Consider the following 102,966-nt stretch of genomic DNA (forward strand, 5'->3'; position numbering starts at 1 on the left):
ATTCTCAGTGATATTATTCGATATCGGACTGACGCCCGACGGAGCTCGACTTAATCAACTCGAGGTCGCAAATCTCCATTCGATCAGATTTGACGAGCTGAGCGGGTTATCTCCCTTCAACTGGGCTCTACGCTATCTACTGGAAGCGGTGTTCCGTCTCAACAAGAAGGTAATCACCGATCAATCACAGAGGAAGCCGCTGCCAACACTTCCAAATCGATTTCTCGACGCCTCCATCTCGGAAGTTTCTTAGCCTCTCAGGACGCGACCAGAAACCGTCTACGGGGTTAGCCGACCAAAGGAGAAATTCGACGAGCCCAAGTCGATTCCGGAGGCCGAAGGTAAAGACTGAGCTAATACAAATACGAATGGTATTCGCCATTTCAGCCACTCATTCACACTCTGCAGGAGCAGAGTCGCACTTATCTTCTGAAAGCGATGGATTCTACCACGGGAGCCGCCGATGCCATTAATGAGATTGAGAAGGAAATGATCGATGCAAACAGAGCTGAAGACTACCCAGTCAACGACCTCTCATGAAGATGGCACGAACAAAACGAATCAAGCCACTTTTCGATCGATTCATTTCCGAATTTCACACATTCACCCAGTGTGTCGTCTCCTTCAATTGTCGCCATCTCGGAAGCCATCACCTGGAGAACAATCAGATCGGCTCCGGGTCGATCGGGCTCGGCGCTCCAACTCGTCCCTCGGTGATTCGATTTCGTGATTGGACGATTCTCTCGATTGAAACGGTCGGAAGCGAGAAACTGAGCCTCGGGCTCCATCTTTCACTCTCGTCTTCGAATTTAGAACAATGAGAAATCATTACAACCTATCAAGAGTGCGACTCTATCGGTCAAAGGGTTCGAATCCTAAACTTTCTGAGCGGATGTTCCTCAGAGGGTATCCTGGATTCTGAACTACTCCCGCTGTCCTGATCGGATCGATGGGATCCGCTAGGACCAGAGGAAATAGAGAATCAAGGAAGCCAAGTTAAGCTATCCAGTCGTGAGCATTGAAGCGCACTCACTAACGATCTGCGGAAACTACTTATACGCAGCAGTCACAGCAGCCATATGGCGAACTCATATTGATCCAAAGATAAATCATTTTCTAATTGAACACGATGGAAAACTATCCGTACAAACATACCGCGCTGGGACGGAACCCCCTCATGGATCACGGAGCCCGAGATCGCCTGCGCCAAGGTTTACGGCTCCAGTGAAGAACAGGAAGTTCCTGTGTCGCGCAAACTGCTCCCAAAGACCGTCGCCTTGATGCGCTCCAAGTACTGCGTATGACCACGATGTACTCATGTCGGCATGGCGTGTAATTTGTTTTTTGTCTCCAATGACGCGATTCTAGATCTTGGTATCGGCTCGGGATTCCGAAAGGCGTCCGGTTGCCTTTGACGCGTGAGAGCGAATTTTCGAATAAAAAAACTGCCAACACGTCTCATGTCTGACGATGAAAAGTTCCCCGAACAGGAGCGATATTTAGAGCTTTCTTCACGACAAGTACAAGCATGCCTGTCGAAAACCAACAATCACTCTGCGGGATCTCGTGGACGTAACATGAATGCTTGTCTTGTTAACGTCGCTCTCGAGAAAGAACTCGCTCTCCTTCTTGTCGCTGACGGGAGACATGCGAACACTACCACGTACCGCTACCCACTACTTGAACTACGACCACGGTCTTCCCGGCGCGATTAGAGGCAAGCTGTGCGTTCCGAGATAGTTTCAAAATTCTACTTCGAAGTTTCGCCTCCACTCGGGACTGCAAAGGAGAAACATTAAATCTCTCAGAACATTGTGGGGGCTTTCTATCTTTTAGTGCGATAATTAATTCGAGCAAAAAAAAACTGAAGTCCCATGTGAGAAAGAACGTTTTCCGAAATCAGCCATGGGTTCGAGCGCCGGACCCTCGAGCTTTGTCCGCTTGCGCTGTACAGATTTTTCGAAATATCGCTCCGTCTGAAGATTGCGTACCTATTACCTATGTATGTACAACGGAATGTCATTCATCGGAAACGGTAGCCGTCGTAGTAAAACCGAATGACTACTTGAGTTCCATTCAGTCGAGCGACTTCAATCGACGATGTCCCAACCCATCGTTGCGGCAGAAGCGGCCGACAATAGAACGGGCCGGGCGAGCATTCGTGTGAACATCTCCGGTTTCAATCAAATTTTATTTACTCTTGCTCGCGTTTCATTTTGTCTCGACTAAATCGCTTTCTAATAAAACATTCTCCGGGATAGCATTGACTCATTCTGTTCTAGCACGTTCTATGTTTAGCATCAGTCAAGCTGTCACGGCAACCCCACAGTTTCGGCACTGTTTTCCCAAATGCTGCATCCTTCACGTGGGGCTATTATTGGTTTCGGGAGCTTGATGGAAAACGATTTACGAGAGCCTGCAATTTGTTCGCATATTCGTTCCGAACTTGAAGGTGGACAGGTAGACAACTTCTCTTCACTGTCCACGTGGGGCGTAGCCCCCGTGAATCGTTTAGATTCCTACGCGTGCATCGCAAATTAAACGAGCGGGCCATTTGCCGAGCAATCTATCAGATTGCTCCTTCTGGAGTAATCTTCCAAAGATGTTCTTCCACCTCGGCCGCTCATTCACGATGATGCGTTTCATACATCACCGACGCCTTGCGGAAAGATATACGAAATGGCCGTTGCTCTTTTCCTCTCTCCTCCTCCCGTTCTGCTCTCTCGCGAGCGCGCTTCCATTTACTTGGCTGTTCCGTTCCTTGTAGCAAAATTCTGAATTTACGAGGTGGGGTGTCGTCTGGTCGGACGCTAAAGAAATTCGGCCGGAAGAGACGTGCCTCGATTTTGGAAGTGCCAGCCAAGCAGGCACAAAAGCCTTCGAACAAATCATTTCACTTTCGTCTTCTGTCGGCGCGAATAGTCGGACGCACAAACGAAAGAATGAGGAGTAGGGATGGAGAGCTGCACCTTGCGGGTTATGGGATACACCGACGTCTAAACTTCGCTAATGATCGGAAGAACAAATTGATCACAGACTCATCTCGGAGCTCGATGGGACGACATTCCTTCTTGACATCCGCAGGGAGGCCATGAGAGAGGGCGACGATTGTGTCACGAATTACGATCTCATTTGTTTCCGTAAGTTTGGAAAGTGCCCAGAGGAGTCGCACAACTGCAGCATCGCGGCTTCGGCGCGATATTCTTATGGCGAGCGTCCCACTCGGGGCAAGCGCTGTCCGTATTCGACTCTCGCGGTGTCGCTCACGGGTATGCGCCCTGACTCCACTAACTCCTGTTCTGGAATCGCGCTCGCAAACTTGGGCGAGCAATTCGATCTTTGGAATTATAACTTTGAGCTGAGCTGGATGCGGCTCTCCCCGGCGATAGTCTTCCAGGCAGATCTCCCCCGGTCCGTCCGGAGCCGCCAGATTGCTGCTTCGTGAATTCATCCGTCACGGCAATTCCAGAAGAGAGGCCTAGAAACAATTCTTGGTATGATTTGTTGACGGTTCCGTGGGGAAATATTTTTCTCCGCCAGCGCACTCGATCGATGAGGAAATGTATAATCAAACATTTCTCGGGAGCCCGTCCGCATCGGCGCCACCTCAGTCCAAATACATCGAGCTGTGCATAGCTCCGCTCTGTCGACTGCCAATCTCAATCTTCCGTGGAAAAGCAATACCTTCCGAACAGATACGGAACGGTTTGTATGAAGTCTGGCGTGGTGTGAGTGGAGCCGACGTTTTCTCATTTATTCCTTGAGTAATGAGATCGCCGCATTGCGATCCTCATAAACGTTTTATCGCAGTGAACAAGGTAGCGAAAGCCTGATATACCGCATCGGTCGTGACCGAGCTTTCCCCAGCGGTGAGGATATCCGACGTCTCAATAGCCTGGCATGCCCCGAGTTCTTCCCTGACTCGTTTCCGCAAAAAAGATTTCACCTCAAATCTTCGACTGTGTGTCAAACGTACAACAATACAGTTAGATGGCTTGCCGATCTTAATTCGTGGGGATTTGTAGGAGCTCTCAGAAAAAGTCTTCGTCGGCTGTCTTCCTTTCCGTTTTTTTTCTCAGTCACAAATCATGGAATTGAGCTCCTGCAGTCAGACTTCGGTCACTTCAACGTTCCGGATGCCATATCTGGAACAAGGAAAGATCAAGGATCGGAGTTCCATTCCATGTGCATCAGGGAAGTCGAAGCGGTGTAGCTTCGATCATAAGCCTCTGAGACCGAGGAACTAGCCGTCTTCCTCGGTCAGGTGTCTTCCCTCGTGAATATCATGTCCAACATCGAGGAGAGCCTCTCCACATTCCAATATCCTGGGATACCGGCGAGAGCAGAGGTCTCGATCGACCCGCCGAAAGAACTACTCGGATGTGGACCTCCGCAAGCTCAGTATTGTCACCAAGCTCAGGAGCATGGATATCGTCAGGGAGGAGAAATGCAAAATAGATATTGCGTTCAGAGATTATCTGTGGGTGCATCTTCATTTGTCTGTAGCACATCTCCTTGCGCTTTGGCCGCTCTTTTGCAATGGCGACCGAGTGCTAGCCGCGTGCGTGAGAAAATTTCTCGTTTGCCCCCGACAGCCGCGGATGAATCGAAGGAAGGTACGCTCTTCGGAAGCCAATGTTTAGTAGGTAGCCTTTTCAGCGGCAAATATCAACATTTGGAATCGATCGGCGCTGTTGTCGTCGTCGTCGCCGCAGCCAACGCCGCGCCGTCGCGTCGGTCGTTCGCTCGGAATCGAGAATCGGCTCAAAGACTGACTGACTGACTGGCCGGCCGACCGGCCAAGTGAGAGTAGATACGAGCCAACGCACTTCTCGGAACACACGTGCATTCATCACTCCAAGACAATCGCTTCCTCTTTGCTCTGCTTATCCAGCTGTCCGAAAGTTGCCCCTCAATATTTCATCCGGGCTCGTAGGTGTACCGACCATCGGTCGGGCAAAGGCAAGCCCCGTTGGACCGCACCCCGTAGAATGATTTACCCTTCGAGAATGAAACGATCCCAAAAAAACCGACGCGGTGAAACCTCAGTATTACTTCGCCCGCGTCGATTTTCATAGCTTTTGCTTTTCCCGCGCCTTAAGTATGCTGCTTTAATCAGAGGAATTCCGCTACTTTCTCATGACCTTGCTGAACGGACATGACATGGGCGAACCTTCACGGAAATGGATGATGCGATACCCTCCTTATCGTCGCAAAAAATTATGACCCGGATGAGCTGGGTGGAACCGGTGGGAAGGTATTAAGAGAGAGACTGCCCTCACGCTCGCTTCAATCCTTTTTCCCCGGGAGCTTCATTAAATTTCTGTCGACTCCAATCTCTGGCCGTATGACGAGCTCTGTAGGAGACTATTCACTGCGCCTGGTATTCTCCCAACGTTCTTATCGATCCAGTTACTCCATTCGGACCCACTGGAGGATGAGGAGCCTCTCTTGCTTGAGAGCGAATGTTTTTCCCGCTCATGGGTCCCCGATATCTTCGACGAATATCTTCCCCATTCATTGATTCAGAACCTCTGCTATGTGGGGTCCGCTATGGTCGAACGACACCTCGCTTCGATATCCAATGATTTGAGTCAGCGCGACAATTCCGCGCAATATACGAAAAAAGGCGAAAACCGCGATAAGTGCCGCAATAAAAGACAATTTCGCACCGCATGGGATTACCTACTCCTAGAACTTGACCGGAGTCGTCGAAGGCTAAATTATAAATGTATTCCGTCTAGTGTTCCGTCGCCGGATAGCCGCTCGATGGCTTTTCCGTCGAGTAAAAGTGCGAACATAGACCAACGTTCCGTTCCATCGGCCGCTCGGAGCGATTAAGTTCGACTCCGTAAGATTTGTCCGGAAAAATCTTCATGAACCGGGGACACTTCCCCCTTCGCCACTGACCACACCACCAGGACGCGGTGACGAAGCGCGATTTCGCAATCGACGAAAGATCTTCGGAATCTCTCTTTCTCGTGTGCTGTCTTCTCCTCCCTCTTATCGCAACGAGGGGACCCATTGGGGCGGAATCTGAAGACCTGCGAACCGCCTCAAGTATGCTGACAATTGTCAATTGACCATCAGGCCATCGTCGGTGTGCACTGAAATCCGATGCGACTCCGCTTTCCCGCCCTTAAATCAGCCGATCGTTAATGGACTTGTCAGGATACTAAGGGGAAGATTAAGCGCAGGTGAAGATTAAAGGAAATCACTTGAGTCGCCGGTCCAGCGCTTCTTCGGAGGGATCACCATGAAGAGTCGGCTTCCGAAGCTCCTTTTCGGCTCGTCGCCGTATCTTCCAGCAATGATCCATGGCGGTGATATCGGTCTTCGGTTCGGCGTAGTAGCAACGAGAAACCCAACGACAATCTACGTACTACACATCCACCTAACATGTCGAACGAAAAACCATTTACCTCTACGAATCCGATAAACTGACCAAGCTTCGCGTAACAAAATGGTGCGCGCGTCGATTAATCGGCTCCGAGTCAAAACAAGATTTCACGGTGGTTTCGCAGCAGAGCGTCTCAGGGTGGCGTCCCGGTACGGGGTTTTCTCTCCTTTATTTTTGATAGAGAACTCTGCCAATTACGAAATACTCACGTCAACTTTGATAAATTGATTGCCGAACATTGATAGGGGCGTGTAAACTTTTGTTTGACTTTCTCACTGTTGCTCTTTTGGAGCAGCCAAACTCGTGGCAACACCCGATTTTTCGCACACCATAATTATTTTCCCCAAAATTTCACTTTTTTCGGCAGTGATCCGAAAGTCGCCCAACACGCTGACCATTACCAGTGCGAGCTGACAAACGACAAGACGGGAGGTAACCGTCCGTTCGAGGTGGTCTTTCTTGCAACGGACAGCCGCGCGTTAATGAAGAAAGCGCGGAAGCCACGTCCAGTCTGGTTTCCTCTATTACCTCAAAGTTCACAGCTCTTCGTCGGGGCAATCCCTCACGGTACCGCCTCAGAGCCGGTGGAAACCATCGTTCTTGTTGTGATAGCATCCCTCGATTCGAAACAGCTGATAAGAATATTCGCGCGGGTGGGAGCCGCATAGCGCTTTTGCACTAGTTCACAGACTGATCACTGACACTTACTTCAATTACTCAACATTCTCCCATCACAGCCATCGTGATTCATCTCTGCCACTGGCTGCAGCGAGTGCCGAAAGACCGAAACTCGTGGTGATGTGGCCTTGCGACGGTGTGCCTGGACTTCAATTGCGCTATTAAAAGCCCTTGTTGCTAATTCGAGGGCTCCCAGAGCGGGAGTATTTTTCGCTGAAATGTCGGTCTTCTGTCACTATTTATTTCGGGAATACCTGACGTTATGGTTTTCCCATTGCGTACGAATCTGCTGCGGGACTGATCTTAAGTAACCGGTTTCGTCGCCACCTCCGCCCGAACATGGGGAACCGAGAGCTCCCTTGGGCTCCTCGGGACCCAGGACAGCATGACGAAAGGAAAGGTTCCCGATCAAGAAGGTCCTGTCGAATCGACATCATTACGCAGATATGCCCCTCAAGCCGGACTCGAGCACTTGACGCTGAGTCATCTTGGTGCGGGATTCTCGTCAGTTCTGTGACTGTAAACTCGCTCAGTTAGAATATTCCACCAACGATTGCGAAGGCATTCGGACCCGTCCACATGAGTTTCCTCGGGAGGAGCGGGAGCTGTTTTTCCAGTGCGGGTTCCTGTCCTAAACGAAGGAGACTCCCCGCGAATCGACTAGTCGTCTCTCATTCCGCGCGACTAGGCTATCCGAGTAGGGTGTCCAGGACTTCAGCGTGCATTGTCGTGCTCCTCGACGGGTCTTCCCCTGGAGTTCTGCAGTATTCTTCTGACACTGCTCGTCACTCGAGCTAGCAGAAATAATGATTCGCTTCTACTTGAGTTTCTCGGATTGAAGTTTCCATGCAGACAAGATGCAATCTACCGCCGATTGCTTCGGAAATCTGTCCAACTTCGAGTGTCCCGACCTTTCCGCGCCGCAGAGCTGGTATCGGATAGATTCGCGCGGTACTCCGCACACCGCCGAAGTCTTCAACTTCCCCAGCCGGGAGGTAGGGCCCGGTCTGTCCAATTGAATAATGCTCCCGTGGCTCTTCCCCAGAGCAGGCGACAAGTGCGGGCGCGAAGAGTATAGACAACAGGTCACGAAGCTGACTGAGATCCTCCGTGAAATGTGCAACGTTTTCTAATCTTCCGCCAAACATTGACATTTAGCGCGGCCGTATTAAATGCCTTGCGAAACCCACTTGACTTTCTTTGCCTTTTGTAACTCTTCAGTCATGAACGTCACTATCTTTCTATCACACTGTTGTTTGGATTGTTGCGATAATTGAACGACCGCTCGGATGACCAATGCGTCCACACAGTGGCCGCTGGGTCAACGGTGTGGATTACCTATCTGATTCCATGTATTGCGGGGATGTCTCTCTCGGACTGAGTTCTTCGGTGAATAGATGAATCGACTTTCTGTCCCCCTCGGGACGGCGCCAACCACAAAAGAATCCCGGGAAGTAATTTCTGCTGGGTCTTGGCGTCGCCTGACAGCGTTGAGAATTCGTTCTGCTATTCAGCCTGCTCATTAGCTCATAGATTCCGTGAAATCGATGTCGATGGGCTTACGCTTCCGACGACATTCCAGTTCGCACGTATTCGGATTGACAGAATCGCCCTGGGGATCGTCTTCGAATTCACAGTTCGAAGAATCGCGTGAGCACTGTCTCAGTCGGTTCACTCTCGTTGGAACCGTGGGAAGGATTGCTATATTCATGGAAATGTCCGAGGCGCTCGATCGCTTTATCCAATGGAATCCATTTTCCCTCCCGGCCAGAAAACTTTCACCGTGGACTGATTCCTCGCCCCAGCGAATCTTGAACAACCGGTTCGGGTCGTTCCGATGAGCAAGAGGAGGGTCTCATGCTTGCAACTCGTTCAAAATCCCTGAAAACTGCCTGAGCAAAAATTTGCCTTGCCCGTGGCAACATATTCAAGCAATGTCTCCCAGATCCGTCGCCCACGACCAGGGAAGGATCGATCGATCCCGAAATCTGGACACGGCTTCGGGTGATCACTCTGGACCCGGAATTCCCGAAAAACACCATCTCTGAGAATCCTATATTCTCTCGGCTTCGGGAATCCAGAATTCCTGAGGCTGGGAATTGCAAATGCGAAACTTGGTCGTGGAAGAAAATATTGGGGTTGGTCATCGCGGGGTCTCGTCTTCGGACTTTTCTGGCTCGATGTCATAGCAAACAATCACCATTTCTCGGTGCTCCCTTCGCCTGCGGAACGTTCTCGAATGGATTTTCTTGGCTCGCGATCACATCGTGAATCGTGAGCCCGTTCCGCCGGGTCCCGGCCCGCTGGAGCCTCTCGAACGCGGTTAAGGATGAAACAGCTCCGAGGAGTCAACAAGTGCGACCCGTCGAAACTCATCGCAAACCGCGGAATTGATCTAAGCTTTGTTTGTGCGAACTGTTATCCCATCAGAAAACTCTCTCGCATTGCTTTCTTTCTTCACGTTTTTCGTTGTCATATGAGAGTCCACCGATGATATTCGGCGCTCGCGGCTCTGTCTCCCTAGAGATCTTCAAGCGTGTGGATTTAACCTCAATCGAAGATTGTGCTCGTCACGATCACAACGCCACAGCGGCTCAACGCAGTTTTCTCTCCTCTTTACGTAGAAACGTGCCTCTGAAAATCGCGTTATTGTCGGCAGCAAATCCCACAGCTGACATCGCCGCCGTCGCCGCGGTCTTTGATGACGATGATGATGATTATCACGTTCTCAGCAACAATTCACCGGCAGTGATCTATTTCTTGAACGACAAAGAATTCAATTAAAGTGTGCTTAAGCGTGCGCTCAGCAATAATCACCCAGCCGTGTAGCTGTCATCCACGAGACAGTGGTTTCCGCAGTCGAAGACGACCAATTTTGATCGATAAAACGAACGGCTCCTTCGTGGCTCATTATTCCCCTCCAGCTTCGTTTGTGCCGTAATTGAATGCGATGGCTACGACGGAGCCGGCATACGGGAAAAAATACGGCGTGGGTCGCTTGCCCCGACTTCGATTTTTGGTCACAAACATCGACGCGACCACGGGCGTGTGGAAGTGAGTGAACCGTTGGTGACTATCCATCGGCTTTACCTTCTTACCAGAGAAAGCTCGACCCTTACCACAACGAAGAGGGCCCGCTTACCGCGCGCACAGACGCCGTCGCCGGCAGTCACAGCGTTACCGTTATTCGCGACTGGGTTGCTTCGCGATGTGCGCGTCGGCGTTCGTCTGGCACTTGTGCTGACAGTATCATTCGAATCCGTGCTTCGGGATATCGAGGTGTTAGTGTGGCAGTCACTGTACGTTCCTCGAAATTGGATAAAGTGAAACATTCTCTTCGGATAGAGCTTCGTCTCCTCTGGTGAAAATGTCTCGAATGAGGCGTGCGGTCTCAACCTCGAGCTTCGCATCCGCACAGTGGATGAAAGGCACTCAGGAGTACATCGAGTGGGGAACTGTCAAGCGCATCGTGAAAAAGTAAGTTGACCGTCTTTTCGAATGCCCGCTGGATTCTCGAGCGCTCGCACAAGCCACTGGGGTGAAATCCGCACCGTTTTGAGATTAGATCTTTCAAAAATGGAATATTAACATACATATACATCGGCTCAAAACAACAAGCGAGAGCAGCTGCCTTGAATCTCCGAATGAGTCAGGGGGGACCCGGCGTGTAATGACTGTAGACGGAATTCCAGTGACTGAAGAAAGCGTGTAATCCGAACAGCCGTCAATCTTGGACACGATTCGCTTCCATTGTCCAGTTGATTCCGCTGCTGTCAGACATTGTTGCTTCTAAAGAAACAATGTTAATGACGATGTACATAGATCGGGGCATCAGCACACCTGTAGCAGCTCCCCTCTGAAGACTTAGATCAAAACACTGGAATCTTCGGGGCACCTCGGCGTCCAAACGCTCAGCAGACGTTTCACGCAGGGAGAAATCCGTCGCTGCGGCCCTAAATCGAATGATCCGACACAGCTCGGCTGAGTCCCAACCTGGAATAATCCTTCGGCTCGGCATCGGAAGTCTTTCAGAAGCGTCTGGATCCCGTGCAGATTTTTTCGGGTACGTCGAGCCGAGCGAGAGAATAGACTTCTGTCTATTCATTGGGCGCTGCATCGAATCTCAAATCCGATCGCGCGAACAAGTGGGAATAATATACAGATTCTTCGGCACCGCCGGGCGGATGAATGCTTGTCTTCAGTCCCTTCCACAGAAACCATCCCACAGCCGAACAGGCAACGAGGCAAACCAATACCTCGCGCTCACAGCGACTGTGCGAATGGTCGGCTGTGCCGGAGCAGAAAGTAGCCGGAAGGAGCGAAAGCAAATTTAAAGAAGCGCGATGCGAATATAACGGACATGGATGGCTCCGCGAGACGTTCTTTCTGGAACTGTGCGCTGTACTTTCGACTCCGGACACTGTAGGAAAAACGCTGTAAAATTCACACGATTGCTACGGGACGACAAGCTTTTTCCCCTGGTGTCACGTTCACTTTCGCGCGTGCGCTTATTGTTTCGAAAAAAATCCCGCTATCCCCGGAATCCCGGAACGCTGGGTCTTCGGGCTATGGGGAAGACAGCTAAGCGAATCGAAATCACTCGGTCAGATATATGCATTGGATGACCGAAGGATCCGTGCTTCCATCCCCCGTGAATTAGGATCTCGTCGGATATGCGCCGAGTTCCAACAGCGATCGAGTTCAAGCGAGAAAGACTCTATCCGATTCGAATTTATTATGAATTTATGTTACCTGATTCACGAGGGAATTGATAGAAATTTGAGGAATGCAGGCTGAGTAAGGCAGTTCTCCAAGATCAGCCATCGTCGGAAAATTTCTCCCTCGGGGAATTCTCTCGGCGAAAGTCATCTTCGAAGGAATCGTACGTCATGCAACCCGCTCACTCGATAGATTTCCAAAGCGTCGGTGTCGAACTCGTTCACATTTGTCACGGGTGACGCGTTAAGTGGCTCCAGGAGATCGGCGTGAGGCGAGCGCTTTCCAGACCGGATGCGAGACCATGGCAGAAAACTACGGATTTTCGAAGGAGGGAGTCTCGTTACCATATTTCAATCTGTATCTCTCGTTTCAATGCATTTCGATAAGACCGAGCCGGTTATATCGTGTCATCCGGGAACTCTTCCGTTCCTGATCGAGTTGTAGACCAGAAGAAAAGCCCGCAGGTGTTATCTTTGCCGACAAGTCGCCTCTGAGGTACCGCATCCATCGTCCGTTCCCTGTACGATACAAAGCCACAAACACTCATCGCGTAGATTAGAAGAGATGTGGTAGCATTAATTCCATCAATGGGAATTCGAAGAGCATCGACGACATTCGCCTCGATACAGCTACCAGATAAACCGGAATCGCCTCCGAACGATTTTTCCACGAGCATGGCTCGATTTTACCGAAAAGGAGCGTTGTCCCCGCATCCGTCGACAATTATTGCAATCCAATAATCGGATGCTCATTCCGCTCCATTGGATTGAATCTTTTGAGCGTTCATAGGTCGAATGCTGTGGGCTCTGCTGTTTTGAGTTGTGGCATGTTAGTCGTCGAGCCGGGTTCCGTTTCTCGGGCTATTTTCGTCGCGACCAGTCTCGTAGCCTGGAGTAGGTGCCCTACTCTTTACTACACAAGTCGGTGTCGGAACCGAAACAAACCAAACAGATAGTGTTGCTGCCAATGAGAGCGCCCTGAGAGTATCCAGCAGCTGAACAGAGCTCGGGCCTACATCGGAAGCGTGTGAAACTCTCAAGTGTTCGGCGGCGCCAGCGTCCGCTCAGGAGCCCAAAATCATATTCGAGCCGGCTAGGATTAGGAGATATCGTAAGCGGTCGATATCGCGCGAAGTCCTGTGAAGGAATTTCATCCAGAGCCCGAACGAAGCGTCGAATGAGTGGAAATTATTGATCCGCATTATATGGTCACCGAGTTGGTTCAGCGGAATCGCTTTGTCGGCAATCCCGTTATTGCCTGACCTCAATTACGATATACGGTCTATGACGCGCTAAAGCTCGTGTCTCCGTGTCGATTGCTCATCAACTCATCATTTCGAGAATATAGGAGGCTGCTCCGTATGCGTCGGATACTGCCGCGCATTGCTTGCCTCCGAATCGACAGTGCCAAATGCTTCGACATAGAGGATTCAACTCGGGCCCGGAGCCTGAGAGTAAGTAAACCGCGAAAACTATCCTAAGTCGCCGTCGGATCGGGATCATCACCTGGACCATCATCTTATGAGGTGGTCGGCTGTGGGCTCCGAGTGCGAGTCCTCTCTGTCTCTCGATTCTTTTTCGTCGGAGCTATACCGATCCTTTTCGAAATATCGGTCGCCTGGCCTTACCGGCTGTCTCGATGCGTCCAAGCTCATCTGATAGCCCATGACTCTCGATGAGAGTCGGTGGCATCGAGGTCTCGCTTTCGGCCTCATACGGACACTGTATCCAATGGCAATGAGCAAAAAGTCGGAACCAACGCCCGCCTGCTGACTGACCACTTTGTCCAATCCAGTCAGTTACTCGTCACGACTGGGGACGACGTCGTCGACGACGGCAGCAGCAGCTGCAATTGCGCGAGCCCAAACATCCGCATAGGATCGGAGCATGAGGCAAATCTCACGTCTGAAGTCAAGAATACTCGACAGGCCACCGAGGTCACGCATTGTCCTATGGAAGCTCGCCTTCGGTGCGGGGACTCATTTTACCGTTGTTTGCGCGGCGCGCACCGTTACCGCGACAAGCTAAGTGATTGTTGAATCGAACAAAAATGTGGAGCGGAGAGATCAGCGGCACAAATGAGACGGACCGCTCCATTCCTCGCGGTACATCAAAGTTTGAGTTGGGCAACTCCACTGGGCATCTTCGGGATCCGCTATCGGCGTGGATTACGACTCTTATCTAGAAGTGCGCGGTCGGGATGAATCGGGGAATCGAAAATTTCCTCACCATTCCGTCGATGGACTATTTCACGGCGACCGAAACAAGCCGTACGGTAACCCTACTGACGCGCAATGAATGGGTGATGGGGTGAATGAATAGAAGAATGAATGGACAGAAAGAGCAGCGGCAAAGGTTGGAGCCGCTCAATGCGTGGAGAAGTTTCAATCAGTTGAAGGTCTTTTGTCACACGGAGGAGGAGAGCGCTTGCGAAGGAAATACTGCGTTCCATGGTGAGGAGAGCCCGGATCGAAAACAGACTTGACGTCCAGTAGAGAAATTCCACCGGGTCACCTGCTGAGCGAGTGTCAACTCGACGCGTTCGATCGCCAAACTGCAGTTAGGCTTCTACGCTGATTTCTGGATGACAGACGATCAAGAAGCCGTGGTAACCGATTGTTTTGCGGGATCGCTTTGTATCCAAAGCTGATACGCAGATCCTGGAAAGCTTGGGCGTCGCTTTTCATTTTCGGGGAGCGAACCGTGTCCAACTTTGTTCTCTCGAGCAGCAGAGGCGACTCAGGAACATTCGGTGGACATGAATGTCAATCTTTCCAGAAAACCCAGATTATCTAGGCTTTTCTTCACTCCTTTTTTCGCGAGCAGCCTACACATGAGCAGACCGCGCAATCGCAGCCGAAGCAGCCTGAGAAATTCACTGTCGGAAAAGTTTCATATCGGAATTCTGTTTCTTTGTGTCCGCCGGTGGTATGATCTATTGTTAACATTCCTTTGGATTCGAAGGGCCCAAAAAATCCGCCGATGGTATACGACATGAAGCTAGTTTTCAAACTTGTTCCACACAGCCAAAAAGGGGAAGGAGCAAGTTGCGTTCCCGCATTGATTACTACAAGACAAGCCGTCTGTCTACCCCGAGAATTTTTCTCTGCCAAACTTAGCAGTCGGCTAGAACGCGCGAAAGTCTTTCGCATATCAGCGTTTTCTCTGGTTCTGCCGGTCGGGGGGGAAAGGAATGGGAATCAACCACGCCCATGCTTGAAAATATGAGCTCACACTAAGGCAACGTTGTCTACGGACGGCTTTCATATGCCCGCTATGGCTCGCATGGCTTTTCGCCCCGCTCACCGTACGACCGCCTGAGGTATCTACCAAGCGAGCGACCAACAAAGTGACGACTTCAGCTGTCCAGTCGGTCGACGTCATCAACTCATTGTTATCAGTGACCTGACAGAAACCAAAGCTATCTGCCGATCTGCTTTCTTGCCCGCCCGCCTGCCCGTCCCTTCTCCTGTTGTTTGCCCGTCTGTCTGCATGCATTGAGGGTCGTTGTCAAAAACAGAAGTGGTCGAGCCGCCGAACTGAAGCAACGACCTGCTTGCCGTCGCTACGGTGAGCGGAGCCGCCACAGTCAGTCGGTCGCTCGGAAGGCAAACCTTGAGCTTGGCGATTCATGGGCGCTCGGATGACACCCCGGTTTTTCGTGGAAGACAGTCGCCTCTAGCTGTCGCGGATACACATACCCCGTGATCTCGTCCGGAGCCATGATTCATAGTGGTGAAAGTACAATAATTCGAACAACCTCTCAACGATGCTTCTCCTATGGCGAGCACGTTGCGCGATTCGACTCTGCATGGAACAGACGTGGAGCGGAGAAACTCATCGGAGAAATCCCGTGGTTTCCGGAGCTTGCCACGCTGGCCGGAGAGTGAGTAATGGGGACGAATGCTTCGGAGGACGAGAGCAATAGCGCGTTGAAGAGACGATAAATGATGGTGACCCTCGATCAATCAAATCCGAATGGTTTTCAGACGACACATGACAGTCGAAGTCGAACCATCAGAGCCACTGACTTCTCAGAATATCATTCCGACTCCAGACCCCCGACGATCATTACCTCGCTGGTCTATCAATGAATACAAATGCATGGGAATACGATTCGATTTTTTGCTCTCAAGGAATCCTCGCGTCAAGGAAGATTCGATAGTCTTCGGCAAGGTGAATTTCATTCCTTCTACCTCGTTCACACGGATAGATTTCTGGGAAGCCCAGACTTTGACCTTTCGAATCAGCACCCAGTCGTTTCTAACGAGAAGAGCAGAGTGAAAAGGTGTCAACGTAGAAACCTTTCCCGGAGTTTCTACCCAACAATACTCCTGTCACTCGCTGGGTGTCGTTGTCGATTTTGTCGGGCTGGGCGAAGCGGTTCGCTCCGTTGTGACTGCTCTTACGACTTTCCCACGGCACCTCAAACCTTCCATTCCGAGTAGTTCTGATGTCCGTATCGCGTGCTGCTTCGACCACGCAGTTTACGTCCTACAATACGGCTGCGGCAACTTCATTGGACCGATATTAATTTCTCGTTTGAAGACCGTTTTCTTTGCGGAAAACACTCGGACGTCGAGAGCTCCAAAGAGGCATTTTCCCTAATCTCGTGATTGTTCTATTTGTTCGAGCGCCGAGTGCTTCCATATTGTAGTAGGGTGTCGACATGGTGTTTCCTTGAAGGTGTGGCACTCGTCTCTGGTGTCTGAGAAAGAATCTTCTAATTGCGACTTCCCTCCTGGTGTGATCGCAGCAGAGCCGGGCCTTCTCCAGTGATTGCGTTCCATCAGCTCAATATATCCTGTAACTCGCTGAACGAGCTGGAGAAAACACCCTCCCGCGTTGTTGCTGAGCTTTTAGGGCTGACACGGTGGATAGATTTACACAAGTCCTCCGACCTATGTAGAAGCATCTCCCACAGTCGTTTACCCGGAAACTACCGCATCGACTCCTATGACCGGATGCGTCACTTACGTTAGCGACAGTCCAACGGGGGAATTGCAGTGCGTTTGCAGCCGATGAGCAACGGTAGCATCAACAGTGGGAACGGTGCATGGCTCGCCAGACGATTCAGGTAGATGAAATGCGAGACACGGCTTCATCTCGTTGTCGGAAAGGCATCGTTTGGGACTGTTTAATGGCGTTTAATTGCGACGCCGACGTGCCGCGAGTCTCACTCCTTCAAGCAGCCGAGAACAACATTTGATGACAAACCCATCTTCCGCTGGTTTGCTCTTTCATGTGTCCGAATTGCGTGTGATTTGAGATTTTCGTTTTTTCCCGACAGTAGACCGAATGACGTCCGAGTTCTCGGACGTCGCTACCTGGTTGATGATGGCTCGATCATCATGCCGACCGTTCCACTGTCTGTTCGTTGACAAAGGATTCTGATAATCTCCGGTCGCTGTCGCAACGCAAGAGAGCCTCGCATATTGTTGCGGAGCCGTACACTTGCAGTGAAGGAGCCCGTAGGCTCGTCTTGAATGCCTCGGCCGGGCCGTTCTCTCGACTTTCGCAAGGGACACCGGCGAGGAGAAATATTCTAGAAGAGTCTTTGGTGAAAGCCTCAATGATTTCTGGTGCAGACATTCGAAGCCATTCTTCGGCTGACAAATCGTCGATCAGCCCGTGGAGAACGAAAATGGGGAAATATTCGCTAGGGGTCTCTCCCCTCCCATGAGATCCCTGTCGGACGTCGTGCGTCAGCGTCGTGGCTACCCTGTCAGGAAGCCCGCTCCCGGGAGCTATCGAGGGAGAAGCTCCGCTGGAAATTCTCGGAAAAAGTTCAGCGTGGCCCTAAGCTCTGCCAGCTTCTAGAATTATCGCTGACAGCATCAGAGATTAATCTTGAACGATACTTTAGGCTGTCACTTCGCCACCACATCCGATGCAGCTGATGGGAACGAGGCCTGTGTCGTCGAGGAAAACGTGACTCGCACTGAAGCAAAAGATTGGAATCCGATTTGGAATCACTGTTCAGACCTTGTAACCAATGCTTGTAAAGTTCCTCCTAATGAATTTCGTAAATGTCGAAAGTAGCTGCGGTCGAGAAATCGGCGTGGTTCTGGTAGAAGTCAGACCACGTCGAAGCCGCCGTCTTCTCATCTAGAGCTAGATAGTGAGGCGTGGACCTCTTCGCTGAAGTCCATTGGCGGTCGAGAGCTCCTGCCTGTATTGCAAAAGGAGCATAAACCCGGTCAACTGATCGGATACTGTCTCAATTTCTACACCAGATTCGATTGGCTGATTTGAACTAGGGACGTGCGCTGAACGTGTTCGCACGGACGTCCTTGGCCTGTGAATGGCCCAGGTCGGATCAGGGTATCGGTTAAGCGCATCTGGGCCTCAGATTTTCACGGCAGGGCTGATTACGTCGGTTTTCCTCGCCCGGACTTTGACGTTAATCACAACGCGGTAAATGGTTATCTGGCTGCGTTACATTAGATGCACTCCGTACCGCACACGGGTTCAGACGCAATTTGTTCATATGCAATTTGACCTATGCACACAAGATTTCTCCTCGTTGAAAACTTTCTCTGTATGGTTATTTTCAATGAAGTACCGGGAGCCGGGCTCAACGGCGGCGCTATGGTCTTGTCAGGATCCGCCGGAGGGCCGAGCCAGAAGAATCGATGATGAAGCCTGAGCCAGGTGGCTGTAGAATCGTAGACTCGTACATCCCGAAAACGACCGCAAGAAGTGGAAATTATAACTAGAAGAAGATGAAATCCTCGAATAGTGTGATTATAATTGTTATTATTCGAGTGTGATTCGGCTGAAAGGGAGCCGTTGACCTCCAGTCCCACGTGGATCGCCCCATCCCTCCGCCGTCCGATGCTTTGGCGAAACTCGGAAGTCAAGAGAGCGGTCACGCACGGGGACAGATCCTCGTTGCGACTGAAACAGTCACAAGCTAATGAAGATTGGGGTTTCCGCGATTAAACATGTTATTTTCCTAAAGCTGGTGACCTCGGCCCTGGGCGGTTCGCCTAACTTTGTCAGCCAGGGCATGAGCCAGTCTCAATCTCGCATCTTCCCTTTTCGCTCAGAGTTCTTTTGAGGCTCTATGGTGGGAATTTTTTGCAGAGTGGCCGGAGTTTCTCTGAACCAGAAATGCGGGATAGGTACTTCGGCGTTGTACGGTCCCCCGATAGAAGAGAAGGCACGGCCTTGGAGTTCTGCATCGACATGACATCGCTGTTTCGACGTGAATTTTCTCTTGGACAGGCCCATGCTCTTGCCTCGGGAATAGCCATCGCGTCATTCGCCGATCCGGTGGCGAGGGGCGTCAAGTTATTCCTTTGAGCCATAGGAAGTTGACACGCGTACATTTACACGATATCACCAGCGAAAATTGCTCCGGGTGAATCTTTTCAGTTACGAAGAGCTATGAGCGTGATTTATCTAATCGATTCTCATATTTTGTGCGAGTAGTGTTGATCGGCCGTCAACAAGCAGGACTAATAGCAGATCGAAGCTTATTAGTTCGACTATGTTTTCGGAAGCTCAATCACACATCTACATCTCGAGGCGCTCCATCATTTTCTGTAGATGACAGAGTGAATTTAGCGTGTATATATTCGAGCTCAAATTCGGTGTTCCTCTTTCAGGTGAGTCATCCTGCCGGTGAATGGACGCGTCTCGGATTTCTCCCCTGCGAATAGCCCCCTGCACAAGGGAGCTGTTCGCCCATATCGATAACAGAGATAATGCAGTGGAGTAGTGATCGTCCAGTCGGGCACCTTCCAGTCTTGTCGGAAATTCCGAAAGATATGCTGCTGAATTGCGAGACCGATTGCATGAGCGGTAGCTTCGGGTGAATACTTCAGTTTCAGTTTCGATGTCTGATTTCTCGAGGAGCTTAGGTGAACCGTTTTTCCTCAACACGATTTAAGTGTTCGTTGGACTGAACGGTATCGGAATCGGTGCATTGCTCACCGACCCAAGAAATGGCGAATACTGCGTGGACGCATCTCGGAACGGCGCAGCGCATTCGGTCAGTCGCGGCGGAACGACTCGAGGCGGCGGCTGCGTATTCACGAACACGGATCATTCTGCTCGGTAAAGGCTGTGGCTGCGGCGTCTGCTCAGCAGTGATGTTGCTGACGATGGGAGCAGTGGCGGCTGTGCCCTGCTGAGGCCTGGGACGAAACTCTCGATGCCGCCCACATATCGCAGGGTTCAAGACCTCATCACCCGAGACAAAACATCCGCGATCCGCTATCTTTCTGTTGTGGGTATGGGTTACCATCATCGACTCGAGCTTAATGGGTCGGCTTCGGTTCCGCCGCTCGCTCCGTCTATCCTTCCATACGTCCGCCCCCAGTTTGACCTCAAGGTTCGGACACTGGACGTTTCCGTTGCCGCCGTTCCGAACGGATCTTTAATTGCTGCGGATCTGAGGAAATGAGTAGACGCTGTTTTCTCTTCTGTGACTGCGTTTTCTTCTGTTCCATCCACCCGACGCACCTTCTCCCCTCTCTCTCGGTTTTCTCTTCCTCATGCAACTCTCGATTTTCATGAGTCATCAGCCTGATCGTCCTAGCTTTCTGAAGACGAGAAATCAGATGGCCATGAATGAATCCGATCTTCAGCTTATTCGGGGATCCGGCTCAAAAAGGTCGTTCCGCTGCGAGTTCCGCATGTTTTCTGACGGGGGCGAGCATGTCCAGTTCGCGGTGCTTTGGCTTCGGCCGCTGCGCCACAACAGATGTCTTTGTGGAGACGTTCTACTTTTCGCTGAATGAATCGCCGGTCAGCACTGGATCAGCAGCCCTCTCAGACGAAGCGAGCGGCCAGCTCTGATATTCTCCTTCTTTTTCGGAAGCTTCGGCTCGATACGAGAAATCGTGTGGAACAATCTTGTTTTTGTCTGCTTCTTATCAAGAACATTCGTGATGTCCGCCTGGTCGATCGACAAACGCGACCATTAGACCGAACGTCGCGGCAAGGGACCAATGAAAGTTATGAATATCGATTCATTCATTCACTCAATCAGCACGAGGACGATGCTCATGAAGTGCCCTCGAATAATTCTCGACAGACAAAGCGAACTGCCGTCAGGACTTGGCCCCACACGAAGGGAACCTGTTCCCGATTCGAGGATCAAGGATCCCTAAGGGTTGACGGAAAATCATGACTAGGCTCCGTCCAAAAGTCAAAAGTTATCCGTTCACGGGGCTATCTACTACGGCTGAGCATACGGTGAAACAATGCTCTGAATCCAAGCGATGCCGACGCTGCCGGCCGTCATGGACCCGACGTTGTCACAACAAAGCCAGCAGACTTTGATAACTACAGCGTTCAAAGCACCGGGATCTCGGACGCTCCCAGATACGGCACTCGGACCTCTCGGGGTTCATCGTCTCTAATTACGAGAACTTCGAGTTTTTGTGGATGGAGTCTAGCCCGAGGCTAATGAGTATTTCCATGAATCATCCGAATCGCCAGCCCTAGGAAAACAAATCCGGCATGCGTGCTAGCCACTAAACAAGCGAGGGAACGCCGAGATTAAGCAATTATTCCTGCTGGGAATAATTCGCTTCCAGAGTCGACTCACTCGCTATTTGGATGGAAGATCGTTCGACTGAGCCGAGTAGCCGCATATGGACGAAGCTCAGTATGGAATGCTGCTCGCCCTGTTCTCTAGTAATCGAGGATTGCTTGGAGAAGCATCCGGAGGCGAAGCGGTCTCCGGAGAGAGTCGATTCGTAGTTTCGCTGTCACGTCCGACGACTTCTACCTTATCTCCCGGACAGCTCTCCGAAGGAGCTTCAATTATTTAATCGCGCTTCATCGAGCCCTTTCCGCAGCGTGCTTCAACTGTGTTTATCGTGCCGTAGAATGGTCCACTTTAAATTTTAATGGTTACAAAAAAGACATATAACTTGATGTGTATAGTTTGAAGGAAATTTCTATCGTCGGAGCGTCCGGCAGCCGCGATTAAAAAAGCCTTTCCCCGAAAAGACGCGAGCAGCTAAATGCCATAGTTGCGCAGCTCGTCACTCTTTTAGGAAGATATGGCTACCGCGGACAGACGCTCGAGGGCATTGTCAAAATTTGAAGTCGGACCGTTTCCGTCGAGTCGTCCTCATATTTCTCACTCATCTCTCAGTCAGGTGAATTCAAGTTCATCATTGCATCACGAGCCAAGTGTCACGGTGGCGAATTTAGAACGAGCATCCAATTTTGACATGACGTCTCTGATCTTCTCTTGTTCGCCCTTGATGAGTCTTTTATACAGTCAAACTAAGTGAAATTCATTCCTCATTGCACGAAACACTGTCCGAGAGGCGGCAAACGTTTCCACGGGACCCGACAAACGAGCAAGCTCTCAAACCTGTCCGATTCCGTGTAGAAAACGTCTTTGTCACGAAAACGGTCGAGCAAAGGTGACAAGCTGTCGTCGACAACTTCATGCGAATAGACCAAGCTTTCAACTCAAAGAAATCCTTATCCAGATCTTGTTGTAAACGAGGCGCTCTAGGATAGGTCACGTGACTCGTGATTTCCTCCCTCCGCTTCATGGCCTGAACTCGTGCTTCGAACCCGCCACTAATCGATTTTGCCACCTATTCCATCGACGAAGTTCACGAACCACGGTGAGACGAAGTTCCATGACCCGGTGACATAAGCTCGTCATTCGGCTACTTCTGTTCCGATCCTCTTCGGCAGAAAATAAGGGCTGTGAGGACTGCTAATAATCGACTCAGTAGTCGTTCCGCCCCGACGAAGAAGTCCTTGCACCTCAGGATAGCGGCTGGGAACTCATTCGGCAGTGGGTCATGGCCCAGCTGATGCGTCCAATCAAGCTATCAGTTGATCTGATGCATCCGATGACACAAATGCAATTTCAGTGCAAGGCTACCCATCGATAGGCTGAAGATTAGATTGAGGCTCGGCGCTGATGGACCTGGGAACAGCCAGCTCAATTCCGCGGGGCGATCCTGTGGGTGTCGATAGGGTTCCGGCATTCCAGCCGGATGTCTGCGAACTGCAGACTCACCGCGCGAGTCACGTGCATCAGCCGTTCATTCCCTGACTTATTGTTGACAAAAAACGACAGTATCTACCGCAGACCAAGAGGTCACATCGGAGAGTTGTAAACAAGTCACGAGAAGACAGCGCAGGTCGAGGCGCGTAGCGGCGGCGTCCCGCGGTGTTCAAGCGCGAGACGAAAATCGAAGAAAAGTTCCCATCTGGGGGTGGGGGACCAAAACGGTAAATTACAGGCTAGAAGAAGAGATGATCGGTCTGTGGACGTTTCGGCGGCAGCCCGCATCCTTCCTTACATAAGAGACATCCTCGTATGGCGTGGCCTGCGGAAGATGACACCGTCATAATCTTTAATGACTGGGCATAGCTGAAGATTGTGTGAGGCGGTAAATTGGACGATATACACAGCTCGGGATGAGCTCTGACTGGGAGGCAGGCGGACTGGCGGGCGGGCGGACGAACGGACGGTCAGTCGGGCCCGTCGCCTGGCCGACCAGCCCGCCAGATAGATAGCTGGTCGGTCGCTTCGTCCGTCAGGCGGTGGACTTGCCTTGTTGAATGCCTCTTACGCCATTTCGCACCAGCTTCCTTTTGCCGCACAAATTTAGCGTAGATCTTGCGCACGAATATCATGATGAGCCTCAGCGCCAATGACCGACGCTTTCGAGCGCCGCTGCTTTTCCATGTAGCCCCGAAATCGTCGCGTCAGCCACGTGGGTTCCGAGCTTCCAATCCAAACTTCGAATACTTTGCCGCGAGTTGCATGTTTGCACACTCCCCCACTCGATATCTTCGGTCAAACTGAAAGCTCTTGTCCCATACAACTCATTCGGGAGCTTTGCCGACGGAAAGAACGAATGTGATCGGCTTGCGGCAGCCTCACTTGATTGAAATCAGATTGATCCGTCTAATCCAATCAGGAATTCGCTCCCAGCAGAGTGGCCGAGTTATACCCAGCCCCCCCATGATCTGTCCGCGGAAGCGGATTTGGGCACATGGGTCAATGCTGACTCCGGCTCCCCTGCGGGGAAACCGGTCTGCTTCTACCCTGGATTGGCTCCTTGAGCAAATCTTCCAATTAGGAGAAGCCGGAGAATCGTCAAATGAAGCACTAATGCATGAGCTCCAATCCATCATAGTTATCTGGCTTCATGGACATCTCAGGAGACAGCCAGACGTGGAGCTGGCGCTCGCGGATGAGATTTCGATAAGTATGAGAAATTTCTCAAATATATTAAGCTGACTATGGTCGATTCTAAATTTGTTCCAGTCTTAATAGGGTGAGAAGAAATAAATGCCAGACGTTCGCTCTGACGGAATGGGCCCTGTCCGAGCGAAGGCATTGGGCTTGGGGGAAAGGAAAGACGAAGGGAATTTAATGATATTCAATCATCAGACTCGGCTCAAAAGTGTCTCGTTATCGCGGATTTTTTGCTGACTACCATTGTCCGAGGGACAAGAACTTCATTGAACCTTGCTCGGAGCTGATAATAATGGAACCGTGTGAAAGAGCTCTTGTGGCTCTGACCCCCCTGGCAGGGTTCCCGACGATCGAAGCTCACACTTTCGAAATGTCCTGTTCTCGAGAGTAGCGTTTCACTCACTGTACGTGCCTATTTTGGAATTCAATCTCGAGCGCTTTCGGGTCCCCGAATAGTCTTGCTATCTTTACGAGCAAGAAATCAAAAACAGTGGTCCTTTGGACCCGGAGCCCGTTGACGGCAGAACCCATATTTGTTCTAAGCCAACGTCGAGGCGGGATATGCATAATGCATCAGACAGCTTAGCATGTTTGTGTGACATGAAATTTTCATTCAAGGCGACCGACACAGCGTCTTGGCAGGGCTGAAGGTCCCATAGTACCCCTTCGAGAATTCGACTCCGTCCGCGGGTACTGTCTGCGAAGCGGAATCTTTCGTTCGCGACATTCATCAGCCTTGTCTACACTAGTCTGGGGAGTTTTTTTTCCTCGCCGCTCCTAACGTAGATCGTTGCCGGTTCGAGTAGATCTAGAAGAGAAACGGGACAGCCCCTTCGGAAGATATGTGTAGTAGATAATCACCATGATTGCTGCTGTCTTCGCGTGTCCCGTGTCGCTGCGGTCGTTTCCGTTCTCGTCACCTGCAACTCTGTCAGAGCGGGGACAGGCAGCGCTGTAGTATTGTCTGGAATGAACAGGGAGATGAGGACGAATGAAAGACCGACCGATCGAACGAGCCGATAGGAGACACCATCGATACATTGATTGATGGGTTCACGTCGAGATATTCTGAATTCTGACTGACTGAGTCAAGAGTTCCTAGAAGCGCAACGAAATGTTTTTCGAAGTTGGTTCGGTCGTGGTCGCGACTTCTACTGGAACGGAAGCTCTGAGAAGAAAGGCTTCATGGGAACAAACGAACCATGCGTGCTCGTTGCTCCTTTGAATCGTTCGGCAGAGATGTCTCGACATCTTTCCGATGCGTTTCCGTCCATCCGGAAGATCGATACAGAACAGTGGAGGAAGCGGTGCAGGAATAATCTCTCCAAGTCGAAGTTCACGCCGATATTCTTCCGTTCCCCGAGGGAGAATGGGCTTCTGTTCCCAACTTCGGAGCTGGCCTCCCGGTCAGAGTGAAAATATTTTTCCATGGAATGCCCTCTTCGTGCTACCGGTGTAAGGATAAGCTCAGGCTCCAGTCGAATTCGAGGGCTCACAAAGGCACGATGAGAGTTGTAGACCTGCATATCCTCTCATAAGGAGATGCAAGTCCGCATCTGCGTAGCGGCACATGTGAAGCTTCACAGCGGGATCCGGTCGGATCTGGAACGAGTACCAGCTGACAGAATAGGTCGAAATCAGATAGTTGTCCAGATAGTTTCGGCTCGGGGAAGACATCTCCTCGTTTGGGATTCGAGACAAACCATACGGAACGGACGACGTTAAGGGAATGGATGCGAGAGACGAAACGCCCGGCGTCTCGGTCGCCTTCTCGATGGAAACGCAAAAACATAAAGTATTTTACAACAACCACCGCTACCGCGAGCCACGGCTTCGCAGGAGCTTGAGAGTCAGTCAGCAGCGGCTCTGATGGACGCGGGGTCCAGGCGAAATGACGGAAGCACTTCTAGCCAGTCATATTCCTAACGCCGGTCGGCTTTATTTTACGTCGAAAACTCCGTGCGGACGGTGGCAGTTCCCCGAAATTCGGCTCCTCTTCTTCTTCGACTTTTGTGAGTCGTCGATGCACCCACTAGCGATGTCAGATAGATTTGTCATGTCATCTGCTTATTGCCTATCATATTCTCAACGGTAGCGATCCGGGTTACCTCATAGCCGAGTGCGCGAGAATCGAGCGAGGATACGCTGTTCGACGGTCATTCGTTCCTTTATTCGCTATTTGTTCATTGAGAGTCACCGCACGAATCAACCACGGAAGAGCTTTTCGACTTAGGACAGAATTACTGGTTGAACAACGTCCAATTGAAGTCTCGAAAAAAAAGCAGTCAGACTGATGTAAGGGTCGCGCACTGACTGACGTGAGACGACGTGTGTCTCTTCGGATCGTATTGAAAAGTCCCAAAAAGAAGATGCTCGTTGCCGGATGATTGGAGAGATTTCGAAATTTCTCTTTTCATCTTTCCTCGCTGCAATCACGCGGGACTATCGGCGTTTCTGAAGATGTCGATAGTGATTCCAGTGAACTCAATTTATGTTGAGCCAGTAGTGTCGTCACGGTCTTGTCAAATCCATACAGTATGACGGTGGCGACATGATATCTGTAGAACGGATAGGCTAGATTTAGCCGTAGGGAACAGTCGATCACGGACAAGGGATTCCCCGAATAGGAAGGGAATCCCCGAACAGGAACGGAATCCTCGACCGTTAGTCGGGTCTTAATTCTGGCTTGATAGAAATCAGAACTTCCGAAGTGTGAAGACCGGACGCTCCGTGTTCTAGACGATCATGAGTCAGTAACAGACTCACAACGGCAGCTGATGAGCGAGTTTAGCGAACCCGTTACAACTGCTGCGTTCCGATGGAGCTTCTCGGTGGCGGCTACTATTTTGGTCGAATACGTGAGTTCGTCTGCCGGAAGGTTTTCGTGTATTTAGTTTGTATGGCCGGACTTCGCGCACGACTTGTTCGAGACGGAATCTTCTGCTCAACTTCTGCGCTTGTGGAGGAGTGGATCGTTGCAGCGGGAAATCAACAGCGAAAACTAAGGAACTATTATTTTAAACGCGACGCCGAACGTGAGGTGTAAGTGGTCACGCCAGAGCCGTCTCAGGCGGTCGATTTCTGACTCGACTGGCTACTTCTGTCTAAGAGTTTCGTTTCCGACGTCGCAGTCGTTGTTGCAAATCCCGTAATCTCCCCAAACGGAATCGTCCCGCGGAGTGAGGGCAGCCGGCCAGGATGCTCGATACGAATCGAAATCTGGAAAAAAATCGATGGCGGAATGAAAAAGACCGCACTTCTCGCCCTCGATAAAATATGTTCTACAGGTTCTTCGAATTGGAGTGATTTTTGCTTTTCAATTCGTGGTCATGTGTTCTTCCGCTACCGGGATACTAATTCGTTCGCATGGAAATGCCGCTTCTTGTCGAGATAGCACCGGCAGACGAAAATCCGCACCATAATTCTCTACGAATTCGGTCCAGTCTTGTTTGAACAACACATCTGAAGAAGCCGAATATTCGTCGGCGGGCAGCATCGCTGCCACTGCTCCGCCGCCGAATCGGTGGCTTCCGAACGGGCGTGCGCAGCGGTCAGATAGAAGTCCGTTGTAGTCGTCGTCCATAGGCGGTGGTTCGACTGTTGATCCATTTTGGTGCGTTCGAAAGTCCCTCCCGTTCACCGCAGCTCCTTCGACCGTTATCCTCTGTTGTCCGGTTGGTCAAACAACGTGACGGCTGACCGGTCGTTTGTCTCGCCGGTCGAACGTAGACCTACTCGCAAGCTTCCACTTCTATGCTAACACGCAGAGTCTTTTTCAGCTCGTATGTATGACCATAAACATTATCGCTATGTTAGCGTCGTCGCTTCAAGAGACTATAACCCAGTTGGAGAAGCAGCGGTGGTGGTAGCGGTAAGCGTTGCCGTCGTAGTCGAGGAAGAAGACGCTCTTGCCACCGACGCATTCATGACGCTGCAGAAAATTTTCGGCTACGAAAGGGAAAAGTGTTTCAGTAAGACTAACGAGCGTGCTTGCTTGTCTGCCTGGCATGCTTGCCGGCTGCCTTTTCCGGGTGATTTGCATACGGGGGCTGGAAAATTTCTCAACTGCTTTTCTCGACTGGACCACAGAATGGGAACGATGCTTTCTGTTATCGTCCGACGCATCCGAGCATCGACTCGGACTCCCACTAATTTCCCTCGTGAAATCGGGGATATTGATGCGGGGGACGATGACCGTCTGAGATTTTCCAGATCTGGAATCGCTTGATGCATGTGCAGATGAGATTTCTTCAGTTTTTGAAGGCAGGGCGACACGGCAGGACGCATTGAATGAAGGGCTCAGGCGTCTGGTTCGTCAATGTTTTCCATATACAGAGGAGCAGGGACTTTGTAGCTGTGGCTCGGGAACGAATCTTATCGGGCGAGGCGGGGCCTACTGATATGAGACCCGACGCCTCGCTCCCAAAAATCAGGGGCCGCATCGAGAGCAGATAAATCTCAGGGCAGAAAATGTGGATGAGGCGAGAAATTCCTCCCGGCAAACAATGATCAATCAAGAAATTATATCAGGAGCTTCCAACCAGAAAAACGGGGTCTTTCAAAGTTCAGATTTACCCAGTCGGACTCTCTTCTTTCTATCTGGGATGTTTATAGAGCAGAAACTCCTCAACCCATTTCTTTGACAGGAGCACGCCACTCATGCGTAGCTAAGATCGACGTCGATTTGACGACCAAAATCTGAATGGTCGACTGACTGGCTGACTGACCGCCCCACGGTCCGTCGGTCCCTCAGAGCGGATATCAACATATTTATCTTGTCTCAGAACTTAGTGTCAGTCGTTGCTTTTTCCTCAACTCCTCAAAAGTCGATTCCTCGTGGTCGCTTTTGTCCAGCTATGGTTCTTTTCTCCTGACAGCTGATACAGAAATGCGTTGACCTACAGAATGCTTGGAGCCTCACCTGCTGCTCGGGGGAAAATGTTTTTTCCACGGGGGTGAATTTCTCCTCGTAGAGAAGAGGTCTAAGGCATCGGCCGATTGAAGTCGCTCAGACGGTCATACAGATGGAAAGTTCCCGCTCCTCCTCGCGGACTCCGTTCACCGATTGCGGACGAGAATTTCTATGTCCGAGCGAACATACACAAATCATAAGATCCGTAAGCTGTGTATTCGAATGAGAGGCTATTACAGAATCGTTTTTCAAGCGTGTTTGGGAAGCGTAATTATTGCTATCATCGGAGAGAAAAATCGATCGCTGCGGAGTGGCCCAACTGAGAAGTACCGGGTTGCGCAACTGCGAAGTACTTGAGTGGGTATCAGCTACCGAGAGCATTCGATTTTGCTTCCATATATTGTCGAAGATTTCGGAAGCGACAACCATGGATGATCCGCATGCAAATGATGGCACCCAGGAAGGGGCTATCACACTTCAGAGTTCCTTGTGTCACTCCTGGTATGCTGTCCCCGCGGCCGAGTTTTGGTTTAAATCCGCGCGATTTCTCCATCGCTTTCCGAAGAACCTGCGGGTCAGGTTCCAAACCAAGTACGCAATGTACCGGTGAGAGAGGGAATCTGAATGAAAACGCATCTAACGTTCAACGATGCTTGCTTCTGTATCACATTCGACTTCTCGAAGCCGTCAACATGTCACTATGGTGCATGACTCATGCGACTGGTAGTCGCCCGGAGCAGGAGCGAAAACACAGAAAAGCAAACTCAACGTTAAAGTTCCTTTCCTTGCGGCGCTCGACCACTTCTGGATTCTGATGAATGAAAGTCCGTGGGTGGACTAGCGCTTTCAGAACCGACATTTCCGAACGGAACGAGTGGGAATGGTCGACAAAACCCATTCAGGCGAGAAAATTCTCCATGAAACTAATAACAAAGGAGAAAAAGTTCTCGGTCTCCCCTGACCGTTCTGGCAAGACGCGAATTGTCGCCGGAGGAATATTAGCGAGGATCTCTAGATGATCGCTCAGCCGGAAAAGGATGAGCGCGCTTCATGATTTTTTTGCAGTGGATTTCTGTTTGCTCGGCGCTTTGCCGAGGCGAACACTCATTTTGTGGTCGTTCTCGACTCGAATGGCTCAAATGCATCGGAAATGACTGGAAGATCTTTGAAGCCGGCTGTCAGGTCGCGCATTGACTGACTCGAGAGCGACGCGGCCGAGTTTCCCAGACCCTAGATTCGAAGCGAATGGAGCGCGCTGCTGTAACAGCCAAGGGAAAATAATCCCGCTACCATTCACGATTTCGAAGCCCGCGCTACTTCCGCGAACCTGAGCAGCTGGGAAAACTGTCTCCCTTGAACCATGGGCAAATAACGTGACAGATTAGACACTGCGTCTCGTCACGTTCACTCTTGTCAACGCGGCCGGAATAGGATAGAACCAGGTGAACGCTCTCAATCTCTTTGCGCTGGGAGAGCTGCTACCGCGAGTGTAATCCCCGGAAGCGAAGGAACCCGCCGCCGTGCCGGAGGCACGCAGGAATCGAAGCTTCTTTTTCAACATTTCTCGAGCTCAGTCAGCTGCAAGGGAGCACAATGCTCCTTTCCGAGGATTTCCAAAAATGTGATTCATGTGGATAAATTCGCCATCGGTCGGGATGGCGGGGAAGGGTTTCAAGATCCGACAGGATGGCCGCATAAGTTATCATATTCACAACATGTCCGTGGGAAGCTCCCGGAATGCAGATCGTGCGTCAGTGCGCCAGACTAGGTATTTCGGTTGTTGGAATCCGAAATAGTTTTGTGTTCATACTATCTGATATGAGATTGCACAAATGCCGAGACAATAATCCGGCGGGGAGGAATTCAGTAGCAAATGAGCAAAATATTGGCTATCGCATGACGGTTCCTCTCTCTTCCCGTGATTTTAGCTGAATGAAGAGAAGGGGAAGCCGAGCCTCACTTTCGTTTCTCCCGATCAACAAATGGTCAGATGATCGATTCGTGATGCACGGGAAGGGAACGAGAAATTCACAATAATCCAGGATCATATGATCGAAACGGGATACCAGATTCCAATGACGCTTTTCATTACACGACACCGAAATTTGATGCTCTTTGACTCCACGAATTCTTACCTCTTATCTGTGATGACAGGTTATTGCACTGCGCACTTTTTCCCCTCGACGTGCCCATCTCGATCTTCCTTACGTTTCAATCTTCGCGTCTCAAGTGATGCCAAAAACTTAGAATGAAATCGGCGTAAAATATCCTAGCGGTTCACAGAATTCCCCGTAGAATGATGCGGAGCATCAAATGATGTGAGTTCTTTGAACCTCAACACAAAAGTCATTCTTCGTTCAGCATATCCCGAAAACGATCATGACAACAGTGAATAGACTCGTCCGTGAATACTTTCGGCCTTAGCTGATGACGCGTAGCCTCAGCTTGGGCCGCTGAGGATGGTGGTTGTTCCTTGGTCCAAAAGTTCCGCGGATCTTCTCCTCATCCCTAGTGAGCGCGATGTGCTCCGATACTCTCTCCATCCCGGCCATCCCAAGGATGGAGCCACTCGGATACGGTAAGATGTTTCCGGTCAGAGTTCTAGAGTCGTCATGAGCTGGAAGATCGGATTTTCGACGAAAGGAACATCTGACTGAGTCGAATTTGGTTCCTTTCGAATCGGTATACGCAATTTCGGCTGCTGAGGGAGTCGCTTGATGGAAAAAGAAAGCTGTCGGCGAATACAAGCTTCGCGGGCCGCGTTTGGGTGGTCTTTTCGTATGCGAAAATAATGACTGGTGACTCGGGGCCAAGCCGCGGTCATGAATCAAGTCGAATGCGATTGTGTGATCTATGAGAATTACAATTAGCCCTGTTGACGCTCGCTCTCTCTCTTGACGAGCCACACCTCCCGCGATGATTCGGTGATTCATTGAACATATATGCGATGTCAGCTAGCTTGACATGAGGTGCTGATTTCCAAGTGTTGCAATACTCAACGTGATCAATGACGATTTATTCTGATCCCGATGTCGTCTTTTATTTATCAGATGCATTCGTTCCACGAGACAGCGATCGATCGGGGGGCCTCTTCCGTGAAATTCCACGCGAAGGATCCTCGCCGTCGATGGAGATCGCTCCGCGAGACGGCATTGTCTCTATGTGATCGGATGTTGAGCTTTGATTGTCGCTAACGTCGTTCCGGTATTTTTTTATCCAGTCAAGTTTTTCCAAAACTCTCTGTTGAACAATCAAGGAATCCCAGCTGCGACGTCTGAAAATTTTGACGGAAACCTTAGCGAGCTGTAGCGAGTCGTGATCGGCTGATGATCATCAGGGAGCCGCGCGAAGAATAACTTCAAACTGTGAGAATATACAACAAGTGGCTTACAGGCTACGGGACTCGCGCTCGCTGTCTTAAATGCTCTTCCGTTTTCCGATGCCTCGCACTTTGATAAATAGAAGAGGACAATATGGTGAAACCTCTCGGACTTTCCACCGCGGGGAAGGGCACTCGGGAGAATTTAATTTAATGAAAGAGTGATCCGCGGATCTATCCCGGAAGAAAGGAATCTGGGATGAAAGTTCTCTCGTTCCCGTGAAACTGTGACTGCTGCGATCGGGCTCGTGGGAAAGTTGACGTGAATTTTTTGAAGCGACCGACTCTCAACGTCAATGAGTGTTGCGGCTGCCAAAGTGAATGAACCCCGGGAACGACGCCAACGTAGAAATCGAATCGTTCGGGTCGATTTCGAGGTACTTCCTGAAACCGCATCCCTTTTTAATCTATGATTTTCGACACGAGCTGGTCGTCCAAATTGATTCAATCATCGTGTCGGGTGACCGGAACGCGAAAATATATTGTGGAGAAATGAGGAGTAAGCTAAGCCTTGACTATCAATCTTCGTCCCGAACGAAGTTCAAAGTGAAATCATCGTGGAAATTGAGCGAGAATCAGTGTCAGGAACATTAAAGTTGTCTCGAGGGATCAAGAACAGAATCAGACCAGAATGAAAATAAGAAGATCTAAATCTCAAGAGCAGTTAGAATTAGAAAAGCTGCTCCGCCTTGGGCGATGTGTTGACCGCTGCTCACGTTGACTAGACCATTCGGCCGGGAATCAAAAACACCGTAACACTGCACTGCTCCATTGGTCGACTTTCCGAGAGGTTATCGAATCGTAACCTGAATTCGAAAGCCTGCATTGGAGGAACGGGAGACTGATAATAATCGCCCTTATTCGGCCAGGGATGCGTTTTGTTCATATTCTTCTCCCTCTTTCGTGAGAAAGCGAGTTCTTGTACTTAATCGTGGTCGCCAACCTGGGCGGAAATCATCGCCTGTGAGTAGTGGGAGCATATTCATCGATGTCCCCTCACTCCAGGATTGGTCAAAGGTCCACGCCTTGTCTAACCACTGTATTTTTTTCTCCTCCTAGGTGAGTTTGAATCCGAGGCAGAACATAACGACAATTCACCGTCACTGGGCAGATGAGTCCGCAACGACTCCCATATCTTCCATCATGCGCGTCAACAACGTCGGGAAGTACGATGCTAGTCACCCTACATCATTGCGAAGGGGGCCTATTCATCGATCACATTTCCAGACCTTCGATTGATGGGATCATTATCAGTTCAGATTGATCTCTCGATATCGACATTCGCTAAATCATCTGCGCTGCAGTTTCCCCTTGGTGTTTTGATGACCGCTGTCCAAAACATCTCCATGCAGCATCGCGGAACCGTTAGGGTTCCGCTGTGAAACAAAAGGGCTCCGTTCGAAGACTCTCGAGAGAGCAACAACGTTAGGAGCTTTGATCGGAGCTTTCCCTCAGAAACGAAAACACTACTAGAATATTTTCACAAATGCGTCGTCATGAGCCATGATGCGTCCCCGAGCGGGGAGTCGTCCGAATTCCGGTTGGAGCCTTTATTGAAACAAAGAGTACCAGGTCAGAACAAGAGCTTGAGGGAGTCTGTTGAGAACCCTTTTAGCCTACTCATAGGTCTCAATGAACCCCCACAAACACTAATTCAGCGTCCGGCTGTGGTATTCGTCGTATTGGAGAGCGAAGGCCTTCAGATGAGCGAGTGAGCGAATACGCTGGCGAGCCAGTTAGTGGGAGAGCGACTGGGTCGATTTTGAGGCGAGGTGAATGAAGGAGAGGAAGTCTGAAACCCGAGCTACCCGAGCGCAAAAGGATTCGATGGTATCTCGGATCCGTTGGTGCTCATTTCTTGATTGAAGACTTCAAGGAGTGATACGATCGCAGCGATCCGCAGATGAGTGAAAGAGTGAGGTGTTTACGGCATGGGTGGACGTGGTGCACTTATGTCGATCTCTCTCGATCGCGCTTTCAGAACTCCCCTTCGAAGGTCGAATTCTGTCTTATATGGCTCTTCAAAAGTTCTGCCCGATAGTCATAAACATTTGTGGCCCCAAGGAGAGCTTCCTTCCCGTTATATTTCGCTCCGAGCGACGGTCGCGCGTGTGGGACTCGCTGAATTCGTCGTTGTCGGTATCGCGGATTCAGACATCTTTCGTGCCGTTAGGGGACAGACTGCTGTGAACGGACAGTCAGTCACCGACGTCATCGTCCGCCTAGAACAATGCTTGCCATCAGCGAAGCCACACCTGAGTCGGAAGTCTAAGAACATTTTCCGTACGGAGCACTTGTCATGAGCATAGTGGTGCCGCTCGCGGTGAGCTACCGGGTACGACAAGCACCAGGACAACCACTGATGATGATGACAAAAGCCAATCTCTGCCCGGCTGGCTCTTGCGGTAGTCGCCGTGTTTTTGTTCGTGGCGGTCACCCCGAACTTCGTCTATGTGTGTATACGTGAGCCTTTGCCCTTCGGGTCTCACCTTTGCGGCCAACACGCTCCTGGTAGAAGCGAGTATTGTTTCTCTTGACCTACCTGGACGTCGTTATCTACCGTTCCCAGATCAACTACGCAAAACGCAAGGAAAAAACGCGGTCCCGACCGATAGTAAAAGCCTTTATGGAGGGATGTTCAGAGAAAAAAAGTTTTGAGGAGAGCTAAATTTTAGCTCATCAGAAACTTCTGCCGCAGCAGCAGCAGCGGTCATAGCGAGCCATTCGGTGAGCGAGACCCGAAGCCGGAACGGTCGGCTGTGACCGCTAAGCGGTTTCCGGCGGATCGATCGAACAAAAAAAAAGTCGAAGAAGCGAAACTATCGAATAGCCTCAATCGTCTTCGGCACGTCGCGGCATCGACTACCTACTTTTCTTTGGAACTCGGAATCCTTCATCGGCGAAAAAGTTTCGCAATGCCGCCGCTCTCAATAAGCGCTCGTTAGTCATGTGTGGAGGCGTCCTCCACTCGGTGTTTTCGATTTCTCAAAATATGTGGTTTCCACGTTCGGCAGTGTCTTCAACGAGCTTTTCATGCTCGGGGCTGAGATTTTCGGTTCCTTGAAGAATGGTAGCTTCGAGCGGCTAGTTTTCGCTAGCTATGAACCTCACTCGGATGGTCACAATAAGCCACTCGACGTTCAGAGATAATTCGTCTATTTGAATCCGGTCGGATGGGAACTGGAAATTGCCCAACGGCAGGGAAGCTACCCGGCTTTTGTCGCGAACAAGTTTCCAGCGGATGTTGCATGAAGACTGTATTGTGCCTATCAACAAGCCAGTACAGTAAAAGCTCGTTATGACGACCCCCATTACAACGAAATTCTCGGTACAACGAACAAGGAATTTCTCCTCCTTTGGCCAGCTCGCCATAGGGATAGTGTTGAGCGGCATTCGTCACAGCGGAAACTCGGTACAACGAACCAGTTTCGTCGGTCCCTTCGTGTTCGTAGTAAGGAGCTTTTACTGTACTCTATTGAGGAACATGCTTTCAGCCGACCAGCTCCCTGTGGCCAGACTTCTGTGGAGGATTCGCGACGCGGCGCTGGCACCCTCTTGGATTGAATGCACCTACCTATTGCCGTTTCTCTATTTGGCTGTCGCGATATCCGGAGAAGCGGGAGCTCGATCAAGAAGGCCGGCGTACGACAAATTGTCTTGGAGGAAGAAGTTTCCCAGGACATCAATGTCAACAACCTTAGCGGTAAGCGGTACCGGGCCGGCCCTTGAATTCGGAAGCGGCTCTGTCTGCGTATACCGAGAATTTTCTGCCTTGAATGGGAAACCCATGGATCGATCAGAGACTACCGATCAGACACCCCTTACAAGGATGGACGTTGGTAGAATGGGTCGACCCACGCAGGACACGCGATCTCCGATCCACCGAAAAGGGTTGTCGTCGAACTTCATCTTGGATGGCGTCATCTCGACGAGTCGAGCCGCCCGCTCACGGAGAAGCGAGCATTGGTCCGAAATTGGATTTGAAGTCCCCGGAAAAATATGTTAAGTAACAATTATCATCCTGGGAACGGAGTCAGCGCGCTTCCGGGACTTCAAAATTCACTTCTGTCGCGAACTGAAGTCTGTTGACGACCAAGCTGTCAGGGCGTCCTTGAAGAGGGAAGCGACCGCCGGACAGCGCCGCTCTTGAGATGTATGAAGGTTGAGGAAGTCTTCACTGGTGAAGTCATGTCCAGAATCAACATGACTGTCTGTTTGCCTAGCTGTCTTGTTCCCGGTCAATTTGCAGCTTCCCCGATGAATGAGGAGAATCAGCTTCCCTTGTGTCGGATCGACTATTAGCTTCTCTTGAAACTCTCTCACGGCCGATCGTCATCACTCTCGGATCCACGAGGGTTATCTGACTTGCTGATCATTATGAATATCACAGATTTCCCTCGACGCGGATGTGCGCTATGGGATGAAGTATGAAAACTCCCATCCCGGAGAATAAGCGGACGTCCAGAGACGAACGAGCTCGGAGGACCAGGAACTGATACGTAAGGTATTCCTGTTCCTCACGCCGAGCTAACTCTCCCTAGTCACGATGAGGGGAGAATCGAAGTCACATAAAATGAGTCGCACCGAATCGTTAATCTTCAACGGTACAGTCGCGATGTACAGTCTTCGTATACCTCGGGATTTTCCATGTTGCTCACCGTAATGTCACCGCGGTCTGGTGTATAATTTTAAGCGTCGTCTTGCCGGCCTGACGCGGCGCGGAGAGAAAACCGTGGTGTACGTTTTCGAAAGTGCGACTCACAGTCAGCTATTTTCTGTGTATGCGTCTGATCTTGTCATTTGCGTTTTTGAAAAGAAGGAAGATAACCTTCACAACACAAAAGGTGGGGCTGCTGACGAAAGAATGCCTTGTTGATGACTTGTTGATTTCGGGAAGCCTACTCGATTTTCCCCTTCCTTGGCGTTGCGTCTCGATATGATAGCCACAACTCTCCTATCAAACGGATGGATCTAGGATGCCAAAACTTTCTATCGAACAGCCGGACCTGGTTTGACTGATTCATCGTCATTCGCGAACAGAATCGGGAAAGGATGCCCTTGGATGAATCAAAGTCTCTCTGAATGTTTGAGAAAATCGAGTCAAGAGATTCTCGATCCCGAGTGCCGCTCCCTACCTCCCTTCCAATTATTTAAACTTCGTATTCCATTGAAACATACAATAGAAATGGTGCAGACCTGAGAGAGTCAGAAATCAAACATTAATCCTCGCTCGCACATGGAGGGTGTTGCATTAGGCGCCCGAAAGCTCTTCGGGAGTTCACCACTGCCCTGTCCGGACTGATCGCTACTTCATGGACGCTCGAGGCACGCACCATGTCGATCCGTCTGCTTCTTGAAGTTTGTTCATTTTTGCTTTCCTCCGCCACCAGAAGGATATGCGTAATTTCGACTTTTCATCGGTAGAGGCACAAATGCCTGCCGCTGGAAGCGTGGGTAGCGCCGACCGGCAGGCAAGGCACTCCAGATGACAAGGCACTCCGAATTCGTATACTCGGAGTTCGGGCCCATGTCGTTGCAGAATCCTGTAGTAGTCATCCAAGATGACGAATGGAAATTATCAATCACCCAACGTACGTCTCCGATAGACTGGACCCAATGTCGACTGAAGACCGATGTAGAAGCCCTCGAGAGGGAGCTCTGAAATCTCCTGGTGTCGGACTCACACAACACTGGGAGCCTAGGTCGGTGTACATATCTCGGCGACACTCGGTGCAGTGATGAGCTCCGTCAGAGCCCCGCAGCGATTTCGCTTCTTTCGGGGACGATACGCGCCGTAATTCGGCTGGTGTAGCGAGAAGGCAGCTAGTAGTTGATTCGTGTTTGAATGAGTGATCTCCATCAAATGCAGACTCGTTTCGTTTCCTCTGTTTTGTCGCGGGAGCATAGAAAAGAGAGCAGGGGCAGCAAACTGATGAACCAATCGCAGTCTGCTGGTGGAAACAGTCTGGCCGTTGGCCGGAGACACAGAGCTATTCAAAGGCAGAACGAAAACCACGAGCGCCTCGGTATGAATCAAAAGCGGAAAGGCGGAAAGAATTAGGAAGACCTGCTGAGATTCGCACCCTTCTTCCCCTCAACAGCCATATATGATGTAGATCCTTATTTCGATGGTCTGATATAAGATTTCGTCCTGATATCGAGCATTTCTGCTGGTGCCTTCCGATATGATGCACGCGCGAAAAGTGTTGGAAAAGAACAAGATCAGTAATAGACCAGTCCCAGCAGACGTTCGAATCCAGCGGGGATCCGACCGGGCCGTCTGACCAGAGCTCCGCTTGACGTTCTAAGCGTATTACTTATCCGGCGACGGCAATCTTACCAATGCTGGATTTGAGCACTTCCCAGGGAATTCCTCTCGGCCTAAATCGATAATACGGCGGTGGTCAGAGCTGTCCGTAACAATCGCAACCATTTCCTGGCTCTGATTTTGTGTCGTGGAATAGCAGGCAAACGGGCAGACATCATGTGAGAAAATCACTCGGTCAGGGGATTGGACAAAATCCACCTATGGGGGAACGAAGCATCTTACTGGAGCGGAAGTCCACTCTGGGTGCTAGGCACAGCTCACGTGTGATCAGATTGAGCAAGGAGGTCCGAGTACCTGTGCATAGAACAGAGACTGCGCGGATGACGATTTGTATTTGTATATATATCGAGCCCACGTCGCGAACCGAAGTCCTGAGGATTCAGAGAAGGGATGAGACCTTGGGAATATTCGCAAATGTGCGAATCGATCTTCATTGCCGTTCGCGCCCCCTGAAGAGCGGCATCGAGAAAGGTTCCCCCTGCCCTTGACTTCATCCAGGGGTTACATGCCGGTTTCAGTATTTGGTGAATTTTTGTTCCAAATCCATGAAGGATATGGGGAGTGGTCAGGCTCAGACCTCCGCTGACGCTCAGATCAGACAGCTCTACTGAACACGCGTAGGAGGGCAGGAACAGAAACCCATCGAGTCGACGGTACGCATGAGAACGGAGGGACTGACGAAAATCATGGATCAATCTCTGACACGAGGTCGGCGTCGAATCCAGACATCGGGGCGACAGAAATGGTGATGAATCTTCAGCGATAATGGCCGAATGATGATTTGCAAAGTGGATGGATCTCCTCTATTGGCGAGGCTTATGTCCCATCGAGTGAAGTAAGTGCTGACCTGTTCGACGATGATGATGATTGCGACCGAATTAGCTTGGGATCGCACAATATCATCGAGCAATGATTAATGGCGTCGATTCCGGTATTCCACCCATTTTGTCCCGGTGACCCTATTGAGAGAATCTTCTAGTCGACGACAACTGTGAGACAATGGCCGTTCCGGGTGCGGTCAGTTTGACGAGTCGAATGATGCGCTCGCGATGTACTTGCAAATCACCAAAGCCTTGACCGGCCAGCCTCCAAATACAAGATATCTGAATTCTCAAGAAGTCGAGGGATTGGCTTGATATCGACGATACCGGACCGTTCGGCACGCTTACGTCGGGAAGCATTCGCGCCGAAGAGACCTTCTCCTCGTGATCATCTCGTGATCTTCACACTTAACCGGAATACGTTCGCGAGGACCGCCATATACGACAAGAGTCGACGCGTACGGAAAGAGCACGCATTTCTGTCCGCACGGTGACACTAGCAGGTGACAGCGGATTTATCTACAACGAGGTTATCGAAGTAAAGGCTGCCGAGCGTTTCACCGACGCTGTCTGAAACTCCCCCATTTTCACCTGCTCGAGCGAAAAACAAAAACACCGCCACGAACGACAGCGAAGCTGGCTCTGAAAAACAACAGCGACAACAGCGTCGTTTGATTTCTTTCCGTTTTCGTTGTATGACGGATCATTCAGAAGCGCCTCTGCTCAACCCACGAGTTGGGGGGCGCTCCGAAAAAGCTTCTCACGCTGTTTCGAGTTTCACTCCTGCTAATTTTGTGCATGACTCGCTTTCGTTTTCGGTGCCTATATCTTAAGCCACGTCTTCCTGTTCAATGCCCGATCGGAGATGAGACGATCGGCGGCGAATCACAACAGATGTGATCTAGGTGTTTGAGTCTCATTTCCAAAACATTGGGAAGCCTCGACGCTCGCGTGGACCTACCGTAATTTCAACGCGATTCGCCAAGGCTTCTCATGGTCCGTACGCCGCCGGACGAGATACCGGCCGGCGGGGAACCGCGGCATCCACCGTTCGAGAATGGTGCTTTTTGTCGGAAGTTTATTTTTTTCGCTTTTTGTGCTTCGTTATATCACGGTGCCTGGTCGTGATTTTTCAAACAAGCCTCTCCCTCGACAGTGAAATGAAGATGATCGAAGAATGCGAATCGGGGAAGCAGCCGGCTGACCGACAAGCTAACCAGCAAAGTAAGCGGTGCCTGACCCCGAACTGATGAGTTCCGACGGGTTGTCGATGGTTTTGAAGGATGACGTCCAAAGGTTACGCGAGAAGCCGTGAAGGTGTCACAGTCAACGCCGCACCGCCGGCGCCGTTCACGTGGAAGCCGTTACTGTTGCTCGGGCTGTGAACGTTGTCGTTCTTTTTTATAGAGAGAGGCCATCGATTATTGTTCACAAAACACTTCTCCAACTCATCAAAGCATTCACTGTCACTTCTGTAAACAGACGGAACGGTCAATTCACGCCGCGGAACCAAGGCTTCCGTGCTAACGAATGATCAATGGAGAAAAATCAAGCGGAGTCAGCGCACCTGATCGACGGGAAAAAACGCACGGTGGGGTCTATCATCGAAAAAAAAGTTTCCGAGCGGTAATCGATATAAACCGAGGCATACCGCATGGTTCGGATCCATCGAAGCCAGCGACGCCGACGCCTTCGATGAAACTCATCCATATACGTTTTTTTATAGTACGATAAGTTATCGACAAACTCAAGAGGAGTCGATGGGTCCGGAAAACTGCTTCATGATCACGGGGGAACAATTCAATCATATTCGCTACCGTCATGGATTCGCGAAACAATGGGACCAACAATGAAACTTGTTCCGTCAAAAAACTGCCTCGAGAACCGCACGAAAAGCTCGACGACGGAAGCCCGAGCGAGCGGAAGGTCCATTAATCTCCGCATCGGAAAGCGGCAGTTCAATCTTGACGAAGACTGGATGGCGAATTTCGATAATTCCGTTCTTTTCAATTAATTCATGATGGTCGGAGAGGCTCGCTCAAATGTCCAGACGTCCGAATGTGAATATCATCGAGTTCCGATTCCGATAAATCGAGATAAGTAATTTTCACGCAGACAAGGGGCGCTCGTGTCTCTTGTCATCCCATTCTCCACCGTACCGCAGCCGATGTCAGGCCAAGGCGCTCCACCGTGCGGACGGTCGAAGAATTCTCACGGAGCCAACGAAGCTTGGTTGCCGATACGGCTCCGGACGGCGGAAACAAATTACCTACTGCGGAAGAATCGGAACGTAACTCGAACAAAGCACTGCCGATCGCCAGACACGCGGATCAGCCGGTCGCAGTGCTGAGTAGCCCGCAATCAGAACTAGGTAACGGTATCTCGCGGCCGCTCACGAAGGAATCAATTGTGACACCTGCGTCTCGACTCGAGGGAAACTCATTCGACCCAAAAGATGGGCTGAACCGCTGTCTCCCATCTTCGAGAGACAGGAGGAGCTCCTCCAGCTAGCCAGAGCCGGCGTATAACAGGACTACCATGCGAACTATTCGGAGAGATACATGAACGTTAGGAGACGAGTTCTCTATAGCTCTGAGTACGCCCCAAACGGATGCTCGTGGGAACTTTACACCTCGGTGTCGAAGTGATAGGAGTGCGGTTTCAGACCAGACGTCACAATCAATCCAATCTTGGATCCGGTACGGTTGAGACGGCGCCGGCGTTTCGACGCTCGAAGAACGCAGTTCTCACGTCGTCAAGACTCGGCAGCAAGAATTGTTTCGTTCCTCGATCTACCTCTGTCAGAAAAAAATGCTGGGCCGCCTTAAATGAGGTAGAGAATAAATGGAAGATATCCGGATCCGAACTTCCGATGATTCGACGTAGAGCTCATGTGCCTCCTCTTTCTGATTGTTCGCTCGAGCTTCGGTGCGCAACGGGGTTCCCAATGGAAGATTCGATGGCGAATGAAGTATCCAGCCGTTGACATATCGGCCGAGAGCATTCTCGCGAAGAGATGTGAGTCACGATTCCGGGGAATTTCACTCCTCATGGAACTCTCTCCAGGTAGAGTCGCGGGCCCCGCAAGCCCAGATATTTCCCACTTCATTTTGAGTTATTCTAGGCTCACCGGATACACATTTCCAGAGATCCCCTCGGACGTCGAGCCTATTTTCCTCTGGATCAGGTGGACGAAAAGGGTTCGCTGAACCAGTCGCCGAAAACACAATCGGAGAGTCGCCTTCCATGGTTGTAGAAGTCCAAGCAGATATCTTCTGGTCTTCTTTCGGCCTTCGCCATTACGTGGGCCGCGGTGGAAGAAGTCCAACTTCTTCTCTTGCCGTGCTTTCTCGTATTTGGTGCGCGGTTGTGCTGAGCTGCGCCTCGGACGGTGGCGGTGAAAACGACGGCGTCTGAGCCGCTAAGGCTGCATCACACAAAAGGTCCCGCAGCATGTGGTTTTCGTGGTTATCAGGAGTTTTCGTCTGTTGTGTGTGAGGATGTCCTGTGAACATCGGTGAATCTCCACGAGTCGCTCGTTCGGATGTAGCACGAGGGAAAATGCAAGCCTTCACCGCCCTCAAATTGGCTACCAGAGACACCAAGGAAGGGTTCAGAGTTGGAAAATCAACTTTCTACGCGTTCACGCCTGAGTCGCAGACTCGGAGCACAGATTCGGTACCACGAGAAAGCGATCCATCTGCAGGCGATTCCATGCGAAAGAATCGATTCCGGCAAGTTTCTATCAGCTCTCAATCTTGTTGCGCTCTGCGATCGGTGTGATGAGGATTTTCGAAAGAAGTGGGGTAGTGTGGCCACTTTCGAAGGGTCTCGTCCGAGGAGCGGCGACGTTTTCGAAACGACTGAGATCTACACCCTGATACCGTCGAGTGAATCCCGAGTCTCGAATTCCGCCGCGAGACTCGAATGCCTCAGAAGCATGGAAATGAACGTTCGATGGCTCCATGGGGCATCGGCGTCCCGGAGAAGAAATTTCCGAATTTTTGGACATTTCAATGCCGAGGTCTGGGAAGGGAATATGATCATGTTCGAGAGGCAAACTCGACGAATGCCGGCCGCCATTGTTCACCATGACTCATAACTACTAGACGATCCGGATACCGGGAGAGTTGAGCGTTTGTTCTCGGCGTTCATTGACCGTCAGGAAGTTTCTCAGTGATTTCTTAGGGGAAAGAACCTTACGATTAATCGAGCAGACGTTCGATTTAACCTGTGCAGGGACCTCGAGGCCGTAATCGGCGTTATGACAGTGTGATTATTGGATTTGCTGCCGGCGAGCGGCGCGGCGGTGCATGGGTATGGCGCGTTGGCTCGTAGCGAGCCCATGACCCGGTGACTGCCTTGCTTATTTGCCCGATGTTGAAACATCTCTCGCATCTCTGTCTTTCTCGTTATGAATTATTTCGCTGTCTGAGAGAACTGCATCTGACGATGTCGATGACAAGAGGGAGCAGATCGAAAACGAGGAGAAAATGCCTTTCGGATCTTGTTGCGAACTTTTTGATAGCGTAATCTGAATTTTTGCCCCTGCATTGTAGTAAGGTTCCGTTCCCCTTGCAGGCAACTAGCGAAAGCTGTGAGCGAATGTAAAACTCAAGCAGCCAACGCCAAACAGTGAGTATTGCAGCATCGATGGAGAATTACACTCACGCGACAGAAATATGCCGATAGTGTTCTCTTGCCGTGGATTTCTTACTCTTCTCGATCACTATCATGTGGACTCATAAGGCTCGTTCAGTGTTCTGCCATCCCGTAAAACGTGTCTGACATCGCGGGTATTCACATCAGGGTGTTCGATTTCAGATTGGTCGGTGACTTAAAGTCGAGAAGATTGTCCAGCGGCCACGACCTCCGTAAGTGTCAATTCCTTTCGACTATAATCCTGCCTTCTCCATCATGTTTCTTCCTCCTATAAGCACTAGTGCGGCTATCGTCATCGTTAATTCGTCGCCCTAGAAGCCACTGTCGCTGCTCTGTCAATGCTACCCTGACGCTTCAGGGGAAGCCACCTGGGAACGAGGCAAGGCACAATCCGGTTGAAATGCAGCGTATTCGCTGCGGTCGGTCAACTGACATTAGAAGCACTTGCGGTGACGGCGTCGCGTCGTTTTTTCCGCGACACTAGGCGCCTTTTGCTACCTCGTCCTTGAACCACTCTCGCCCATTCAGCCTTGCGAACTGATCACAGCCCTCATCGCATAGTCTTTGGCCATTGAAATCCTACATCGATGACAGAATCCGAACACGAGATATAATCGGCGTATTCAATGGTACTCGAGAGTGAGAGCTGAGCCAAGAGCAAATAAAATCCCAAAGGGACATTTCTTTGAGACTCGTCTGTCGCGACGATTACATTACACAGAAATGGAAATTCCTCAGGCTATGCCTCCGAACAGGTTACCTCCTTCCTGACGATCGCGAATAATCACTCTCTTGACTGAATCCCGCTGGTCGTTTCCAGGGAATCATGCCGGTACGGGTTACGACTTCGAAGACGACTTCTCGGACATCGACGATGACACCGACTTCGAGTCAGAAGATGATGAAGAAGATATCTCGGTTCCTGTCGGAGTGATGCCCTCAGGTATGACGCACCGTGGATCGCGTGCTGCCTCTCTGACCATAGAATGAACGGACGTACGGCCGCTTGGACGAACGGAAAGACAAGCGGGCAATCGGCCAACGTTTGCCTCCAGAGTAATTTAAAAGTCCGCCCAAATTACGAGGAGAGTGGAACGGGTTCGGAGATCTATCATCCGAAGGATTGACCTGCAAGGGAAAAATCGGAGTGAATTCCGGAAGAAAACAGTGCTCCCGTTCCAATTCAAGCACGGAAGTTCTTCAATCTCAATCCCATTCCCGTCTGTCTTAGGATCGTATCGACCATAGCTAGTTGACCGAAAAAATCCAGTTGAAGTTTGGCGGCAGGAGAGACTCGTTTATGCAACTAGGTCGTTACGGATTTTTTTTGTTCTTGCGAGCGGTCAGCGTGCGCCGTGTGCGGAGTGGCTCAGTTGTTCGTTACGTGGGCGGCCTCAATACAGCGGGACCTCATCCAAAAACCGTACGGCGGCGACGCGCCGTCTTGGGCATGACTTGGTCGCATGCGTTTTTCTCGATTTTCTCGTGAATTCAATTCTGAAACACGTTATAGTCCACATGTGGGAGGCAACAAGGTCAGCTGGACTGCAATCTATTCAAAAAAGTATTCGAACTGGGCCCGTCGTTAAGACCCTGTGGCCATCGAACATAGGCGCCAGAATTCTCAACTTGGCGACAATTCATTTTTGAACTTGTCCCCTCGAACTCAAGAAGGGGAATCGACGAAAGCGAAAGTTTGCGATGAAGAACAAAGCCGAGACGGGCCTTTGTGACTTCAATGACGCCGCACAATGCTTTCGGGGCGACCCGAAAACTGTTTCGTTGGTATCGCGCCACCGTTCCTGGGGCAGTCCTGAGTCTCATCTCGTCTAGTGCTACAAATAGAAGTTCAAAGGAGCAAAGAGAAAAAATCCAGTGCCGTCGGTTTCTGTCTGATCTTCGTTCGTCTTCCGTCACATACGCAGCTACGTAATTTTCTTCGTTGGTCAACTTTTGGCGCCAAATCATTGTTCCTTGACGATGGTCGCCTCTAGACATTTAACGACTCGTTCACTAAGAATTGTTTAACGGATGGCAATAACTCAGGGGAAACTGGCGACGAAAACTTCGTAAATCATTCCCTGAGCTGAATAAACTGCCGATCTAGTCACTATCTCGGTGGTCTTGATGAGTGACTTTCATTCTCTTGGTCTCATTCGGGTAACTGTATCAGTTCCCTTCAGGGATGCTTTCGATATACGTATCGGAACTTTCCGAACACAGTCAGTCCTCGATTTAGTATGAGCCACTTTCGGTAAGAATTTCGATTCAGTAAATAAGTCCCTGGGTCCCATTGTCGATGAGAGCGTAGTGTTGAAGACTCTCGATTCAATGAAAACCTTCCGAGTTCCCTGGCCCATCGACGATCGTGGGACTCTAGGACTCGATCACGTATTTTTTACCGCCTAATGGAGCGTCTATCCCTCTCGATTCCTTGATCGCATTCGCGAAAGGGAAACCAGACGATATGCTCTTGTGTGACCATGGCGATGGGAGTAGTGGAACGAACCTCTTGGTACTCACGAGGAGTGACATCTAGAGGCTGCTGTTCATCGACTCTCACAAACCTTCGGAAGTGACTCGTACAGTTTTCCGGCGCTTCAAGAAATGAGAATATTCCGAACTTGAACTTACGGTTTCAGACAAAGGCTCGGCTTCGCCAGACTATGACTGCCGACATTCACCGAGTGATCCAAAAGATGACGTCAGCTCCCTCGGCTCCGACGCGTCGTCTTACGCCTCCGGTGAGTCTCGAATCGGACGAAAGAATGAATTTCAGTTGTCCCTCGGATGTGCTCTTGTGAATTATTTACTGCAGTGAAAATACCAGAGACATCATGAGAGGCGTCAGAGAAATATCGCACGGTCTTGAGCGAGTCGCGAGATATACAGCAGAAAATTATGACAGGCATGAAAATTTCGATGCTATGCTCATCAACAAGCGGAGACCTCGCGACTCAATTCCACTAAGTGCTACTAGAGAATGCAATCGGGACAACCAAGGGAGGGGCAAGTTGTGAACGATTAGGAGATATCCACGCAATGAATATTGCAACAACATTCAGGGTCTTACGCGACACGCGCTTCCCCTCAGCGACTTAGTATGATGCATCGAATCGAATGTTAGCAGATGCGTGAGTGAGGGCAAGCTCCCTAAAGCCTAAAGTACTAAAGCCACGAGCGCCCACGATGAAAGCGACGTTTGAGGCTTGGGAGACAATATATATTCAAGTTTCTCCAGCACGGGGCTGTCGAACACTTATCATCGATCTCTCGGTATTGTGAAGGAGCTTGGGTCTCATGATGATCTGCCAACTTGCAGCTTCTTCGAACGGTCTCTTAGCCAGTGGAGGGGTCGTGAAAAGGTTCCCGTTACCACGACCAGCGATTCCTACGAAACCCGCTGCTTTGTGAGTTATTTGGTTATTCTAAGGAGGCGGATAGTCCCGAGCTCGATCCGTTCAGTGGTCCTGAGAGATTCTATTGTTCACAGGCGATCTCGTAGGCAGTCTACCGCCAGACCTACAGCTCAGCCTCCACCTCCTCCGATTCCGACACAAGTGAGTCCCGCGGATCGGATGATTATCATATCATGATACTGTTTGTGCATTGGAACTCTTTGAGGGATCGGCCTGCATGTTCGAATGGGGATTCTCATCCGCCCCTTGATATTTCAGCCGCCCCCGGCCGCAGCGCCGTCGGAAAGTTCGGAAGATTACGAGGTTCCTATTTGTCATGAAACCTACAGCGAAACGTCATCAAATCTCTACGATGAACAATGTGAGTTGAGAAATTCTCATCAGCGACGAGCTTACCGAACAAGACCGAATTGTTCCATCCTTGGCCTCTGGATCTCTTTAGTCGTCTCCTAGGCTAGACTTACTCGGAGAGACATCGCCAGGAATGATTCTTGCCATCATTATTGGTGTCATCCCGCGTCTTCGATCATGTTTAATCGTCGAGCAACTGCGAGCACTTCACAGAATTAGCCTAGGGACTGAGTTGGAACTCCGTTAGCTGAAACCCGACACTTTCGTTCATGAAACGAACATGTTCCCACTTCGAGCATCTCTGAATCCACGACACGCCCACAAATTACTTCCACCCCTTGAATTCGCCAACATTCGGTACGCCGCACCTCAACCACCCTAGAACCGGCTCGTTGGTTGCTTGGTTGGTTTCCTCAGTGCTTGGCTTGTCCTCCGGCTGTCGCTCTGAAGAGTCCAGGAAGAAGCATTCGGCATGAACTCCTCTGCGGAAGGGTTACTCGACGATCACCCTCAACTAAATTTCACGCCTCTAAGACTCATAGCGTATAATAACGAACGGCGGGACGAAGGACTTCGGAATCCTGGTTTACCCTGTTCTCCTTCAGGATAGAGAATATGGAGTCCTTAGGCTTAATTTTCCCGTGGTTCAGGGCTGCTGATGGCATGCACTTCCGTAGGTCGGGCGATGCTTAGGCGTGACTTGCTAATATGCCAACGAGCGTATTCGGGGTGCGCCACCCCTTTATTTTTTCTCTCGAGTTCGCTTCCAGGCCATTGACTTCACAATGCATGTGCCACATTCAAGTACGAGAGCTATGAAAAGGATACGATGTATAGTGATGATGAATGAGAGACTCGGCGGGGGTGGAGTGCAGCCGCCACTCAAGAAGAACACAGATGGATACATCGCGAAGCATATGCTCACTTCATTGAAGCCTTTGACAGCGATGAGCCCCACGGGATATCGAGAGATGTGCTTAATGACCTCAATGGCCTTCATTTCTCCACTTTGAGACTGTTGTCACGGCGGGAAATTCGGTTGTTGCTCCGTATCGGGTTGATCGATAGAGCTCCTCTCTGTACTTCCCCAAAGTCCGCTCCCGACGGAAACGATATCTGCGTATCGCGTACCTGCCTAATAGGGATTCGATAATTATCGAGCATTACCATATTGGTCCTCGCAGAACATGTGGGTTTGCTGTACCGAGTGACGGCGCGAGTGATTATGTCACGACGGGGTCGTTGTCAACGGTGAAGAAGCACGCTGACGTTTCGCTCCTCTCTCCTTTCAGCTACTTATGAGCAGATCGAACATTTGGAGCAAACTTACGAAGAAGTTCGCGAAGGTAAAATTACGACTTCTCCCAGCATCTCTAACAAGCCTCTAACCACTGCAACCGGCCAAAAAATCAAAGGTACTGCCTTAACCCATTTACCGGTCTAATTAGCATAAAAGATATGCATTCATGGGACCGAGAATAATATTCAATGTCCGATGCTGTGCTTGTGGCAATCCCGAAACGCTTGTCGAAGCTTACCCATAGGCATGAGCTCACTCAGCTAGCACCGCTTGATGTCGCGAGAGTTGACATTTCTCGAAGCTGCTTCGCTAATCTACTTCGACGCTTGTGTGACTCAAGCCGTGCTTTAAATATTGTCCCGGATTCGTTGACCGTCCAAGACTTCACAAGCATGGATCTAGTCGATTACGAGTCCAGCTCGTCAACGGGCGACGAGGTGTATCGAAATCGGAGAGCTCGAACCAGAGGCGCACGAATACTCTCAAGAGCGGCAAGGTCGGACTACAGTGCTGACGAGGAAGACAACAGTGCCTCAGATTCCGTGGAAAGTGACTGTGCAACGCCCATGGATTTGAACGACTACAATGCAGCTGTCCTTTACGATGTCCCGACGGACGGTGGTAAACGTGCAACGCGACTTCATGTGATTCCCGCGGGGGCCTCGAGGGCTCGCAGTATGTCGGAGCGGAACTGTGGAAGGAACATAAGGGCAACGCGAAGACTTTTGTCGGAGGTCCCAGCCCCGGATACTAACCCCGGAACGAGTTCCGAAGAGGATAGAACCGAAGTTCCGCCCAGGAGTTGGTCGACTCTGAGGAAGAAGCTCCGAGCCTTCTTGCGAATGGTCCCAACTAACACCAAGGACGAAACGATGGCATCTCCATGTCGATTCTTTACAGATGCATTGCCGAAACCCCCGCTGTTGCCTCGACAAAACTCCAACCCTTTAGGATTACTGCCCGCACCCCCGCGACCAAAGGCGCTCAAGCCATCGAAAACATCTCCTTCTCCTTTGCTACATCGTGCGACTCCATTCTCGGAAAAGAGCTACGACAGCGTGAGCTGTGAGTGTCCCCTGTAGCAGTCGAATAACTGGCCCTCTCAGGTTCCGCATCCTTACCTTGTGCTCGACATGTCGCGTCGCTTCCAATGCCTGGGATTTCCCTCTTCTCCATGCTCGCTGCATGCGGGCTCCCCTCAGACCTCCGGACGAGCAAGTTAGAGAAAGAGCCCAATCCCGCAGGAATCAAATTCCACGATCTTCCTCTTTCAGTGAGCTCTCTCGTGAACCGTCCGCTACCGCCGGTGCCAACAGTTGAGGATGTTTATGCTGATGTCAATTGTCAAGACGAAGCCGTGAGTTTAGGATAGCAGTGATTCTGGAATTGTTCTGGGAAAATTCCGGATTCCTCATTCGAATGCCTGATTCGATTTTTTTGCGAATTTTAGCCACGCCACGAGTTATCGGTCTACCCCTGGTTCCACGACGTGGAACGCGAGGACGTAGAGAAGATGCTGCGTGAGATCGGGGAGCAGGGCTGCTTCTTAGTCCGAGTCTCGCGCAGAGGTGGGCCTAGCAGACCGTACACGTTGAGTTTGCTGCACGAAGGTCGGATTTTCCACCTCCTCATACGCAAACGACCCGATGATACGTTCGCCCTAGGATCAGAAAAGCCCAAAGAAAAGGTAAGCTAGAGTTTCTCGATGATCATTCCGCCGAGCGGAGACTTCCGACAGCGATGACGAACAGCCGCGGACTCTCCGTCATGTCACTTCACGATTGAGTTCTCATCCCTGGATCCTCTGATTGAAGGTGTTCAAGATGGTCAGCGACCTGATCGAGTACCATCGCCAAGAAGAGATTCTGCTAACTTCACGAAATCAGTCTGCCGGGAGCACGCGTCTCACAGAAACTCATCATGTCTAGCTCAGTGGCCGATGAAGCCCACGATTCGAGGGATCTGTCATATGAGAGCTCGAAGGGAGGTGGACGAAAACCGAGCAGGACGCCTTCTGTAAATAGACATCAGGAGAGTTTCCTCAGACGAGACGAGCACCGAGTAGTGTGCGAGGGAAGGCGGCAAAAAGGGATCTTGCTCGTTCCTGTGCCATATCTGGCCGTATTTATCGCTCGACTCGTTTGGGATCCTCACTCGGAGTTCTTGTGAACCTGTGCTCTTCCTAGTCAAGAATGTTGGAGATATAGCGCGACTTTCATTTGGACGATCATCTGATCCATCGGTTTGTTTTTCAACATTAGCCAAGGCTCCATCCTCAAAACAGAAGGTCATGGATATTTCTATTCAATAAATGTAATATATGTTGCGATAATGCGATACGTCTAATGTATTTGAGCGTTCCGTCCCGAGTTTGGCATCAGGAAGATATGGCTCCAGAAAGACATATTTTTGAAACTGAAGCGAGCTCGAGACGGTTGGTTCTCGATTCGAATATCACTAGTCCTACAGACTAGACTTCGGCGCTGCTGCGTCCGGTGGCGACGCGCGGCCTCCTCTCGCCGAAAATCCCTCGCCCTCGATGTGTCCTCCTCGCCTCACAGAAATGTTTCGCGTCTAGCGACATAGGAGCCAGTTTCGGCGCTGAATGCATCGGAGTAAACCGCGTTATTCGTTGATCCGTGATCGTGCCGGTTCCGTCGTACTCCGTTCCTTGTTTGAGTTCTTCAAGTCCGTACCTTAGCAGAGACAGGTTCCCAAACGCCAAAGCATGTCTGTGAAGAGACTGCGACACTTGGTCGAGCTCCCCAGCTCAGATAAAACTGAAATCCTCACTCTGTTCAAATACCAGAACCATCAAACCTATTTGGACTATGTGCGAATGCATCTGAGTTTTGTTCTGGATCTTCCAACCGATGAGTTCGCTCCTCTGCTGGATACTGACTACTTCAAAGAAACCAGATTCACCTGTCCCCCGCTAAAAAGGCAAAGATACTAAAGGTATGATCACGAATGTGGAGGGGGAGGAGGCGAAATCTCTAAGCTCCGAGGGTCACTCGCCGGACTCGCTGTCGGACTGTCATCGATCATCGCGGAGTGTTTACACCGGCGGCTCGGACTGACGCTCGGAGCCAGAGAGAAATCGAGCTGAGTCCGCCGCTGGATAGAAGCTTCCTTGACCACTGATTCTGTTAGTGGTTAAGTCTTCTATTTTTTTTGCGTGCAACGGTCTGTTATGGGAGTAGTCCCCAGTCAGTGAGAGAGGCAGACAAACCATTCATCAAGAGCTTTGACAACCAATACATCTTTCATTCGATAACACATTTTTGCTAACTCCGGTGTCTTCCTGTCGCTCGAAGAGCCTTGAAGAGAGTTCTATACCCACAAAGAACTCGCGGACTCTCTCGAATCTAGCGAGAGGTCCATTTTCGGATACTTTCCTATTCACTCACTAGTCGAAAAGCTCGGATTGGGGAAGTCGAGTATCCTCATAGGCACCAGAATCCGAATATGACGAAGGATACGTCGCGCGCTGCCTGGGAAGATGCCCGTGCCAACCGTTTCCGCACAGGCGAAAATAATAGTGAGAACTGACTCGTTCTTAGTCCGCTATCACTGTGTAGGCCGGTGAGAACGAACCCTCGATCAAAGGTCGTGAGGCGGTTCAGCTTCTGCATCGGACGGCTACGGGGAGACCAACGAAACTCACAGGCGAAGCTTGTAATTAAACGTGCGGCACGAGAAGCGCTGCTCAGTAAGGAGATTAAAGTTGCTCTTCAAGTTTCGCTAGTTTGTCTTGGAGATGTATTTTGGCGCTGTTTTTGGAAGCCAAAGCTAATTCATCAGCTCTGTGAGGGGAGAAAGCACAGAAGATTAGCTCCGACGGAACATCGGCACAACAAGTATTCCTCCATTGAGAGTGACACTGGTGTTTACATGGGAACAACTCTTTGCTCCAAGCCTCCAACGTAATTCTCCGAGCGTCGTCTCCGAAATATATTTCGGACAAACGCTTCTATCGGAAACCGAACCCACTAGATAGGCCTTAGAAAGGACGCACCGAGTTCAGAAGAGCTCGTATTGTCTTGGTGGATGTGCATGCATTGTCCGGTGGGCTCTCCGGACAGAGTGGATAGTTACGCTCGTCGGCTGTCTCATTGGCTGGCTGCCGGTAATCCATGAGCAGCTGTTTTTGCTACACGGAGAGTAGCCTATGTCAGAAGCCAGTCTTCAATGACGAGGCTCATGTTCGTGTAAAATGCAAGAAGAGAGATGAGCAGCGACGAGGGTACAAACAACCGAAAGTAGGAGGACAGCAGCGTGTAAATTTCCATGGCCATGCCGACGACTTACGAATAACGCAGGATCAACAAACTCATTTTATGATATGGCCCGTGCTCGATATATCGAGCCCACCAGTGAAGGCTCATCTTACTCGTCGAGTATTAAGCGGATACACAACACGACCCGTTGGGATCGGTCAAGCGGACTGTTTCGGGTAGCAATCGATGGAATCAGCGACGATGTCGAGAATACTGATCTCAGTCACCGAGAGCATCGACCGGCAAAAGTTGCCTGACTAAAAATCAAATCCGGGTGTTTTGGCTCCGCACATGGAGTCCTACTCTACAACCCCACCTCATTAATTTTAATCCAGATTTTGTACGATTTTCAAAGAAATCCGAGAGAGAAAGGCCGACCAACTCACCGGGCGGGTTCATTCGGTCTGGTCTCTGGTCCCTTCAGCTCATTCGGAGCTGGCGGCGGATAAAATTGAAAATCATACTGCATCAGGCTCGACCTTCACCGCTTACTTAGTGGTTGCCATTTGAAAACCCATGAAAGCCCAGTCGGAGCAGTCGTCGAGAGACTTCATTCAGGTTCGATATGTTCGGAAGCGCCATTCCTGAAGTGAGCAGCCCTAGTCGAAGCCAGTGATCCAGCGAGACGAAATCGTGCTCAACTTTCTCGAAGATTGAGCCATCCTGTACACCCTAGGGGAGAGAGAGCGATTTCGATCCGTGCTTTTGAATTTTCTTTCGGGAGACAAGGAGACATACACCCACACTGTTGTACAATTTGGAGCAACCCTCTCGATAGCGGAGGAGGACCTTAACTCTACATCGACTCCCGAGGCGTGGTCGAGAATTAATTTGCTGTCACCCGAACTTCGCGTCGACTCCAGTTATCCGATGCAGCTGCCTCGTGAAATATTGGACTATTTCCCATGGCTTGACGGTGAGGTTTAGGCGATGAAGGTGAAAATAACGAAAATTGAAGCTACCAGTCGCATCTCCGTTAATTGAAAGTCATTTTCATTATTTAGGGAGAGCGATCAATCAGCGAGGTAAACAGACGCTTGCTTAGACACTGACCAGGCATCTGCGATGTGCCATTTGAGATTGAACTCTCACTTGCGGCTTGAAAAAAACTGAGCAAAGAGGATTTATGACCGCGACAAAAGCGTGCAGAGGAGAAAAACTCTGGTTGGGGAGCTCGGAGGAAGTTCGATGCTCGGACCGTGTCGTCCTCATGGAGTCCATGGCTGCCGTTGTTCGATCGAGGTGAATGTTGAAGCGCCTGGCCGATCGGGAGTTGCCTTGTGGCCGACCGGTTCTTGTGTTTTCTCCATCCGATTGATCGGATGTAGTGATTAATCGAAAACATTCGCATCGAATTTCGAGCCCACCAAGCAGAGCAGGCGGATGACGATTTGTAGTCGAGCTACCAGAGTCCACTGAGCTCTGGTTGTACATTAGTTATGCCTCGAGAACTGAATCTCGGAGTGCGTCCGAATCGCATGTTCTGCCTCGACTCTCGGAGCGGACTCCGATCGGCGTGGGTTGAGATACCCGGATTGACTCGGCCCCCTGGTTAGGGATACCTTTCTCTTTCTCGTGAGCATCAAGTTTTTTTCCCGCATAGTCAGCTCGCAAGGATCGAAATTATGTCAGTTCCGCAACTGAAGGCTGCACCAGCCCTTTTTTCCGACCCCAGGCTCAGGCAGCTCAGGTCTTCCATCGCAGAGTATCTATCTGAATTTCGCATCGGTTTCGATTTCTGGCAGGTCAGGGGATGCGTGTGGGGGTCGCACGGAGCGTGATGATTTCATCGGCTTCAATCTATCAGGATTATCTGATCGCAATCGCGCTCACTACTATATCGCGATGGAGTACAGCCCGAGCATTTCCTGGAGTTCTCTCGCCGGTAATTCAGACCATCGACGGATCTCTTTTCGTTACCTACCTCTCACAGACTTACTGACAGCTCGAAATCATCAGAAAGACTGACTGGCTGAACCGGTGACAGACTAACCTGGTCCATAATTTGGGACTTCCGACAACTTCGGATAATGTGAGAGGTGTTCGTTTGGTGCTCGGCGCGCGACCGGGTCACAATTTGAATCCTTGCCTGTCGTCTAGTCTAGTGGACCTTGATCCGTTCTTATTAGTAGGGCACGTGATCGATCACGCTGTGGCTCATTACGGTCGTTCATCGGCATAGGGGTTTGAACTTGGACCTACGGCTGTTTGTAGTTCCAGTCCACTGCCGAGAGCTTCGCGATGCGGGCGTGATGCAGGCCAAATATCGGCTTTGACAGAGTACACGGAATTTTTAAACTCCGATCTGGGTAGGCAGCTGGTAGGAGGGCTGCGTTCGAATCACTCGATACATGGTTATCCGTTCGCTCGTTTATCCCTGGGTCTATGAGCTCGGGACTCTCGTCTCTTTATCACGAGAGCGAGGGATTCGGTCGCGTGCCGCGAACTCTAGAGGGAAGTTCTCGCCTTCCAACGGGTGTCTCTTCCAATCTGAATCAACTTCAGGCGGTTCTATCGAACGTGTCCATTCGATCGCTTTTCATCGTCGACGGGGCTCTTTGAAAAATTATGAAATCTGTCTCTTTGAGTGAAGCGCGTGAAGCAGACGAACGGAGTGAGCAGCAATGAAACTCACTCGTCATCGTCGCCGATGAAATGTCGTCCCCCGACAGATGAACAGCTGATCAAAAAGGAACGAGGGGTCCGTTGCTTCACCAGAACTACTGGTTGGTTACGATTGCAAAAACGCAACGGGTGAACGCAGCCGTCCCCAGTCAAGCAGCCAGCCAGCCAAGTCGCGAAGCAGCCAGCCAGCCAGCTCGCTGGCCAGTTTATCATTCAGGGAGAGATTGAAGTGCGGCCGCCGACACCATGGTGATGGTGGAGGTGATCTCTGCGTGAACCAGATGGACCAATTCGAATACTAATGACCGCACTGGGAGTAATGTATTTACGATTTGGGGGCGGCTTACAAGCCGATACAGGCACCCGCTGTGAGGAGATCAAGTTTCGATGGCTCCGATAGCGTCTTGTCAGGCAACTCGAATAACGCGGATCGTGCAGGCTGTTGGTTAATTCTTGTATACCGGACCCGTGTAATAGTCCCGAGAGCATCCAATCCAATCGCTGTATTCGAGTGAGTGGAATTACGAAAGCCTATCGCGTCCGTTGGACTCGGGATTTGTTTACAATGAGCACCAGCACTCTTCGATCAAAGGAGCGCTTCACCGAACCGGTAGTTTATTGAAAACGCCGTTAAACTCTCTCCAGACTACTTGTCAACACTCGAGAGGAGTCTGAGATGCAATGCCGCTGCTGAATGAATCCGAATGCCGAACAGAGCCTTAGAAAAATTCGGGACTCAACCCGAGAAATGATTAGGCTCATCAAAAATCCGGTTTTTCGGCTGATTAAGAAAATATTCTCGTTTGGGCTCTGTTTAAGATTACGAATATTCGTCAGAATCGGTGCGATATTCCCACAGTTCTGCGACCGCGACACTTTAGGCAGTGGTTTGAGCGTTCTCGGTTCTGCCTTCTGTGTTTACTGGCAACTCTATCACGCTTCGCTGGAATCTGAGTTGCTGAGTGAGGCCTACTCAGTCAGTCACTTACGATCTGTCTGGCGAGCAGGCGAGCGAGTCTGCTCACTCGGATCCATCGACCACACCACTGTGTCGAGAGACGATCTTTCATCTATCGATAGATTGTCTACGATTGCAATGGACTTCGTCAACTGGGGGAAAAACTCGTTCAAGCAGGGAAGCGCACCCATCCGAGCCCCAGTGGACCGCTGTCCTCGGCGATCCTGTCGAGGCACGGATCGAAATCCGCCCGGATTGGATACCGACACCCGATTCGAGCATTGGCTCCTACAAACAAGCGTGGGTAAAACCGGTCCTCCGCGAGCTCGGAGCGGCGGAAGTTACCGTAGAGGCGAGGGAGCATATATTCATTTGCCATCACCATCATTATATTGTGTCAATATGTTTCGAACATTGCGGCAATGTCTCCGGGAAAACTGATATTGATGCTTCCTGATGATTCGCTATGTGATGACGGCTCAAGAATCGCGAGCCGGTGATCTTGGAAACTAGGGGATGACCGACGGTTTGGTACTTAAGCCAGACATGAACTTGTCGCGCAAGCAATTTGAGCGCATTTGTCGGAGAAAAAATTCTGCCACACACCTCGTTGAAACCGGAATTCGTGTAGGGTCCTCGTCGCTGACTGACTGAGGCATATGTTGAAGCAATTCGTGATCGAGTCAAAAGTTTTGTCGAGAAAAAATCATCCTTTGTGAATAGCGAGAAACCGGAAATCGCTGGTGAGAGGACACTTCCGCGAGACGGTTACGCCGGAGTCTGACTTAAGCTCTTCAACCTGTTTTGGTTTCTAAAGCCTGCTGATGCACGAGGTATTGTTTTTACTCGATTGTTCCATTCCACCGCGTCTGGCCCGCTCTAATCGGGGGCTCAGGCGACTTTGTGTTGATGTGACCGATGTGTGGCTGGTGCTGAAGCGCTTCTGGTGGGTATTCGGAATCCGGGTACCCGTGACAGGTATTCTCTCGGAATATGAGTGCCTTCGTAGAGACTCTGATTTCGTGGACGAATATTCGTGGCGATGTTTAGGGAGCAATTTTTGATCTGGACAACCGCTTTGGGTGTTCGAGATCTCGATCACCGTGATTCGTCGCGGTGTTCCTTTTGACGGTGTCGCCCGTGTTATTCGCATCGATACGGCAGCGGAGGGTCCAGAACGGAGCGCTTTAACCATTTTGAAAGTCGTCCAAAACCCTCTTGTCTGTCCGATCCATCTCCTCGTCACCACCTGCGTGGTATCAAAACGAGTTGGTTTTCCCCGAGCCTCGGAAAAAAATCGCGCAGAATTTCGCTGCTCACATCAAGTGCGGCCTTTTCTCTCAGCGAAGGTTGTAAACTCGAGCAGAATTCAGCCTGATTTAGTATGCGACAGTGTTCGTTCAGCGAAAACAGCCGGAATTAAGACGCCAAGTCCGAACTACAAATTTACGATACACGAATTTTCGTGCTTTTTTGCGTGTCCCGCGCTGCCGACTTCTGTACCTGCCACGATGCACTATTATGACTTTCTCGCTTTCTACTCGAAAACAATCCTCCGGCTCCCCTGCGGTCCCACAGCTGATTTTACTAGCAGGGACTGGTTTACGTCAGTCGAGCCCGATCAGGCGGGATATTTATGGCGGACGAAAGCTAGATCGCTACCTGGGACGAACAGTCGACCCGCTTCTATGGGATCCAAATATGCGAGAGTCCCGCATATGAAGCCTTTTTCCTACGGTTTCGCGATGGTTTCGGCTGTACTAGGAGACTCTGATAGACAGCTGCTTGGAGTGGCTCGCGACTGGCAGGTGCCCGTTGACGTCTCCATTTACGCCGGTGATATACGGCTCCTAGGGTTTCATTTCGATCGATAAACGTCAACGAAATCTTTGCGGCTGTAACCGGCGCCGCGCCGTACTAGTCGGCCATGTCCAAAGACCGCTTTTTGCTCCACAATTGATATACATATCTCAAGTTCAAGCTTCGGGACTGAGCTCGGAACACTAGAAAAGAATATGGTGGGTAATCCACTTCTTTTCATCTCGTTCTCTCGGGGAAGACGTCTCCGATTGTCCTTCCATTCCATTGATGACACTCGCCGAGTGAAGATCTCCGAGAAGATATGACTCTTCCGCCGAATTGTAGGTGGTCTCTGTGACGGGATCTTTTGTGCAGGAGAACGATGAGAATCCGTTTCTTCTTTCACGCCCGCGAGTGGAGCTCTGTAGCTGAGCTTCATTAGAATACTCCGACCGTTTATGTGTCGCACCGTTCAGGCTGTCTTGAGGAGAACCGGATCGCATCACTTCCGACCGGACGCGACCGTCTCCGGAGCCGAAGTCCACCTTCGCAGAATGTAGATCAAGAAATTCGAGTCAACGATAATGATCGACTTCCTATCGTACCGAGTCTGAGTCTCTCTCTGTCGAAGATTGTTTTATCCTCATTTAAAGGTCCGCAGCGCGTATCGAAGATGACCGCTTCCTTGCTCGCTCGAAATTGCTATATGCTTCCGGACGGCCGCCTACGACAGGTGTCTCATGAGGGCGCCGGAAACTCTCGCCGGCTCGCGCGCCTTCACCGGCGCACCTGACTTCCCGCCGCCACCTTCGTTTATCCAACGATCCGGAAACTCGAAATAGCCTAGCATTCAAGAGTCGGGGAATCGATTTCTCGGAGGAGTGAGCCCGGGCTCGTTGGGGGTATGCACATTCTGCGCGTTCGGAGAGCTCTGGTCGAAGAAGCTGGCGCTTCCGATCGCTCGCAACGGCCATTCATGGCTCTTCGCCTACGACGACACCACCGAAGAAAGAAGGCCAGGTGTCGTTATCACGGCGATCCTTCAAAGAACGGCTTAAAGTGTCGTCGATTCTGACTGAGATGTTTATTGCATTCCAATGAAGATCTTTCAATCTTTCTTCTGCCCGAACCGTATCGGCTCCGGTGGTTGGCCGTCTCCGTCGTGGTCATGCCGTCGTTCTTCCCACGACTCAGTACAACGGTCCCACCGAATGAAGAATAAGAACCGATGTCCGTTAAATGGCTCCGATGATCTGCGGCTACAGAAGCCGCCGATGGCGTTACTGCCGGGAGCCATCCCCGTAATTGTCCATATGCTTCGAATGGACGAGCGGCACTCGAACGGTGGAGAATTATTGACGGATCAATTTTGCTCGGCTATTATTTTTTTCAGAAATGATTCATCGGCCCATTTAGTAGTCACCGGTTGTCTGACACGCCGTCTGTATCACATCGCAAATTCAGAGTTAGCTGTCGCCGTGTGACTAAAGTACTTTCTGCTTATTTATTTTCAGTTGCATGGGGATCGCCTCTCACCACCGAGGGAATAGCACAAGTCTCGCAGCTGATAGATTACCTCATGATCGACCAGAGTAAGTTCAATCGTTTCATTAAAATTGCTCTCTGGTGATGCCGTACAACATTCCGTAGTCGGGCCAGATAAAGGCTTCGTTCGGCCGAGAAGATGAGAACCGAAAATATACATACTACATGAGATCAGCGACGCTTGGGACGCGGCGTTGGTTGTAAACTTGCCGCGGGCTCATCTCGTCCGAAAGACAAGGTAGTCTCGTTGGCAAGTTCTGGGAGGTGAAGCCTCTCACACCTGTGAACTACGAAGCCTGAGCGCTTGGATAACTTCACCTGAGAACGGAGCTCGTGTTGGCCTTACGACACCGCTCTTCAGAACAAAATTCTCAGGATCTAGATCTACACGCTGGCAGAAACAGAACCGATGCTGTTGGCCGCTCTTCAACGGATGTCTGAAAGCATCCCTTGGATAGCTTGCTAGAAGCTGGCTCGCCGGCTTGCTTAACTTCCTCCTTGGAGCAATTTGCAATGTAAAGTCGCCCGGCTAGAGTGCGGTGGTGGTTTGGCGAACCGCAAGCACCTCCTCGTTCTCTGAGAACGAGGAACTCCTCCTCTCGGCAGAAGCGAAAGGGGTAGAGAGCGAGGAACTCATTTATTCTAATCAACTTATGTAAAGGGTTCGTTGAAGGATTTTTGTGTGAGACTTCAGAGCACCGCCTTCGAGGTTCTCTCGCTGAAGCGAGAGACGCTCTAGGGCTCGAGCCACGGAAGACTGAGCAGATTTGATACGAGCAAGATTTCTCCACGGATTCCCCGAGGGCGTGTCCCCGAAATCTTCAGTACCTTCGGGGACACGCTATCCGAATGAAATGACCAGCAGCGCTCATCGTACGCTTTATTTTTTACTTGACATCGATGGATTCCTAAAGTCCAGGGCTTAGGGCATTTCATGGTCCGTTGCTAATATGGGAGTCGACGTAAAAAACAAGAGCCTCGAGCCCAACCAGAGAGCCAATGTTCGAATGCCTATATCTCTCATGATGATCATCGTCGTTGTCGTTGTCATGATCATGAGCGGAGGGATTACAAGTTCTGATACATTGAATATACTCTCCGCTGTTGCTGGTTCTGCTCGTCTCTCTAATCCACTGGTTGCAATTTTTGAAATTCTCCCAGGCATTCAAGCGATGATCTTTTGCCACCTGAAGGATTACGCATCGTCCCATGCCGACTACAATGTTGGCTTCGGGCTGTGCATGAGACACAGACCACGAGTCGTAGCTACAGACGGAGATGAGCTGCGTATCGTTTATGACGAAAGGTTTCTGCATCGGAATTTTCAAATTCGTTCCGAGCGTTCTCTGGCTCGAGCCTCGAGTTGAAATAAGAAAACGTTGAAAACGTGGATCATCCAGGTCACGAGGAACGGCATCATGAACATGAACGGCGGCGGACTCGAGCATTCGAATCGGCGACGACTTTATTTTCGTTGATGATCGTTTGTTTGGGGCGAAGTGACTCGTCGGTCTCTTGAAGAATTTTCCACTCGCTACTCACCGATGAAGTCTTTAGCGAGCGAATTTCTCTGAATCAATTTGTGAGAGCTGACTTCTTTGACAGCTTCGATTGACATCGAGCATAAAAGTTGCAATGTTGTGACGCGCTTCCAAGAAGCCAGCAAACAGCCCGTGAACACTCTGAAGATTTTTTCCTCTCGCTGGACTCAAGCAAGAGCTGTTATGGCTCGAAAATTGTTTTTGTCTCATGATCAAGTTTCAGCGACGAACCCCTTGAGCGGCGATTCTACTTTGGATTGACATCCATCGAAATCACAGCTGTTGGTCGGCGCAAAACGCTCTCTCGGTTACAATTCATGCTTGATCCGATAATTTCTTAGCCGCCGAAAGGGGAAACCCCACATCGGTGAACGCTTCTACAATCGAAAGCCTATTTCTTAGCGCCTCGTTTACGCTATCGATTCCTTTGCAGATTGTCAAGAAGAAGGTCTCTTCAGAAAAACCGGCAGCGTAACCCGCCAGTCGGAACTCCGAGCTCTGTTATGCGCCGGAGAGATCGTGGATCTCCACCAAGGAGACTTCAGTGTGCACGATTGTGCCTCGGTATTGAAAAGCTATCTCAACGAAATGGAGGAGCCGCTCTTGACTCAAGCACTTTTTCAACCATTTATGAAAGTTGTCGGTAAGTTATTAAAGACGAAGTCATGCGTTGAAGATGAAACCGTTCAGATAGCGCTACCGGGACACGCATCGAACGATTTGTCGAGAAGAGATTTCAATTCTGAATGGAACTCACAACCAGACAGTAGAGAATGACGCGTCGTCCCGACATCTATGTAGAATTGAAAAGTTCGACTTGACGTTCAACTCAAGTGAAGTGGAACAACCGGACTTCCACCGACAAATTATCGCCGAAGCACTGACCGACAGGATGTTGCGTTGAGGGGAAGAGGTACTGCCCGAACACATATTTGTTCGAAAATTGAGATTCTATCGCTTGGTCTGTATGATGATTCGATGGTACGCGTCGAATGCAAGTGCGAAGTCAGCCTAACGATGCTTCACACGCAAGTCATAGCCGATTCGGCAGACTCACCTCACCGCTTCGAGCGAGCGATTCAGCCTCGCTTCACTAGGGCGGACTGAGATTCGCGGCTCTTTTCACCAACACTGCACTGGGTGTACGATGGTTACTCTCTCGCAGCTGAAGCGAGGACTCAGACCTCGATCGTCAGCGACGCTGTCCCGAGGTCCACATCACGAACGATTGAGCGGGTCAATTCGATCCCGGTGCGAATTGAAGGGACGAGACACGTCTGACCGAAAACATCTACGAGTCTACGCTCAACGACAGACATGAATCGATCTCGCTCGGGGGTCCGATCAGATCATCATTACTCGTTATTCCATTGAGAAAATTGGTTTTATCCGACTTTTCCTCGCCACCCCTCCTCACACACAATAGAGTAAATTAATCGAATCACCATTCCGTCGCTGTTTCGGCCACGCGGCAGTTCGCATATGTTATGCCTATTGTGGTAGGCGCTGGTGTTGGCGGGGGAATGTGATGGACACGCGAACCGAGTGGCCTCCCTACGGCCACATGCCACACCGGTAACGGCAACCAAAAGGATTCGGAACCGAACACATGTTTAAATGACTCCGCCAGTGGAACATCACCAACAGCCTAACTGCCCTGAGAGAAGCTCAATCGCCGATGTCGGCAGCGTCTTTGGGACCCGGATCCTGAACCGCCACAGTCAGTCTTGGCACCGACATCGAACACATATGAACAGTCGAGACCGTCCCGGTGGATTTTTTAGAACTCTCGTGGCTCGATCGAGCGTCGCTGAGTTCCGTCGTATAAATGAGTTCTGAGTTCGATCCACGATCTTCTTCCAGAGCTGCAGAGGGATAAGACGCTACCATCAATAAGAGAAGAAATTTTGAGGAAGCGCGTCAAATGCGTCCAACTACTGTTTCAACTGTTACCGCTCTACAATTATCATCTGTTGAAACCTTTGCTAGCTCTCCTACACAAAGTCGCTATCAACAAAGACACAAACCGGATGGATGCCACCTGTCTCGCCAAGCTCTTCGCCCCTGTTATCATGTGTCCGAAAACGGTGAGTACCCGAAATGAACTCGATAGTTGTTTTTCGGATTGAACCTGGTTTTTGGTGGGGGTGGTTCCATACAGATCTCCATGAGCGGTGCGCAACTCCATCTCCATCATTTGTACATCATACATTCGTCTCCAAGATCAGTGTGTTCGATCCAGAAGGGAAACAGCATCAAAACGACTCGACAAACCATGATGACGCCGCGCCCGGCGGCGCTTCTTGTGTTTGTTGTGCCTAGAGAGGAGCCCGTGTAGAAAACCGTTGAAAAAATTTCTTCCGTCATTCTTCTCGAGAGCGTAAGGAGATGCCACGGCGCCGACGGTGGATGTTGCCGCTTGAATGTTGCTGCCTCCAGTGGTGCAGTCAGTGGTTGCTGTGGCGGTGGCGAAAGTGCCGCCGCGCGCCGTCAGCGATTCAGAGCGCTCCTGGTTTAGACTCTCCGTTCGCCAATCATCGAATCCGTAGATTGGGTTCCTAATTTCAATAGCTGGCCTTCAAGAGTGATTTCCGAGGCAGTTGAACTTCGCCGAGTGATGCCTACGCCGAATCCTAGCATGCTTCTGACCATAGAAAGAAAGACAGAGGGCTCTACGGCCATCCGAATCCCCCGGATATAGGTATTCGGCGGGGAAAAGACGACAACACATTTCGAACAGATGCGCCGCCGCGCCGTTCGGATCGTTGGCCTGTGACAGGCAGCCTGTTCCGGAAACCGAAGTGCACGTTTAAACTCTCGCATGCGAGTATTCGCATCGGTCCCGATAGCTCCTAAGGAGTCGCTTATCCGTGCGACGAACCGTGATTACGTTTTGAGCATATGGAACCCGTTAGCTGGCTGCGGTTAGGCCTGCCGATCACTTCAATGGGAAGCTCTCGGGGTTTCTCCTCATTGAGTCGCGAGCGACTTGTTGAGTAACTCGAAATTTTTCGAGTGATTCCGCCGCGTCTCGCCGGGAACAATCGATCGAAATCAAAAGAGCCCCATCTAGAGATGGGAGACCTCTCGCATCGCAAGGAGTATTTCAAAAGTCCTCTTTGAAGTCTATGTCCGTAAGGTGCCATTGATGATGATGGTTGATTCGCTCTAGAAAAATTCATCGTGTCGAAGACCTGGCGAACGTCGTGACAATCTCATGAACTCCGCGCGAGTTTGGTAGGCTGTTCGATTTCGGCCAGAGCAGTTTAAGGTTTATCGCTTTCATATGAGTCTTCATTTTCTGCTCGAAACGCGGGAAGGAAACTCTTATTGTTAGACAATTAAAGCTCAGTGATCTTCTCGAGCTCTCGACTGTGCTTCGACGAAAACGCTGGCAGACCCCTGCTCCGGTCTATATCTTCTGACAGAGCATTTCCACCGGAAATCCAGGAAAAAAGGTGTGGCCCCCGCACCGGTGCTGGGCTGGTGCTTGCTAATATCTGAAATTGAGCTCCTCCGTCTCTCCAGGCCATGTGTTTCATTTCGAGTACGAAACAGACGCCACGGATCTGGAGTGAAATGGGTCTGCCGTGTTTCTCAGAGTGGTATGGAGCCTTAGCGGCTCGATTAATTCTCAATCGTCATTCGATTTTGTAAATTGAGAGAATCGTTTGAGCTCATGTGCTCTCTCGAAAATGCAGAAATCTGAAGCATCGCGATCGGGCTGGCCGGATTGGAAAATGCCTCTGAAAAATCCAAGCATGAAATGGGCCATGGTTCTGGGAAGAACTCGATATCGGCAACCAAAAAACCTCTGTTCGAATTTTGCTCCCATGAGCTTTGGATTCGGAATTCTTCGGGTACGCAGCCGGCGTGAAACTTCGGCTCGTCGAACGAAGCTGGGGCACCAGTGCGACTCGGTCAGAAGTTGGGGTGGTGGAGGAGAGCTTTAAACGCCTCAGCCTCGTCGACGACGACGAAACTCTCCTCCTCCATCTTCGAGCGGGTTCACAGCGGTTCTTCGCGAGCTGGCGGCAATATATTATTGTATACATTGGCAAAAACAGCCTCGGAGGCCGCTCGAGGAGGCTTTCTCTCCTAAGCGCTAGAATCCGTTAAGGGGCAGCCAGTCAGCGCAAAGTCGGAGCGAGCATATGGCTCCGATTCAACGACAGCGCGAAGCCAACGACTACCAGCGTCTTCGCTGGCGGAGCTTCGATCGTTGGAACTTCGGTGCTATCGTTCACGAGATCTATGCTTCCCACCCCCATCGCAGTCAGAGACATCGCTCGGAATGAAAATAAAATCTTTGTATTGGAATTACGCTTGGAAAAAGAGAAGAAGGATGGGGATTGTTCGAGCGATTCGAAGGGCTTCGAACCAATCGGAGCGAAATTCAAATGATTAGGAAGTCCCGTCGTTGGTGACGAACAGGTTTTCAGATTCCTCCAACGTTCGGTGCTCGATCGTCGATGGGGTATGATCTTTTTCTTTAATGACGGTTCGGCTCGCGCGAGCAATAGTCGCTGGCGCCAAAAGAAACCGTGGCGTGCGCCTCGAGAGTCGCTTGTCGAAAATCATTGGGTTGTGGTTGTGCGAGTCTGGGGCATGTCTCTTCTCGCTGGTCCCGGGTTCCGCTGGTGCGCATCTGTCGTTCTCGGAGTGGCTGATCTTCAAGTTCGCCGAAGAAACTCTGGCTTTTAAAGCTCCATGTTGGAATTATTCGGCAAGCGAAACATGGCCACCGGAGCTCGGTCAGTTCAATTGGCCAGCATCCCCACCGACCGTAGTTCTAGATACTGCCGTGAATTTTTGGATCCGTCCCCGAGGGATCTGACAATATTTATTATCATTATTATTACTATCATCATCATCGTTGAACCGTTATCTCTGCAGCCCTGTGCGCTGATACTGGAGCGTGAGGACAGCCCGTTTATCACGAGCTTCTCTCTCGAAATCGCTGCGACTACTCAAAGTCGATGACTACTTGGAGTTTCTCTCCGATGACCAGCGAGCTATATTTCAAAGTGACCCCAAGGCCTTCGAGAAGCAGCAGATCGTCGACTTGCTCGGGTTTCAGCAAGCCAGCTGCGATTTCTGTCGTCAGGGTCAGTGGAGGATGAGTTTGCGGAGCTGAGGATTTCGGTTTCATTTTTGCCGCGTCCAAACCACATGCAATCGATTGGAAGGGAGTTCGGGGCCGACGAGGAAGAGAGTAGTTTGTGCGCTCTCATTAATTCCAATAACCTTTCGCGCGCCAGCGAGCTCCATGCTAATCCGAACCGGATCTGTCGTAGTGATAAAGAGATGAAAAAACTCCAGCGCTGCCAAACGGCGATTTTAGACGGCGTCAGCAGCATATGAACACGACAGTTTCCTCTACTACACTCAAATCCAGTCCCCGGACGGATCCGCTCCCTGCACGTGCACGGTGACATTCGGCCCGACGGGTGATGCACATCCTTTGCGGAGACAGACATCACGGCCATCGTCTACGTCGTCTGTCTCGTCTTGTTTCTGGCGGACACAGAATAGCCGATAATTCTGAGCTTCCTCTTCGGGATCCTCCGGGTCGTCCACTGAGTTCTTCAAACTTCGCTCTATCTTATTGTAGTCGAGTCGACGCTTTGACAGCAATCGTCGCAAAAATAATAGTAATGATAAATAACGATTAGGAAGTCTTTGTGACGTTCCTCCAGAACGCCCAAATAATCTTGCTCGAATCAAGCTTGAGTCACGTATCGTCGCCCGGTCCGGAATTCTATCTCCTCGATGTGTACGTTGGAACCGGAAGAGGTTGTCAATACAATTACGGAGACCGAATGGGAATTCTGGCAGCAAGCGCACCATGACCGCGATAAAACCATTCGGACAATTCACTTTCCTCGAAAAATCACCGTTATGTAAATCCGCACGTGTTCGTTCGTATGCACAATTATTTGAGCATAAAGTCCTCTATCGGGAGCGGCCAGAGGGCGAACCTCAAGTACAAACTTGGTACTTCTCCTGGCTTTAGTCGAAAACGCTCGATCCGGTATTCGGGACAGTCAGTCATGGAAGCAAGGATGTACAGAAAATACGTATCGTACGTTGGGGGAAAGTCCATCACGCTCTCCGCACATCAGCTGACCCCTCAACTGCCCCTGGCCCAATCCAACCTCCCGTATGGAATCGTAGTCCGACGGAAAGGCGCAGTGTATTTGGTACGCCGCGCGCCGGTACAAATCTCACGCGATGGGGCACCGGCCGCGTCTAATGAGCAGCCCGGTCAGTTTGTACAGAAGTTCTCGGCTTGGATGAGATCTTCCCAAGCTGTGTACACATGATTTGTTTCGATACTGAATACCTTTGCGGTAGAGTAGGTAGGTATGAATTAAAGATGAGGGCCTTTTCGTGCTCCATAAGCTCACTTTGTAGCAAAAAATGCTCTGTTCCGTAGCTGAAAGTATAAAGCCAGACTTTATGTTCCCTAGATGCTTCGTTGGCGGCTGTGTACTACGCGGCTGACTCGGAGCATGATTGACGTGATTGTCAGCCACTCGTCAAAGTTGAATCATGGCAAAAGAGAAACACATTGGATTCTCTTATGTTGAGGGCGTGCGTGCACCCATGTCACTCAGCTGTCCGTCTGGCTGCTCATTCGAAATATTCTGCTGGTGTCTTCTCGGCTCACGAGGGAGGAGTAGAGAATTAAAGTTAAACATTCAATGTTTCCTCTGCTTTTACAGATGTCGCCCGAGGAGTTCTTCACTAGAGTCCAACACCCAGCGGTGGAGTTGCTGACTTTCATTATTGAGCAGGAGCCAGTATTATTCAAACTGCCCGAGGAGCTCATACAGGACGTGATCGCCTTCATTCGGACAGAAGAGAACGACTCCGACGACCAAGCGGTGAGATTCCCATCCAGAACTCGAAGCTAGACCTTTCACGTGTTTCCACCGGAGTCAGAGCCCTCCCCAGCTCGGGGCGGGAACCGATCGGAGCTTCTTCCGCGTGTTTTTCTTGTAACTTGAGTTCCGTGATGGCTTCCCAGCCTACCGCAATGCCACGGATCCAGATTCAAACGCATCGGGAGAATGCTGAAGGGCGGCTGTACGGAGGGCCCTCTTCTCGCTGCGCACAACGAACGTCGCGACCGAGCGACCGACGTACCCAGTCTGCAAAGTGCGGCATTGAAGCGCGACATCCATTGAACTTGCTGATGATCACGGCTTGCTAGCTCGCTGACCGACTCGGTGCGCGATTCAACCTAGTCCGGCATGGGTGTCCAACGGGCGTTTCAGCGTCTGCTCTCCGACGGATGCAGCCTGCCCCCATTCGTCGCCGTTTTGTTATCCACCTCGCTTGGTGACTTTGCTTACGGGAACCGAAAGTCCATCCCACGACCGCCTTCACCACCGCCACCGCGTCACCAGACATCTGCTCTTATTGTTACACCTGGCTCCGTTTTCCACCCTGCCCTGCTGAACATTTGAGCTTCTCAGTTTCTGTCTCCAACTCGTGGGCTCCTTCAAAGGGTTGCAGCTGTGGGTCGCGTGTGAGTCTCGACGTAATTGTCTTCGTCCGGCGTTATGATCTTATAATGGGCACTAAAGCGGCTTTGTCATCGGCACGCTTCTCGAGACGGAAACGACTGTCCGAAATGGACGGGCAAGTCAACTTTTTATCGTAGCGACACTTCTCTGGGGCTTCCGATCGAACTCGGACCGAACCTCTGGAACAAGATATGGATTCGCCCGGGTAGCGGAGATGAAACCCCGCCGGTCCGAAAGTGGAGCGGTGAGGCAAGAAGAGACTCACATAAGTGAGCCGAGCGATTGTCCGTCCTTTAAACTGATTACACAATGATCAGAGCCGGAGTGGACAGGACAGCTGAAACTCCGTTCACTCGGTCGGTTCATCTGCTCGCTCAGCCCTGAATCGGTTGCTTGCTTCCCGACGACACTCAGCGGCCACCACCGTCCTCCGCCTCCGGTGCCCCGACGGTGATTTCCGAATCCTGCATTCTCACTCATTGTCAGTCAGTTTCGGATTCAGACAACTTCACTAAGGCACTAGCCTATGAGCTGCCGACGGGTTGATCTTCCGCATCGATACGACCGAAAATGAACGAAAGAGCATCTTATCAATCAGACGTAAACAAGGTGGACTTGGGACGCGTGGGTCAATCAGATTATTGTCAAAGACGCAGATGAGGTGGTCTCAAGATCGAGAATGTCGTCTCTCGCGGGCTATCTACGCCTACGGATGCCCACCTGGCTGATCAGGCACGCGAATTCGCCGCTGAGAGTCCATCCGTCGCATGACGATCCCATCAGAAGACATCTGCAGCTTGTTGAATTCGGTCCGATCAGTGGGGCAGGTATTGACGGAATCGAAGGCGGAATCACCTGGACTTACGTCGGCGAGGCTCGGAATGAGGCCTTCTCAGAAGACGATACCCCCATGAGATAATTCTTGGCCCGGACTAGACGATCTTACGACACCTCTCTGACCAGTCTCAAGGGTTTCGAAACTTCTTGAAAAAGCAGCCGTCTTCGTCGACACATGATAATCGAACCGCTCTACTGAGGACACCAGAATTAGCGGCTCTCCGCCGTGGATCCGAATATATAATCCATTTGGGCATTGGGACTCTCTATTTGTCCCGAATCAATCGAGAGAGACATTGATATATCAATCCGGGATCCGCCCGGCTACTGCCGAACGATCACATCGTTGGATCGAGCTGGTCGTTGATCACGTTCCCTCGTGACGACAGAATTCGTGCTCCGTGTCCGAAAGATCTTGTCTCGATACTTCACGATGATGGGAATGTTATGTGTGTGATTTTCTGAAATTCGTGCAGCATGAATGAACCATATCAGGAGAACTTCGGTCTGCATAGGTTTAATCGAGTCTGGGATGCGGAAAATGTGTAATCATTAGATTATTTGTCGAAAGCAAAGTCTGGGATTCGCGATACGCTCAACGGCTTCGGAAATGAACGCTGCAGCGTTTATCTCATTCATGTCCGAGCCGTGAAATATTGCCTGACACCGGGGAAAATTATACCAATGCCACATCGCTGGAAAGAAAACTGAAAATTGCACGGTGATTGGCAAGCCTTGAATTTGCTGAAGAGCCGATTCCGAGCCCGAATCATCGATACGGAGTCACAATCTTCGAGAATAGATAATCAGCAGAGAGAAGGAAAGCCTGGAAGGGCTGGGATTCTCAACGGTTCGGCGCATCCTTGTGTGAGACGCCGAAATTCGGGGCATTTTCTCAACGCGATAAAGCTTCTTCAAGGACAGCGGAGACTTTCTCGCGTCGAAACCTGACAGATGGTGGGCAAAAAATTTTTGACGCGGAAACCCCATTATGAGAAGTGATAGCGCTCTGGGCAACACCGAAGCTTCCCATCATCGGATCGAAACTTGCTTCATATCTCGACGCCGCGTATTTTCGAATGACTAGTGTTCGTAGAAAATCATGAAGTCATCACTTCACATCCTTTGTTAAACGGTGACAAACCTCTTCACAGGTGATGAAAACACACATAACTTTCGCGATCCGCCGAGAACAGAGCAAAGAAGAAATTGATGATTATACGACTCGAGAGTTGGCTCGACTCTACGCTCACGTCAGCCAACAGCCCGATACACCCACGAAGAAACTATTTCTACAGAGAGTGAGTATCCATCTAAAGCAATGTCATCAAATATTCTCTGCGATCGACCCCGACACAGCGAGCTGTCCGGAGGCAACGGCCAAAATCAATGATGAAAATTCGCTCAACTCACTAACTAAAACGAAAATGGCTCGACGGAGATCATGACGAGGTTTTAAATATGACATCCGCGCAAATCCTCGACCCTCCGAAGTTACCTAACGATTTTTCAAGCGACCGCATCGAGAGTCGTGAGGAAACACTTTGTTTACGCAGCCTCAGCCACAAAGAGGGAGGTGGGTTAGCAGTAGTCGGTGTAGGTGTCTCTTGGAAGACGAGCAGAGTTTCGGCCAGTTGTCAGCTGGGGGAGAAGTTGAGGAGCGTGAACAGGAGGAGCCACACGGAGGGGGATGTGTCATCCTTAGTGTCATTGATTTTGGACGCCCACAGCTCCCACATTATCATATCACAAAATCAGAGGCTGTTTGGCCCGGGGTGCGCTTCGAATTATGCTGCTGACTTCAACTCGTTAGAATATTTGTGCTCACTAGATTGACAAAGCGAAATCCATTTCCCCTAGGAGTTCTCCTTTTCGTTCTATTCGAGCCTCGTCGCGCTCCATCGGTTACTCTGACAAAAGATTCAGATGGTGTTTCCCGAGTCGCAGACCAACAACGGCTGTACCTATGAACACCACTCGTTTCGGAGCTAATTAGCAAATCATGTCAGTCATTCATCAAGCGCGGACCCACTGCCAATCGAGAGGACATGTTAATGTGCTGTTTGACTCATGAATGTCATCTAGCAGGGTCGGCTCAGGACCGGAATGACAAATTCTGAATTTATTCATCACATGGATCGACGAACTTCATCCTCGAAGCCTCTCGCAACAGAAGGTTGCAAGGCGCCTCTTCTGAGTCTACAGAGTGCAAATGAATGAGGACAGTCGCTCGCTCACTCGCTCAGTTTGTCAGTCAGTCAGTAACCCCCCTTTTCTCCTCTCCGGCCCGTCCCCTGTGAAGAATCATCATAACCTCAGCAAGCCTCTTTGCCTCAAAGCTAGTCGTCCCTTTGACGACAACTTAGGCGAGGAAAAAAATATCCGATAGTAGAAGACTTCCGCGTTTTTTTTGACTCTCCGACAAATACTGTTTGGTCTCACTTCGGGCCCGCTCCGGGAACGTTGGCGCTGGACCGATAATGTGATCAGACAAGAAACCGTGATGTTTGAGGCCCCATGACCGATCTCCGACATCGTTTTTGTTGGTTGCTTCTACGATGTCATTTTCGCTGTTTCTGTCACTCTACTCAAAATGACGCGGGCGATACCGATCGTCCTCCCGGCTCTGTGGTCTCAAACAACCCTTTGACGCGACGAGTTCAAAAACTATGGGAAACTTCGTTGTATCGTCACGCCCCGATGGAGTCGGATAATTTACTTCCGCATCAAAAGGGAAGGTTACGGACAAATGACAACTACCTAATCGTCGAATAGTGATGTTTCGGAGTTCCCCTCATTAGCGATGCATATCTCGGTGTATCTTTCTCCTTCCCGAATTCCACAGTTATGAACAACACCCCGCTGAGACCTCTCCCTGCCCAGTGAAACTAACGACAGCTATCCTTTCATTTCAGGTACAAAAGGCTCCGTCGATACAGCAACCTGCAACACCGAAAACTCCGATCGCAGCCAAAGCGGAAAAGCTCCTCGGTCTTGCGGACACACCGGATACGATCAAGAAGGGCCTTTTCCGAGCCTCGGTCCGGTATCCCGCCGTGCCCGTGAAGTCGCTCATCAAGGGCGGATCTGTAGATTCCTTGGTCAGCGAAATGGAGAAAGAGAACGCCTCCCCGATGCCGAAATTCTCAATTAAACGAAAAGCTGACGACGATTCCACGCCGAACAAAATCCCGCGAACTCCCTTCCTCATTCGGGCTTCGATGAGAATGAAGGCGGCTGTTCTCACTCCGACCAAGAAAACTACGACGGCAAACAACAATAATCCTCCGAAACAAGCGAGACTGGTTTAGGGAATCTCGTAGATGCTGCGTGATGTTGAGCTTGCGGCATTTCTTGTTGTATATACGATGTGTATATTTGCCTCCTCCTCCTTCTCGGCGCGAGTGAAAGCGACTTATTCATAGGAGCTCAATGTAGAAGAAGATTTACGTGTTCGGGTCGAGCAATGGTGCTGTTCTATGCCTTTGTATATAGCTTCTGTCTACGATCATGTTCTACGTATGGGTGGGTGTCACATGCAATTACGTCTCCGCATGACGGAGCGAGGGTTGTATTATCACGAGGCTATCGGAATGTCGAGTAGACCAAGCGAGAGTAATTTATCAGGCTTATCGGAAAACATTCTCACGATGCTGTTCTACTTTTCTATCCAGCTGGTTCAGTAGAAGGCTCATTATTTCCAATAAACGAACTATTCTTATTCACGCAGAATGCTAACTTATACAACAGGACCTTCGGTCCAGTCGTGAACAGCTGCCGGGGAGAGCGATATGGATGAATGAAATTATTGCTTATAGACTCGGAAACACCGCATATTTGAGACCGTCCAGATGGCCGTAGGGGGAATTTTCTCCCTTGAGCGTTGTACGGTGAGCATCTGATTAAGTTCACCGGAGAACATGTTATTCGTCACACAGCTTTTCCTGTATCCAAGAGTTCCGGCGAGCTAGAATTATGGTTTGAGTGAGTGTATGAATGTATCGTCTGCTCGACTTCTCCTTAATTCAACTAGGGCTCTTTTCTGGCTCTCCGTGCTTGGTATCGAAGCTACCATGATATTTCGGTGGAGGTAGAATCGCCAATTCGGATAACGCGGAACTTCCCGAATTTTCCTCTTCCTTGGTTCGCGTCGCATGAGGCTCCGGAGTTCGAAGGTACCAGAATCACGGAGCTATACTGGTGGGTGGCGGATATCGCCAACGTGTATTTTTCTCGAAGGAGTCCGTCCTTGCTTCGAATCGGTTGATGAGATATCGGAATATCCTTCCGAGCGCCGATGCGGAGCATGACTCCACGATGTGCATTCTCTTCGAGGGTATGACCCGACCATATTCCTGCAGTAATGCGGAGAAATCAAGCATAGAAGATCCTCTCGTCCCGTGGCGAGCTCACGTTCGCGAAGGAAAAACATGTTATTCAAGGTTCTCCCAGGGCATCGGCCCCGTCGCGATTTTCCAGCGACGCGTGCTCAATTCGGAACGAGCGGACATACGCTCCGAAACTTTAGAGGCTCAAGAATCCTGATAGGCGGGAACCGAAGTAAGCGAAGTTCGAAGTATGGTTCCGTCAACGAGTGCTGTTCCAAAGAACACTTCTGCGGCTTCTCTCGTTTGCTTTCGTGGATTCGCTCGTGTCTCGCTCACGACCGCCCGCGTGCGTCGGAATGATCCTGTTTGCTTCTCTCATTGTCAGATGCACCCGCGATGTGTCGCGGAGTCTTGTTGGAAATCCAGAGGCCCGACTTTCTTCGACTTCGGGGGTAAGGCAGCACCCGATCCAACATCAGATGTTCTGACGAATTCAGCGACAAAACTGCACGTTTGCCCCGCCGCCGTAGCGGTCGCTCGAAAAAATTCAGGTCGTAGCAGTATGCAGAACCTTGTCTCTTTATTCGAGAAATCGAACCACGGCACCCTCTGTCTCTGCTGCTGTATGAGACCCTTGACCTCATTCTCAGAGTGAATACACCATTTCTCCCGCGATCCAAGTAGACTGTATCTGGATGTCGTCGTTGACTATCACGAAATCCGCATCGGAACCTACATCCAGGGACCCCTTGTTTGCCAAACCCAGAGCCTGAAAATTCGGAAAGAAGCGTATCCTGAAGATTCAAGATCCGCTCTCTCGTTGGATGACCGAAGCAGGTTCTCGGACTGCTCTTCGGAATACTTTGTCTGCTTCTGCTGATAATATACCTGTGCAGGATGGAGCGACGCCGCTTCAAGAGCTTCCTCGATCGAGCAGCCACTCGCAGCGTGGAACTGCCTAACGCAGAAATCAAGGCTACTGACGCACCCGCACAATGTGCTAGTTCCGTCAATAGTCGCTCGCTTTCCCTCGATGACGACCTGCATATCGCCTGACATGGGAACGGATTAGGATTGAGATTCGCTGCTACCGAAGAATCTGATATTTTTAATCTCGTCGAGCAGCTTTCGATAATTTTCCGAGTCCTGGCGGATGAGATCCCACCTATGAAATGTTTGCCGTTTTCAAGTCCCATCGCGCTAATTGCGTCGGTCACGAGGACGAGGTTCTGTGGATTTATCCGGTGGGCGATACGTAATGTTTCAAAATGCGTGTGAACACCGTCAGCTATTATTCCGTAGAAGAGAGGCCTAGGCGAAACCTCCGATGTGAGCAGACCGACTACACCCGGGTCCCGATGATGGAACTGCAATGATTGAAAAAGCATCCTTCATCCTCTGCTCCGCTACTTTCCCTCTAATCGATGCCCGTCGTCGTTCATGCTTACGAGAGGCATCGCGTTGAACAAGTGTGTGATCAGGGACGCTCCGTTTGAAGCGCCAATCTCCGCATCTCTCAAGCTGGCCGTCGAGTGACCCAACGCCACGCGAACGCCTATAGCGAAGACAGGAAGGTACTAGCGAGGAGCAATATCGCTCCGAATATCGGAAAGATGAGCGACATATTATAAGCAATGTTCGGTGGAGGGTCATATACCTCGACTCGACAGATATTTGATCACTTCCCTACGAATATCCAACTCGGGAGCCAGGGTCACGATCGCCACCGATGACAGATCGTTACCGTAAACGTCCGTCAAGTCACAAACTCCATTTTCCAAGGTTCGGACGTATGATGGATTATGAGCGCCCCTCTTGTCCATGGCTATGAATGGTCCTTCAAGGTGCAGACCTTCGACGGCAGAGAGCGACCTTGTAAAACTCCAATGGAAGGCGATCGTTCCAGGAAGGAAGGATCCGATGAATTAGCAACTTGCGTTTACAACTGTTCTCGAAATTCGAAAAGGCAACCTAAAATAGCCGCTCCATGTTTCCCTCCGGTCTCCTTCCTGATCTTCTTCAAAACTTCGGGATAAACTGCGGGGTCGGAGGTGACCAGCGTGGGGCAAAAACCGATCACCCCAGAAGATAGAAGTCTCTGTGCAACTTCACGAACAGCCGACTCGATTTTTTCGCAGTCATGCGAGAAATCATAGCCGAAGCCTCCTGGTTAGAGAGGTAATGAGTACATGTAGCTTTTAACTTCCCTCTACACACCGCAACGCTCCGCGGCGAGAGCGGTCAGAATGATCCTGAGGTGAATTTCTGAGGCTAATCGCCTGGATCGCGAAGTTGAGATGCATCCTACGCGAGAGGATGTTCGACACATACCGTTTATTTGTAAGTCAATGAAACCAGGAGCGATTATTCTCCCTTTACAATCGAGCGCTATATCACACTTCCGTCTTTCCTCGTAGAATATCTGAAATGTTCTATGCGTGGGTATGGGTTCCGATGTCAGTGCGGCCCAGCGAGAGCGGTTCGATCAAGGCCGGCCGACGAGTGCGTATTTTGGTGCGCATTGCCTCATTCGACAGCTCCGCTCGACAGCGGGGCTCTCCAGAATTTTTAGGGGAAACAGATAAACATTTTTCCTGCGTCTTACCTGCATGTAATCGATGATTTTACCGTCCCGTACGTAAAGGTCGTCCCGGATGAGCTTACCATTCCGGAGCACTCGACAGTTGGTGAAGCGTGTTATCAAGGTCATATCAGGCAATGAGACGATCTGCGAGGAGCACTGTAGTCGCTACGAGGGAAACCGCGGACGAATCTTCGTCCCACGATGGGTAAGGTACCGCAAGCAGGACTTCGGAGCTTATCGAAGGATTGGCGACACCCAGCGTGTAAACGCTTGCATCTGTCAACTCGCAGATCGCTCCTCAGCTCGGAGAGGACCCCGTCGATGATCGCGAATCACGAGAGGAGGTCCGGCAAAAGGATTTAGTTTTTTCGAAACCTCTCAAAGAGTCTACCTCTTTTTCCATCCAGCTCGCTTGACAAAGGCAAATGGAAGCTCTCCAACTCTCCCTCGAGTGACGCACTCGACACGTTCGAGTCATTCAGGATGAGCGCGGCGAACCCATTATGAGCCCTACGTTTGACCTGATGTTATCCCGAGTTTCCGAGCGTAAGCACGTGATGATGTCTTGGGATCGATGATCCTGACGAAATTATTTCGAGCAATCAAGTTCTGAATGGAGGCCGGATTACCTCACGACTCTCCCTTCCTCTGAGAGCTACTTGAGTGTTGTTCAATGAAAAAAAGAAGCATAGGGGCTCTCTCCCTCGATTGCCTCACCCGAATCGCCGTGGGATGATAACTTTCGGGGCTCCATCCATCACTGCTGTGTTTTCTATGAATCATTCATATATGAGACGCTTTTTGCTGGATTATTCATCTTCGCCCGAGACAGAACTCGAGACATCTAGTACTATATTGTGGGATTCCTTAGGGCAAAATGGCAAGCTTAGCTACAGGAACTCCTCTGCGAATAACTGTACCGATTTCCGCTTTCCGGAGAGAAAAGCCCCTGGTCGGCAGTTCGGCGGCAATTCCGCTACGACTGCCACCAATGCCGCCGCCGAACGTTCGACAGGAACGAAGCGCTGTTTCCTCTAACTGAGAGAGGAAAGTTCTAGAGAAAGCATAACGATATAGCGATAAAGACTCGATGATCCCTTCCTGAGAGTTTCCTTGATACATTCGAGCGTAAGACGGTCATTGTCGACGTAGTCGACCGGTTGGGTAGCCGGCCGTGCGCCTGTTCCGCTGAAAGAACGGACCAATCGCCGAATGCCAACTGTGTTTACGGAGAATAGCAGACGACCACTCAGCTGCTGACTGCTGCTGCTGTTGATGCAGCATTCGTTTGTTGGTCTTGATTCCTCGATACACACGACCATTCCAACTCTAATAGCGAACAACGACCCGCAGTGGAAGTGATAAGCACAAGAGAGGAAAAGTGCCAAGAAGCTCGATATATCGAATTTCCGTAAGTTGGCAGCGAAATTATCTTATTGGAAATAGAACGGGAGTTTCGCTGCGGCGGTCCCTCCTCTTTCGTGTCTTTGTGTACCCTCTGTGGAAAACGGAGCACTAGGAAACGTCATCTCATAAGAATCACTGAGGATCGCCCATTTTGACGTCCGGGAACCACTTTTATCTCCCGATTCGACACCAACCAGAGAATCTGATATCGACACCGAAAATCATTCTTGGAAATGATAAGAAGTCCAGTCTATTACGAGCCGATGATGATCGTCTTGGGAAACGATCACACTCCCCGTCAGTGGAATGCTGCGGGGCCGTTGGTCGGATTCGCGGGGCTTCGAGCCCAATAATGGATATCGGATCCCTTGTTTTATCGGGAACCGGGAAAGTTTCCGTAGATCTCTCTGAGGTGTTTCGGAGCTCCTTCTCGAAACTCCTTTTCCTCTCGGTGCCGCCTCTGGCAGGTTCGGTGCAGCCACGAGAAGATCCCATCCTTTGTGCCTGCTGATTGTATGCTTGGCCGGACCGTCCAGAGTTGCCGCGAGCGACGTCCCTCTTTTGATTCTGTAAAGATGACGTATTACACATGCTTTTCTACCTTGACAACAGCTACTCACCCGGATGGTTTTAATGTCATTCCGAATCCATTAACGGTGGGGCGGAGCAGCTTTGCTCCGTCGGAAACGGCTTTGAGGGTCTCAAAATCTGAAATTCGCGATGTCCCAAAGACATGTCGCAAAGAATCACATAATATCTTCTCCTTCGCTCGTCTCGATATTATCGTGTCTGCCGGTGACTTGAGTCGACCCGATTCCTTTCTGGACTGCGATCCGCACACTCGGTCTCTCCGGAAATGAAAAACGTTCAGACTCGAATAAACATATCAGATCTCCAAACATGGCACCGTATATCTGTGACTGTGACCTCTCGGGAGTCGGGAGCGTTCTAACGCGCGCATTCTGATTGACTTCGTCACCGGATCAAGTTGGAAATCTGGCGCGATCGACTCAATCTCATGCTTGCTCCCCGATACGTTCATGCTCGCTTCGAGCCAGCTCCCCGTTTCTTGGTTTATACATTGCTTTGAAAAGCTCCCGTGAGCTGATGTCGCCCGAAACAAAATTCTTTTCTTTAAGATAACGTTGTTCAAAATCTACGCTCGTTACAGAATTTATCGAACTCCACCAGTATCAGAATGGCTGAGGCAGCCCCACCTGCGGACGGCAATTTGGTAGTGGTGGTTCGAGCTCCAAATCAGGAAACACAAGATTTCGAAGTCACGTGTCCAGAGACGTGGAACGTCCTAAGACTCAAGGAACATCTCCAAGAAAAATACCAAGGCAACCCGGTGAGATCCCTGGCTACCGATCAAATCCGATTCCGCATGAGAATCCCATCATGACCCTCATGAAGGGAGCTAGAGATGCGCGAAAGCCACGAATCGACTTCGGATTTTCTCATGGGAACGATTTATCTGATTCGTCCCTCGTCCGCAGGCTCCTGCTGATCAGAAACTAATCTACTCCGGCCAGCTCCTCGAGGATGAAGCTGTATTGCGGGAGGTACTCCGGCACGAGGGTGTTTCACCTTCGAGGCACACTGTCCACTTGGTGTGTCGATCTCCGAAAAACGCACCGGAGACCAGACGAGCTCCAAACGTCGGGGCATCGCCCAACGGTAATCGCAGCTCGCCTCAAACAAATCAAAATGAAACATTCTCCACCGAGTTCTCAAGCTACCAATCGACGTCGGTTGAGCAGCCAAACGGTAGGTTCATTCTCAGACGTTCGAGGACGTAATTATCCCTGCGATGATCTCCATTGGACGACTGATTGAGTCGGGATTGATTCGTTTTATCTCTCCGGAATCTCCAGGGATTCGCTACCGGTTTCCTCGGATCCAGTGTGACTTCGTCTCAAATTCGGTGTCTTACTCCGCGCACATCCTCGCGATGCAGCATATGTACGCGCAGTACTATCAGCACCTCCTTCTTCATCATCAAGCGGCTCTGAGTGGGAGAAGCACGCCGTCCGCGGCGAGCTATGTGTTCAATCCTCGTCGATTCACCACAGCGGCGATGGGACCCGAGCAGCTGCAATACTGGCAAAACGCCTACATTCCTCTCCTGAATCAACAAAATTTCACTCTGCCCGAAGCAAACAATGACAACAACAACAATAACCACAATTTCAACGCCAACAACAACCTCAACAACAACAATAACGCTAACAACAATAACAACAATAATATGGACGAGGTGAGCGTTTTTTCCGGGAGTTTCCTCTACCGATTCTCTTACTCCGGCAATATGTTCACTTTCGCCTCAATCGTACGGATCAATGGATACTGAAGGTGAAGGAGCTTCCAGGACGAAAACATCCGCGAATGGGACGATTACATCTACTTGGCGGCACGAATCATTTTTTTGGGGATGCTGGTATACTTCTACTCCTCGGTGGAGAAGCTCATCCTGGTATCAGGTCTCGGACTGCTCTTCTTCTTCTACCAGCAAATCCGAGCAGGATTGCAGGACCAAGCGAACGCCGTGGCGGCCAACGCCGGCAATGCGGCTGCGGCAGCGGCAAACAACCCTCCGATGGGAGGTGATCCTGCGGTGAACCAACCAGCCGCCGCACGGGATCGAGAAGGTTCGTGAAGTCATGAGTAGAGAAAGATTTGGGAAATTATGGAATGGTTCCTCACTCATGGTTTTTCCATCTCTCATGAATGAACTCCGTATTTCAATTTCGGTCTGGCCGCTCATAGTTTTGATCTTGACTCGACAATTTTTTCCCACAGATATCGATAGACTCCAAGCAGCGATGGACGGAGAAAACGCCCCACCGCCAGCGGCTGGTGCAACGACCGGGGCCACAGGCGCAGTCGCTGTTGCACAACAAAGTCCGGTTGCCGCTGCCGCGAACTTACTCAGAGCCTTCTTTGTTAGTTTGATCCCTTGAGAGAGAGGATTGAGTTGCGAGCTCGGGGCCGAGATTCATTCAGAGGACGAGCGTCGTTGGAGTGATTCAGACATGGAGCTCCCGTCGAGAGTCTCCAGGTATCGACAGCAGGTCGGACGGATCGGATTCAAGAGATCCTGCGGGCTGGCAACCGATGTGCTGTTTGAGCTTTCCGAGTACGGGAATGAGCGAGGGTGTCCCCTCCGATCGTCATCGACGAGCTCACCGATGGAAATCTAACCACGAGAGTCAGGATCTGTCAAAACATATGTAATAGGTTGATGATAACTTAAGATTCGCTGTATATCTAGTCCTCTCGAGCGACGAGAGATACCGACTTGTGATACTGTCGCTAGGTAGCTGAATAATCGTGCTGGGAGCGAACTGCAACTCGGAAAATAATACAAGCATAATTTTATATACGTATCTCATTCGACATCGCGCTGAGCTTCCCGAGATTTGCCGTCGTTTGTACATCAACCATGGGCTGGAGGAGAACAACAAATAATGTCTACGCTAAGAACCCTGCATTCTGAAAGCGTTCTCTGCTGTCACTTACAAGACGAAGAAATGTGCCGTGTTATCGCTCCACATGTCCATTTCTCTCTATCGCTTTCACGGAACTTTCGAACCCCTCGCTCGGGGATCTGTTCCCCTGGAACCGAGGCAGGCTCCAGCAGGAAGAGCCTTAACTCTAAGCGGAGGGCTGGGACGAGGAGCGAGGGGAGAGGGAGCTCGTCGCGGAAACCATTTGGAGTCTAGACGTCTAGACACAAACCCCCAAATGAAACAAATTAACATTATTGTACAAAGTCTCGCATGCACGGTCGAGAAGTTCCTGAAAACGACTGAGGTGATCGCTGTCCCAATAGAAACTCGCTTCTTGATCCAGACTCGTGTGTTTGTTGCGTAGTGTTGGTGATTGAGGATGATAACAGAAACTACAATGAGAAGAATAAATTATGCCGCACAGTTACGGAGAACGAGACATCTTCCATGAAAATAGTTTGAGCCCGAACCGGTCCGGCCAGCTCAATCCCCATCGAGCGCAATGGAAAATAATCGCGCGAGGCAGAACCTTTAACCCGAAAATTAGGGGACGAAGATTTGTCCGGTCGACCGGAGTCGTGTTCCGGAAGTCATGCTCTGAGCACGCCTCGAAGGCTGTCAGTCCTTCTCTGATTCGATCTCGGTGATGAATCGGGAAGCTTTCCATAGCTTACAACTACTTCGACTTGTATGCTTTTGAGTCCAACTGATTGTGAGAGTCGAGAGATCTCTCTTTTGTTGTGAGGGATCCCTCAAACACGAGCATGGGCAATTTCCGATGCTTTCCCTCGGCATGGCGCGGCGCCGCTCGAGCCTTCGAGGAAGATATCGTGGCCGTCATGAGGAGATCTCTCCAATCATTTTGATTCTCATGCGTAAGTCCTGTGGGAAGTATGCCTCTCATCTGCGGTATGATGTCAACCTAGACGATATCCACGGTGCATTCGATCTCCGATCTCTATCTTTGTGGAAATTTCCCACCACCTCTCGTGGAACCCTCTGTTCCGGATGAGAGATAGGAGAGATCCTTGCCTACGGCGGACTAGCGGGGCGATAGCGGCCGAGCAGCTCGGCTCTTCTCGAAGTCCTGGATATTCCTCCGCGTGGGTCTAGAATGATTGTTTCATCCTGAAACTGGTCTCCGATCGGCTTTCCTGTTCATAGAAATCAAGCCGCCCGATCGTGGTCATTTTCCCCGTCTCACGTCCCGGGGGTTCCAATACACCGGTGATCCCGGAAGCTTTCTCCCCAGACCCATTGTTTCCCTGAAGAAATGCCCCCGTGCCCTATCGAAAAGCTGAATTTCTAGCGAGCCTTGATCAGCCTTGTAAATCCGATTGAAACACGATCAAGACAGGCTTCCCCCGAGAATATTCTAACTATACAACTTTCGTTCGCCATTGGAGCGCCAAACTTCTTGCACACGCAACCAGTGACAGACACGAGCGGAATAAGAGTCATAATTTTTCCGAACAGAGACCAGGGCTCAGTGGACCGCTTTTTCTTGCTTCGTGGTATTCAGTCGGCCCTCCTGACAGTCAATGAATGTGCCCATGTTACTGCAGCCTCCCTTCACCAGATACGTACTGAATGAACTGGAGGAGCACTCGAAGCATATCCCTACCCCATCACGCCGTCCGCCCGAAATTATCTGTATCTGTCGTCTCGCCCGCTCTGTTTCGGAATTCTACGGATGGTATCACAGCATTCTCACTTCTCGTTCTACTAGACTGAAATTCTGCGATGTCGTCGTGGCTCTCCGAAAGCTCGGGGAGGACTCGGGTCGAAGAAAAAGGGAAGGAATGACTTAATTTCGAGCGACGGAATTACTTTATGTGACCGAGAGAGCTCCTCGGCTGTAGCTTCATAATCAAGGAATCGCCCGCGACTCACTCACCAGGGAACCTGGGGGGTACAGGAATCTGGGGTCTCTCAGAGGAGGTTTACAGATTCTGCAGTTACAATCAAACTAGAAACCTATCAAACTAGAAATCAAAACCAGCCAAGGCGGTAGAAGTTTGACGGTGGAACGATGTCCGGAGGGCTGAGACCCCGATCATGATCGCGGTGAATCGGTAGGGTCTGGAGCAACAGCGGAAAAGGAATGTGGTTTCTCGCAAGGAGAGCTGGGACTCGCTGGTAATCGATTGAGCTTGCGGCGTTTGGTACAACTGGTTTAGGAAGATTCGTTTCCTCGATTTTCCTGTCCACTGAAGCGACTGAAACGTGCTCGTGAGTCTGAGTCAGAGCAGGATAAATCAAGGTCTGAGGAAGCGGCACGTGCTCGTGAGCCCCGGAATGAGAGTTTGCGGTGAATCTCCTAGGGTTAGGGAGGACTATTGGAATTTCACGAGCTAGGGTGAGCTTGTAGACATGAGGAGTCACTGAGTACTCCCGTACAGGGGCGGAGGAGACGAAGTACACCCGAGGACTTGAGGTTCTTGAGGGGCCCAGCTGCGTTGTGATGAGCTCGTTGAAAGAGGACGAGATCGTGGGGGGAGATGCCAGGACCCCATATTTCGGACCCTCCGCGAGCGGCTGCGGAACGGGAACTTCGAGGAATGATCCGGATGATTTATACCCGTCTTTGGGAGGAGATCCGAGGGTCTTTATGATGATCCGTCCTCCTTGATCAATCGTGCGGACTTTGTGTATCGTTTGCACTAGCTGAGTCGGCCCACTGACTGTCAAAGAGGAGCCTGCTTTCACCACAGGCACCCGGGTGATGATCCGGAGTTCTTTCCTATTCGGAGTTCGGTTCTGAGGGCTCACGACGACAGGAGGGAGGGCTGAGGCTTCCACTGGCCACTTACTGAGCAAGCCGGGTGATTCCAAAATGCCCGCCCGAACGTGAGCGAGGATCCCGGCTAGGAGAACCTAAGCGAAATGAACAAATCGTTATTCAACGTTCACTCCTCGACACAGAGACCGTTTTTCAGAAGCTCGACCACCTCGTCGGACGCTTTCGAAGACTTACGGAGGTCCGCATGCTGCTGGAGAGAAAAATGTGAGCTGATGGGCTTACGATCGGGAGTCACACCTTTTATTCAGCTGCCCGTCTTTCCGAATTATTCGACGATTGGTTCTTACCTCAATAGAATAATGTATACCTCAAGGATCACAATTGATCGGAAGGCATTTAATGAAGCAAAATTCGCAATTCCGAATCGATAGCTGATCAAGAGACCCTTCTTCTTGCATCCGAGCTGATGATCGACTCAGTCAACACAGCGTTCGTGGTCGGTGCGAGCCAGCTATCCTGAAGTTTGTCCCTCCGAGAGCTATCGCGTCAATCGAAGATTGGATTCATGAGCTCAAGCTTGGCAGGGAAGATGAGAGCCGTTCGCTATTCTATCTGACCCACCGAGTTCAAGAGACGGTGACGTTCCACAAGCTCCTTCGATGGCACCTCCTGGTCTCGACGATGCTAGCGCATTGGATCGTGACTGTGGTGATACGAGTACAAGTGAAGAGTGCAAGAGCGATAGGTCTGCGGAGACGAGCGTGTATGGAAGACACAAGGTTACCCTACGCAATCGCAAGACTCGGGAGACTCATGTTGGGTAGGCTCAAAATCGCAACGGAAAAACCTGGGAATGATTGAAGCTCTCCGATTCTGAGAACTTTTGCTACTGGCGGGGATGTCGTTCCGAACCAATTTTTCCCCATTCAAAAATGCGTGGAGCGATAAAGCCTGTCCCTGGGTGAACTAATGACCCGACTTAGTCAGCTCTTAATATTCGCAACGGGTTCACTTGACATAAAGGGAAATTTTGGAAAGCTCGTGGCCGGAGCTCCTTCGAGCGATCCGTGGAACCGCAGAGTCTTCTGTTGAGCTATAAGGCGGACTGGTGTGAGCTTTGGGGCCGCTCAATCGGAGTAGGATTCGTTGTCTCAAATCTCAATGTCCGTCATCGTGCACCGACCTTCATGCAAGATTTTCGGTAGCGGAGCCTGACGAAATAATGGGAGGAAACGTCGAGGCCGTAATCTCCAGAATGGTCATTTCAGAGGTGATATAGATCGACACAGAGGATACGATAGAGAGACATAGAAAATGTGAATGAGAGCTCCGATTACTGTCGAAAGCTGACATTTCGCGCACTCTGCTGCGAAATGGGAGGAGTCAGACTAGTGAGACTATCCTAATAAGTACGTTCGGAGCTTGAGCCTCTTCCGTTCGAAGTCGCGATCCTGTACCGATAGCGCTCAGCTTTACCGAGCTAATTGTCACGCTGATTGGCTCGACGCAGACGAAAATATTCCGATGAGACGCACATTCATTTGTTGCGCTTGCGAAACTTCCGCTGTAATGATGCTCGGACCACGACTCTCATTGGCATCGCGATTCACTTGGATCCTTGGACGAGAGAGAGAGAGAGAGAGAGCCATTCCCCGACAAAGATGCGAGAGCCACTCGGTGCGACCCTCTGATACATATTTTCCGAGGAAGAGAACGGGAGTGTTTTCCGAGGTATATTGTATTTAATAAAAAAAACTCTCATTCAATGATTGGGTACAATGATTGGTTGCCTACTTGTGCCGTACGATCATACCTATCAGTTTGAAATAGAGCATCTAGAACGAAACATCTCCGGGTAGGTATTTGTCGATGAGGCCTTGGTAGTAGGGAACAAGCTTCTCGATGTCAGGAACGGTCTCTGATTTAGTGTACAAGTCGAACTTATTGAATTCTTGAACCCATTTGAGCATCTCGCGATCTTTGCTGTTGCATAAGTGATCGTAGTCACCACCTGAGGAAATTCGCAACAGTCAGACATGTTGGTGCTCGTTTGAGGACCATTTGGCGTATGACGAAGTCGAATGAATGAAGGTACCCACCGGTGTGCCATGGGTAGAATGAGTGGAATCTGATAACATAAAACGCCTCCTCAGGCAAAGTGCATCCAGGGTGATTTTTCAGGACCATATGCAAGTACTCGTCATGGCCCCAGGACATCAGCACGTTCTCGAGTCCGCAATGACGTTCATACATGCCGGTAGGTGTCGAGTACCTGCAAGGATCGATCATTATTCGTTGATATTCCAGGGAAGCTTGCGGTCTCTAATCGCCCGATTTCGTGACTTCACGGTCAAGTCCAGCCATCTTTGCGAACGCTTACTCCTCTTTCTCGTTGTCTGGGTTCAGAACGAACGTGAAGTCACGGTACACGATCGATTTCGCGAATTGACACCCCACCGGGAATGTGTCGCCGACTACGGCCCATTGCGGCTCGTTGAAGAAAGCCATCACTTTTCCTGTGGGGAAACATTGGATGAGAACTGTCACTAGCGCTTGGCAACCAGCGAATCGATCTTTCCATCGAGTCACGCGGGCTGATTGGGAGCGAAGACTCACCTAGATCGTGTATGAGACCTGTCAGATGGAACCAGTCCTGGTCAGGGTGTTTCGCACGGATTTCTTCAGCAGTTTGGAAAGCGTGGACAATGTTTGGCATGTCGACGTCAGGATCCGATTCATCGATGAGGTCGTTGAGCTTCTCGAGGGCTGCCATGATAGGCATTCGGATCTGTCAACCGACCCCAGGCGTTAGTCAAGGGCTATCTCCTCGCGAAAAGAGCGTGATATCGGAGATATCTACAGAGACTCACTTTGTCGAACGCTCCGTATTGTTTGCGCTTCCCTTGCACGAAGTCCACTGTTTGGTAGGTATGCATCTTCAGATAGGTCTCGAAAACTCTCCTCTGAATGGGATCGTCCTGAAACCGGAAACAATGACTTCCATAATCGATGGAACTCTCCTGGCTCCGCGGAAGTTCCACGAATGCGTCGAAATACCTCGGGGAATTTAAGGAGCGAGGCTTACAGGGTTGATGGTGTAGTTACGGAACTTCTGAGAAGCATCTTCGGGCCGGTATTCCAAGGAGGGGTCGATGTGGTAGATCACTTGCCGGTCGAGCTCTGTTGCCGACATCCTGAAGTTCCGAAATTCAAAACCAGGTCAGCTGAGCCCAAAGAGTTTCGAGTCTCCCGTCTGAGCCGTGAACGACCTCACTCACCTGCGAAGGCGTGGAGATGATTGGGTCGATCAGTGGGGAACACGGAAAGTTTGACAGGAGCGACTCGCTTCGGGCTTTTTAAGAACACGCGCTCTCATTAGAGGAGGCAAGGGCGTTTGGAGAGGATTTCGAGAAGGCCGTCCATTTCTGCGTGCATTAAGCCATGTTTTCGATCGCGCCGAACACAATCAGATGAATAATCTGATACAATCTGCCAGAGATAAGCGCTTGATGACGTATCGTTGGCGCCTAGCTGGGGAAGACCACTGCAGGCGTGCAAGGTCTTGGCGCCGAAGTACGGCACTGGTTAAGATATCTCTCCAAGGCGCGTATGAAGAGATCTCTTATGGAGGCGATCATCAGTCCAAAACGGCCGGTAGATGCCGAACAGGCTTCGGCCGAGATGATGGAACGAACTGATCGCAGTCAGCCAAGAGATCTCTCGAAGCTGAAGAGATCTCTTCACCAATCTCCGACTCCGATTCCAATGTCCAGTGGGAGGAAACGGATCCTCACCGAGAGAGCCATCTCTTGAGCGAATCGCAGTCGCGTCGGCAAGCAATCATCCGAGAGGGAGAAGCTATCATCTGAACTATACGCGGAAGAAACCTGAGAACATGAGCGGAACCACGGCGCTGATAGCTCCACAATGTTCCGTTGTTACAGTTTTTCGAATTCGGGACGCTGATATTCGGGGGTCTTCACGCCCGAGAGTCGACAGCTGAATCGAAATCGGGACTCATCACACGATACTCTCCGCTCGGGCGGTACGATCCCGACTCTCTCGTTTTCCCAGATGGTCACCCGCAGGTTTGATGGCCCGCGGAGTTTAGCAGCATCAGACTTCGCGAATACTTGTTTAATTCTGCACGCTATTTTAGAAAACTCGTCAGGAGCAGGTGATTCGTGCTGCGGGGGCCTCGAGATCCCGAGCCTGAAACGTCTTATCAGTCTGCGCAGACATTCACGTGAAAACCGGAGACTCTTTAGTGAAGAACATATCGTGGTTCGCGCATGCTCGGAATTTCTCAAAAGATCCATAACAGAGTCTCCTCGGAGCTTGTTGTCAAGTGACCTCGTTGTTCAGGTTCCAATTCTTTGGCTGGATTCTCTCGGTTCGAAGTTCTACGTTATCTAGAATCGCAATATTTTTCAAACCCGCAAGTCTTGTCCTGTACCCTGAAGTTCTGTGTATAACGATCCTCATGTATAAGGAACCTACCGTATAACGACCCCGCGTATGAGGAACCTTCCGTATAGAGAACCTCGCTTATAGTGAACGATCGTCGATTTCCAGCCTTTGCAATCTAGAAACCGAAGACTTAGAGGTCGCTTTATCGAGCACAGTCGAGGATAAATCCGCCAAGGTGCTCATATAGTTGAGGTTCACCGCTTTCACACATTCTATACGTTATAAGAAAGGTTCGTTATACGGGAGGTTCGTTAAACGGAAAGTTCTTTGTACGGGAGGTTCGTTACACGCGGGGTTCGCCACACGGGAGGTTCGTTATACGCGGAACTTTTCTCCGCAATCAAGGCTTCGTTATACGCGGAACTTTTCTCCGCGATCAAGGCTTCGTTACACGCGGAACTCTACGGTACTTGATAGGTTTTCCGTATGGATTCACGATCGAGGTGGCGGATCCTGGACGAATTGGTGGGGCGGGGGGGGGGGCACACATTCGCCCCTCCTTTATTTGAAGAGACTAGGCGTCTGTGAGTCAAATCATTCGAGAGGTCAAGGCTGGAGAAGGCACAACTCCTGAACGCGACGAGCCATTTGTTCCCCCCGGGTAATTTTCCGTATCTCCGATATAGGGGAATCTTAGCGGATATTCTTGCATCAGTGTCTTCTTCCCTTCAGCGACATACTGTGATGCAGATATCGGAAATCGACTGACGTCTGGCTCAAAAGTATACAAAATTTGAACAAGTCGACCGGCTCGGAAGCCGTGGAGCAGAAATAAGGCGCGCAGTTCCGCGCCGCGGACTGTCAACAATGTATCTCTGTTGTCTTTCCACTGGCCGATGCATCCGAATAGGATTCCAAAAATCTTTCAATACAGATTTGGAGACCTCGGGACGCCGCATTACTTGGCGAGAATCGCATATAAACCGATATGCTCGTGGAAATTGTGCGCATGTAGTTTTCCAAGTGCGTGCATCGAGTTATCGATGGTGACATTGCCGAAGGCAGGAAAAGATGAGATCTGATAGCGTTACACTACGATAGAATCGGGCCCCGAATCAAGATAAGGATAGCCGTGAAAGACGAACTTAGAGAATACGCATGTTGATTGGTGGAAGAGAAGGGCTGTCCCCGATGCTGACTCCACGAAACGTACCCGTGCATCGAAGTGAAACACTCCGAGACGATTGATGAAATAATGGAACCTCCGATGCCGCCCATATCACCCAGATTTGACCCACGAAAGCATGAATTCCCCTGACTCCCTGTGCTCGAAATCCTCAGGATGGGAGCGGGGATGAGCTCCGAAATCAGAGCTGAACTCCGGGGTTCTGAACGCGGCGGTGAGCGATCCATCATCCTAGATCCGGCGATCCCCGGCGTGTGCATCCGTCATTCGGGGGCTGAATGTGCGAATTGTGGTGTCCATGGGTCCTTCCGTATGGGGACGATTCCACTAAACGAGCTTCTGACGTCCAGATGACGACTCGAGAATTTGTGCGTAGTCTGTTTCCACCTATCAGACTCGTAGGGTGGAGAAATAATTCCCGCTTCGTGCGAAGGTTCGGCGCGACCAAATGCAACCATTGTGGAGTCGCAAATCAGAAGAAAAGGAAGATTTCACCAGGGATATTGATTACGATCTGAAGATGAATCGAACTGACAGCAGAGGCTCGAATTCTGGGGATGAGAAAGAGCTGCCGATGAGTTTCTTGGAAGGAAGGCTTTATAATTGAGCTCCGTTGCCCGATATCGCGGAGGATGGTCATGGCGCATCTACTCTGGTGATCTTGAACGAGTTGCGTGGCTGATACGAGAACAGCTCAAGTTTCGAGGACCTTGTCTCTACGAAGCTTTGCTCACCGAATTTGCAAACTGGGTCTGTATAGCTCATTCGTTGGTAGATAACGGGTACAATGTTCAAAGATGCGGAGAAGTTAAGAGCGGGATCAGAAACTCTAGGATGAGACACAGATCCTAAAATGTAGCCGCCTTCTACAACGACTCCTCTATACCTCTTCCCATCGCCGACTTCTTATCTTTTCAAAGAGACCCAGCACAAACCGCAGCTCGATGAGGCCCATATTCATTGATTGATCAGTAATCAGTAATTTAATATGTTGATGACATTGATGATTAGGTATAACCGTATAACCATATGACTTGGTCGAAATCAAAACGTCGATCACATGCAGATTTACAAGGAGCCCCCTGAGCTGGCTAGGATGATTTCGAGTCTATCGGAGAGCCTTGAGAATTGCCTCATTCAGCTTCGCTGAGCTAACGAGAGCCGTGAAGCGATGTTTTCGTATCGCGGCAAGAGAAATCGCGGGATGGAGCCGATGAATGGTGATTGGGGTCTCGATTCCTCTTCAATCGGGTCGATCCTACCTGTTTTAAGTCGATGTCCGTGGTCAACGACACTGAGGGATCTTCTCAATATGTACTCCGTGCAGGTTCTGGAGAACAGATGGCTCACGTCGAGCGTGGATTGGTATTTTAGAGCTTTGATTGTACTGGCGCGATTTCCTCCGGGCAACTTGAGCTTCACACGTCTCGCTGAGTTTCTGCTCAGCACGACGAGTTAATAGATAGGTTGGTACCCCGTGAACCGGATGCCACGGAGGCCGATTGTGTTCTCGACGCATAATCGGACTGCCTGGATCATCGGACCGATTTTCAAGGCACCGCGCGTTGTCGGATTGGATAGCTTCCAGTGAACATCATGAACCACGAGTGACATCCTGCGACTGTGGAGACGAGAACGATTCTATCCATCAGACAACGAGAGACACCACGCAGATTAGTTGATTGTGTTGTCGGCTATAGAGGGGATGGATATCGATAAACCTATTTTGAAAGGAGCGCTGGGAATCACCCATCTCCTCATGCCGACGAGAAGACTCATCATCCTGCCCTCAGCTGTCTGTATATTCATCCGATCAATTTTTTTCTTGCAGCGAGAGGCCTTAAATATTATTTTATTAATCGGATTCGAAAACGGCCTGATTCCGAAAGCCCGGGCGCGCAGTGACCATATCGCCGTTATATGCTTTGATTCTACGTAAATTTTTCTCATATGTACAAAGGAGAACTATTATTAGCCTCGACCCTCAAGGGCACAGCTCTTGACACTCCGCTCGATCGCCTCGATATCGACGCTCTCCGGTGACGAAGTGCTACACATGTATGACCTGACGCGTTCCGAGACAGAAAACTGGAGAGACTATAATCTAGAAGGCGACGTCGCCGGGTACGTATTTGTCAATGAGCTTCTGATAATAGGGCATCAACTCATCGATGTCTGGAACGTTCTCCGATTTCGTGTACAGATCGAACTTGTTAAACTCCTGTACCCATTTCATCATCTTTCGATCTTTGTCGTTGCATAGATAATCGTAGTCCCCAGCTGGAAATAAAATAACAATGAGAACCATGAATAACACGAAAACCATGACTCGATCTATCGCTTATTGGAGTCCACGGCAGCTCCCTGTGCAGCATCCGGGAATCCTCCCTCAATTGATCTTGGACTCACCAGTGTGCCACGGGTAGAATGAGTGGAACCTGATGACGTAGAAAGCTTCTTCTGGCAACGTGCACCCAGGATGGTTCTTGAGCACCATGTGCATATATTCGTCATGACCCCACGACATGAGCACATTCTCCAAACCACAGTGTCTGTAGTACATGCCCAATGGTGTGGATAACCTGCAATCGGGGAGAAAAATCTCTTACAGTAGGAAACTTGGAGCTCCCCCTGGCATTAGATGAGCGAACCTCAAATCAGATACATACAGGGAAGGTCGCTCATTCATGAGGGTTTCTTCCGTCTGTAACTTACTTTTCATTCTCACAGTCTGGGTTCAGAATGAAGGTGAAGTCCCGGTAAACGATAGATTTGGCGAATCGACAACCTACTGGGAATGTGTCGCCTACGACAGCCCATTGTGGCTCATTGAAGAAAGCCATAACTTTTCCTGGAATCGGATGGGAGTTTTTGGAGAATCTTCCTTTAGAAACCTAGAAGACCCTCTACGGGAAACATTCTTGCGCTCGAAGGGCGAACGTCTGCTCACCTAAATCATGGATGAGACCAGTTAGATGGAACCAGTCTTGGTCGGGATGCTTCGCGCGGATTTCCTCTGCCGTTTGGAAAGCATGGACTATGTTCGGCATGTCGACGTCCGGATCGGACTCGTCAATAAGATCGTTTAGTTTCTCTAAGGCCGCCATGATGGGCATTCGGATCTGTGATCGGAAAAACGAGCGTTTGGAATCTATAGCTCGGATGGAGATACGACGCGAAAGCGCTCGAACATGGGAATTGCTCTGGGATCGGAAGAGTCCTGAAACATTCACGATGCACGATATCACATTCATGAGGTACACAGGAACGGAAAGATCACCTTGTTGAAAGAACCGTATTGCTGGCGTTTCTTCTGCACGAAGTCGACGGTTTGATAAGTGTGCATCTTTAGATATGTTTCAAAGACCCTCTTCTGGATCGGATCTTCCTGGAAAAGAGGCCATTCGGATCTGCCTTCGCTCCCATCGAATATCGGATAGTCAGATTCGAACTCTATGTGCCGAATACTCACAGCGTCGATGGTGTATTTGCGATATGCTGTCGGATTGAGATCGGGTCTGTACTGGAGCGATGGGTCGATATGGTAGAGCAGTTGCTGCTCCATCTCTTTGGGGATCGTCATCCTAGGAACGGATTAAACTTTATGGACACCCAGACACGAAGAAATAGGATGCTTACGAGCAGTAGACATTTCATTACCTTAGTGTTGATGGATCGGTAGAGCTACCAGAGGAATCGAGGTTGCCGTCGGTTCCCCGAGTTGGTCCTCTCAGCACCGGTGGAATCAAAGCCTGAATAATGCTTTTATTGGTCCTGTAGAGGAGGAGGAGGCCGGGAAAGGATTGAAGCGAGCGAAACTCTAGAGAAAGATCATTGTCTCCAAACTGAATGAGATTCGAAAGTGGCCGAGAGAGACGTCACGCGAAAATGCCATCACGGGGAATCTCTTTCTCAAAGACACGTGAAGAGAACCTGATGCCGGTGATACTCCAACAGCGTTCTTCTCCGAGCCGACTGTCCCGCTGGCCGAGGGAGCGTCTGAGGGAGCCCTCATGGCTGATATTCCCGCAAATCGACTGGGTCTTTACTCGATAATCCTTTTATTCGTAAACTCAACGCTTGACACGACGGTTTCGAGCGATAATTGAATATTCCCGTGGTTCAGAGCTTTTCTAGCTTGATAGAAGCCCAGTCGTCCCATATCGTTTCCGAGCTGCCCGCCCTTCTGATACAATCGAAATTATCGAAGTTCAAATGCAGGAAAGGGTTCATGGAAATTCAAGCCACGGTTGGAGTCATTCCTCGTATTCAGCCCTACACGTGAACGCAGTGTCCAACATGGGCCCGTGACTGACAGATTGACGTCCGTGAAGGCGCTCGGGGTGCGGAGCATCAAACATTGGATCGCATCTTTCAACGTTTTGAAGCAAAACTTTATGCTTGAAGAGCGTATCGAGTAGGGGCTTCTGTGGGACAGCGCAAGCTTTTGTTCAAAGTGCAACGTCGCGCTTTCAAGCTTTTCCGATCCGACTACCGTCACCTCCGACACTGCTCTACAATCGATCCCCATAGAGCCGGGAATCTGGGAGCTCAGGGAGCATCTGGGAGCGGTCTTCCTCTTGGTTATCACCACTCTATTAGACTTCGAAGGATCGGCTCATCTTCTGATCCCGCGAAGCGTACGGCTACCCAAATGGCACGAGGATTCGACGGACGGAACGAGAAGGCTCCCACGTCCCGACTCTACTCATCATCACCTTGGAAATACCAGTATGCCAAGAAATCGAAAGAAAAGGGGGCGTCGCGTTCTTACGAGCTCGCTTCACCATGGCCTCTGTACATTTGCATCACGGCACCGGACGCGTCTGGCGACCGCTTGGCGGACCTTCTCCCGCTATCGTCTCCCTGAGCTCTCGAATATCGCTTGAATCATCCCTTGTCTCTGACATGTATCGAGTATAGCGACCAGAGATGTAAACTCGCTTCAGAGCACCCTCTGCTACCTCACTGCTCCGTCAGTAGGGTAGGCTAGAGAATTTATTTTAAGTTTTCCTCAGCTCGGGGGAATTCGCCGTTAAATCGAACAATCCGATCGATCGATATTGGGAGAGAAAACAGACTACCGTTGAGCTTTGACTCAGCATGGATGCAATTCCACGGCCACTTTCACGCGTCACCACCACATGGCAGCTCGTTGATTGAAGTCGCGGGACTGAAAAATCTTATCGAGTCTAATCTCGCGCGGTGGACTTCAAATGGCGTGCCTTGAACCTTTCTCCCAAGAATGTGCGCTGTTTCGATATTGGGATTTCAGAACGGCGTCGATGTCTCGGACATCGGTAACATCGGTTAGGGAGGAGTTCTAGAGAACCATCTCAAAAACTGATTTGCTCTTCCACCTGTTACGTTCAGAGCACGAAGGACATTTCACCCGGTCCCGTCGCCGATCCCGTGCCACTGATTGCGGGCATCTGCGCTACTATCTCGGCATGAGGCACCGTACCGGGCACCGCCAGAACGACGCCTTGTGCAACCCGAGGAGGAGGAAAACATGGACCGTCGAAACGAAGCATTTACGTTGACCGCTAGCATCGATATCATTATCATCCGTTCCATGAAAAATCGTCGTTCGTGCCATCCGGAGAGAGGAGACGTTACTTGTTCTCTGTCCTCTCGATTAGGTTCTTGTCCTGTTCCAATGCTCACTGGGGGAGCTTCGACTAAAAAGACTCCCGGGACTTCGATCAAAATCGGGTTTATGAAGAACTCGTCTGCGCTATACGTTATATAGATGAATCTGAATTGTGAGCTCTTCAGTTGTTTCTGGATCTCCTGAATTGGTAGCCGATCATGATTCATGATGTGAGAGCTCGGTTCGATCGACACTCTTGTCCCCTTAGAATGTTGCAAATTCGCGCGAAGAATCTCAGGTTGGGAGGAGACGAGGCGAGTGATCCCCGATGACTTTCGCAAACAGACGCTGCTCCGTTCCAGAAGGGGAATTCGATGTCTTTCGTGCAGATGCCGACGGGATCGGGGTCCGGACCGAGGAGACTTTTCCAGCCGTATCGGTTAGAAGTGCTGAAAGATTGTCATGAAGACGATCGGAGAAGTTCGGAAACCATTCTGAAACCCCATGATGCGGAACTCTCAGCGGTCGTCTTTCCAATAAAATGCCTCTCGATGGGTCGAACACGACACGATTAGGCCCGCCGCAAGCATGAGGAGACGAGATTGACGCCCGTCCATCTCCTTCGTCATTGCCCAGACGCCCCCAATCGGATGAATATTCATCAAGTTTAAGCTTGACCGAGACTGCCCATCGATGAATTTTGACGATGACCGAATCGTGCACGGATTAACCTAGGACCCTGATAAATTCAATTTTCAACCCATGAACTTTTGTTACTAATTCGTCGTCCTCACGATCGGCGCGAGATCCTGATGGTGACGGTCGTACTCATTGACAACTCCTACCCCGTCCGAGGGTACTCGATAACGTCTTAGATGGAGCCCGTGGTTTCAAGCATTCATAATTTTTTCAATACTTATTGATCCTTGATTAATATTTTTCCTCTAATTTTCTATCTGCTTCCTTCTCGTTGTAAGGAGAAAAAATATATCAGTGAATGAATAATAATTAATGAAGATGTTATAAATGCTTGAAACCACGGGCTCTCGTTACAAATATTCGACGAAGGTTGGCAATGGATGCCTTCTAATTTTTAGAGACAGCGAGCGACTCGATAGTACACGAAGCTCAGAAGCCGGTCTCTCTAGCTAGAGACTTCAGCGGTCACCGCGTTACGAACGGTCGATGCTCATCCCTCTAACTCAGATCAGCGAGGGGCTATGATTTCCGACTCGAATATTTTAAACACAATCACACTTCCTCTCTGACAAACCTCTGATCCAGCTCACACAATACTGTCCGGGGAATCGAAAATCGCGATCACTTCAGTAATTCTGCTGGATCATGTGTCACTGCTCGAGGATCAATGAAAACCCACGGAACCGATGCGAGTTTCTCACCACCGCGCTTTTCTCTTCATTGAAGAGCTGGACTTGCAACCTCGTCAGATCCGAAGTCAATCAGAAGAGAGAACCATGATCCAGATTATCCGAAACGATTGCCTGTCAGAGAAATGAAGGGGGGCGTGCCATTGGACGACAAAAACGGTTTCCATGAATCGGTAAGACGACACGATGCTCCAGGGAATCGATAATTTTCTGCTCGTCATGCAGGTGTCTGTTGCGAAAGTTTTCGTTGCGATTGAATATCAGCATCCAAAGTCCCGGAATTCAGTCCTCTCTGACCATCGGAGCTCCGGAGCGCTGAGGGCCGATTGAGCACTTCCATGCGAGATTTCCCCGTGGTGGTATTTTCCGTCGAGTATCGATCCATAAGCTTCTTACACGTTCCGGTCGGAGGGAGAGGTTGGAAGACGCCTCGTCGGCGGAGTAAGATGTCTTGTCGTCAGGAAATTGAAATCATGAATTCCTGGGTCGTCTCCAGGCAGCAATTCCACTCCTCCGCCCTAAGGGACTGCTCTTCGTGTCCATTCGAGGCAGAGTATCCAAGCTGAAAGAGTCTAGACTCGCAGGCGCTGATGCCTTGGATGTACAGATTAGCCTTGGACCTTGATTAAGACGATCTGTAAAATGATACTGGAATCTTTCCAGGGAGGTCCTCCTCGCCTCTTCCCTCAGCTATTGCCTTAACGGTGCCTGTACCCTCCGGCACCACAAGCTGTCATCCCTAGCTCCCGACGCGCGTCGGTACCTACCCTCTCGCAGCGCCTGCTTCCGAACTGCTTGAGACGAAATCGGGCGATGCATCTCGGTCTAGCCCTTGAAGCTCACTATCTCTGACCAAACGGTCAGCGATGATGAACCCTCGAGTCTGTCCGGATCACGTAGGCGGATCAAGCTCCAATGCTTTTCTCATATTTTCGAGCCTCTTCTTCAAACTTCAGGCATTCCGTCTAGGCATCCCATGGAGGTCGCGCTGTCGATGGAGGACCGAAAAATAGCCGGTTCCCGTTGAGCAGCGTCCAATCCATGCGCCCAGAGAGTCGTGAAACGAAGAGTTTTCCCCGACATGAGAGAGAATGGGAAACTCCATCGAGCCCGATTTCCGTGATTCCTCAGTCGAGGATAAATTATTGTGAGAATCATCATCTTCCATTCCTCTCGTCCCAATCTTCGGGATCAATGAATGGCTTCATTCTCCCGGTCTCCATCCGTCATTATCAACGAGCAAAAACTGTATGGATGCTCACAAAGCTCGGCGGACCTCTCGTAGGTGGCGGATATAGGCTTCTTCGCGCGATTTCTGTATCGACAGTGCCGTCTTCGCGTTCTGAGCTCTGTTCTAAAGATCGTGATCTCCTGTTGTGGCTATAGATCGATCGAAGAGCCACACGAAGTCGCTTGGCTAAGCCCTGCGCAAGGACCACGGGGGCGAAGGGAGGGAAAGTTTTCAGTGAGAGTACCACGAAGTGCGGTAAATCGAAACGTCGAACCTCACCATGCGATCCGGCTCTGGAACCCTTTCCTGGTCGCGGCGTACACAATTCGTTTGTTCTTCCACTCGCTCACTTACTTACTTATTCGTTCAAGAAGTAACGAAGGGGTACCATATATCATAACCACTCAATCTTGGTCGAATGTGTCCCATTTTAACCAGTGAGCCATAGTGATCAGTTCGGAGAGATACTTATTCCACCGGAGTGAGATTTTTGTATGCGTGAGCCGGAGTCCGGAACCTGGGATCGCCGTTCCAGCTCTACTCGAATTTTACTTTTGGAGGTGACGATGCAGAAGTGAAGGCAATCGGAAACTCATACCGGTGCGAATTGGTAAGTTTGAGCATTTCGACTGGTGATTAGGACACTCATTCATGTGGCGCACGATTTCTGCAAGACTTGAGCTGTAACCCTCCATGGAGGTCCAGGGCCGAACACACTATCATTTTCTTTCATTCGAATCCCCAGATTTCGGCGTCGAACCCGTCCTCGCTGGTTTTTCTTTTGTTCACTCATTCTCTGTATCACGAATCGCGGGTGGATGAGAGGCCCTCAAGGGAGCGTGGCGAGATGTTCAAAATCGTGGAGCACTTCCGACGCGGAAGGATCGAAATGCATTTGAGAGGAATCATGAGCCCATCGGCTCACCATGACTGAAACGTTCCCTATTGGGAGATGCGGGCTCCGACTGGAGCTTCGAGCCTCGGTGATTAAAGATCACGGAGGTGCTACTCCCGTGTTCTCTGGATCGGAGGTCTCGGAGTCAAGTCAAGCTCCGCAATGCAGGCCGGAATCACGGCAGGCTCGTATCGGCATCCATAGGAATACAAGTTCCTTCGATCGAGGCCTTTACAGTTGAACGATGTCGCAATCCTTGTCGATAGGTACCGTTCTCAAGTCTCGGTCGGAGGAGAGAACCAGACGAGGGATCCAAATACAGCTCTTTTTGGAAAATCGGCCTGATAGAATCGGTTGTGATTGGACAACGCGGGGCTTCGATAAGGATTCTGGGCTATCGGGAGCGCTCGGAGGCGGAAACGATTGCGCCGAGGAACGGAAAACGAAACGTATTCCCACGAATGAGATCCGTTTTTCTCGCTCAGAACTTCTGCATAAACTTGTATGCCTCCGATAGCGGAACCTCTCCGGATCTGAATCTCCGCATTTCAGAATGACGCCTTCAGGAAAGATGCGAAAAAAATGTAATGGGGAAAACTCTTTGCTCAGCAGACGATTATTGCCAATCTCTGTTCGTACGCATCCCCGTAGCTCTCGCGGGGAGCAGTGTCTCAATCGGTGGGAGGAATTCGGCTTCAGGAAATAGTCCCGTTTTTCCCTTCGGGGAGCGAATCGCGAAGCCCAAGGTCGATAATCCAGTTCTGCGAACGTGACCGATCCGCCCAACGAATATGGATGCGGATCGAGAATCGAGTTCCAGCGTAATTTGACGCTCGAAATATTCGAATGCGGCAAAAATTTTCGTAGCTTGGTCAATTGCCCCCGATTCCAAAAGCCCACTGAGAGCGACACTGACGTGTTCAAAGACAGCCGAAGACCAGATGTCAAGTTGATGCTCAACATGAGGTTGCGATGCGATTGATTTGATGTCCAACTTCTCGGCTCGCTTCGTCCCTTTGTGTGCAGAAGCTGGTTGAAAGCGAAAACCGACTTGCTGTTCGCTCCAGAAAATCCGAAAAATCAGCCACAATACGTCCGTGAGCGACTAGCATAACGGATGCCGACCGAAGAAGCGTCCGGCAGGCGGCAAGGCAGCGAGCCGCACACGAATGACGGACTGACTGAAAGACGAAAAACTTCAAAAATCCTGTCACTAACTAATCTGATGAAACTTATGTGGAAGCTTCATATCGTCGAGGAGATAGACATCGATCACCATTCGAGCATTTCACAAGAGAAGTTCCTCACCGTACCATACCGGTACAAATCCTCCTTTCCGCTCCATCAATCTTCCTGGGCTAGAATTAATTGCTCGTGAGGGCCCTTTTGTTAGAGAGCTTATCCTTTTTTACGGCTCTTCGATCACCCACTTCTGCGGCCGCATGGAGAAAAACGTCGCGCGGCGCGATTCCGGTGCCGTACCGACGCTTCTGTTACGATTGCGTCACAAGGCAGGCCGAGATTCTCATCTATTATAACAACACGTTGTCTTCATAAATACTTCGTTCCGGCTCCGTCCTGACGACAGCGCGGAAGAAATCTATCAGTCGCCGCCGCGCTGCTGAAGTTGACAATACAGATCATGACATGCGAAGGGTTCGGCAATCATCAATGTTGGGACCACCACATGTCACTCGCAGAGACGCTGCGAACGCTGGGAGGTAAGGGTGGTATTATCATCAGTATTAAATTCTTCAACGGATGAATTTTGTGTCGGAGAGTTCGGATGGGGCCACTATTAAGAGGAAATTGCGTCACCGGTCAGCATTTGTCTCCAGTATGCTTTGTCTCCCGCCTGAATCTGTTTCATCACCCGAACCGTCAGCTGGACGTTCGGTTCACATGCAGCGTCATCCGCGAAACGCAGCTCAGGATCCCGCGTCCTCCTGCGCTACTCATAACGAGAGCGAATCTTCTTCCTCACACGTAGCTCGCTTACTGAACGATCGGATCTCACTTGAATTGGTTTTCAATTGATTCCGATGCCGCGTGCCGCCGCTTCGAATCGAATTATCGCGGATTCGATAAGGCATCGCTCTGGCGATCCTCCGATGAACGCGCCGATCATTCGACTCACGAGTCTGTGTTTTCTGGTTTTATTTCTCAAGACTCCCTTCCGCAGTCGGCAGTCGGTCCTGCAATTTGAGCGGAGCGTTTAGCGGCTAGCGGTTCAATCGTGCATGAGAGAGAAAAGCCGCTCGCGGTGTAACAGCGAGAGGGCTCTCATTCCACCACTGAGTGCGGGAGCCAGCTCTCAAAAAATCGAGTCACCTACACCGGGGCGAATCGAGTTGCTGTTTTTCCCGTTTGCTCCTTCTCCGGCTGCCAGAATGTCGCGTATTGGACTGGAGCGCGGATCGTAGAAGATAAGAAAGTCCGAAATCCGAAAGTTATCGGGAGGTGTGACTCCTTCTAATTAAGAGGTTTTCTCCGTCAATTTCTGAGACGCCAAGGACCAGCTCGCGGCTGCAGATCAATCTCGCGAGAATCATAACGACTTGGATGAACGTGAACGAATAAATAATGATCGACGGAACAAATGCAGCACGCTTGACCGTTCTTCTCAAGTGCGCTTCTTACGGGTCATCTCCGGCTGCGAAAAGCTTGATTGATGATCGATGGAATCCGAGAAGGAGGATACGCAAGCCCCGATGCTCGAACATGGCTAAGATGTCGTCCTTGTTCATCCCTATTAGGGATGAAATTGGACATTGCTGTCATCAAGGTCTTGTTTCAGCGGCGGCTGTTACTTTCTCGGCAACGCATCGACTCGAAATTTGATCGACTTGCCGTGCTTGTCAGCCTCGTCCGTGGTCGAAATTGCTTCACCGTTTGTTGACAGCAGAGCTCTTCCTCGCCCCTCTCGCCGCATGGTGGGGTCGAGTCGAAAATTGCGAAACATGCAACATTTCCCCGCCGTGCAGAGGGGGAAAGTTTCGATCTCCAGGACAGACCTTCATATTTAATAACGAGCCTCACGAAGTATGCCGGCTTTGCTTCCCTCAATCACTGCCCACCATACTGGGCCTGTTCGAAAGATTCCCACTGCGTAACTGAGGCTATTTCCTCTCTATGCTCTGCCCTGTTCGCCACGCTGATGGCACCGACGCCCTTCGCAACCGAGATCAGAATTGAATATGGTTCAGACATCGTTCCTCCGGCCATTCACGGTTTCCGACATCTCGTGCTCGCTACCGGCACCAATCCTGTTATCTTGCGACATCAGCATTCTCTGTGCAACGCATTACGTGCCGATGGGCCGATCTCCGCATTTCCTTTATTCCCTGGTCTGCTCATGTCGATTAAAATCCTCTGGAATCTCTTGCGGAGACCTAGGATGA

At 50.5% G+C, this 102,966-nt stretch overlaps 7 protein-coding genes across 7 annotated transcripts in view; 4 read left to right on the forward strand and 3 right to left on the reverse strand.

Moving 5' to 3' along the window:
• Positions 1-784, forward strand: part of LOC108863853 (uncharacterized) — a 3,278-nt gene extending 2,494 nt beyond the window's left edge. The window contains exons 3-4 of the mRNA XM_018638504.2: positions 9-169; positions 388-784. Of these exons, the coding sequence (XP_018494020.1) occupies positions 9-169; positions 388-540 (314 nt within the window). The 3' untranslated portion in view covers positions 541-784. The remainder of the gene's footprint in view (positions 1-8; positions 170-387) is intronic.
• A 9,463-nt stretch (positions 785-10,247) lies between these two features.
• On the forward strand, positions 10,248-51,492 carry LOC100905567 (lymphocyte cytosolic protein 2). Its single transcript, XM_018638522.1, has 13 exons — positions 10,248-10,555; positions 44,017-44,070; positions 44,260-44,309; positions 44,918-45,040; positions 46,740-46,841; positions 47,420-47,507; positions 47,591-47,657; positions 47,775-47,877; positions 49,160-49,282; positions 50,068-50,232; positions 50,442-50,524; positions 50,618-50,854; positions 50,982-51,492. Exons 1-13 carry the CDS (start codon positions 10,446-10,448, stop codon positions 51,093-51,095), a joined length of 1,419 nt encoding a protein of 472 aa, XP_018494038.1. The 5' UTR covers positions 10,248-10,445; the 3' UTR covers positions 51,096-51,492.
• Positions 51,493-51,895: 403 nt separating this feature from the next.
• RhoGAP54D (Rho GTPase activating protein at 54D) lies at positions 51,896-73,599 on the forward strand. The gene is given in 8 exon segments (XM_003740814.2): positions 51,896-52,105; positions 52,107-52,125; positions 60,345-60,422; positions 62,350-62,559; positions 63,780-64,003; positions 68,645-68,806; positions 71,443-71,589; positions 73,204-73,599. Coding segments are annotated over 8 exon segments (1,446 nt in total).
• Positions 73,600-75,182: 1,583 nt separating this feature from the next.
• On the reverse strand, positions 75,183-77,494 carry LOC100905857 (N-acetylglucosamine-6-phosphate deacetylase). The gene is made up of 8 exons (XM_003740736.2): positions 77,222-77,494; positions 76,948-77,038; positions 76,588-76,782; positions 76,274-76,468; positions 76,065-76,171; positions 75,782-75,983; positions 75,505-75,668; positions 75,183-75,385 (listed from the first exon to the last, which is right to left on the reverse strand). Exons 1-8 carry the CDS (start codon positions 77,324-77,326, stop codon positions 75,263-75,265), a joined length of 1,182 nt encoding a protein of 393 aa, XP_003740784.1. The 5' UTR covers positions 77,327-77,494; the 3' UTR covers positions 75,183-75,262.
• Positions 77,495-79,805: 2,311 nt separating this feature from the next.
• Herp (Homocysteine-induced endoplasmic reticulum protein) lies at positions 79,806-81,606 on the forward strand. Its single transcript, XM_003740815.1, has 5 exons — positions 79,806-79,958; positions 80,107-80,377; positions 80,485-80,867; positions 80,979-81,258; positions 81,410-81,606. The coding sequence occupies exons 1-5, from the start codon at positions 79,806-79,808 to the stop codon at positions 81,568-81,570; spliced, it is 1,248 nt and encodes a 415-aa protein (XP_003740863.1). The 3' UTR covers positions 81,571-81,606.
• A 4,978-nt stretch (positions 81,607-86,584) lies between these two features.
• Positions 86,585-88,192, reverse strand: LOC100906005 (inositol oxygenase). Its single transcript, XM_003740737.1, has 7 exons — positions 88,141-88,192; positions 87,948-88,056; positions 87,733-87,840; positions 87,479-87,650; positions 87,243-87,378; positions 86,962-87,134; positions 86,585-86,873 (listed from the first exon to the last, which is right to left on the reverse strand). The coding sequence occupies exons 2-7, from the start codon at positions 88,053-88,055 to the stop codon at positions 86,698-86,700; spliced, it is 873 nt and encodes a 290-aa protein (XP_003740785.1). The 5' UTR covers position 88,056; positions 88,141-88,192; the 3' UTR covers positions 86,585-86,697.
• Positions 88,193-92,275: 4,083 nt separating this feature from the next.
• Positions 92,276-94,193, reverse strand: LOC100906152 (inositol oxygenase). The gene is made up of 7 exons (XM_003740738.2): positions 94,119-94,193; positions 93,931-94,042; positions 93,739-93,846; positions 93,409-93,580; positions 93,174-93,309; positions 92,868-93,040; positions 92,276-92,738 (listed from the first exon to the last, which is right to left on the reverse strand). The coding sequence occupies exons 2-7, from the start codon at positions 94,039-94,041 to the stop codon at positions 92,563-92,565; spliced, it is 876 nt and encodes a 291-aa protein (XP_003740786.1). The 5' UTR covers position 94,042; positions 94,119-94,193; the 3' UTR covers positions 92,276-92,562.
• Between the last annotated feature and the right edge of the window lie 8,773 nt (positions 94,194-102,966).

This window comes from Galendromus occidentalis, unplaced genomic scaffold, assembly GCF_000255335.2.
Source record: "Galendromus occidentalis unplaced genomic scaffold, Mocc_1.1 scf7180000077086, whole genome shotgun sequence".
NCBI lineage: Eukaryota > Metazoa > Arthropoda > Arachnida > Mesostigmata > Phytoseiidae > Galendromus > Galendromus occidentalis.

Excerpts from the sequence above, each read along its gene's own strand:
- LOC100905567 (XM_018638522.1), top strand. The coding sequence starts at position 10,446 with ATGTCTCGAATGAGGCGTGCGGTCTCAACCTCGAGCTTCGCATCCGCA. Across the intron at positions 45,041-46,739 it reads TGTCGGAGTGATGCCCTCAG|ACAAAGGCTCGGCTTCGCCA; the intron begins GTATGACGCACC and ends TTACGGTTTCAG. Across the intron at positions 50,525-50,617 it reads TCAATTGTCAAGACGAAGCC|CCACGCCACGAGTTATCGGT; the intron begins GTGAGTTTAGGA and ends TGCGAATTTTAG.
- LOC100905857 (XM_003740736.2), bottom strand. The coding sequence starts at position 77,326 with ATGACCTTGATAACACGCTTCACCAACTGTCGAGTGCTCCGGAATGGT. Across the intron at positions 75,984-76,064 it reads TGTTCAACGCGATGCCTCTC|TTCCATCATCGGGACCCGGG; the intron begins GTAAGCATGAAC and ends CAATCATTGCAG. Across the intron at positions 75,669-75,781 it reads AAACGGCAAACATTTCATAG|GCGATATGCAGGTCGTCATC; the intron begins GTGGGATCTCAT and ends TTCCCATGTCAG.
- Herp (XM_003740815.1), top strand. The coding sequence starts at position 79,806 with ATGGCTGAGGCAGCCCCACCTGCGGACGGCAATTTGGTAGTGGTGGTT. Across the intron at positions 79,959-80,106 it reads AAAAATACCAAGGCAACCCG|GCTCCTGCTGATCAGAAACT; the intron begins GTGAGATCCCTG and ends CCTCGTCCGCAG. Across the intron at positions 80,378-80,484 it reads GTCGGTTGAGCAGCCAAACG|GGATTCGCTACCGGTTTCCT; the intron begins GTAGGTTCATTC and ends CGGAATCTCCAG.
- LOC100906005 (XM_003740737.1), bottom strand. The coding sequence starts at position 88,055 with ATGTCGGCAACAGAGCTCGACCGGCAAGTGATCTACCACATCGACCCC. Across the intron at positions 87,135-87,242 it reads CCAGACAACGAGAAAGAGGA|GTACTCGACACCTACCGGCA; the intron begins GTAAGCGTTCGC and ends CGATCCTTGCAG. Across the intron at positions 86,874-86,961 it reads ATTCTACCCATGGCACACCG|GTGGTGACTACGATCACTTA; the intron begins GTGGGTACCTTC and ends GAATTTCCTCAG.
- LOC100906152 (XM_003740738.2), bottom strand. The coding sequence starts at position 94,041 with ATGACGATCCCCAAAGAGATGGAGCAGCAACTGCTCTACCATATCGAC. Across the intron at positions 93,847-93,930 it reads GCAAATACACCATCGACGCT|GAAGATCCGATCCAGAAGAG; the intron begins GTGAGTATTCGG and ends CCTCTTTTCCAG. Across the intron at positions 92,739-92,867 it reads ATTCTACCCGTGGCACACTG|CTGGGGACTACGATTATCTA; the intron begins GTGAGTCCAAGA and ends TTTTATTTCCAG.